The sequence below is a fragment of the Opisthocomus hoazin genome, chromosome 11 (assembly GCF_030867145.1).
Source record: "Opisthocomus hoazin isolate bOpiHoa1 chromosome 11, bOpiHoa1.hap1, whole genome shotgun sequence".
In the NCBI taxonomy this organism is placed as follows: domain Eukaryota; kingdom Metazoa; phylum Chordata; class Aves; order Opisthocomiformes; family Opisthocomidae; genus Opisthocomus; species Opisthocomus hoazin.
The window spans coordinates 704,721-843,145 of NC_134424.1; the positions used below are offsets into that span (position 1 = coordinate 704,721).

The following is a 138,425-nucleotide window of genomic DNA, read 5'->3' on the forward strand; positions in this document are numbered from 1 at the left end:
TGCTGGGAAGGGAGGTTTATGGAGAGGCTGAGAGCGGCAGCAGCAGTGCGGTGGTGTGGGGGGAGGCCGGCCCAAACAGAGGGGCAGCTGCAGGGCCTGGCCGCGGGCATCATGCGTTTCCCCAGCGTGATTTTCCTAAAATGCACAGATTTCAGTGACTGACCAAGGAGCCAGGGCCAGGGCCAGTGTTGTGGTGGATTAGGCCCCTCACTCCAAGCAGGACATGGAGGGGCTGGAGCGTGTCCAGAGCAGGGCAGCCAGGCTGGGGAGGGGCTGGAGAACAAGTCCCATGAGGAGCGGCTGAGGGAGCTGGGGCTGCTCAGGCTGGAGAAGAGGAGGCTGAGGGGGGACCTCATCGCTCTCTGCAGCTCCCTGACAGGAGGGGGCAGGGAGGGGGGGTTGGGCTCTGCTCCCCAGGACCCAGCGACAGGGCGAGAGGCGATGGCCTCAAGCTGCGTCAGGGGAGGTTCAGGTTGGATATTGGGGAAAGTCTTCACTGAGAGAGCGGTCAGGGGTTGGCCCAGGCTGCCCAGGGCCGTGGGGGAGTCCCCATCCCTGGAAGGGTTCAAACACCGTGTGGATGTGGCACTTGGGGACACGGTTTAGCAGGCGTGGGGATGTTGGGTGACGGGTGGACTCGATGGTCTTAGAGGTGTTTTCCCACCCGAATGATTCTGTGATTAGCCGAGGGGAGGACGCCCAGCTGCCTCCACAAGCCGGCCCGCAGACGCACCAGGAGGCGGTGCCCTGTCAGGATTGCCCCAAGCAGGCGTTTCTCTCCTCAGAATGCCCCTTGACGCGCGTGCGGGGCCTGCTCCCGCGGCTGGCAAAGCAGAACCCGACCTCTGCTGCTCCCAGCAACGGCCTTTGCCCCGTCCCGGGACCCGGGGCTCCCCAGGGCGGCGCGGCCAGCAGGCGCCCGGGCCGGGCCGAGCCGAGCAGCCCCGGGGCGGGGCTCCCCCCCCCCCTTCCCTCAGCGGCGCCCTCGCGCCCCGCGCGCCCCCGGGGCCGCCCGCCCCACGGCGCAGGGCGCGGACCCGCCGCGAGCAGCGGGGGGGGGGGGAGGAGGAGGAGGGGAAGGGGCGAGGGCGCGCGCCCCGCCCCGCCCCGCGCGGCGGCCCCGCCCCGCCCCGCGCGCAACCTGAGCGCGGGAGCGGCGCCAGGGCCCCGCCTCGGCTGCGCCGGGCTCTTGCGGCGCTGCGGCTCGCGCCGGGTGCGGGCGGCGCGCGGTGCCCCCGGCGCCGCCCATGAAGGCAGCGGCGGGCGGCGGCGGGGCCGCGGGCGGGTGAGGAGGCGGCGGCGGCGGGGAGCGGAGCGGAGCGGGCGTCCCGGCGGAGCCCGCGCCCTCCCGCAACATGTCCTCGCAGGGCAAGTTCAAGAAGGACAAAGAGATCATCGCCGACTACGAGGCGCAAGTCAAAGGTGCGGGAGCGGGGCCGCGGGGCCCGCCTTTGTGTGCGGGGCGGGGAGCGGGGCCGGGCGGCCCTGCCTGCGGGAGCCTGCGCCGCCGCCGTGCCCCCGCGCCGTGCCCCGCAGCGCTGCCCTTGGCGCCTTCCCCTCCCCGCGCCCCCCGCCCGGTCCCGGCGCCGTGTCCGCGATGAGAGCCCGCACGGAGCCAGCCGAGGAAGCGGGCGGGTTTGGGAGGGGGGTTGGTGGTGTTGCGGGGCCGTGACCCGCACCCGCCGGTCGTGCCGAGCAGCCGCGGCTGCGGGAGGGCTGCGGGGGCTGTGCGGTGTGGCGGGGCTCGGGCGTGTCAGGCGCGGTGGCGGGAGGGAGGGAAACCCGCGTCCGCGCGGTGCGGGGGTGCTGGCTGTGGCCGGGGCTCCCGGTGCGGGTGCAGCAGCGCGGGGGCTCGCAGGCCTGGCGTGCGGGGCTGCGGCCGGCCCGCGGTGCCAGGGACGCGGCCACCGTCCTTGCGCAAGTGCCAGCGCTGCGGGATGGGAACCCCGAGGCAGCCGCTGCCGGGGGAGAACCTCGGAGGGGTTCTGTCCGCTGGGCCGCCGAGCGTCGGCTGCCGGGCGCCGCGGTTGGACTGGGTGCTGCGGGGCTGCTGGCGGCCGGGCCGGTACCCCCGGAGCCGTCTGGGTGCTGCGGGGCTGCTGGCGGCCGGGCCGGTACCCCCGGAGCCGTCTGGGTGCTGCGGGGCTGCTGGCGGCCGGGCCGGTACCCCCGGAGCTGTCGCGCGTGCCCGCAGCCTGCAGAAGGGCCGGGGGCGCGGGGCTGTGTGCGGTCAGCCGGGAGAATGCGGGTCTGCGTGGCCGTGTACGTTACACAGACGGCGTCTGAGCATCGCAGCACGCCGCGCTAGCTGGCGTTTCTGGGTAACTTCAGCTCGTAGGTCTGCTCGTTAATTCCCGATTCCGTTTGTTGGTGACCGTTCCTTTCCCTCCCTCAGCCCGCGGGCGCTGCGCTGCGCTGCTTGATGCCTGCGCGTGAAGCCATCCCCTTCGAGTCCCCCCGGTTGTGTAAAATTGGCTCCAACCCGCCTTTGGCCGGTGCTTCGCGTGGGCACGCGTGCACCATTTTGTCGTGGTGAAGTCTCTGGTGAAGACAGAGTTAATTAAAAATACCGAACAGCTCTTCTGCAGCTTAACCCGTGAACGTGCGAACCAAACAGAGGCCGCGCGGCGTGTTGGGTCTTGGGCTGGGCTGAGGGATGCCTCGCGCGCTGCGGGGCTGCGGCGCGGGGCGGAAGGGGTTTGGGGAAGGGGCGGACTGCGTGCCGCTGTTTGCTGCCTTGCGTCTCAGCCCTTTGTAGCTGGCTTGGAAGAGGGACGTAACCGTCGCAACGCGCTCTGCTCGGTGCCAGTTACCTGGCTGCCTGGGTGTAATTTGGGCAAATTGGTGTTACTGCAGCCTGCGGTTACGCGGATGAAATATTCCTTTAGCTGTGGGGTCGTTCTGTTTTACGGGAGGGGATTTGCGTTTGTTGCTAGAGACCGTCCCGCGTTTCCATCCTGTTCTCGAAGGCGCGCGGGGCTGGGTGGTTCCTGCTTCGCGGTGGCTCAGGGCTGCGCAGGGGTGGCTGGCGGCGGGACTGGGTCCGATCTCTTCCAAAAGCTTTGCTGCAGACGTCTCCGCTATTTTTTCTTGTTGCTGTTTGTAACTGGAATACTCGTTTGCCGTGATCATTCTTGGCCCGGCTCCTGCGGCCTCATGGTTTCCGTATGTTCGACCGTTGGTGCTGGGGTTGTGTGTGAGGGCGTTTTATTGCACCGCAGCCATCGCGCTTGGGGCTGCTTTCCTGGGCAGCTGCAACGCAGACCGAGTTCGCTGATGGGCCGCTAATGATTTCCTCGATGCTGTGCTGTGCCTAATTATACCTCCAGAAATGTCTGTTTCCTGATTTAGGGTGCTCCGTCGGTTTTCATCCGAGTAAAGCTTAATCTGGGTGGGTCGGGGTTTGGCTGCGCCCGCAGCCGGGTGAGGCGGGAAGGGTCGGACCCCTGTGTCCGCGCGGGCTGCCTGCCCGCGGCTGCCGAGCTGGCGGCAGCTCCGTCCCCGAGACGCATCGGGTCTGGCGCAGGCCGAGGTGGTCCCGGGGTGACCTTGGGGAGGGGGCTCTGGTGCTCGTGGCTGTGTCCTGCCAGCCGTCATCCTTGCTGTCACCTCCCCGCGGGGACCAGGGCGGCTCTGACCCCCCCACACTGCCAAGCTGTCGGAGCAGGATAAACATTGGCTCCCGAGGAGCTGGTGCGGAGGTCTGGCGTAGCCGGGGTTTTGGCATGAGGGGGGGGCCGTGGAAGGAAGCGTGGCCGGGGAGAAGGGTTCAGCGAGAAGTCAGTGGCTGGTTCGCGGGGACGCGAGGAGCACCGGCTGCCGAGGACGCTCCGCGGAGCGAGTGGGCCTTTTGCGTTGGTTAGTCGGGTACCGCGTGTGCAAACACCACAGATCTGGGTGTCGGTGGTGCCAGCAAAACCCAGCGTGGGGGCAGGGGGTTTGTCAGCATCGAAACCTTCCGCAGCTGTGACAGTGGCCGTGAACACCCACCCCCACTGCTGCTCCGCTTCTGCAAGGCCTGGTCTCGCCTGGCTCGACCTCGGGATTCCACGTAGGCCACCTCGTTCTGCCAGATACCCCGTTGCTTCCTGCAGGGACTGAGCTGTTGTTCTATTCATACCTAAACCCCTGCTGCCCTGGTGAAGACAGATACACAAATCTCCAGGGAAACACTAAAAAAGAAAGGAAATAGGGAGAAAGAAAATGTGGAGTGGCGGCAGGGGAGGTGAGCAAACAGAATGTTGGCATGGAAGAGCTGACACATGAAGACGATAAAAGATTAAGAATTTGAAGAAGTGATGTCTTGTTACGGAGGATGGGGCTGAAACCTGAACACAGCACAGTACAGTGGTGGTCCCCGTGGCGTGGTCAAGAAAATTGCGAGGAGAAAGGTGGAAAACCCTGCATGTGAACTCCAGGGAATACATCGCGTGGGTGGAAGTAATTCACAGCAGAGACGTGTTTAAAATGCATTTAAAAGCCCGATGTCGGGGAGGGTTGGAAACGGTCAGGGTGCCGGCCAGCGTGGTCTGCCAGGCAGGCGGGAAGGTGCGAGGTGTCAGCCAGCGCCTGGGGCTCTCGCTGGGCAATAACCCTCTGGCAGTGCCTGGAGCGGAGGAAAAACCCTCAGTGTCCTCAGTATTACTGGAGGAGCCCGACGGGCAACTGGGGATAACATGGCAGGAAGAAAAAGATGCCGCTTAGACTGATTTTTAGGAAAGTTTTGCGGAAAGCCCTCTCGCTCCGGCCATTGGGAGGTGGAGCGAAGGCCCGGAATGGTCCGGGGACAGCCGAGCCCTGCCCTGTGCTCCGGGGTGCTGCGGCCTCTGTGACAAAATCGATGAGCCCACGCTTGGTGTGGGGAGCGTGGTTGGCGTAAGTAGAGTTTAACTGTCCTGGAAACGCTGTGAAAGATGCAGGGTGTGTGCGGGGCGCGTGCCTGCGCGCGCGCAGCTCTGCGGGTGTGCACGCGCCGCTGCTGCGTGGCGCGGAGAGCGAGGGCTGGGGGCTGACAGCGCGGCGTCGGTCGTGGTGCGGGGTGCCTGAGGCTCTGCCGCCGTGCTGCTCCGTTCTCAGGGGTGGAAACAGCTCGTCGCTGCGGGCTGTGGCTGCTGCAGGCTGGCTGTCCTTGCAGCTCCGCGCAGCGTGTGCCAGCTGCCCGTGCCTGGGGACCTTGCTCCGTGCCCTCTCCTGAAGGCGCGGGCAGGCGCCTTGCCGTGGTGCGGTCTGTCCGTCAGCCGTCCTGCCGCGGGTCCTTCCCTCCTCCTGCCGACCCGCAGCCTCCCTCGGCTGTCGGGAGAGGCACGGGCTGGCCCCAGGGCTGGCGGCAGATGCTCGCTTGACGGTACCCGAAAGAAAATATTAAGGATACTCTCTTGGGAGGCAGGATTTCTTACTTGGCTTTCTCAAATTTGCAGACAGGAGTGGTTGCGTTAAGAATAAATAAAGATGTGGCTGCATATTTACAGCTACCACATTAAAGCTACTTTTAGAATACCGAATGCAGCAGATCCTTAGATGCGCCATTTAAAGCGAGTGTCTTCAGACGTACAATTTGAATTGGTCTGTCTGGCCAGAAAGCTAAATAAGCGTCTTTTCTCATTACTGTCAAATGCGTGATTTGTTGCTTTAATGCAGCAAAACTAACCAGCTTTAATTATGTGGATGCAACCCTCTATGGTACAGCATTGTAAATCTTGCAGAAGATTGGGCATCGTGTTGATTCGCTGTTTAACTGCGTGTTGCTTCCTGAAGCTGTTCTTTAACCCCGGCAAAACTCGGGTCGCTGTGCGATCTGTTTGGTTCCTGTTGGCAGGAGGGCTGCTGTGAATCAGCAGCGTCGTCTTCTGCCCGTGGCTGGCAGGTGGAAGGCGTCCCTGGTGATCCCAACAACCGGAGCCTGTAAACCGCGCGTCTGGCTGCGTAGTGGTAAAGGGATGATTTCTTGCACTTCTAGGACTCGTAGTTGCTGTGTAAGTTGATAATAGAACGAGAGTTTTGATGGATTTAGCATATAAAAACATTAAAAAGGCTTGCAAACCTGGAGCCAAAGAAAATCAATGTGTTTCTTCCCATTTTCATAAGAGAACTACAGCTTAGGTTAGTTTATCGTTGCTTGTTAGCTTCATTTTACTTTTTCTATTGCAGTAGCTGCATCCCTTCTTTTATGTCTGTTCTCATTTCCTACCTATTGCTCTCTTTCCAATTTGCTCGGAAAATTTTGGGAGAATTCCCATATCAAATTATTTTCTAGGATTATGGCTTGCTCAGGAGGGAAGCTTGGCTCCCAGCTCGAGGAGGCATCGAGGCTTGAAGCTTGACAGCCCATTTAACAGAATGGTGCTGCGCAAAAGAGACGAAAGTTCCATCCCTTTGGGTGGGCTGGTGGGAAACTGCTAAATATTAATCACAGAAACAGATATAAAATTTCCATTGGCTTAATCGTCTTGCTCAACAAAATGTGTGGAAGTGTGACCCAGGGCCAGCTGGCATGCCTTGGCGTAGTCGCCTGCAGCAGGCAGCGGATCCCGAGGAGTCTGATCTGGTATCTGCTGTGAGACTTCAGAACAACCGCCTGGCGCTACTCCTTGTTCCTTTGATTCCCAGATAGATTTATTTGTTGCTCTCTTCCACTTCTCCTCTGTGCTTCCTCAGCGGGGTCTGGTAGCGTGCTCCTGGCAGCTGGGTTTTACACGAGACCTCTGTGTGCGGGGACCGGGAGGGCCATGCGCAGAGGGTAGCGGAGACCTGTGTATGTGGTTCGTAATGAAGATTAATTGGCAGTCCCTAATGGAAATAAATTGAATCTATTGGAGATGTCTCCTGCAAAGCTGAGGTCCCGAGTGCTGTGGTGGAGGCTGGGATGGTCTGACTGAGCCTGCAGGCTCCTGCGTGCGACCGACCGTCAGCAGCTCCATATCGCTGCTGGTGGGATGGACCCTCCTGAAACGCCTTGGATTTGGGCCCCCTCTGCAGTCGGGGGGAGATGGAGCTGCCAGCTCGCAGTGACTGCTCAGGAACGTGTGTGCACCTGTGCCTGGGTGCCTCGTCTGGGTCCAGTGCTGCCGGTCTGGGGTCCGGCGTGCCGCGTGAGTGTGGGTACGGCACCGGGCGCTGCCTTGCCGGGGCCGGCACCGTGGCCTCGCGGCGCTGGTGCGGGCGGTGGAAATGGAGTGTGCCAAGGCACTGTGGCTGCTGTCCCTTGTCAAGACGCTGCTAAAGCCCAGGGCTCTCCAGGTGTGTGGCCCCACTTAGACGGGGAGCTGCATGGGAGCCAGAAAGCCTGCGTGCTGTGTGTGCTGGCCTTCGAGCAGAATGTGGGCTGGTATTTAACAAAAAGACAGGTGACAGTGCTAACGCGTGTTTTCCCTTGTAGGACGCGGCTCTTTGGCCCTGGCTTTTAAGCAAACACGGCAGAGTGGAGGTGCCTCTGGCAGGATACGCAGGAAAGTGTTGCTTTCCTTCTAAAAATGGAGAAGCCGGTAAAGAGAGCGGTGAAGGGACCAGCCGTGAGCCTTCTGCAGGACTTGAGTCCAGGTCCCTGGCGTCTGCTGCCGGGCTGGGCGTTGTCTGCCGGCACCTGGCCGTGTCCTCGCCCCGCTGGGCTGTGGGCGCGGGAGGTCCTGCGTCTCCTGCGTGGTGAGGGAGGGTGGAGCAGAAGCTCTGGGTTGAAGCTCGTCAGCTGGCTCATCAGCGGGGCCGAAGGTGTGCTCAGCAGCCCTGCTTCTGAAATCCTCGTGTTCACATGGGAGCATCTGTCTAACATGGAGGCCAGCGGCTGCTCCTGCGGCCGACATCCCGGGGCAGGCACTGTGCCTCCCCGGTGGGCCCGGCCGTCGAGCTCTGCCTCGGAGCTCTTTTGTTAAGGTGACTTCCTGCTAATGCATCAAATAAATGAAATCCAGCCATCTTTGGAAGCGCGTGGTGGTGAAGAGGCTGCCTGTGGGCTTTGCTCCGCTTCGGAGGGCTGCTTTGTGTCCCCGAGCTCCTGCCCTGGCTCGGGGCCTGGTGCGGGGCAGCTCCTCCGGCTCGTGTGCCTGGGGAGCGGGCTCTGGGGTCCCCAGCTGCTCCGGGACCCCTCGGCCGTGGGCCGGGGCACCGGGTGGTGGCTCATCCCCGGGAAGGGCCTGGTGGGCGCAGGGGCTGGGAGGTCTGCGGGCTCTGCCGAGCCGGCGGCTGCGCTTCCCTGGAGCAGAGGGGCCTCCTGCTCCCCGCCAGCCCGGCTGCTTTCTGGTGGCTGGCAGGTGCCTGTGTGCAGCAGACGCTATTTATCAGTCTGCCTTTCTTCCTGGTAATGGTAACAGCCTCTTCCAGCACTTGCTGGTGGCCTGCAGCTAGCCCTGGTTCCAGGGGAAGGGGTTTAAGGGCTGTCGGAGTGCGGCTCCAAATGAACAGGCGTTGATCAGCCCCTGCACGGCGTGATGTCTGAAGTTCTGCGTGCGGTTTCAGCACCTGTCTGGAGCGGGATTTACTCCCTGCTGCTGGCCCGTTGGGGCTGGGGGGAAGCCCTGCCCCTCCAGCCCTTCCATTCTCTCCTGCCCGGGCTTGGCTTTGTGTCAGTAGCTGTTTGCCAAGCCACCGCGCACGGCAGCGGCAGCAGTCGCTTGCTGGCTCCCGCGGCGTCGGTGCTGCGTCCGTGCGGCGGTGGCAGGGCGGAGGAGCCGGCAGCGCCTGGGTCGGGCCGGGGCCGGAGGGGACGCAGCGGCCGGCGCAGCCCTGTCCCTCGCGCTGCTCCCCGGCAGAACCGGCACGAAGCCATCTTCCCTTTCTCACGACCTGGGGGGGTGGCTAACCCCGAAGGCTGGTTTAATCCCGGGAGGCTTTTGCTGAGCTGCCAGCAAACCTTGCTCTGCAGAAGGATGGCCATTTCCTACTACTAACCACCGTGCTGCGTGCCCCACCTCTGCGTGTTTTACTGCTGCGTGTCGTAGCAGCGAGGCAGGGCACAGAAACGAGGGAATGGCGTGACCCACGCAGCGACTGGTGATGATGGTTGGTGCCTGTCGGCGAGGTCCTCCTTAGGGCTGCCAGCCCTCGCCCAGCGCTCCTGCGTTGCGCCTGCGGTCGTCGGATGCGCTTTAGGCTGTCCGTGTCTCCGGGAGCCCGAGTCGGAAACTTCTCTCTGAAGAGCTGGCCCGAGGTGACTCGTGCTGGGGTCCCATTTCTGGCCTCTGGAAGGCAGCTGCGGGGCTTTGCGAAGGGCTGGCTGCTGCTCCGCCGGTTGCAGCACAGTTTTAGGAGGGGAAGTGAAGACGAGTATCGAAATGGAGCTGCTGAGGGAGTTTCTGTGGCTGGGGTGCGAGTCCCCGGGCTGGGAGCAAGGCCGTGCGATAGGGCTGATGTGTTTCTGGCTGCCACAGGGCTGTGGGTTTGTTTAATGACCCTGAGCGGTCAGCAGCTTGGTTTTAGAGTTCATGTGAAAAACGGCACCATCGCCAGCACAGCAGCCCTGGCACGCAGGCTGGGGAATGGACGGCCTTGTCATTTGTCCCAGCCTTGTCATTCCTCACCAGCGAGGAGGCAGCTGTCAGGGTCCTGTCCATGGCAGGGAGCGAGAGGGTTTAAATCACCCTCTTTGTTTTAAATCATCCCCTTTGTGTTAAATCACCCTCTTTGTTTTAAATCTTCCCCTTTGTTTTAAAAACGAAGATATATAAAAGCGTGTGGTGTTAGAATTCCCACGTGGGAACTGGTGCTGCCGCCCTGGCCCCTTTCAGAAGGTGGGTCCCCAGATTCAGCTCTGTGGGCGCAGGCTCGGCGGAGGGCAGCGGCAGCCGTGCCTCTTGGCTGGCGTTCACGTCTTTGGACGTGGCTGTGGTGTGTCTGTACTGGTGCGAGTTTCCCTGTTTGGGAACCCCTGGCCTGGGACACCAGGGAGCTGGAAACTGGGAGAAGGCTACGGCTGCAAGGTTCTTTTGCTCATGTGTCTTGTGCTGTTGAGCTGCCTTAAAACCATGTGCCTCCCCGAATGACAAAACTGTTGGCTTCACCAATGACCTTGCCTGACTGCTGAAGCCCGGCTGGCCTTCAGGGGAGGTTCTCCATGAAGACATTTGGTGCTGCAGGCCGTTAGTCCAGGAGCTGGAGAGTTTGGGAGAACTACGCAGCCTCCCTGTGCCCAGCAGCTTCGGAAGAGAATTTGCATTAGCTTCTATCACTCTTCTTTCCTTCGCAGTTGAAGAATAGCTTTGAAGAGAAGGGGGAAAAAAAGAAAAGTTTTGCTTTCCTTTTTCACTTAGGTCTTTGGGAGGAACAGTCACATGCGTGGCAAGGGGTTGCAGTCATGGTAATGCGTCTGCCTTCTCAAAGTAGGTCTGTAAGATACCGCTCCGTCTCGTAGCAATGGCAGTGTGCAGGAAAGCTGGGTAATTTGCTGTTAGAATGGCTGTAAATTGCATACAGTCTCTTGCCTGTGTCAATGTCAGGCAGAGGGGAAGAGGCTGCTCCTTAGGTGAGCATCCCTGAGTTTTTGGCTCTGTCCCTCCTGGCCTCTGAGCCTCAGTGGCCTGTCTGTAAAATAAATAGAAAAGATGGGATGCGGCTCTCTGGGTGGCGGCTAATCCTGCTGCTCTTGGGAACGCTCGGGCTGCAGCTCTCGAGGGCGAGGGTTTTATCCATACGGCTCTTGCTTTGGTTGTTACCCAGATAGCAGAGCTCACTGTAGTGATTGGGTGAGACTCAGTGTTGCTGTGCTATCTTGCTTGTTTTGTAGGAGTAAATATTTAAAACGAGAACAGGATACAGAACCATGCAGATGACCAGAGATCAGAAGAGGTCTGGCTTTAATGATTGCCACTAAGGGAAAAGGGACACCAGTTTTCCAGTACCTTTCTGGTCTCTTGGACCAGCTTCACCTCCGAGGTCCAACTTTGTGGAACAATATCACGCATTGGAGGACCACAGCAGAAGTCCCTGTCATGGACTTCATGGAACAGTGGCTTCCCCTTTACTATGAAAGAGCCCCCAAGACTGTTTTTGTTTTTAGATGTTGCAACATTGATTAGCTTTTTTTGTTTGAAGAGGTATTTGTGGTCTTGAGGCTATTCTGTGGTGTGGTTAGAGCCTGAGTGATGTTCTGCTGCTTGGAAGAGCTCGTTTAGAGAAGACAACCCAAAGAACAGATTTCTCAGCTCAGGATCACCGCTTAGATAATTTTAGGTTGCTGGCCTTTTGTGAGAGCAATGTTTTTCTCTCTGTCAAATGCACTGATTAATCAATATTTGTTTCATGGAATAAAAACCCTTGCTGTGGTGTGAAAATGCTTCCTCCCTCAAGGTGACTGGAATTCTGCCTTATTGTATGGTGAAAGCTGACATACCCAGATCAGCTAAATGCTCTTCAGGAAAGCTCCTGTCTGTGGCAGCTTGCAGTCTGCCAGCCCCTGAGGTCTGGGGGAACTCACAGCAACGAGTTACCTTTTATATTGATGGTGGTGTTTCAAGCTTCTGGCTCAGACAAGGTCCTGCTGCAATAGGTAGGACTTGCTGTCCTACGTTAGTGACATAGTGGCTTTAAATGAGCTGTGTTTTGGGAAGAAGTCTGCGTCTGAATGCTCCCCTCCCTTTTTACTTAGCGGAAATTTAGCTCTGATGCTATAATTTAATCGTTGAGATTAGAGAAGAGCTCAAAAGAGTAAGAACTAGAGATCACACTGTTGGCGTGGCAGTCTAAAGCTTTTGTGTTGGCAAAGGCTGTAGAGAGAATTCAGTATCTTCTCTATGTGAAAAAAGGTTAATTGATATTTGGGAAGAGCCTAAATGATATTTGGTGCAAGACAGCTTGTTAGTGTTTGAAATTTTAAAGATACAAACCTTTATCTGATCTGGAGAGGAAAAAATCCAGCTGCCATTTTACAGTATTGGCAGGGTAGCAGGATTAAAGCTGCAAGAGAGCCTGAAGGTTGGAGCTGCATTGCTAGACAGTGATGATGAGGAGGCAAAACCTCGTGCAGATGAGTCCTGTCTGGGAGCGTAGCCCTGCAGTGGGAGTGCAGTGTGAAGCAGAGGGCGGTAGCCCAGGACAAGGTGGGAATGCTGCTGTTGACCCTTCTGCAAACCGCGTTGCGTGTTAATGGGAAGAGATGCACCAAAGCTGCATGATAGTATCAAAAGACTGTTTTAGCTGGGCAGTTAGTGCAGGAAGAAGTAGTGTCTGCAAGATTATCCAGCCAAGAGCAGAGAGTATAGTTAGCTTTTTCTCAAAGTCCCCATTTTCTGTTCTTGTTTGCCCTCAAAAGCTGACTCGGTGCTCCAGATGTGTGCTGGTGTTGCAGCATGTGACCCGTGGTCGTTGTGGAGTTGTGTCTCTGGACCTGGTAAGCTGGGTGGGGATGTCTGTTTGCCGGCGTCTCAGGAAGGGTGCTGGGGACCGCTTACCAGCGGTGACCTCCGCTGGAAGGAGATACGCTGTTAGCTGATGAAGATGTGTTGGGCCTTCTAAGAAAATGTTATTACTGGCAGCTGTTGTTGCCTCTCTGGGAGGACCTGCGAACTCCTCCGGAGGGACAGCATGCCCTAAATGACCATTAAGGGGTGGGAAGGTCCTGTTCTAGCCAAAAGATAGCGAGTTTTGTTTGAAAATACAGCACAGCCGCTGTTGAGCACGGCGCTGTGGGTTTGAAGCAAGCCCTCCTGAGTGGGTGGGATGCTTCCCGTCGACCTTGGCGTGTGGTGCTTCATGCTCTTGAAATCCCTGCCTGTACGAGGGGTCACGCAATGTACGCTGCGAGGCTGGGAGAGAGTCCCGCTGAGCCCTTCGCCTCGCTTTTCGTAGCGCGGTGACTGAAGCCCGTCTGTGTCCACCCCTGCGAAGCGGGCAGTGGTGGGAGGTCCGGCGCAGGTCTGCTCCTCCGGTACGTCCCTTCACGTGGATCAGAGACCTTGTTGGTTGTCACACCGAGTACTTCAGCAGTAATGTGGTGTAAAAGAATAGGCTGGGATATCGTGATGTGTGTTTTATTTTGCAGTGTCGCCTGGTGATTGTTTCTTTTTTGAGACGGGCAGATTTTCAGCAGGGCTGAGTACTTTTACCGTCAATATTACGTACAGTTAAGCGTGCTGAGGTCAGCGCAATCAAATATCATGCTTCAGGGTGGAATGTGATTGAGAGGGATCAGAAAACAATTTCCATCCCCGTGCAGAGCACTACGCAGTTGGCTGGGTCCGTGATAGCTTCCCCTGCAGCACCAAAGCACCGCGCTGAGAGGCTCCTGGATTAAATAGCACTGGCGTTTCTGTGAACGCCCGTGTAATTGTTTCAGAATGGCGAAGAGCGTTAATGATTTCATTTTCCCAGCGCTTCCGAGAGGCGGGCGGGAGGTGCAGAGGCACGGAGCCTCGGGCAGGAGGGCGGTCGTTGGGAGCAGGAGCAGAAGTCGGGTCCGTGAGCTCTGCGCCTTGCGCGGGGCCCAGAGCCGGCCCCTGCACCAGCCGTCAGCTTCGGCCGGACGCGCCCGGTGCGCTGCCGCGGCGGCGGGCGGTGTGGGTGCCATGCCGGTCCCCTTCACCAGCTGATGGAACTTTGCTGGCTCTGTGAGGCCTCGAAAGCCATCGGGTCGGCCGATCTGCGGCGACGAGTCAGGCGGCGGGGCCTGGCCGCCTCTCGGCTCTCGCTGCGCTCCACTGCTGCTTCCTCGAGTGGGGTCGTTGGCTCCTTGGGGCAGGACGAGGTGTTCCTCGGCCGGTGGTGCACAGGCAGGTGGATCTGCACCACCAAGGCGCGAGTAACGCGTAGCTTCACGCTGGAGAGATGTACTGCAGCTCCGGGAGAGAGCGAGCTGCGGTCTGAGAGCACATCCATCGTGGGTAGGTGGTGTGCAGAATTACTGATGACTCGGGACAGCTCACCTTGCTCTGCGGCGGAAACCGGTTCGTTTCGCACCTTGGGGAACTGAGCTGTGTTTGGTGGCTGGGGCTGGGTGCGTACGTCGGCCAGAGAGGGATGGAGAAGGTGGACGTACTGTGCGGGGCGTTCTGCAGCGCAGGGCTGTGAGCGTGCCCGCTCGGCGTGTGCGGGTCCGTGCCCGCTCGGCGTGCGGGTCCGTGCCCGCTCGGTGTGTGCGGGTCCGTGCCCGCTCGGTGTGTGCGGGTCCGTGCCCGCTCGGTGTGTGCGGGTCCGTGCCCGCTCGGTGTGTGCGGGTCCGTGCCCGTTCAGTGCAGCGCCCGGAGGGAAGTGTAAGCCTGGCATCCTGGTCGGAGCTCTTTGAAATGGCTGTGACAGTCACACACAGAAACTCTGCCAGATTAACCTTTCATTTTTGCCAGATTTTCCCTTAGCTGTTCTTCATTTTACTTTCCATTAAATACACTAAATGTTTTGTAGGGACTTTTGTATTGCTCTGTTCTTTTTTACCACTGAAGTGAATGGAACTTCTGCTGTTATGATAAATGAAACTGGAAATCAGGATTCCCACTGTAATTGTATTCTTCGGATCACTCAGGAAGAACCTGAAGAAGTGTGGCAGAATCAAAAATAAATCGCAGCGCTGAACCAGTTTTAACCTGGAGTACATCAAGTGAGTTGGGAAGCCGGCTCTCAGCAGCAGGTTCTTCCACAGCATTTTTTTGTGTCTTTTTAACATTCTTGCTTGATGGCATTCTGGGTGATTCACTTTTTAAAAAGCAGTTTTCCCTGCACGGCGCTTCTGTGCTCTTGACCTACTCTCGCTAAAATCCCAAAGGAAACAATGAGCAAAGGTACTGTGAGTGAAAATGTTGTGTTACAAACCCCTGAAAGTGAAACCATAACAAAAGAGTGCTGGCAGTCTTTGTTCCTGTGGAGCGGCGGTTTGAGATGGGCTGTTGGAATAAGGACAGTCTGTGTCATGTGAGAGGCCAGGTCAAAGCTGGGGGTGAGTGGGAAGAAGAGGAGAGCGATGCACGCTGTTTGCCTCTCCTCCCCTCCTCCTAGCCGTAGGGCCTGTGCTCGTACAGCTCGGGGGTTGTGCCGCTGGTGTAGCTGCCTGCTGCTTTACCAGCGCTTTTCGAATGCAGGGAGAAGACATCCGTGTCAGATGGGAGAGGAGCGCGTAGCAGATGGTCTGCCTCTCCCGAGGCACTGGGTGGAAGGAGATAATTTTGCAGGTTGCAGAACCAGAGGCTTCTTCAGAATTAAACTTTCAATGAGGATTTGAAAAAAAAAAAATATTTGAGAACCTTTCTTCGAAACGACTTTGCGCAGATAGATACGAATGTTTGTTTGCCTTTTTCCATTTTCAGACCCAAACGTGCCCCTGGTCACCGCAGAAGACACCACGCTGGAGCTCTGACAGCTTGTGGCAAATGTCCTTTTTCACTCTAGAACTTATGTAATGTGTCCAGCTAGCTGTGCATCTCGCTACATCTCGTGGCACTGCAGAAACGTGGGGAGCAGCGGGCGTGCCTGGGGTATCTCTTCTGTGTTGGAGGGCGTGACAGGGACCCGGCTCTGCGCTCCTGACTCCTGTGCCAGGCTCGAGAGCGGGCTGGCAGTGTGGCTTTGAGTGGTGAGGCTTCTTCGTGCCAAAGCTGCTTCACCTGGAGAGTGGGGTTAGTGGTGGTGTCTCTCTCGGAGTGGGTGACACCTGAGATAAGGAGGGCTAGTGATCTGGGGGTTTAAGGCAGTGCATTAAAGATGAGGCACACCAGCAGAAATGGTTCTTTGGTTTGAACACGGTGAGACAAGACCCTTGTTTATCAGCCGTAGCATGCCCTCATGGTGGAGGTCATCCAACGGCTCTCACAGTTAGTTTGCAGAAAACCGCGGTGATAAGCCCACGAGAGAGTGGCGGTTGGTCGTGGCAATAGTCGCAGGTCTGCTCCTCAGGAGTCTGTCGACTGCGCGGGGCCAGGCGCAGACCCCAGCTACCCGCTTGGTTCCCAGGGCGTGTATCTCGTCAGTGTGCCAGGAATTTACGTGGAGGCCGGTCACATTGTCACTGGTGAGCGTTTGCTGCAGTGTCCTTGTCCATGGTGTACCTCACAATGACAATAAGAGACATTTATGGCCACCAAAATAGCTACTGAGCCTGCAGAAGTTCACGGTGGCAATAAGCCTTTGAAAGAAGGAAAAAGATCTAGGAGGTGGAAGAGGCTCTGCTTTCCTCTGGGTTTGCCCCAACGCTGCTGGGTTTTCCTGGCCTCCTAGGTGACATCGTTACGCCCGTCTCGGGATGGAAGGGCTGGTGTGCCGTTGGTAGCGCTGCCATCGCTCTCCTCTGCTTTTGTCCCTCTGGTACAGCCCGTTCAGTGCTGCACACTGTGGGAGCTCTGTGCTCTTTAATTGTTGTTTGTCATCGTGGGGATTGCTTGTTCTAAAACCAATTACAACCTGACAAAACTGAGCTGCCTTATTTACAAATACATCCATCTGGTTGTGGACTGCCTGATATCACTGCCAGAATACAAGGCGGCCTTTGTTGCTGCTGCTGAGTTGCTGAAGGGCTCCCACGCCGGCATCGCCTGGAGCCGCACACGGCTTGCTGCGTGCGTGTTCCTCATAGGGCAGAGGGGATTAGCGTTTGAGGTAACAGATCCCACGTAAACCAAATAGAGATAAATGTTGGAGTGCCGTCCCTGGGCGTCAGCCGGCGCCGAGCTCGTGGTGGGTTTGGAGCGGGCGATGCGACGGAGGGTGCTGGCGCCGCGCTCGCGTGGGGACGAAGTGCGGTTGGGGTGGGTGGTGTTGGGAGGAGAGCTGGGGGCCGAGGAGCCCGGGCTGCTGGGAAGGGCCGGCGGTCGGTACCGCTGCGGGGTGCGTTCTGTGCCCTGGCCGCCGCGGAGGAGCCTGGCTGATTGCTCATCCTCCAGAAGCTCGTTTGATGGTTGAGGCAGGACTAGATTCCACCTTGGAAGCTGCAGTCTGCTGGTAGGTTTCATGTAGAAAATCGGCGAGAGAAGCAGGCAGGCGCCTGGGGTGCGAGGCTGCTGCTGCTGTGTGTGCTCCTGGAACTCAGTTTTGAGAAGGCTCAAAAAAAGAAGAAAAATGGGTGACTGCTGTCAGGACATTGGAACTTAAAAACCATCACAACTGGTAGCCAAAACCTTTTCAGACTATTGTTTTTCTATGAATGTTCAGTTGCAGCTTAAAAAAGGTCTAAGACGTGATGAATCAGTACTGATTTCACCCTCAGGCCAGCAGTTCAAAGCTCAATATAGTGAATTGTGGAAGCAGTCACTAAAGGCCTCTATTCCTTGTTTACTGTGTGTGTGATCCACAGAGGGTAGAGAACAGAGACGTACATCTGTAAACAAATGTAGCACGAGGGAAACGGGGAAGAGTTGCACTTAAATTAAGTAAGTAAAATTAGCGTGACTAGGTTTCGACATATAACTGGAGGCGAGTGGATTAGTCATGCTGAATAATATATGAGATAAATTTAAGCCTATTTTTGTTTGTGACTTACCTGGGAATGAACTTTAACTTTTATATTTATAAATAATCAGTCGGTTTTCGCTGGCTGAATAACTGCCATAAATCGGTATGAACTGGAAGTACAGAATACTGCAATCTGCATGAGAAAAGCTGTGTTTACACGAATGTAAGGTTCTTTTTCTATTCCCTGTCACCATAGTAACTGAACATTTTCTGTACTGGTGAACTAGTCTTGCAATGGGATTGTGAGAAAGGAGGCTTTCATTTTACCTCCAGGGCTGAGATGGTGGGCCAGATTGTTGGGGTGCGGGGTCCCTGCTGGTCCTTGAGGCAGGCTGTGGAAATCGGGCGCGCGGAGTCAAGGGGGTGTTTGGTAGCACTGCAGTGAGCTGAACCCCAGTCCTCCTCAGCAGGGGTTGGTGTCTGGGTCTGCCGGGGCAAGAAAATGATCTCCAGCTGTTTGGCCGGTTAAAGCTCTATTAGAGAAAATCCGTTCCTGCCGTTGTTTTGTGGCAGAACTGCGTGGTAACGTGGTCTGGGCCGGCAGTGGCACATGTGGGGTGGACGGCTCGGCCCTTGCACGCCACGGTGCCGCTTACTCCTCTCCTGGCACAGTGGTCCTGGTCCACCCCGCGCTCCCCAACCTGCTTTTGAGTAGCGTGGAGTCACCCCCTGGGTCCTTAGTGGCTGTGTGTCCAAAACAGTGGAGAAGTGCCCCGCGCCTCGTGGTCCGGGCCAGCGTGGTCTGCGGCTCGAAGCGACCGGCGCGGCAGTTTTGGTGGCGGATGTTCCCCAGGTGGGTCGAAGCTCGGCGGCTGTGCTGGCTCGTGTGCTCGTGGCCCTGCGCCAGCAGTAACGATGGCCCTCCCTGAACCCTCTGGTTTAGCTTGGACCTGTGGTGTCATGTGAACGTGGGCTTTTGGTGTTGGGCTTGTTAACCCTGGTAACTGCTATCGTGCTGAAACTGGTGTACGTGTTCTAACCCGTGGTTTCCCCGTCGTTCTCGAGCAGTGCCTGTTTCCTGTGCCGGCTGGGCTGTTAACAGGTTTTTAATAAGAAATTTGCTGAAGTTCATTAGAGACAAGTAACCGCCCTTTGCTTTCCTCCCCCCTCCCCTTTTTTCTCCTGTTTAACAGGCTGTAGTTTATTGCTGAAAAATGCAGATACGATGCTTCATGGAGGTAAATGTTTTTTATGACAAAATGATTAATGTAAATACACATAGCTTACAGTTCAGAGGGACAGTTTGCTGGTAGTCCGTGGGCAGGGGTATGTTCTGCAGCCCCCCAGCCTCTCTGTTGCTGCTTTGCGAACAGGAGTCGGGTGAGGACGTACCACCGAGTGCGGTGGGCAGCCGAAAGCGGGAGGAGGAAATGCAGAGAGAAAGCAGAATAGCAGTAGGAAAAGAGAACTTGGCATCACCTCTCCTGACACGAGCTTTCAGTATGTATCAGGGCTCAGCTCTTCTGGCCACTGCAGCTCTAAAATAATGCTGCATTTTCTGTTCCTTCTCTCTGACGAGAACTGGTGCCGAAAGCGGCCGTGTCCCGCGGGCAGGGCGGTAGCGTGGAGCTTGCAGCTTGCACCCTGTTTCTCGGTAGCTGCCCTGCGTGCGCTGGCTCCGGCTGAATGCCCGCAGCCCTGCCGCCGAGAGCAGGCCAGCAGGGCGAGGTGCTCGGGGGGACTGCGGCTGCGCCGTGGTCTTAGGCTGGGGAACTGAGGGGTGTTCACTAGTTTTAAATCCAAATGGAAAATCGTACCTCCATGATGTTGATCTTTTCCTTAAAGCGTAGTTCTGTCTCTGTGTAATACAGCTGTTCTTCATCCAGCAGTTAATGACATATCCTAGCTGGAGGCAACTATTGGGCGTAATTTGTGTAAAGGGATCTTGTGACATTTGTTGGTGGGAGAGGGGAAGAGAAAATAGTCTGTTAACATTCACAGTAAAATTGTTAGGATAAAACCCGTGTATTTGAAAAAAGTGCATTTGCATATAATTATTAATAAAATCTCTGGCTAAATTTATTTGCATCTCGCTTAGTTTGGACAATGAAACAGAGCTGGACAACTTCCCTATCTTGTTTTTATTCCATTTCAGTGTTGGTTTGAGTCAAAAGCTCCTGAGTGAGAAAGACATTTTTCAGTGAATTCAAGAGTTTGGAGTTAATCCCTAATAAAATACAGTCACATAACATATAGAGTGACATTATTTCAGTGAGATAATAAACCTTCCACCTTTTCACTGAAGTGATAGTATTTTTATTCATATTTTACATTCTAAAAGAACTCAGTTAAAGTGTATATCTTTATTTTGATCTTAAAATTACTTTACCTGTGTTGTTAGAAAAATAAGATTATTTGTAAAGGTCTCAGATGTTTTCTTTCATGCACTCTTGCCTCCCCTGGTTGATCTGTCCCTAGCCTGCTGCCTTCCTCAGCTTCAGTAAATTTTACTTAATTAGTTCCCTGAAGGCTGTTATGTGTGACTTTTCCCAAAAAGGGAATGAGCACAAGGCCGTCAGAATGGTCAAGGCCTTGAGAGCTCTGCCTGCTGCTTTGTGTGCTCAGACCAGTGGGACCCCCCCCCCCCCCGCTCCGGCTCGGAGGCCGCATCTGCAGCTCGGGGGAGAAGTCTCCGTGCGTTTCACGGGAATATCGTTACCGGTACCCTTTCCGTGCCAGCAGCTGTTACTTCTGGGTGTTCGGAGGGGGGATTGGCGGGCTGCCGGCACCCCGGGCCAGCGGAGTGCCCTCGGTGGCCTGGCCACCCCGGAAGCCGCCTTCTTCCTGCGCTCCCTGGGTACATCAGCCACCCTGGCATGACGACCCCTCGTGCGGGGCAAGGCTGTTACCGTGTCTTCCTCCGGTCCCGTCTTCCCCAGGCTGAGCAAAACTTCCCGCCTGAGAGCAAGCCGTGACACCAGAGCTGCCTTTTCACCGTGCCCTGCTGCTACTGGTTAGGTACACGGTGCGTCCGAGCTAAACCTGTTTCGGGTCTCCTGTGCATCAGATTGACGTCCGTGCTACCGTGTGATGAACCGAGGAGACATCCTTTGCGAAACCGAACAGTTCCATGGGCTAAAGTGTTACTACTTTGCTTAGCAAAGAATTAGAAGATGGCATAAATCTCCTTTTACACCCATTATTGCTCCATGAAGGGGAGAGGGAAATGTGAATTGCTTTTTCTGGACCTGGTGAGTAGGCTTCAGTGTGATGGATGATGGGTGATGTGTTCATGGAGGTGCACAAATGGAAGAGCAGCGGTGCCGTGGCTCATCAGCATATGCATTTATCATATTGTTTAAGGTGGCCTCATTAGCTGCATCGGCTGTTGTGCTCTGTGTGCTGGGGTGACGTGGTGTAAGCAATCTGTGGCCTGGCCTCAGCAGCTGGAAATCGCATTATAAAGACAAACTGTCAGCTCGTGGAGTAAGCCTGAGCATGAGGAGAAGGTGCAGCACAGGGAAGCACCAAGTCTCTGAGGAGAAAATTGCTTCAGGGAAGACTTTCCTTAGAGGCCAGTTGTGTCCTAGGTGAAGAAAGCAATCATGGGAGCAGTCCTCCACCTGGAATGTTTGACTGATGCGTCCGAGGAGGTTGTTCTGTGCTCTGAAGTGAGGGCGGTTGATGGACCTGACTGTTGTGCTGCTGTTCAAAGGGACCTTGGCAGGCTGGAGAGACGGGCAACAGGAGTCTCGTGAAGTTCAGTGCAGGGAAATGCCAAGTTCTGTGCGTGGGGAGGAACAACCTCAGGCACCAGCACAGGCTGGGGACCAGCCGGCTGGAAAACAGCTCCGCGGAGGTGGACCTGAGGGTCTGGATGGACGAGAGGTTGAACGTGAGCCAGCGGTGCACCGTTGCAGCAGAGCAGGCCAACAGCGTCCTGGCGGTGTTGGGAAGGCCTTGTCCAGCAGGTCGAGGGGTGTGATCGTGGTCCTTCCCCTCTGCTCGGCCCTGGGGCACACGCCTGGGGCGCTGGGTCCAGTGCTGGGCTGCCCAGGACAAGAGACACATGGACACCCCAGAGCAAGTACAGCGTGGGTTGGTGACCAAGGGACTGGAGCATGTGTCAGAGGAGGAGAGAGCGGGAGGCTGGGCTGTTCGTGCCGGGGAGGAGAAGGCTCAGGGGATCTTACCCACGTGTATAAATACCTGGTGGGAGGGAGTGGACTGAGCCAGCTCATCCGTGCTGTGCAGTGAAAGGGCAGGAGGCGATGGGCGGAAGGTGGAATACAAATTCTGCTTCAACCTACAGTAAAACGTGGCCTCTTGTGCCTGCTGGTTGGGTGTTTGCTGCTGAATGACGGTCAGATGCTAGAGTGGGGTCTGTTGGGGCTGCGAAGTCTGTCCTGGGAGATGCACAGCACCCGACTGGAGGCAGCCCCGGGCAGGCTGCTCGAGCTGCCCCGACCCCTGCAGCGGGGCTGGGCTGCTGGGGGTCTCCTTTGGTAACGGTGGAGGTCCGTGAGGTGCTCCTCGCTGGGACAACGCCTTGTCCATCTAAATGGTTGCTCAGTTTCCCCTGTGCCTGCCTGCTGAAGATTTTCAGTGGATTTCCCCCTGGTCCTGCGACTCCTTGGTCACCGCGCCGCCTCCCTGCCACCGAGCCCTGACCTCGGCTTCCCTGTCTCGGTGCTGAGCCACCACCAGCTCTGGCAGAGCTGGGAAGGAGAGATGCCCCGGGCTCTTCTGTTTGGGTATTCCGCACCTTGCAGAGCAGCCGTGGCTCCTCTGGGCAGCCCACTCTGGCATTTGATCATGGTTTGAAAGCAACCACCCAAGAATTTCCTTGGCGAAGGAGCTGTGGTGGCCTGCTGGGTGCTCTGGTTCTTATCTGAAGCAGTGTGCTGGCTTGGGTGGATATCAGCATCTTCTGGCCTGCTTCACCATTCTAGGTGAGACAGGTCAAAATTACGTGAATAAGTAGCTGTGAAATGCTTTAATGCAGCTTGGAGGTGAACTCCTGCTGGGGGGGGGAGGGAGTGAAATGGTGAGGACAAATCAGTCTGCTCGGGTCCGGGTGCTCGCTCACACGCTCGCTGTTTTGTTGCAGAAGGTGTTTTCAGGAGGTGGTTTTGAAGATGGAGCCCCATGGGTGAGTGGAAGCTCCTGAGACCTCGGGCTCAGGGCAGGTACCTGCTGGATCTTAGGTTTTAGGTGTTGTGGGGAAGGCGTCTGGGGAGGGGGGAGTCCTTACGGGCATTCCTGGGTCACAGGGGCAGAAACAGGAAAACAAGGAGTGCCATCTAACAGTTTTTCAGCCTCTAATAAGTTTAGTAATTACCATCTGATTAAAAAAGCCATTACGGATGAACTTGAATCTTTTTCCCATCCTGCTTCTTGCTAATTTGACTGCACCGTGTTTATAATTCTCTTTGACAAGGAGATATGCGTAGACAGTGCAAATAGTGAAGGTTGTGTGTGTGGCTTTGAATGTTTTTGTCTTTTTTTTGAAAAGATGGGGAAATAGCCCTTTTAGATTTAGTATACTGTTATGTGGTAAACTTAAAAAGCACACTAATAAAATAATGATGGGCTGGACTCCAACTGGATTTGAAATGTTTTGTGTAATTCATGTGAATGTCTTTCTCATCACGATGCCAGAATGTCTGTCATGACATTGAGGAGGTAGCAAATGCCATTTGCAGAGAACTCTGAACTGCAGTTTATTTTAAGCAAGATCCCTGGAATGAGGTCTTCTTACGTGTGGAGCTCCCCCCACAAGTGGTCCGTCCACAATTGCTAAGAAGGCACTTAGATGTTTCTTCTTCTTCTTGTGTGCCGTTTAATCCAATTACCGTGCTGGAGGTCCCCCTAAATAGTGCTGTATGAAGCTCCTCGGTTCAATAAGGTTTAATGGAAATGACGAACGTTAACTGCTTGCTTGGGGCAAGGCGCAGGACTTGCCGTGCGGCGCGGTGGTGGAACGGCGGGCTGTGGAGCACCGCCTGCCGTGTCGCGGGCCTGAGCGGATTCAGGCAGTTCCGGCTCCTGGCCGCCTGCCCTGGCCCTGCCGGGACCCGGTGCTGGCTGGCACCGAGCAGCGCGTGGCCACGAGCCGAGCAGGGCGGTGAGAGTCGGTGACAAACGTCTGTATGAGTGCAGCCTGCCGTTTTCTTCCTCTGCTTGGCAGTAACTTCTTGTTCTTAGTAGTATCTTTGCTTTCATCTTCTTGATATTATCTTCTTCCTCTTCTCGGTAGTATCAGATATTTTTAATAAAGCTGTCCTCCCCGATCCGTTGTCAGTGTTCAGGAGAGGCCCTTCTCCCGGAGCGGGCATCGGGAACAAGACCTGTCAGTGCTGGTAAAACTTAGCATTTTGTCCTATTTTGCATGTATTAGCATGCACTAATTATTCATAGGGATAATTATGCTTTACCAATTCACATTAATTTAGATCGCTTTTGAAAAGCAATCAAGAGGAGCAGGGAAGGATAATACATCAAAGTGAGTAAGGGTATGGCACGAAAGAAATAGGGTGCATTTGTGTGTAAGAGACCATGTCAAGGCACCGTCAGCTTTTTCCTGCAAACTGCAATTATCTGAACTCAGCTTGATGGGTGGTGCCAAAGGCCATCTGCTCAACGTGCTCCCCACCTCGGAAGTCCATTCATGCTCTGCATCTCACTTACGTAGCTCTTCAGCAAGGAATAACATCATCTTATGGGGTGACATGATGAAAACGGACAAAAAGATGTACTAGGTCATTCTGCTATTAAAAAGTTGCTTGCCTGTCCCTGAGCAGGTAGGTTTAAATTCTCAAGTCCTTGTATTATCAGGGAGGATCTGAAGCTTAGGAATACAACAAATTCTTGCCTGCCTTTGGCCACGGGGATGGGCACTGAAGCTGCTGCTTCACACAAACCAGTGAGTTCCTCCTTCTGCAAGGGTGCAGACGAGCAGGCTTTGACAGTGCCGTCAGACCTGGTGCGTGTTTGGAGGGTCATGCGTCTCTGCAGTGCTGTCAGATGTTACTGTCTCTAGATCTCCAGTGGTTTTTCTTGACTATGAACTAGGCAGTGAAGATGAAAATGAAAAACCTAGTGTTGCATGGAACACGTGGCCTGCAAATGCCTACAAAGTTGTTTTGCTCTGGGTTACGGTGGGTAGATGCTGCTCTGAAAGCCAAATGTGATGTGATGAAAGAAGAGTGCCTTGGTAGGCAAAGATACTGAGTGAGTAATCCTTGAGAGGGGCGAGAAACGGCGAGATGACATTTAGGTCAGAGCACAGGATGAGCAGCGGAGCGTAGATGGAGGCTTCAGTAGCTGTATGCATATTGGAAGAGGAGAATAATGACCTTGTATTGGTCTGGTGCTCGCTAGGCGACAGCAGTTCAGACCTTGTTTTCCCAGTTCTGTGAGAGAAGCCGCTTTCCAGTGAGCCTGACACCGCTCCTGTGCGTGACTGCTGCCGGTGCTTGCCAGCTGGCGCGGCTCTGCCGGAGCAGCCGCAGAGCCGCCTGTGACACTGCTCGGCGCTGGCTGCTGTCGTGTGTTGTGAGGGTCCCAGAAAAGGGGTGCTTCTTGCACAAAAGACAAGTACCAGGGAGCTGTCATGTATGGTTCCTGGATTGTTCTGCCGACAGTGACAAGATTTTGGTAACTGAGAAGAGATCTGCATTCAGGAGCCTTTGTCAGGGTGTTGGTTACGCACGTCGCGTGCGGGAAGGCTGGGTGTCCGGCTGATCGGTGCCTGCTGACACGGCGTGTCGGCAGCGTCGGCGCTGGGAGGCCGCTCAGGCTGGGTTCCTGTGCGCTGCTGCAAATCGCTAATACGTTGTGGCACATTCCACGTTCGTTATTGACAGCTAAATAAGTGAGTCTCCTAAGTTTATTTGTTCACCGCTTCGTCTCGTCTTTGTGCTGTCAAATTCAAATGAGGATGCTCTCCTAATCTGTGTGCGATGTCGGGACTTGCTCCACCAGAGAGGCTCGAGCTAAAGGAAAAGCACGGTTATTGTGTGATTACAGACTTCTGTTTACTTCTAGCACTGAGGGCAGGATTTAATCGTAAAATTAGGAATTCATGTAAGGAACAGTCACAGCATGTTGCCACCTTTATTTGTTTAAAATTTTGTATTTAAAAAAGTCTGTATACAGCATAAGGATATGAGGAAAATACAGCTTTCTACCAAAAGTCCTTAAATATTTAATTTGATTTATAAATGATTTGGTAAGCATACATGTGCAATAGCAAAGAATGAATTTAAACAAATAGATTGCAAACATTTTCCTTTACTTTGGGACCGAAACCCACGAGATCTGCTGTCTGGGGCCTTGGGAATTCCTCCGACCATGCCACGTTTCCCCCTTTCCAGCAGCAGCTGCAGTGCTGGGGGGATTTCAGACCATGAAGTGCTGTTGAACGTTGGTGGCGAGCCGTTGACTCTGGCACCACTAAGGAGGAGCTATATTTTTTATCTTTAATATAAATCTGATATCGAGCAAGGAAGAGCTTGTCATTGTTGCTTGGTGGCTTTGGACCACCCTTCTCCTGCAGCAGCTGGAGCAAGCCGGGGCTCTCCAGGCTCCCGTCCTGGCGTGCCCAAGCCGGAGGCACGCAGCACGCTCGCTGCAGCCGCCGGGACCTGGCCGGGGGGTGGTCTGCCTCGGGCTGTCTGCCGGCCGGCGGAGCCCCGGGCGGGACCCTCCTCGCTCTCCCAGCCTGGTGCCGTGAAACTCCCAGGCTTGATAATTCTGATGTTCAGTCCTGATCCCGGCGTCTGTGGTGCCTGCTTTTATAGTAGTGCTGTGGTACCTTACTGCCACGGGGTAACTGAAAATAAAGATTTTTCTCTGCAGTTTCCTTGAGATCTCATGACACTTAGGAATAAGAATATACAGGGCTGAATTCTAAAAACATTACTGATTAGGGATTTTTTTTATTATTGTTATTTTTGATTTAGCCCTACCATGCTGATGGCTGTTGTAGGATGAGCTGGGGGCAAGGCGCTCTGTGGTTGGACTGACAGATCTCGCTCCTCTGAGCCTTCAAGCTGCCTGCTCTTCCCTGGTCCTGGTCTGACAGGTACCCGAAGTGCAGCAGCGTGCCCTTGCTGTTCCTGCGCGGGGTCCTGCCCATCTTGCATCTCAGTAACGCTGACAGTACCTGGGTGACGTGCGTGGGGAGCGCTCTGCCTGAGTAGGTGGGGAAGCGGCGAGGGGACTGCGGAACCGCACGAAGCCCTGGAAGCGGAGGGCTGGCGTCAGTGGGGTTTCGGGGTGTATTTTTTAAAACATGGTGCAAACCACAAGTGCAGGAGAGAAGGGCGAATGTGCTCCCTGTGCTGGGAGCTCCAGGCTTGTGCCGAGACGGAGCAGAGACAGTTTAGGGGCAGGGAAGAAGCGTGTGTCCCCAGGGTGTCCCAGAACACACCGCTATGGATGGGGAATCTGACCGGCATCCCAAACCCGCCGGTGCCACCTGAGAGGCTGCTGTGGGGACGCCTCCTGGCCCTGTGCACAGCGAGAGGACAGACCCACGTCCACTGTCCCACGCTGCCTTTGGTCCACCTACGCCCCTGGTTTGGCTGTCGTGCTGGAGAGACGGTCAGAGGAGGCGTTCTGTACAGCAAGTGTGTGCCGAGTGGGGAGATGGTGAGATCTGGGCGTTAGGCCTAGCTGTTGGGTGAAGAGATGGTGCTAAACAAGCTTTAGAATCACATAGATTTGGGCAAGTTGATGTGTGGGATGGAGTGAGAACAATGCATGGAGCAAAGCCAGGAAAGGATGGCCTGCCGAGGAGCCTGGAGTTAATCCAAGCGAGTGGTGACTGGAAGCTCAGGGGCAGAGGTTAAAGGTGCCACCGGATGAGCTGAGGTGCTAGCCGAGGGAGCTGGGGCGACGTCCTTGGTAATGCTCTTCACGGGAGTAGGGTTGGACTTTGTAATGCTCTTCACCGGAGGAGGGCTGGACTAGATGACCTGCAGAGGTCCCTTCCAACCCCTGCCATTCTGTGATTCTGTGGAGTAAATGATGACAGCGAGATGCACAAAGGGAGCTCTGCTCCTGCGAAGGGAAGAGGTGCAAGGTGGAGCCCGATGGCGGGCAGCTGCTCGCTGCTCGGCGGGGGCCACTGGCAGAGGAGCCCTGGTGCTGAATTCGGCAGTTTTAAGATGGCAAAAATTACGGCTGATGCCTTCAAAACAAAGAGACCGGTCAGAGCAGAAAAAATAACGTGTTTGGAATGCTCCCAGCGTAGAACATATTGCATGTGTATGACATGGGCTCAGGGAATCGTGTTCAAAAGAGCTGAGCCTACAGGCTGCTTGGACAGAGAAATACGAAGAACGTTGAGTTGTTGTCTTGCTAAGCTTGACTTGCTGTTGTTATTGAGGTCATTTCATTGCGTGCTTTTGATAACTGTGGGGTACTTAGCTAACAGTTTTGTACTTAAAAAAATTTTTTTATGTTAGAAGGAAAACGTTTTGCCAGATTTCCATCAAGCTGTCAGCAGGGGTGTCATACATGCAGCAACGATGGATAAAAGCTTTCCAGAGTCATTTTACTTCTCTTAGGTTGGTAAATCAGGAGAAACAGCTCTTTCCCGTCGTGCAGGTCAGGTAGAGAAGGAGGGTGGTTTGCAGAGGGGCTACAACTGTGCTGCTCTGTTAAAGCAGGCGAGAGCCTCTGAGCAGGCAGAGCGGACGGGCGAGGTTCCTGGTGTTTTTAGAAGGCTGTTCCAGCATCAGACCCTGTGCTAGAAATTGCCTGAGCGTATTGGGCCCTGGAGATGATCTTGGGGCTGAGGGAGTTTTGAGATACCTGCCCAGAGAAGCTCAGTATTTCAAAAGCGGGTTCTGAGACAGCTCAGAAAAAAAATTTCTGTATGGAATACAGAGTCATAGAATAATGGATTAAAAGATGATGATGTGTGTAAGGCAGTGCTGCTACTTAAAACATCTAGGTTTTTACCTATGTGTTAATACATATATGTTCTAAATTCTGAATTCCTAGCAGTTTCTCAATAGGTGCTTGTCTGTTGGGCAGAGGTCTTCTCCGAAGGTTTGGGGACTGTGCTCCAGGAAAGGAGGGTGGGTGTTTCAGTCTGGACCAGACTTGGTTGTTGAAGGAACATCATTTCTGAACAGACCCTTTTTTGTTATCAGGAATACATGGGAAATGCCAATATAGACATAGATCCAAAAGATGATGTTTGTCAGTCAGTGCTAATTGGCCAGCCTGTGGAAGATCCCTCATCTCTCTTTGTAACACGTTTCCCGTTCCGAGTGCGTTCGTTAGTCTCCTTGCAATTAGCCCGAGTTAGCGTCGTGTGGATAAGCCCCCGACGAGCGGCTGCGAAGGCGCGCAGGGGAGCGGGCTGGACGGAGGCTGCCCCTCAGCTCCGAACAGACAGCAGCAGCTCGGTGCCTTTCTGCATCTCTGCTCGTAGACAGCCCCTGCATCGAATCGGGTGCGTTCCGAGCTGGCTGCCCTGCGTGATCGCGGGTCTCTTGCTAAACTGGTATTGTTTCTAACAGATTTAGCCAGGTTCTGTTCCCTGGAACTTCTGAAGTGGGGAGGAGGAAAGAAAGTGCCCTACAAGAAAATACCCCATACCCCCAGCCCCTCTGGATGACAAGAGGCAAAGGGTGTCTCTGCTGTATCAGTTTTGGAAGGGCAAAGTGTCAGAATTACAGGTTTGAGCCATAAATGTGTCAAAAGGAAATATAGTTAAAGCAGCCTGTAAATAAGCAAGGAACAACAGTGAATCAGCAGAGAGGGGGGATATAAATACCATAGGTGATGCTACAGCTGGGACTGCAGCTGGGGGAGAAGTGGGCTGGGAGGTTCTGGGATGTACTGGGAGATCTGCACGATATTTTGAGAAGCTGTCAGAAGAGAACCAGAACCGGTAATTACAAGGTGCTCTCAAGATGCGTAGTGCAGCTTTAAATGGTTGATTTCCTTAGGTCCTCTGTTGGATTAATGAAAAAGCTGGCGTGGTGACTCAGACTCGTGCTTCAGTTCTGCAGGCGAATTTCCGCTGCTCTGGAGGGAGAGTGCACAGCGGTGAAAAAGCCCTTGATTTAACAGAGTTCTGAAACAGAGAATCTGCGGTAACTAGCTACGTGTGTTATTTCTGAGAAACGCCGAGTTTTGGGTCTGCCCGCCTTCAGGATGCTCTCAGCTGCACCCGTGCACACCCCGGCGCCTGCTGAGCACGGCAGCGGAGGGCCAGGTAGCCGTGGAATTGCACAAGTGCCTACAGGGCCGTCTCCCCCTGGAAGTCTCAGTGGAGTAAATAAAATGAGATGTGGCAACGTTTGATGATTCCGGACAGACACATGAGGGCAAGTGGGACAGATGTCAGGGAAGACTGTGCGGGGTTCCCGCGGCTGTTGCTGGCTCGGGAGGGACTCGCGCCAGGGCAGCAGTGCTGGTGGCAGAAGAGCTGGACTTTGGGAAATCGAGGAGAATGCGGGAGGGGACGCCAAGTGGGGACGGAGAGGAAGAAGAGCAGGGAAGGCTGAACTCCCTTCCCAGCTAGCTGAAAGGGGAGGAACGGCTGGGTCAAAGGCTGGATTCCTCGGTGTTGCTGTGCCCAGAGAGCACCGACAAGGCTGCCTGCGTGAATAAAGGTGGCAGGGTCGAGAATTGCCGTTACCTGCACCGCTGCTGCAAGGTTCCTGCAGAGAGCTGCGCCTCGGCGCGGTGCCGCTGCGCTGTGGCTGCGGCAGCAGCGGTGGGAAGCACACACGTGGAAAGCAAGCAGAGGCCTTCAAAAACGGGTGTGCTTAAGTAGAGGAGAGGATTGGGAGATGTGTGAAGGCAATCTTCTCAGTAAAACACCGAGCAGAACGAGGAAGTATACGGAACATGAGATAAATGGGAATATTTTTGGCTAATCCTTAAGGCTTGGGATTTGTGTTTGCTGCAAGAAGCAGCGAGGGAGAAGGGAAGGGAGCTGTCTGGACTGCTGGAGAAACGACTCGGGGGAAGCCGGAGGCCGGGCTGAGGCACAGCGCTGCTGGGATGGGTGCTGCAGCTGCCTCGGAGCCCTGCCCTCGGCACCGCTCGGCTTTCCCCTGGCTGGGGAGGCGTCCGAGCCCTGAAATGCACTGGCGTTTTTGTGTGTGTTTGCTTTTTGGAAGCATTGCATGGCCTTAACGGTAACGCACAGGGCTCGCACAGCAGCAGGCTTCCCAGTACGTGCCAGGATTAGGGCAGCCGTGGTTTGAATGCTGGTCGTTCTTCCAGGGAGAGCGGTGCGGGGGGAGGTCGGTGGTGTGAAGGGTGCCGCTAACGCAGGGGTAGGTAGCGTTTTTCTCCCTTCTGTACTGAGTGGTTTGATTTGTAAGAGCTTGTCTGGAGGAGACACTTGCTTTTCTGTTAAGCCTGCTTTGCTGTAGGGCTCTTCTTTAGGGGGAAAGCATCTGCACGGTTTATTTTGTTGTTGATTCTTCACCAACTTGAATAATTAAGAGTTGACAGTAAAGATGCCTTGTCCTGGTGTACGGGCAGGCGGACAGGTAGTTCACCCAGGCAGTGACAGAGGGCAGGGTGAGCGTCGCTGGCCGGGGGGCTGAGGCAGGACGGTCCTGCGCTGCCGGCGCGTTGCCCTTCGCTGTACACGTGGCCCGAGTCCAGCCTGAGTGCTTGGCAGCGTTGCCATGCGCAGGAGATGGTGGGTACGTCCACCTGCGAGCCCACTTAGGTGTGTATTTCCCATCACTGTGCAGCAGTGAGGATGTTGAAGTGTGGGACCTGATCTGTGTGTGCAGTCGCACTGTGCTCACTGAAGGCTCAGTGTGTGCACTTGACTGCGTGCTTTTTGTGAGGCAGATAATTTGGAAATAAAGGCCTTATTGGCTTCACGCATGGGTTTTCCATAGCCTGCCAGGACAGCGAGTCTGTGGTCGGTGGGAGCATCACGGAGTTTGAGTGCGAAATGTTTTGATCCTCCCGCGGAGAGGCAAGTGGGGGAACTGGGAGTCTTCCTGTGCGGGACGCGGAGCCAAAGCCGCGGCGGCTGGCAGGGGCCTGGGAGCCGTGCGCCGGGTGCGCTGGAGGTGTCACAGTGACAGCGGACAGTTCAGAAAGCTTCAAGGAAAGAGAGTGCTTGGTATGCTATGTTGAAGATTATCTGGTGATACAGTAATGAAACGTGTGATGTGAGGTGTTTATCTGCAGGGAGATTTGTTTATGCAGTTGGTTTGTTTTGCCCCGTGGAGCGGACGTCTGCAGCCGTGTTTCTGTAAATGAGCGGCAGGAACCGGGGACTGACAGTCTGATTCACCCCCCGCTGCTGCGGGGTCGTGCCCACCAGCACGCTTCCCTCGGCTTTCCCCACTCTGGTTTGAGTGATGCAGGGATGTGGTTTCTTGCACTTCCTTTTAGTCTTCATTTCAGTACTTCTTATTTTTGTTAAAAATCCATTGCCTTATTTGGAACAGTGCCTGCGTGTCCCCTGCTTGCCTCCTCACCCCGTCCCCTGCCAGTGCATCCCAGAGCACTGCTGCTCCTGGCCGGGGACTGAGCCCTGGCCCCGCGGTCACAGGGAACCATGGAATGCTTTGGGTTGGAGGGGACCTTTAGAGGCCATCTAGCCCAACCCCCCTGCAGTGACCAGGGACATCTTCAACTGGATCAGGTCACCCAGAGCCCTGTCCAACCTGGCCTTAGATGTTTCCAGGGATGGGGCATCTCCAGCCTCGCTGGGCAACCTGGGCCAGTGCCTCACCACCCCCAGTGTAGAACATTTCTTCCTTACATCAAGTCTAAATCTACCCTGCCTTAGTTTAAAGCCATTACTCCTTGCCTTTCAAAATGTTTGTCCCCATCTCTCCTATAAGCCCCCTCCAGGCCCTGGCAGCTGCTCTCAGGTCTCCCCGCAGCCTTCTCTTCCCCAGGCTGAGCAGCCCCAGCTCTCCCAGCCCTTCCTCCCAGCAGAGGGGTTCCAGCCCTCGGGTCATTGCTGGGGCCTCCTCTGGAACTGGCTTTGCCACCACGGGTTCTGCCAGCCAGGCTGCAGGAGAACCACGGGCGGCTGCTCCGAGGCCCTGCAGGCACAGGCAGGCTCTGCTGCAGACTGGGGTGTTCTGCTGACACGCCGGCATCGGTGAGCTTTGACCCCTCCATATGGAGGTCCTCTCTTTGCTCCGTCTTGTGTTGCTGGGTCCCTGACATTTCTCTGAATCTCTAAATTGGGATTGCATCTTAAGACCGAGCGGTGTCCACGACAGTGGCAGTGGCATGATGAGGGTTGCTAGCGGCTGCCTTCGTGCCTGCCTTCCCTGCGGGTTTTGCTAAAGTTTGAATTTCAGGTGGGCGGGCAATTTGTTAGTCTTTCTGCAACATCTATGCAGATTGCGGCCTGAGCTTATTTTAGAAGAGCAAAATCAGGAGCAATTAGCAATCTGCTTCAGGAGGAATCTATTAAAAAAGCAGACACGAGCTCTGTTGCATGCAAAGGACTGGGCTCTTCTCTAGCTTCCAGCCAGTCTGTCCCCATGGCAGCCTCGTGGGGCTGTGGGAACACGTCGGTGTGGCATTTCGTAGAATACCAGCTTGGACGGCACCTCAGGGATGGTCTGGTCCAGCCTTTCCTGGCAAAAGCACAGTCTGGTCCAGGTGGCCCAGCACTGTTGCATTTACATTCAAGCATCTCTGCTGAAAGCCAGTAGTTGAAATGAAGAGTACGGGAGTTCCTGGGCTTGCTGTTGCCCTGAGGTGTTTCACAGAATCACAGAATCACAGAATAGTAGGGGTTGGAAGGGACCTCTGTGGGTCATCTAGTCCAACCCCCCTGCCGAAGCAGGGTCACCCAGAGCAGGCCGCACAGGATCTTGTCCAGGCGGGGCTGGAATATCTCCAGAGAAGGAGACTCCACAACCTCCCTGGGCAGCCTGTGCCAGTGCTCCGTCACCCTCAGAGGGAAGAAGTTCCTCCTCATGTTCAGACGGAACTTCCTGTGCCTCAGTTTGTGCCCATTACCCCTTGTCCTGTCACTGGGCACCACTGAAAAGAGTTTGGCCCCATCCTCCTGACACCCACCCTGCAGATATTTGTAGGCATTTCTAAGGTCCCCTCGCAGCCTTCTCTTCTTCAGGCTGAACAAGCCCAGTTCCCTCAACCTCTCCTCGTAGTGGAGATGCTCCAGTCCCCTCACCATCCTTGTAGCCCTCCTTCAGTTTCAGACGTGAGGTGCAGCCTTGCGGGCTCGGGTGGAAGCGGGGAGGTGAGGCAGCAGTGCTGTGCACGAGCGGCGGATGTGTCCGCGGCCGGAGCTTCGCGCAAGGCTGCAGAAGCCCACGAAGGGCAGAGGCTGCGGCGGGCGTCCGGCAGTGCCCTTGTTCCCCCGAGGACAGCGGAGGTGGGAACGCCGCGCGGGAATGCCGGCTCACGGCGTGGGTCGGGCAGGGGCGCGTTCAGTTGGCACTCGGGAGGAGTTTGGAACAAGGGTTAGATCTGCTTCTAGGTCGTTAGCAGTTCAAATAAACAAAGAAATGAAGATCTTTGTTTGCTTCATCCTGCTAGGATGACTTTTTTTTAAGTGAATCACAGAACGTCGTTATCTAATTGGTATCTCAGTCAGCCTGAAGGCCCCATATTTTTTCCTTGTATGAAGGGACATGAATTCAAAGAATCGGAGAATTCTACACATCTGATTGTGAGCAGAGGAGAAGGAAGGTATTTTCTTTTTTAAACAGTGCCTTAGCAGAAGGAATGCGTACGTCCAGGTGTTGTCTTCCTCACACGTGTGACAAAAGGCAAGCATGGCAGGGGAGTCCTCCAGAGAGAACACTGCAGAAATTCTGGCTATGGGCACGCCAAGGGAATAAAGTGAAATGTTTGAGGGATTATTTTCTGCAAGTGACAGACACCTGCAGAGACGGCCGATTTGAGCCAGAGCTGTAGCTGCTGGGGAGCGCTTTCTGTTCAGATGGAGCTTCAAGGAGAGCCCACGCACGCTGGTGCACATCGCTTGCATTTGCCTGCTGACTCGCTTCCTCTTGTGAGCTGCCCAGGTGCCTTGGTCGCACTAAGGCCCTTGCTTATTTTCTGTTTGACACTTCCCTTTCCTTGGGGAGCTGTTCAGTGGAGTTGTCATCTTTAATAATTAGCTTGCACGCAGTGGTGGCCCGGGACAGGAGCACGCGGCGCCGCGGAGCGGGGTGTTTGCACGGCCCCGTGCGGGGATCAGCAGGCTGGCGGTACGGCGTGCTGCCGGCGCGCGGCCTGGCCCCGCTGTGCGCTCTCGTGCACCGCGTTGCTCAGCCAGGCGCGTGACCCGGGGAGAAGATTGGTGGGACCGTGTCTGTCCTGCGGTAGCCTGGGGACGCTGCATGGTGACGCAGCGCTGGGAGAAGAAGACATCAGGTGAAGAGCTGGCGCAGGAGCAGCAGTGGGGTTGCGGCGTGCGCCTGCACCGCCTCGCTGGCCGGGACAGTTAAGCTGCAGGCTCCCGCGTGCTCATGTGCAAGCCTAACGAGGCCGTTCGTGGCCTTGCCTGCCTGCAGCAGTGAAACCCCGGAGGATGTGTTGGGCAGCCGCAGACGAAATGAATCGAGTGAGGAGGCTTCTGTCCTGATGACTGTCTGGCGTCGGCTGGTCCCTCCTCTTGCTCCTGGGGATGTGTTACTGGGGTGTGGGAAGAGCTCCTGTACCGCGACGGGCTATTTCTGTGTTTTCGTTTGTATTTATCTGTAGCCATCTGGTTGTGTGCCCGCTAATAAATAAAACCTGGGGTGCTGGGGAGGATGGTGAGAGGAGACAAGATGCTTTACACCGGTTTTCCTTGTAGAAGGGAGAGATGTGATCACTTCATACCAGAGGATGTGATGACTCCCAGAAATGAAGAAAGTGAGGGCAATTACCTCTCCTTGGTGGGCGGCAGCTGCACAGTCCAGTGATCCCAACATGATGCATGTCATTCGCCTCAAGCTGAGCTGTCTGCAGCCTGAAGCATGCTCCAGGTCTGTAGCAGATGAGGAATTCATGATGAAGTTGTGAAGTATTTGGCTGGATCCTGTCTGGTTGGAAAGCCCATTGGAGATCGTCTCCCCACAGCTGTTGGTTTCTCTATCGCACGGTCTGTACCTTCTGAATATCCACGCAGTCCTTCTGCAGTGCAATAGTAAGATACAGTGGATCTTTTATCACCCTAGAACTGAATTCAATTAAAAACAGATCAGCATATGAGAATGGACACCAAAACCTGGGCCAATTTTGAGAGCAAAACCATCTCATCAAATATTAAACAGCTCCAGAGAGCGGCACTGCGGTCAGTGCTGACTGCCCGTTCTGGAGGAGATTTCCCCCCTCGCTTAAAGGGGCTGCTGGCTTGGATGGAGAAAACCCATCCGTCATGGACTAACTGCGTCACTGTCGTAACGCTGGCGGCTGGCAGGCCTGCGGGCTGTGGCGTGTGAGCTGTCCCGTGGCTGCCCCGAGCTGCGGTCCGGGACACGAGGGCTCTGCCTTCCCGTGACAGTCGGGAGGCTCGCCCCGGCTGCTGCCGTCCTCCGTGGCTGTGAACCTGCGTTGTCCAGACCCCTGCAACGAGGATCTGAGGAGACTGGGGCCCCCGTCAAAGCGATGCTTCGTTCGGTTTTACAGAGCCTGAAGCAGGTCTCTGCCCTCCGTCTCTCTCCTGTGCCGGAGCTGCCTGTGCTCGCGCAGTCTGAGGCCGGGTTTGCGGACGTTGGGGAGGGTTGAGCTGGGTCTCGCCTCTCCGATGCACCGAAAGGTGAAATTCTGCTTTACCTCATGCTTCCTCTCTGCAGTTTCCAAGCTGGCTGCATCCAAGGACAGCCGATGTGCTTTCTTTGGCCACGGCATAGTTTTCCCTTGCTATTCCAGTGTTATGCTTTTTCCAGGAAAGGAGGAGGAGTGAAGAGGAGTGTTGGCCTTGGGCTGACGTGAGGCTGATTGCTGCTGAGGCAGAGGCTTTGGAGGAAGCAGCACCGCGCATTCCCTGGCAGCAGCTGAGGCTTTCCTCGGTCGATGGAGGCAGCAGGCAGAGCGCACTGCGTGTGCCCACAACCCGTCCCTTCTGTGCTGGAACTGGAAATGCACACTGGGGACAATTAACGAAGAGGACACAGAAGAGCAGTGTTTCTAGGCAATTAGGACACGCTTCAGCTGGAGCACAGTCAGCCCTGAAAATGCACAGGGTGTTTTTGTCTGGAGGCATGATTTTCTTAAACGTGTTGTTGGGTGCCATCCCATCCCTGGCTTTCCCCCTGCATGGCTCCGTGCTCAGCAGTTGTGTTTCTGGGTGATTTGGTTTAATGCTTTTCCTGAAAGATACACCCCTTACCTTAATTTCTAATGAGTCTGTGTTACAAAGCCACCATTTCAGGCCTTTCAGTGGGAGGTTTCACATTTTAATTGCAGTTCCTGTGTAGCAGGGGCTGAATGAGATAACCACAGCCACCTGCTTTGGCTGCAGGAGGAGAGCATCGCTTTGTGCTCAGAGCAATTGCCCTTACCACTACTTTTCCTCCAGCCTCACAGCACAGGGCTGTAGCTGGAGAGCCTCAGCGTGGTCTGGGGAGCTGCTGAGGTTGGGCCGGTCCCTTCCTTGGCATTGCTCCCGCTGGTCCCTCCTCCTCGGTGCACACAGGTGGGGTCCCTGCGCCCCAGTGGGCTCAGGACATGAACTCGGGTGCTCCCACGTGTTGCCTTCAGCCCTGCGCGGGTCATGGGGTGTCGAAACTTTAAATGGGGAAACGCTTTGGTGCCCTAAGGAGAAGCTGTAACAGTCCTTGGGGTCTGGATGAGCTGTGAGCTCACGCACAAGGCATCCACGCTTGCCGCAGACTTGGAAACAATCGGTCTTTTGTGCGATTTGGTTAGCATTTATAGCCGTGTGCGCAGGGTGTTTGTGTGTACTCTCACTCCTTCACTCTTTCACTCGCAATGGGAAGTGTTTGGCAGTACGTGGTGTCCACCCCCTGCGAGTGCGGGGTTGTGCGGAGAGGCGAGTATATAGGGCGTAAGCTTCTCGTACCAGGCATCTGGAGTGCTCTGTGGCTGGTGACAAGCCTGACAGCGGACCTCCTCCTGGCAGCCCTTCTCAGGCTTCCCTGCGATTCAGGGTTGCTGGGACCTCGCCTCTCACGTGGTTTGCGTGCTGCCTTCCCCTGCGTTTCGTGTCCCTCTTGCAGTGTGCGGTACTCGGCCCGGCCTCTGCAGCGGGATGGCCGTGTCCGTGCCGAGCAGCAGGGCCGGAGCACGGCTCTGGCTGTTCCGCCGCAGCGCGCTCGGCTCCTCGTGCGCAGCTTTGAGGCCGTGGTCTGTGACTGTTTTTCTTTAATAAGGCTCTGCCCTAGAGAGTCAGAGCAGCCGATGCCCTGCCAAAGCGGCCGGCTGCCGGGCAAGCGGTGCGTGGGCTGCTCGGCGCCGGGGCTGGGTGTGCTCGGGGCTGCTCCCGTGCCTGCGGCAGCCGGCTCGGTGCTGACCCTCCCGGGGCGTGCGCGCTCTGCGGCCGCGGGAGCTGGGCCCCTCTGTGAGCCCCATCGGCGGAGACCAGCGCGCCGGCTGCAGCGGCTGTTAGCTGTGACACACTCGCCTTGGCACGTCCACCCTTGGGCTGGCGCTCGTGAAGCCTGGCGGGTCTCTTGGCTGGGATTGCCCTCTGCTTGCCTCGCGTTGGCGGGGCCCGGCCGATCTCGCTTTGCGGGGGGTGGGTGGGGAGGTGAGGTGGGCAGCCCTCGGAGGCTGGTCGGGGTGGTGGAGGTCTCCCTGCGCGGCCGTGGGCAGGGACGTGACACCCAGCTCACCGGCATGGGGCCGGCAGTGCCGGTGCTGCTGGGAGCAGTCCTGAGGGAGCCCGTCGCCCGCGAGGTTTTAGGAACATTAAATCAAGTGAATGCCAGGAATTGGGCAACTGCTGGTGTCAGACACGCTGATTTCTACACGGTCCTAAATTTGAGTCTACGGTTTTGCAATTCGTTTTCACTTGTCATTTTTTTGTGTCCTTCCCAGACTGTAAGCAGTTTCGCCTTAGAGCAAAGTTCAAGCTGGTTTCCACTGCCGAGTGGCATGGTGGGGGACAGAGCAGTCGCAGGGAAGTCTGAGGAGAGACTTCTTTTAACCTGTCTGTAAAGGTAGTGTGGTCATCCTTCCCTCTTTTTCAGAGATTTTGAGGCTTATATGATTACAATTTAGAGGATGCTTTGAGATGTTAGATAAAAAGTTCTTTAAGGAATTATTCTATGTTTTTGTGCGTGTGGAGGCATAAAGCGGTAGCCTGGAAGAGAATTGGTTCAGTGGATCCACGAATGCGTGGATTTTTCAGGCCAAAGGCGCTGCTGGATAATCTGATCTGACTTCTGTGTGTAAGATTTCATCCTGTCACTGCTGTACAAGAAGTTGGGTGGCTCGTAGGGACACCCAGGGTCAACTCGAGTAACTGACTGTAAAGCTCTGCTCTCTTAATGAGCTGTGAAATCTTTCCATGTCTGGATTAAGGAATGCGAGGTGCTGGAGCAAACCATTTAATGATCTTCTCCTTTATTCCGTTTCAGTGGCTCAGGGCATGATTCACATTCTTGTACAGCTCTCTTTCTTTCTCCGAGTCTGAATACATTCTGCTTTGCATCTTAATAGCCCCGAAACACAGAGCTCCGGTCTCCTCGTGGAGGGGCATTCAGTGGGTGAAAGCCATCTCCGTCGGATCCCACCGAGCCGAGGCCGTGTCCCCAGCGCGCCGGGGTTGGAGAGCTGGCAGATACAGGCGCTGGGGCTGAGGCAGCCTGCGCTGGGAGGGCAGCCGGAGCGTCGGTTTTCTCGGGGGGGAAACCACCATCTGTTTTTGTGAGGCTTCCTTTTGTTCTTCTTACATCTTGAACAAACACAACAGATCGGTTTGGCTCTTTCTGTTTGATACTTTAGCTGGTTCTTACAGATTTCTTGCATCTTTCTTGTATTCCCAGCAAGAAAGCGTGGAGGAGGAACAAACCCAGCGAAGCCAGCTTTTTCGCTTTCTCTCTTTCTCAGCATGTTCCTGCTTAGGAAGCGGCTGGGGAGGGAGTTCGCTGGGGCAGGGTTGCTGGCTGTGGTGCACAGGGTGCTGGTGGAGGCGGGGATCGCCCGGAGGACATGGCCAGCAGAGCACTGCCGGGAGCGTCTGGGTGCCCGAGGCTTGGAACAGACCTCTTCCTCCAGAGCCGGTGTCACTGCCTCATCTAGAAACAACACAGACCAGAAAAAAAACCAAAACAAACCAGTCCAAACTGCCCCAAACTCTTGTGTAGCGAAGTATTTACTTGGGCTTGTTCCACCTTCAGTCCTATAAATTATCCCTCCCAGTCTATGAGTGTAATCGATACAGGGCCGTGTAGCCCAGACAACGGGATGTATGGGGGAGTAAATGAGATTTATCTCCTCGGTGCTGCTCATGGTCAGACAAAAGTGGGGACAGATGTGGCCAGTTCAGCCTGTGGGTAACTTCTCTGTAATTCACAGAGGGTTCCTGGGCTGCTGGAACACCAGTGTGCACTGTGCATCTGCAGGTTTTGACGCAGAACATCCCCCGGTGTCAGAGAATGCTTGTCCTCCATAGCAAAAGAAATTGTTCTTTCTGTGTTGTGGTCTGCATGGATTTTTCCTCAGGGCTGGGTGCCCAGCCCTCACAAAATGCAGGACGAGGAGGTCTGTGGTCAGATCGCCGTGGGCCTCTCTTCGTGCTACTGCGCCGCTTGCGGAAGCGGGCTCACGGGACGGGTGCTGTAAGCAGGCACAGAGCCCGTGCACGCGAGCAGGTTTAGAGACTTCAGAGGAACCCAGGATCAGCATCTCCTGCTGCGTTGGGGTGAGTGGCTGCTCTTCGTCGTGAAGGAGGTGCTGCGGTGCTGGGCTTTGGCTTGGTGCTTCGCTTTGGGAGCAGCTGGCTCTTCGTCCCCTGAGGAGACCCTCACGGGACGATTTCTTCTATGCAGTGGCACCATTTTAACCTTCCTGTTTGCAGCAACCATCAGGTGCAAAACCGGTGGTGTCGGAGTCCTGTGAAGAGCGTGGCCCATCTGGGCTGCTGGAGACGGCTGCTTGTCCAGAGAGTTTCCTTGGTTTGTGTTCAGATAGGAATTGGGGGTTGAAAGTGGAAAAAATGAGGCAAGGGAATTTCCGCTTATTTCTGGGCGATACTATTCTGAGCATCTCTTTTTTTGGGCGTTGTGGCCAGTGATGCCGCTGGGGCCGGTGCATCCCTGTGGTGGTTGCACGTCCAGGTGTGGTAGCAGAACTGCAGAAGCGGTTGATGCGAAGAAGTCAGGGACAGTCTGGGAACCAGAGCATTTTGCGCTTAAATCACTGGGGGGGTGAAAAGATTAATATGAATAGTGCCAGCAGACAGTACCTGCTGTTTTTATGTTAATTTGGTCTTCCTCTTTCCGCAGAAGACTTCTCGAGAGAAAGAAATCATCTGCTGTTAAGAGTGGGGCTGTGTGTTCATGGAAGAATGATAAAGTTCATCCTAAGTATCCAGGCTTGTGTAATTTTGTTTAAAATTTTCTTTAAAAGCAAAAAAAAAAGGGTCCTGTTCCAAGTTCCCTCCTTCATCTCAGATTTAGTGTTGGGGTTAAGGTCCTTGTGTTCATTTTTACATTTTGCAGTGAATTTTGTGTGAACTGTGGCCATGTTTTTTGACAAAAAGAGCCTGAGTTTTCATTTAATTGCTTTCTGACTTCCCTGCAGGCACCTCCGTTTGAGATACGGCAAAATAAGCTTTCGCGGTTTACTGACAGTGATATTGTACCAGGCTTTATGTGGCCCTTTTGAAGCTGTCGATGTGGAATGGAGACCCACTAGAAATCAAAGAAATAGAAGAATAGAAAGATGAGGTGAAAAGTATATTTTTATCTTTATAAAAAGGTATAAAAATGTAGTACTGAGTGGAGAGAGCAGTCAAACCGGGCAGTCTGACAAACGTTTCGTATCTCATGTATTTTTCCGTAGGGCTGCAGCCTGTCCAGGGTGTGCATCCCGTTCTGGTCTCCCACGGAGCGGGCCCAGCCTGGCTGGGGGTCGGGAAGGTGCCGCGCCTGGTGGCTTTGCTTTGGGGAGAGTTTCCACGTTGTTTTACCGCGGTAAAACAGAGCAGGACGCAGTGAAAGCTTCCACGTTTAATCCTCCTCTGGCATACCTGGCCCTGCTGGTTTTCCCATTTACCTACTGGTCTTTCGTTTTATGCTTTCTTAAAAGATCCTGTGAGAGACTCCATAAAGAGAAAATATTTTCTTTTTAATTGTAACGGGAAAACTTAAGCTAGTTAACTGCAACTATAAATAATTTCAAGAGAAAGAATGATGCTAGAACTCCAGATTAATGATGCCAGCTTTTGTTTTGGTGTTTATCAGAGATGTCTACGTACTGTTGGCGTAGAAAAAACAGCAGTGAAGGTTTCGGTATTTGACAGCAGCTTTTTGTATAGAGAAGAGAGGCCGAAGGGAAGGGCAGCACAAACACAATGCGATTGCGTTTTCCCTGCTCCTTCCCCCCGTACAGCACTTCTGGCGAGGCCGCTGTTTGTGCTCTGATCCGTTGTGCACAGTCCCGACTCTGGAATTGCTTCTTCAGCCCCCTGGCTGGTTTGCTGCGGCGTTTCGGGGCTGTGGGGTTTGGCTGTGCGTCCGCGGTGCCGGCAGCGCTCGCGCGGGGACGGTGTCCGTGGCGTTACCTCCAGCGTGGCCGTGTCTCGGGGGGCTGCTCGGTCTCCTCTCCTGTGCAGAGCTGGGAGGTGGAGGAGACCTCAGTGCCTGGCAGGCGTGGGCGTGCGTGCTGCGTGGCTCCGGCTCGCCGAGAGCTGCGCCGCTGCTCCGTGCGCTGCGGGCTGGCATCGGCGGAGGCTGCCTGGTGTCTGCCTTCCTGTGCGCTGCGTCTGGCCGATGCGTCTGCAGACAGGGCGAAAACCGCACGTGGCCAAATGGCTTTTGCAGTTTTCTCTCCTGGAGTCTTGCAGCAGTTACCTCCTCTACGGAAAAGGCCAGGAAAAGGCTGGAAGCCTGTCAGCACAGCCTGTGTTTGTCGGATGCCTTGCAGAGGAGACTGGATACGTCAGTGTGCGGTGGGCGCTTTGTGGTTTTGGGGGATTTTTTTTTTTTCCTCCCCCCTCCCAATGTGCTGATGTCTGCTGGTGTCTGGATGAGCATTCTGGGTTCAGAGACCCACAGGGCTTGGGGCCTCCGCAAGGCACGGTCCCTGCCCCCGCGGGGGGACCCTCCGTGCCCGCATCGGGCAGGGCTCCGCAGCAGCGTCCCAGCAGTGCTCGCCTCCAGCTCGTCCCCCAGCCAGCGAGCGATGTCCGCTGCGGAGGCACGGTGCGTGGTCAGCATTGGTGTCCCCGAGGGCCGCACGGGCCTCGCGGGGGGGAAAGCCTGGAGGCTGGCAGAGCCCGTGCAGCCCCCCGGAGCCGTGTCTGTTGTAACCTGCTTTGTGCTGCTCTCCAGGAGTGCTCATCCTGCTTCGGGACGGTCCCCTCACAGAGCAGGAGAGAACATGAAAACAGGCATTTCTGCTTCCTAAATTTAGCCCCCAAAGCTTGTCTGGTCCCACCGGCAACTCGTGTGGTAAACCACAGCTTGGAAGTCAGGGTCAGCCACGTCTCCAACGTCTCTCTGACAGGGACGTGGGTGAGTACCTGCCGCAGGGACTCTGGCTGAGCACGTGCTGCGCTTCTGGAGAGAGGAGGAGAAGAGGACCAGTTTGGGCTAATTCGCTTGGTTTCTGTGGTACAGGGTGAAATAAAACAGACCTTGTCGTGAGTGCCAGGCGGTGCCAGGAGTCACCCCAGGCTGGGTCTGAGAAACCTAGCTCAGGTAACCGCTGCTAAGCAGCCTGAGAAGTGCAAAGCTCTGCTGAAAAACCGCTCTGTGGAAACAGGTTCTCTCTGTGGCAGCAGATGTTTTTTTTGGCCAGAGCAGGCTCCCCGGACCTGGTCCCTCCGAGCGCGAGCCGGGGCTGGCCGGGTGCCTGCTGGCCGTGCAGCCGCCCGAGCTGGCCAGGGCACCGCTTCCAGCAGCGCTGCCGTCCGCAAAAACCCCGGGGGTTTGCTCCGGCTTCTGCGCGCCGGGCGGGTTTTACTGCCCGTGCGGTTCCTCCGTGCCTTTGCCCGTTTCTGTGCCACCGGTCACACCCCCGCTAACGTGTGCGCCGTACTGCTCAGAGGCGGCTGCAGAAAGGAGGTTTATTTTAGGAGACCAGTTCAATGTGTTCTTGCTGCAGTTTCTTTGGGCTGGATTCTGCCTTCAGCAGCACTGGAGTAATGCTGGAGTAACTCCTGGTGGTGGTTTTGGGTAAATTCTGTTGCATTTTTCCTGTCTCTAGATGTATAGGGCCTAGCTAGTTGATGTGGTGAATAAGCGACTCAGGGCACTGAATTACTGATGTGGTGATTTTTACCTTAGTTTCTATTTTTAGTGCTTTCTGCCAAAACTGGTACTGATGGTGGTTGTCAGGTTGGTTACCTAGGTCCTGTGTTTTCCTTGCTTTAGCTGTATATCTCTGGCTTCTTCATCTGCCATCAGCGACTCCTAAATATTGTGTGAGGTCTCTGTGCAGCCTGTGCCAGGCCCTCGGCATCGCTGCGAGCCTGGGACCGCTCGGTCTCTGGGGCGAAGCTCTGCGTAACGAGGCCCTGCTGCGGGCAGACCCTCTCGAGGGACCGGTGAAAGCCGCAGGATCCTGCGTGTCTCAGAACAGCTCTAGCCCCCCGATGTTTCCAGTGGGAAGTCTGGATCCAAACGTGTGGACCTGGCCGTTCTTCCTGCCGGCCATTCCCGTGCCACCCCCTGCCTCGGACGGACGTGTCTGCAGTTACCTCGGTGGGGCTGGGATGTTTCTTCAGTTGTCGGAAGAAAGGGTATTGAATGACTAAATTCTGCTCTGTTTTTCCTCTCTTCTCTCATAATGCTGAACATCTTGCCAAGTTCTTTAGAAAACAGTGGAGTCATCAGCGTGTTGAATTCATTAGGAGTTGGCATTTAGACGGTGTGCGAGAGCTGCTGACGCCCCATGGAAAAATCTGCAATACATTCGCTTGAGGACCGGGGTTGCTTATGGGCTTACCTGGGTGGTTTCTGTCCACGCATTTGTTTTTCTTATTAGGAAAAGGTGTTTTGACTCTGGAGTTGAGCTCATTAAATATGGGGCTTTTTTAAGAAATAATTTTGCTGTGCTAGTTTTTACAGTCACTAGGCAATATCACAAGAGGTTTTTGTCTGTGATAAAGCGTAGCAGCCAGGTAGCGTGAGCCATCCTGCTCCTGGCTCCTCTTCTGCTCTCCAGCCTGCCTCCACGGCACGGCAGCCTTTCCTCCTCCGAGCGGGGCTTTCTGCTGGACACGGGTTTGCCTGCTCCTTGGTCTCGGGAAGGAAGGGCCGTGGCATCCCCTGACGACACCGTGTTCCCCGCCGCGAGCGCCCGGGGAGGTGGCCGGGCTCTGCTGCGGTCGGTGTCCCCGAGGCGTGGGGACGCTGCGGCGACGGCAGCAACGCCCGTCGGTGTCTGGCCCCGCCGGCCGGCTCGCTCGGACGGCAGGCTGACGCGTTCCGTCTGCTGCGCGCCTGTGTGGCGGGAGGTTCTGTTTCTGGTGTTAAATTTAACAATTGCCACACGCCATTATATTTGTTGTCAGGCAGTCTTTATCCATGGAAAGTTTTGGTCTCGAGGCTCAACCGAAGCTAAGAATAAGCACTGTTTGGGGTTTTTGTTGTTTGTTTGGTTTTGTTTTTTCCCCCTTTCCTGCCCGGGGAGCGCAGGGTGTCCGAGCAGGGCAGGGCTCCCTGCGATGGAGGAGGAGCGGGCGCTTTGCTTCACCCCAGCGCGTGTCCGTCCCTGCTGCTGGGGAGTGCCCCTGCCGGAGCCCAGCGGGCTGTTCCCAGGCCTCATCCAGAGTCGGTCGGTGAGGACGGGCACTGTCAGGGACCTCTGCAGGTCTGGATTACAGAGCCTGGCGGCTGCAGCGGCCGCCGTCGTGTGCGTGGGTCGGGAGGAGAGGGGAGCACGTGAAGGGCGGCGCGTGAGATCAGGACGGCGCTGCCGGGAGCTCTGCCCTGCCCGTGCTGCCTGGAGATGCTCCCACAGGCTTGTCGACACCGCCTTTTAGCCTGGGGAAGGGGACGTTACCGAAGTCTGCAGCCGAATTCAGCGCTCTCGTAAGTGTCGTATCTGCTTACACCAGGCCTGACGTGATTTGAGGGGCTTCCTGGGGAAAAGGTCGATGCCGTGAAATTTTCCATGTATGGGTCAGTGAAAAGTCGTCGTTGCATCCGTGTTGTGGCCTTTTCCCTTTTGTTCGCAGCATCACTGACTGAGAAGCCACTGATGACGCTGATGCAGGTCCTGCATGGCAGCAGACGCGTGGGTGAGACCACCCTGGTGCACGCGCGGTCTCCTGCAGCAGCAGCCTGCGCTGCCTGAGCAGGTGCGTTCTGGCGTTAATGGTTTTGTGAGAGGAGGCTTGTTTGTCATCTAGGAAGATGTTTTATGACCTAGAAAGATACATGAATTCTGGTGTATCGTGTCTAGTGAGACGGAATTCCCCTCTCTGAAGTGCCAGTGAACAGTAAAATGGAAAGAGCTGTGTTAGCTCTAACCAGAGGATCGGAAGATCATAACCTATTTCTGGTCAGCTTTGTTCTACGCCTACATCTGCTTTTCTCAGGAAGGAGGCCTTCCTGCTTTGTGTTCTGAAAGTGTAAAAGCAAAAAACTATTCGGTTTGTTTCTGAAAATTTTATGACTCTCTGCATTTTGAATATCAGTGTGAAAAACTGACAGCCTGTGGCGCTTGCTGCGGTGGTTTCCTGGGAGTGCTGGGTGCTGCAGGGTGGCTGGTCTGTGCTGCCTTTAGGCAGAAGGAGAGGCGGGGGAAGGGTTGCTTGTGGAGCTGCGAGGGGCTGCAGAGCAGCCACAGCGCTGCCGCGAGCTGGGAGAGCCCCTCTGGAAGGAGGCATTGCCCTGAACCTCCGAGGAGGGTGCTCTGTCCCGCGGGCGTTCGGACAGACCTCAGCGAAGGTCTGTCCTCTGTGGCAGGGCCCTGAGCAGCTGCTGGGTTGTGTGGCTGAGTCCTCCCTGCCGGGGGCTGCTACGCCGTGCTGGTGGAGGAGACGAGGTGGGACAACTCCTCTGCTCCAGCATCTGCCTCCTTGTCTCTCCTTTGCCACAAGCCCCAGCCCGGACCCGGTGGCCTGCAGAGGAGGCGTGGGGAGCGAGGTGGCCACGAGCAGCAGCTGGTGCTTCCCCTGGCTCTCGATGTTTCTCCAGACCGCAGTGCTGGTATCTGCCCTGGTCTCTCCGGGTTCTCGGTCGGGTTTGTGCCGGCGGTTGGGGAGGGCAGTGGGAAGAGGAGGCTGGCTTGGCTGGCAGGTCTCTGCCGGTGGGGCTGCTGCTTGGGGGGGCGGGAGTGTCACGGCCGTGGGCCCTTTGGCTTTGCAGAGAAAGCTGCTGCGCGTTGTCCCTGTGCAAAGGCACTGGCTGCTCCGACAGCGAAGGCGGGAACGCCGCGCCGAACCCGCCGAGACCAGCGGCTACTTGTGGTGGCACAAAGCTTGTTCATATGGTGGTAAAGGAGCAAACTGATTTCATGAGCAGGGTAACGCCTGCTGCCCTTGCCTCAGCTTCCGCGTGCTTGGCTGAGGTCCCGTGGGGCCAGGAGACCCCTGGCCGGTTGGGGTTGCACCAGGATGCTGCTTCGGGAATGCGGTGTGGTACATGGGATTTATGCTCCGTGGAGATGGCTAGAAAGCCATTATAAACCCATTTTCACCCACATCGCCCTTGGGCCTCCCAAAGGTGATGCACGGAGAGACCATTCTTGCAGCCACTGATACGACAGGCTGACCGGTGTATGAAAACATGAATGGAAGAAGCCTGATGAAGGACAGTAAGACACGAGACAGTGCACCTCGATACGGACCCGCGTGCCCTGCGGTCGGTGCGCACCCGGCCTGGCCAGCGCAGCTGCCTCCAGGAATCGGGGCCGGTGGGGAGCTGAGCCGAGCTGTGTTCCTGTTCTTCTGCTGCGGACCAGTTGGGTTTTCAGGGGAGGCTCGTGAAACAAGATTTGCAGGCGACTGGAGAGAGCAGGGGGGAGAACGCTGAGCTGCGAGCGGTGGGTAGCACGTTCAGTCGCACTGCTGCCAGAGTCAGGGCAGCAGCAGTGCCTCCTGCCCGGCTGCGCCTTGCGGGAGGAGAAGCTGTGCCGTGCCCTGCTCTGCAGGGAACCAGCACGGACGGTTTGTTTCTGTCGCGGTGTTTCGGCTGGAGTTCATTGGAAGGGAAGGGTGGCTTGTTTGAAACTGTTTATGCAAATATCCCTACAGAAACGGGTTTTTTCTGTGTGGGCTGGCGGCTCTTTTCCTGCGGGCGTGCTCGGGAGGCTTGGTCCGGGCTTGCAGGACACCCCAGGACCTGGCTGTCCCCGCCGGGTGGGAGCCAGGGCCGAGCGAGCAGGGCCTTGGGCAGGGTCCAGACCCCCTGGGTTAGCAGCAGAACGCAGGCGGCATTGCCCGGAGCTGCAGGTCGGGGCTTCCAGCGCCCGTGTCCCCCGAGGGGACGCTGCCCCGCGACCCCTGCCCCAGGCTCCCTCCTCGGCGGGGGCTTTCCCAGCAGGGAGGAAGCCGCTCAAGGTCTGATTTCTTACGCTTTCACTTCCTTTTTGAGTAGGCGCAGGCGAGGAGGTGACCCCGCAGCCCGGCCGGTGACGGTGCGCGGGCTCGGCGCGGGTGCGAAGGCACAGCCGGGGCCGCTGGGCGGGAGAGCCCCCGGCGTGGTGCCGTGCCCGGCAGCTGGCCGGCTGCGGATGCGCTCCCTGGGGCTGGGATCAACCACACGCGTGAAAAAACCCAAATGAAAAACACCAATACTGCAGGAGTTGTTTTCAGACTTCAGAAGTGGGGTTTTTTCTCTCTTTTTTTTAAAGCTGAAACTTGTAGTTTCGGCTAACAGGCCTGTCCTGCCCTTGGTTTCACCAAGAGCCAAATCTCCAGTCTGTTTGTGGGCAGGGCTGTTAGTAAGGAGGTGCAGGGGCAGCAGGGAGGCCGGTTTGCCAGCTTCGGGCCGCTTGCCGTGCTCCTTCCCCGAAGCCTTCGTGCGTTCGCTGCCCCACGGGCACCCTCGGGCTGGCCCTGGGAGGAGGCGCAGCCGGCAGCTCTGCGCCCGGGGTGCTCCAGGCCGCCGTCCCTGCAGCTCCTGGGCTGTCCGAGCCGGGGCCCGGGTTCGGCCGCGGTGGGATGGCTGCTCTCTGGCCGCACGCCCCTCGGTCCCCTCTGCCACCGAACCGTGGCAGCGGCGGAGCGGGGTGGGAGCGTCCGGTGGGGACGTGGCATCGTGGACGGACAGACGGACACACACACACACACGACATTGTGAGTCAAATGGCCTGCTTGGTGTATTCCATATTTGTAGGAGAGTTGGATTCTCCTCCAAGTCCAACTTGCCATGCTATATTTGCAGTAAACTATTGGTTCTAATCCCAGTTGTGAGGAAAATAATGCCTTTTGTTGCCAAGCATATTTTCTCACTTGTCACAAATCAGTGGGGCGAAACATATGCTAGAGGAGCGGCTGTCCCAGGCTGCCCGTTGGAAGATCAGCCGCCGCCGCCGCTCTCCCGGGCACACGGCTCGGCACCCCCGGAGCCGCTGCTGTCGGCCCGGCCGGGCTGGGGGTGGCTGCCCCCCAGGTCCTGGGCTGGGGCTGGGGCTGTGGGCTGCATCCTGCTGCTTCTGCAACGGGCTCTGCCGGGACCGCGCTGGGTTTCTGTTGCTGGAGTAAGGGGGCGGGCGGCTGCAAAGCCGCAGTGTTGGGTGCGAGCGTCGCGTTGAAGGCGCCGCAGCGAGAAGTTCCGCTGTTCCTCCCCGGTGGTGCTTCGGCCTGCGGTGGGACGAGCAAAAGCAAACGTGGCTGTGAACCGGCATACCTTCCGCTGCGTCGCTCAGACTGACTTGGACTATTTTTTCTTTTTTAAGGTGTTTTACTGTTTACGAAGAAAGTAATTTCTAGAGTAGCAGTACACCACTAACCAGCACCGTGCTTCTGCTGGTGTTGGTTTCCACTGCGGTTGATGCCAGTTGAGGAGCTTGGCCCTTATCAGTATTTGAGAAGTATTGGAACTGGGGGTTACTGGAAGAGGGGGAGACTTGCAAAACAACTGCCAGAGAGCAAGACTGTCTCGCTTACCCTGTGTACTGCCAAAGGATGAAATCCCAGCTCCACTGAAGCTGGTGGGAGTTCTGCCACCGCCTCAGCTGGGGCTGGGATTTCAACATGGTGTTTGTAAATGCCTGAAATGCAGAGATTCTCCTGCCCAGGGGAATATGCGAACCGTCTGAGGACACGAGGAATGAGTGAATAATAAAAGTAAGGAATACCACTGGTAAAAGTTGCGTTGATCTGATGGCATTCATCTAGAGTTTAATTGTTATGTTTAAAAAATGAGACCATGTGGAAGATATCCTTCAGCAAGCGGAGGGTGGGACTGGCTGAAGTAGCAGCATGTTGATAAAGAACTGGAGCTGCGCGTGCTGTCTTCGCCTTGACCTCTCCACATAAGCATGTTACTTCTCGTAGGAGTGCTCAAACTGGCCATGGTTTGTCCCAAATAGTTTTGCTCTGTGTAAGGCACTGCATCATCTGTGTTGTCAGAGGGATGCTATTTGGATGCGCGTAATCATTCCCGGGCTCTGTGCGTGGCTGCCAGCATTGTCCTCGCTGGAGAACACGGGAGATGAACTGCCTAGGAGAGGAACAGATGAGGTTTACCCCGCTCCACTGGCCAAGATGTCAGCATCACCCCAAACAACACTTTTCTGAAGTCTGAAGAAGTCTGGGAAGGTGCCTTCCCGGTAATCTTTCACTGGCACGCCGGTGAGTGAGGGTTCCCAGCCCAGAGGAGAGCTCTGCAGGGTGCGAGAGCGGGGCTGGCCGTGGTGGTGGTCACACAGCTCCAGGAGCTCTGAAGGTCTGCGTTTTCAGCAACAGCAGCACTCCTGAGACCGGGCTCGTCTCGGGGCCCTGCGCGAGCCGCTCCGGGGGAAGCGCTTTGTGCCGTAAGCCGGGGGCTCGCTCGTCGTTCAGCTGCAGCCCCCGTTTGCAGGGGGACAGGGCTCGGCTGTGGGGAGGTGGGCGCAGTGTTGTGGCTGCAGGGCGGTGGGCATGTGGGGGGGACAGGGCTCAGACGTGAGGAGGTGGGCACACGGGGGAACAGGGCTCAGACACGGGGTGGTGGGCACAGTGTCGCGGTCGCGGGGCGGTGGGCATGCTGGGGGGACAGGGCTCAGACGCGGGGCGGTGGGTGCGTGGCACTGGCGCAGAGGGCTGCGGCTGTCCAGGGCTGGCGGTGGTGGGACTGCTCTGGAGATCCGGGAGACAGCCAAGCCGTACCTTTCCCTGGAGATCTTCCTGGCGCCTGGTGCGACAGCCTGCTGCGTTGACGTGGAGCGCTGCCATCACGCGCTGACACTGTGGAGGCTGAGGCCTGGCAGAAAACGCCATCTGAGCGGCTGTGGATCTTCTGGTATCTGCGGAGGAGCAGCGCCTGACGTTGCGAACCCGTAGGGAGAGGGTTGCTTCCTCTGTGCAGCTCTTTGCAGGCTGCTGCAGAGGCACACGGTTGTGCTGCGAAGCGCACAGGCAGAGTTTCAGCCAGGCTCAGCGTCGCGGGTGGGTTGTAGTGACCCAACGTCAGAGCACGCAGCCTGCGAGCCCCCTGCCCGGATGTGGGCTGGTGGGGCTGTCAAGTCGTCCCACCCAGCCGTCGGCCATGAGCACAGGATCCCAGCATGGTGGGGTTGGCAGGGCCCTCTGTGGGTCACCCAGCCCAACCCCCTGCCCAAGCAGGGTCACCCAGAGCAGGCTGCACAGCACCGCGTCCAGGTGGGGCTGGAATATCTCCAGAGAAGGAGACTCCACAGCCTCCCTGGGCAGCCTGGGCCAGGGCTCCGTCACCCTCAGAGGGAAGAAGTTCTTCCTCATGTTCAGACGGAACTTCCTCTGCTCCAGTTTGTGCCCGTTGCCCCTTGTCCTGTCGCTGGGCACTACTGCAAAGAGTCTGGCCCTGTTCTCCTGACCCCCACAAACTTCCAGCTGAGACCTTGGGCTGGCAGCACGCCCGCTGCCTGCAGCTCGCTCTTTGCAGGCTTTGCCGTAGGCCGGGCAGAGGCGAACGTTTCTGTTCCCGTTTGGCTGAGCTTTGGGCTTGCCTCCCGCCGGTCGTTCCGGAAAGCCAGTTCTCCGTGAGACACGTCATCCCAGCGCCTGGAGACGGCTCCCCTCCCCCCCGTTACCGAAGCACAGGTAGTGATCTCTTCCCGTGAGTGTCCGCTGCTTGCTGCCTCCGTCTTCCAGAGTTTCAGGTTTTGGGGTCAGGCGCTGAAGAGAGATTGTCCAGCATGGAGAAGGTACCTGGCACTCGGCTGCAGGTTATAATTAACGGCCTGTTAATCCCCCCGTGACAGACAGGACTGTTGCAGCTTGTGCTGGTGCTGCTGGCCAGAAAATAGCTTTCAAACAGCGCTGGTAAAGCCGGGGTGGGCTGCAGTCCGGATTCGTGGCTGGCGCCCATCGAGGTGTCGCCCTGGACGTTGGTGGAGGCCGGCTGGGTTTGGGTCCGCTGCAGATCCGCTCTGTCCGTCTCCGGTGTGTGAGCAGGCCGGGTCAGGGGGATCAAACAGCAAATGGAGGCCGCCCCATCGGTGGGGCTGGTCTCCGGCTCCGCTGTGCCGGCGGGAGAAGATGGATGTCCTGCGAGTGCTCTCCCATTCCCTAGGCAGCAGGCACCAAGGGCCGACAAAGGCTGTTCTGCCTGCCTGTGTTTTTTTCATGCTTATCTGAAAAGGCCACTGAAGAGCAAGTTCATTTAATTGAAAGGAGGGTGCCTCTTAAATGCAGCAGCAGAGGAACTGTGGAAGCGGGGAGCGGCGATGCAGGCGCGGTCGGAGGTGGTGAGCGGCTGACTGACGGAGACCTCCGGAGCACTGAAGAACGTCCTTTTCTCTTGTTGCTTCTCCCTTTGCATTAATGATGCCAGCAGCCCTTAATTTTGTTTTCTGCTGCAAACCTTTTCCATTTAACATGCAGCCAGCAGCTCCCGGGGTCAGTGGCTGTCTCCGTTTGTGTGACTGCTCGTAGCTGAGGGTCACGGCTCGCGGGCTCTCACGCCTGCAGAGACTGCCCTTGGCCTCGGCGCGCTTCGGTGGTGCTGCCCTGGCTGAACCCTGCAAGGAGACGGGGCAGGGTCGGCGCAGCGCTACGGGAGTGGGGGAAGCAAAGAAATTTTGTTGCTGAAGATCAAGAAGCACCGTGCTGATGCTTGGGTGCCCGAGAGCATCCTTACCCACCGGTGGGACTGGCGTGCGGCCACCGAGTCCCCTTGGGTGCCAGGTCTCTGGGGTGAGCCGGCGCGCGTGGGGCGATGCCGGAGCGGGAGCTGGGTCCTGCCTGGCCGGCTGGGGCCGGCGCTGGGCTCGCGGCAAGCGAGCGGGAGGCAGCGACCCTCCCCGAGCTCGCGCTGGGGGCTGCTGGCCACGCGTCCGATGGGCACAACCCGCAAATCCCTGTTACTCCGAGCAGGGGTGGTGAAAGCCGCGGGCAGCCTCGGCGAGCCCCTGTGTTTGGTGCTGCTGCCTGCGCTGCCGTGGATGACCCCTGTAAGAGCCACGGAGAAGGCTTTGTGCCAGGTACAGAGAGCAGCAGTAGCACAGACCTGGAACAAAACAGGGACTGGTAGGAAATTGAAAAGATTGGAGAAGCGTTATTGATATTCTTTGTATTTCTGTGCATCGTCAGGGTTGTTGAGAGCTGTTCTGGAGACCACCTCGGGCTGTAATCCACTAGGAGAAGAGAACTAGAAATCAAATCTGTGTGGTGTGGGTTTTTTTTTTTTTTTTTTTTTTTTTTAAATCTATATGGGACTGGCTCAGGAAAGCAGAGAGCTGTAAAGCAACTCCTGCGTTGGCACCAGCAGGAGTGGGAATGTAAAATCCATATGGGATGTAATGAAATTTCCACTGACCTTGTGTGGGAAGGAAACTTGTTGGCAGGGGAATGTGAAGGTTTTAAAAATACTTTGTTATGAAACTGGTACCTTTGTATCCTGTAGGAATGCAGCAGAGGGTTTTTAGGGGGCTGAATTCAAAGGTGGTTACTGCTTTGCACCCCCAGCTCCGGTGACCGCCGTCGCTGGCCGCAGGAGCGGTGCGCCGGGGCCGGTGCCTGCCTGCGGGACGGGTGCCGGCGAAGCAGCGTGGCCGCGTCGCAGCGTGCCGCACCCGGGAAGCCGTTCTGACGGGCGGGCGGGTGACAGCACCAGCCCGCCATCTCGCACGCTGGCTCTGCTCACGTGGGGAGCGAGGCAGCTGCTGGGAGCCGTGGCTGCGTAGGTGGTGAGGTCTCCTCTTGGTCCCGTACGGCATCGCGGCTCGTGCACGGCGCAGGGTCCCCGAGGAGCAGCCCTCCTGACGGGCTCAGGTCTGCAGTGCTGCGTACGCGGGATCTTTCTGTAAAGCCTGGGCTGTTTTTCAGCAAGTGCTGGAGAGCCACCTGCCAAGGACGGCCCAGCCCTCGGGTGTGATGACCGTGTACTGCTGTCTGGAAGTCCGCTCAGCTTCTCCAGGCGTTCTCGTGCACCTCTGTAGCTAAACCAGGGTAAATATTGCTGTGTGGCATTAAAGCATCCTTCCCCTGCCCGCGGGGCAAGTGCCATTGCAAGGGGAGCAAATCTGTTTTCTGTGTGTGAGTGCAGACGTGAGGAGGGGATGGAGGAGCAGCGTTGTGTGTGAGGTGTGCGGCTCTGCGTTCCAGCGTGGTGCTGCGTACCGTAGGGACAGGACACGGCTTGTTTTGTCGCCGGAGTAAGGACCAAGACACTCTGACACCAGTCACTTTGAGACTTGAGTTTTATTTCTTCACCATTCTTTTAACAGCCATATTTTTTTTTTAAAGGGTTTTTCTGGCATTGTTTAGTAGATGAATCTTCTTTCCTTTCAGGGTGTTCTGCAGCTCTGCTGCGACCGAGGGCTGGTGTGTGCGAGTCGCAGGGGAGCTGAGTGTCCCTGCTGCGGTCTCCCTCCCTCCTCGCCCTGGGTCCCGTGCCCAGCACCCTCCGTCTGCAGATGGGATGGGTGTGGGTCGGCAGCGGGTTGGAGGGCTTCGGCTGCCGCAGGGGTGGTTACGCGGTTATCCAGACGGACTTCAGGCACGGAACACGGCGTTGCCAGTGACCCAGAGCAGCGTGTGGAGTCCCTCACCGAGGCTGCGTGAGCCTGAGATGCGTTTTTATGAACAGTTGTGCTGTCCTCTCGTGAAGTATCAAGGTCATGAAGCAAGGGCTGTGACAGCAGCGCCCATGGAGGCTCCCACGTAAGGCGACTGATTGACTTTGGAGTTTTCAGCATTTGTTATCTCCAAGGAGCTCTTGCTTTTTAGGTGACCTTCATGCAGCCTGCAGCTTCCAGTCCCATTACTGCTGTCGTTAAATTACCTGGTAATGAGATTGCTGCAGGCATCCTTGTTCCTGCAGCTCTCCAAATTCACCTGTCAGGCTGCTCAGGCTCCCGTGATGGTTGTTCTGTGAAGAAATGTTGAATGATACTAGGTGCTTATGGTGGCGATTTTAACCTCCTCCGTGTGGGATCCTCACAATTTAAAGAGATTGAAATTGTCCATAAGTCTTCTGCGATTTCTGTCAGTGCTTTGTGTGATCGTTACTTAATAATTTATCAATTCAGCCTCCAGTCTGGATGGGACCATGCTATAGCTGTGAAGTTGTGGGACAGTCTGATGCTGGCAGGGGACTGGTAGGGCTAGCCTGCCCTGTGTGTATGTATATTTATGTGTATATTTATTTTATATATATATGTATGCATACTCAAGATTATTTCACTCACTGAAATGACACTGCTGTGTTGTCTTGGTTCAGGTCACTGAGCTTCCCAGTGATGATGCAGTGATTTCAAGCACGTGTGCTCAGGCAGGACAGGTATTTTAGTTTGCTGTGGCTCTTGTGGGTAAGTTACTGTTCGTCATCTTACCATGCTAAATCTGCAAAAGGAACCAAGGATGAGGTCTAGCCCTCTTGCCAAAGAGCTTTACCAGTTTTAGGACTTCCTTCTTAATCGGGACTGAGTCCTCCTGTGGTGTAGGCAGCGACGGTTTGACGTGCTGCGGCCTTGCCCCAGAAGTTCAGGAAAGCGCAGTTCCTGTCGCCTGTCTTCTCCTGCTGTGTCCATGGGGCTCGTGGCCGACAGTGGAGCCTGAGGTGTGCTGGGGAAGGGAAACAGGAGGCTGCCTGTTTCGGTAAGCCCTGCTGCACAGCTGCTTCGGCGACCACAAGCTGCGCTTCTCCTGCGTGTGTGTGCGTGCGTGGTGGTGGGCACGTGCTTCGTCTGGTTTGGTGATGCCCTGAGCTTGGAAGCTACCTGTTAATGCATTGCAGGGTTGTGGGGTGATGGAGGGAAAGCTGTGGCCTGGGTGCTGTCTGAGCTTGGAGGTGATGCTAGTTGAAACGGTAAGCTATGGTGCCACCAAAATCATGTTCTTTGCCCTCTTGCTCTCGTGTCCTCTGTTGCGTCCCTACCCTCGCTTCCCAAAAAGGGCCAGAAACTTGGGTGTTGATAAATCGGCCAGACTTGAGGCTTTACGAGCTGCCTGTCAGCTTAGAGCTTGTGTGGGTCCGATGGCTCACCGAGCAGCGAGGTGCGGTGCCAGTGTCCGGGTGCCGCAGAGCTGGGCTGTGGGTGCTGCCCGCTCGCTCGGTGAGCGCCCGGCCGGCCCGAGGCCTCGCTGGTTGAGAGCAGGATTCGCCCTCGGGGTCCTGCGGCTCTGCAGCACCGTGCAGGGGGGCTGTGGGGTACCTGGCAGAGAGCAGGTGCCGGTGGGGTCTCCCCCCGTAGTTGGTGAGCTGCGGGGCTGGGGGGATCTAGGCACTGGTTTGGGGGGAAGAGTCAGTGTCGGTGCGGGACGGAGGGAGCTGGGCTGGTGCCGGTGCTGTTACTGCAAGGGTTGGCCAGCAGCGAACGGGCTCGTCTGTGGGAGCCGGGGAGGGGACGGGGTGGGACGGGGGCTCCCCGAGGCGTCGTGGTGTGCGGCCCCGTGCCGCGCTGGCCCCTGGAGCCCCGAGGGTGCACGGCGACGGGGGCCGGCGTGATGCTGTGCTGCTGCTGCTGCTGCCGCCGAGCCGCCCCGCGGGCGCTGTCGCTACGTGTGCGTCGCAAACGTGTGCTCTTGGGGCCCATCAAAGTGAGAAAAATACACGTAGTCACAAACCTTAGGGAAACGTGAAGAGTTTCCTTCTCCAGCGCCTGCCCCTCTTCTGGGGGTAAACTCCGTGCCCGGGGTTTGCAGCCTCGGCTGCGGAACGTGAGAGGGGGGCTGGAAGGAGTGCCCTTGGTCTTCCACCATGGGAGGGATGTGTCCTCAAGATGGGGCTGGTCAGGGCGAAAAATACAGCTCTGGCATATACAGAGGAGAAACACTGAACCAGTCTGCCGGGCCTCCGAGGGTGCCGAACGGGATCAGCGTGCCTGAGGTTACGGCTACGGCGCTGCCAGCTGAGGGCCAGCACCGGAGAGCCGGTGCCTGCGGCGGTGGGCTGCGTGTCCTCTGCGGGACGCAGGCTGCCGGGCCCCCGCGCCCGCTTTGCACAGGCACCCGCCGGGCACCGCGGAGCCCCTCCGCTTCATCTGCAGAGAACACAGGATTTCAGGTAGTACTGGATAAATTGGAGTATCATTTTCTAGTTGAAAAAGGCAATTGAGGAGCTCTCAGTGTTGGTCTCTGTGTTCTTACGCAGTTGTTTATTTTGACAAAGAACAAGGCTTTAATGTGAGACTGGAGGATGAAATTCTTCAGCTCTCACTTGGAAGAAAATACCTGTTGGCTTCAGCAAGCCTTGAATTAAACCTGAGGCTGGCGAGTGAGCCTGCTGCAGCAGTGCCTGTGCGATCTGCTCCGAGACAAGGAGAGAGCCCTCCTGGCCAGCGCGCGTTGCTGACGTTGCGTTTTCTTCTTCCCCTCTCTCGTGTGCATGCAGAAATCCGAACTCAGCTGGTGGAGCAGTTCAAATGCCTGGAGCAGCAGTCGGAGTCGCGCCTGCAGCTGCTGCAGGACCTGCAGGAGTTCTTCCGCAGGAAGGCTGAGATCGAGCTGGAGTACTCCCGGAGCCTGGAGAAGCTGGCTGAGCGCTTCTCCTCCAAGATCCGCAGCTCCAGAGAGCACCAGTTCAAGTAAGCAGGCGGTTCCGGGGGGAAAATGGTGTAAAGTGGTGGGCCAGACACTGCCTTGAAAGCTGGATGTTTGTTTGTAGCTGCACAGTCCAAAAGTGGAGTGAACTGAGTAGCGTCAGTGGTGACCTTGGGCAGGGTTCACTAAAAGAAGCAGAAACGTCTTTTTCTGGGATTTTCACCACGGCGTTACTGACCTGTGCTGCTGCAGTTGGACTCACTGTGCAATTCTGTGAGCACTACAAGAAAAACATGAGTCGGGGACTAGAGTGGAGTCAAGCCCCTTGTGGGTTTTTAAAAGGCTTAAATTCAGCCCCTGATTTGATGGTGCCGATAGCGGTAGGCCCGTTTTGTGAACCCTGGTTTCTGTACGTGGTCCCATCCTCAGACGTCGGAGTGCGTCACACTGCACAGACCTGCTTGCAGGCTCAGCTTGGAAGCAGTTTCTGGAAATGTAATTTATTGCTGTTTTTTTAAAACGAAGTATGTATGTTTTGTGGGTACACACCCGTACAGTGTTGAAGCTAGGCGAATCCATAGTGGAAATATTTTGAAACAAAGCTTTGAAATAGGAAGCGTGAGCTGGATGCTGGGATTGTGTGAAACTCAAACTGATGATGAAAATGGTAAAATCCGTGAATGCATGAATATGTGCAAGTTTTCAAAAGCAACCACTTTTCAGTGTAACCGTACTGTCAAGCTTGGCTAAAACAAAAATCCAAAAAAAAAAAAGAAACAAACTCGAGGCAGCAGTGAAGTGTGGAGGCGGTGGCTGTGTTCTGTGGTGAGGATGCCTTGCTTGTGCCGCTGGCTGGCTGGCCTGTCTCTGCTTCTGACAGCAGTATCCGTGAAATATTCTCTCAGCTGGGGTTATGCCTTTTACTCAAGATGAAACTGGTGTCGTTCAATTCACTGGCCAAAGATTACAGCCACTGTTTAGCTCCTTTCCCAGAAAATTGATGGTTTTGCCTGTCTGATGCACTTAGCCTTGCTAGTCCCTGGCTCTTTGCAGCCTCTTGCTTTCTCTAACCCCTTGTGATTTTTTATTTTCCCCATTTCATCTGCAAGAGCAGCAAGTTCTGCAGTTACATTACCAAATCCTATTTATTCCGTATTACTAAATCCCATTTAATCTGTTTACTCAGTCTCCCTAGTGAGCAAGGCTGTACTGCTGTCTTATGCAAAATCTGCTGAAAAGGAGTTGCCGTTCAAATGCTATATGCTCGTTTCACAGCAGAGCGTTGCTGTTCAGCTGTGCGCTGCCGGATGGGTGCTGCTGTGTGGTGCGTCGTGGCTGGCTGTCCTGGGGAGGGAACTGGCCAGTGTGGGCTGGGGAAGGTGCTCTTCCTCGGAGATGGAGCCCATCAAGGCTGGCTGCGTGCGCGAGCCGCTCCCGCCAGCTGAGAGCGGTACCGTGGCTCCCCGGTGCTCCGTGCTCACACGTTGGAAGGGTGCTCTGTGCTGCAGAGGATTCTCCACCTCTATAACACGCCCAAGCACAAGTGCCCGGTGGGTTCTGATGGTCTTGATGGCGCTGATAGGATCAGCTTGATTTCAGCATGCACTGCTGCCGAGTCCTCGCGGTCTCGCTCTGTGGAGGGAGAATCCCTTAATATATTTTCCTTCCAGACTGCTTGGTTCCTGCCCTTTATTAGGCTCAGCTGCACTATGTTTCCCCAGCTTGCCCTGAATGCCATTATTCTGACGAGGCTTTTGACGCTCTGGAGACGCACGGTACCTTCAGCCCTGCTTTGTCCCTGTGTAGCCATGTGCAGCAGGCTGTGCCCAGCCCTGAGCAGCGGTGGCTGCCGCGGTGCTGCTGCGGTCACGGTGACCCGGGGTTGACAGACCTGTTCACGCTTTGATGTGCGGCTGTTTTGTCTGTACGTGCACGCAGCGATTTTCTGGAGTCGCTGTGCCTTCATCTCCAGGGGTTCGGTGGTGGGGTGGGCTGCGCCAGCCCTGGTACCACGGGCGAGAACATCTTGGACAAGGAGGAGTCCAAGTGCGAAGGCTTCGGCTGCACAGCGTGGCTGTAGGGAGCGTGGGCTAACGTTCTGTCGCAGGGCTTCTGGGGAAGGTCAGTCTGGTGCGAGCACAGGGTTCTGAGCCCGTCTCCACCCCGGCTGCGTTGCCGGGGCTGTCGGCGTGTGCCGGCTGCCGAGCCGGGCTGCGCGGCAGGCCTGGTTCCGTGGGTTCCTGGGGAGGGCAGGTTGTATCCAGAGATCCCAACATACGTGTGTGGAGTGAAGCGCAGGGCTGTGCCCGGGGTCAGCACCAGAGCATCCCGCTCCCCTGCGCAGAAAGCCTCTGTCCTGCCGCCGGCAGCCGTGGGAGGCTGGGAAATAAGGACGAAGCTGCGGGAGAAGCGGCCTGGGGCAAAGAACGTGAATTCCTTGGCCAGACCGAAACCCTCGTGTGCAATGTTTGGACTGAGAGCTGCTGTGTTGGCAGAGAGCTTTCCTGCGCCGAAGAGGACGTGCTGCTGCGGCCGGCCGGCCGTGTGCCTGAGCCTGGGCTGTTGGCTGGGTCGCACCACCGTCCTGGTCGGGCAGCAGCTCCGGCCAGCACCCAGACCTGCACCGACGGCCCCGCGGTGTCTGCCGAAAGGACGTGGCTGGGAGCTGGTGGAGAGTCCCGGGTGCGCCGGTCGCCTCCGTCGCAGAGCTGCGGCCGCGGGGCGGACGAGACGCGGGTGTCGGCTGCGGGAGAGGCCGCGGCTGGGCGTCCTCCCCGCGGTGGGTGCCTCGGCACTGCCGGGGCGGTGCGGCAGGAGGGGGCCGTCGTGCTGGCGGTGGGTGCCGGAGGGGTGGGCTGGCTTTGGCTCGCCGGGGACTGCGTCGGGGGCCCTCGGGTGCTTGGCCGGAGGCTGCAGCGGTGCTGGGGTGGGGAGGCAGCTCAGAGGAGCTCTCACGCTTTTCTCAGCGGCGAGACGGATTACAGAATCCCAGAATCACAGAATAGTAGGGGTTGGCAGGGCCCTCTGTGGGTCACCCAGCCCAACCCCCTGCCCAAGCAGGGTCACCCAGAGCAGGGGGCACAGCACCGCGGCCAGGCGGGGCTGGAATATCTCCAGAGAAGGAGACTCCACAGCCTCCCTGGGCAGCCTGGGCCAGGGCTCCGTCACCCTCAGAGGGAAGAAGTTCTTCCTCGGGTTCAGCTGGAGCTTCCTCTGCTTCAGTTTGTGCCCATTGCCCCTTGTCCTGATTCTAGCGGATGGATGCGGTGTAGGAAGGAATTGTTAATATGCTGACAGCATTCCTTTGAAAATTACATGCCTTTTTGACTTGTTCGCTTGACCCTTTCGATTTTTTTTTTTTTTTTTTTTCCAATTCTCTAGGAAAGATCAGCACCTGCTCTCCCCTGTGAACTGCTGGTACCTGGTTCTGACGCAGACCCGGCGAGAGAGCAGAGATCACGCCACCCTGAATGACATCTTCATGAACAATGTCATCGTCCGGCTGTCGCAGATCAGTGAGGATGTCATCAGGCTCTTCAAAAAGGTAACCGAAGCCGCGATGGAGAGCTCTGCTCAGTGGGGATCCATCTGGATCCATCCTCGCATTTTAGTCTAAAGTAGAAGCTTATTGTGGACTTCTACACAACTGTGCCCCCCGAAAGCCGAAAGAGGTACAAAAAAGCCAACATTGTTAAAAAGCAGCGAAAGGTAACGAGAATGCCTCTGAACTACATGTCACGTCTTAAGGAGAAAGCCAGAGAGGAGTTTAAACTCTGCACAGTGAAAACGTAAAACCCTAGGAAGGCAGGCCAAGTAAAATTCTCAGAGACAACTTGCTAAAGACATAAACCTAACAAAACTTCTCCAGAATCGAAAGAAAGAAATGCGCTGTTTGATGGGAAGGGGAATAGACGGGTACGAGGTCACGGCAGAGGGCAGCTGGCCGCTTTGCCTTGGTGCTCCTCATGGAAGAGCTTAGCCTAGGGGTTTTCCTGGAGGGGACGGTGGCGTTACCAGCCTCGGGAACCTTACGCGACTGAACTGTCGTTAGATGGTACAGAGCAAATCTGTACAGGGGACTATCACTTACAAGTCTTTCCAGGTAATAGTTATCCAAGAGTTTTAAAGAAATTGAGATACAAAACTGTCAGTTGACTGGCAGTGAGGTGCGACCTAATGCTGAAATTGGTGCCAGTGCCAGAGAAATGGAAGGTGGAAAGCGTGATGACTGTTTTAAAGACTGCTGGAGGGCTTCAGAGAACAGATCAGCAGCCTTGACTTTAAAAAGAGACTTGTTGGGTGAAGCTCTACTAAAGAGCAGAATGACAGCAGGTAGGCAGATACAAGAGAGGAGTCAGCGTGGCTTTCTGGAGAGAAGAGTCATGACTCAGAAATCTAGTGGAGGTACTTCCAGGAGCCAGTGATCATGTGAAGATGTTGGCACAGTACCTTTGGTGTCTTAACAGGCTTTGTGAAAGGTCTCTTGCTGAAATTCTTGAAGAAGCCGTTGAAGAAGGAGTGGTTGTTTTCTGGATTAATGACTGGTCAAAAGACAGGGAACAAAAGGAAGGAGAATTTCAGTGCAGTTCCTGATAAATTATTTGGAAAAAGGATGAATATTAAGATGACAAAGTCTGCTGATGATACAGAATTATTAATGATAACCAAATTAAAAATGAGCATCAAAGACTTTGAGGAATGTCACAGTCAGGTGGATGAGGACTCTCCAGCGGAAGATGAGGGGGGAGCGTGTAATATGGTAAGAGCAGAAAGAGTCACAGCAGTTTGTAGGAAGCGAGTAGGAATGAGGACCTCGTCGTGCCCGCTGACGTAAGCCATGGGCAGAAAGAGAAGGTGAAAAGGAAAGGCTTTTCAACATCATTAATAATATATATATTGTATTACATTTGCATATTACTGGTGGTGCTGCATGTTTGTTGCCTCAAGCCGTGTTTTGGAAAGCCAGACGGGTCAGCCGAGTCCTCAGGCAGTCGGACGGACGTGAAGGAGGGTTCCCATCGGCAGCTGCCCGGCCCTGCTCCTGGCACGGCCGGCCTGGGGAATCACGGCCCTGCAGCTCGTGGCGTCCTGAACGTGCGTGGTGGCATCACTGGTCCTCGTCTGCTGCTTCTCTGCTGGGCGTTAGCTAACGGCCGCCCTCGGGGACGCCGTGCCGGGCTGGGTGCAGCTTTCGCCTGGCGGTACGGCTCTTGCGTTCTTCTTAATATTTGTCACTTGTTCTCAGCGGGGTGGCTGGAGAACCGCAGTCAGCGAGCAGGGTGAGCCCGCTGGGATCCCTGCCTCTCCAAACAGGAGAAGGGCTCTCCAGCCAGTGCTTATTTTAGCCCAGCTGGAGAGCAACTTTAATGTGATGTTTTTATGGCCAGTTTCCTCTAGTTTATAGATCTGACCTAGAAATTAAACCGCAAGGTCAAGTTGGGATTTGCTGGTTTGATACAGGACGTCATCCCTTTTCCTGTCCTTCTGGCCTCCAGAAATTCAACAGATTGGCGATATTTTGATCAGTTCAGCTTTAAGTTGGTCTCAGAATCTCCCATTTGCATTCTACTCTGAACCTGGTTTTGAGGTGTTTCTGTTGTAGGTCTGTGAATGGCATATCTCGTTTTGAACCAGAGGACAAATCCAGTCAGCATTCAAACAATAATAAATAGAGTGTTTGAAGTGTTTCTCTTGTGGTAGGTCAGTCCTCAGCCAGGACAAGATGATAAAGTATTTCATCCATTCACCAGAATTATTTGTGTTTGCTTTTTCCCCTCCCTCCCTTCTCCTTTTTGAATTTAAATTTTAACTTACCCAACACTTACATTCTGCAGAAATGGAATATTTCTCCTGGTTTCTCGCACCCCCATCTGCTGCCGGGAGAGGTGGAGCAGCGCTGACTCCGTCTGCAGCCTGCCAAAGCCAGCACCTGCTCTGAATCCAGGGGAGGCTTTGCAATGGAGCGGTGGGGACCTGTGACTTCACTCGCCTGTGTCCCCTGAGGTGTGAACTGCAGCGGGACTCACGCGTCCCTGGAAGTAATGCTCAGCTAGAGCACGGAAAGGCTTGGTCTGTGTCGCCACTTGCCCTTACCGTGCGCAGGGGGGCTGACGCTTTTGGGGATATCCGGGTTAGTTATTTTCCTTAACCTGTTGCAGACAGTGCCCAAAGGGGCCCTGGGGCTGTGCTCCCCGCGTTGCAGCAGCGCTTGGGAGAAGCCTTAGGCACGCCTGCGGGAATGAGAGCGTCCTGGCAAAAAGCCTGTAAAGCCATCCAGTCCAGCCTCGCAGCTGGGAGGAGGCTGCTCAGAGGAGGTATCTTTCACTGTTTTATCCGATCGGGTTTTGAGTGTGATAAGTGAAGTGCTTGGAGCGCTGCTCCTGGGGAGAGTGTGCTGTGCCGGACCGCTGGGCAGACGAACGTCTGAACATGAGGAAGAACTTCTTCCCTCTGAGGGTGACGGAGCCCTGGCCCAGGCTGCCCAGGGAGGTTGTGGAGTCTCCTTCTCTGGAGATATTCCAGCCCCGCCTGGACAAGGTCCTGTGCAGCCTGCTGTAGGTGACCCTGCTTCGGCAGGAGGGTTGGACTAGGTGACCCACAGAGGTCCCTTCCAACCCCTGCTATTCTGTGATTCTGTGATTCTGTGAACCGGCTCCAGAAGGGTTAAAGGCATCCGCCGTGGTTCAGCCAGTCGGTTTTGTTGTAGATTGCTCTTTCATGGTAAATTAGGGTAACTTTTTTTGTTCTAGAGATGTCACTTCTAATTCCTCCTGTCTAGAATTTATTAATGGGCTGTGACATGCTGCGGGTACACGGAGGAACTGGAAGGTTTGCTCTTTTGTGCATTCAATATGTAGATGTCAGCAGTCTCAGCAAGGCAGCAGGGACCCACTGCCTGGGGTACGAGGACGCGCGTGACTGGGAGGCCGTTGATCAGTGCGGTGGTCATCTGCCCGGCAAGGTGCCGGGTGCTGAGCTGCCTCTCACCGCGGCTCCCGTGGGCGCGCTTGGCAGCAGTGGGGTTCGTTCACCAGGACGTGGGGACGTTGTGTTTTGTTCATCTCCGCTGGAGTGTTTTGCCCTCCTGGTGACCGGCAGTGGACGGTCCCTGGCGTTCGGCCATGCATCGCTCGGGCACGCCTCTTGCTGTGGCCGGCCAGAAAGCCTTTTGGCTTACCCACATCACAGAGAGAAGGAAAACTGGGAGCTACTGGGGACTGGGATTTTAGTGTTTGGGTTGGAGACGTTTCACTGAGCCAGCTCCAGATCTGACCTGGCCTCAGCTGAGGTCAGTGCCGGCTTGCACTGGCCTCAGCAGGACATAGAGGAGGTGCAAGCTGATTATCAAAGGTAGAGGAGAAGCTAGATTACATTCCTTGAATCATTGGCAAGCCTGTGTTTGCAAGCTGTGGTCCAGGCCGGGGTCCCTGCTGTGGCAGCGGTGGCAGGACGGCTTTGCAGGACGTTTGTGAGGAGCAGTGTCAGCTGCGAATGGCAGCGGTGCCTCCTCGGGGCTGGGTGTTCTGCTCCCGGGGATGCCGCGCGCGCTCCGCAGAGCGGGGGACCTCACGTCTGGGCTGCGGGGTGGGCTGAGGCCGGTGGCTCCTGCGTGGAGGCTCGGCTAAGGCTGGTGGCACTTGGGTCGCAGCGTTTGCCGCGTCCTCTTCCCCTCGTCTGCTTTTGAATCACTTCCTTCTTGGCGTAATTAGTGACAACTTGGTTAGTTTTGAAAGTGAGGAGGGGGCCCTGTCGGGAGGGATGCAACCCCTCCTCTCGTTGTCCACTTGTCTTTGGTGTCGCAGAGCGCTGTGAAATGGGGAAGACCAGGCTGTGGCCCTGGGTGGTCGCGGCGAGTTGCACCGGTCTGCCGGGGACTTGGCAAGGGCGGCTCCTCGGGACGGTGGTGATGGCGTGCGGGGTTTGGTGCGGTGGAAACCAGAGGTTTTCTGCAGCTGGGATTGTGAACTCCTCCTCCCTGAGAATCTTAGTACAGAATCGAAGAGAAGTTACTAAGCCAGATGTTACGTTGGTAAATCACTGTACGGCACTGACATCAGTGGTTCCGTGTGGGTTGTCCGTAGGCACTGCAGGCAATAAATGTCCGGTGCCCGAGCTGATTGCTTAGCTCAGCATACCCAAAAAGGAGAAACTCTGTGTTTTTAGGGAAATAGCATAAGTTACTTCTGACATGTTATTTACCTGAAGGATGTATGTTTTTAGGGGGGAAAGGAAAAGCTGTTGGTAAGGTGGTCCTGATACGCAGAAGTAGTTTGGAACTCAAGGAGAACAGAAAACTACAACAAGTTGAAAAAGACACGCTACTGAAAATTAAAAATGAAACTGTAGGCCCTAAGTTATAGTTAGAAAAAACTCCGGCAAAGCTAAGAAAAGAGGTGGGTAAAGCTTATAATGAAAATACAAAAAAGAGGTGGGAATTGAATTCCTGAAATTGGCTGAGAGAGGAATTAAATACAGAAGCAACAACTTCTAAGTAAGAAGCGTGTGTTTGTATGAAATAGGTGCGACAGTGCCGTTAATGCGCACGGGCATACGCGTGTGTGCGTACGGAGTGTGCTTGGGTGCCTGTGTGTGCTGCCGAGTGCTTTGGTAGTAAAGTGGTGTGCAGAATGGTGTGTAGACCTAAGGAAGAGCAGCTTCCCAAGCTGGGTGTGTCAGGCTGGGCTCCGCACGAGATTTGGGGTGGGATGGTGGAGTTGAAGCATCAGGTTCTGCGCGTGCACGCTCGGTGCCTGCGAGCAGTCAGAAAGGAAATCAAAAGCTGCTGGGAACAGAGCAGAAAACATTGTTAATCCCCTGCAAATCCGTGGCGTGCCCACACCTTGAATCCTGTTGGTTTTCTTCCAGCTCCTTCCCTCCCGACACACGCGCCTGCCGTGGGGCTTGGTGGCACCCGTACCCAGGGAGGCCGGCGGGGCTGGCGTGGGCCGGGCAGCAGCGGCGGGCTGGCGTGGGCGGGTGGAGGGCTGCCAGCCCGGCACGGTGGGCGAGGCGAGGGTCTGGCCGGCGGGAGCAGGCAGGGGTTGCTTTGCTGTGGGACGGCGCCGTGTCCCCCAGCACTGTCACGGGGGCGAGGATTTGGAACAGGGACTTGGAGAACGCTGAAGAGGAGAAACCTGCCTGTCTGCAGGAGAGTCTGCAGGCGGCTTTGGCATCGCTCGTGCTTCAGCACAGTGAGAGGTGTCGGTTAAGCAATCCACAGCCCCTTTTGTTGTGCTTTCAGGTATTTTTGAGTTGCATCCAAAGGAATCCCGATTATAGCTGTGGAAACTTGTCTCCTTCTTGAATACCTGCAGAAAAAATGTACTGAACTATGGGATTCCTCCAGAAGTGGTCTCGAGGCAGAGCACGGAGATGCGTGTAATTGGTATTTGTAAAGGCAGGAACCACTTCCAAAATGTGGGTTGAACCTGGATTTGGACTTTGATATAGTGCCTTTGTTACAAAGTGGGCAGCTGTTCCCATTCAGCGATTTGTTTTCTTTCTTCCCCTCCCAGATGTGGAATACAGGAATTCCTGGCTCCGGTGTTGTGGATACGCGAGGGTGTGGCTTGGCTCGCCCCCTGACCTCGCGATGTTCCGCTGAACCCCTGTGCACCGAAGCTGTGTAATGTTACACAGCTGTAATCCAAACCCCCTGACTTGTATTTTTATCCCAGCAGCTAAACAAACCGCGCATCTTTCTTCTCCTGGCAGTGCTTCAGAACTCAGAATATTCACAGAATCACAGAATCACAGAATCACAGAATCACAGAATAGTAGGGGTTGGAAGGGACCTCTGTGGGTCACCCAGTCCAACCCTCCTGCCGAAGCAGGGTCATCTACAGCAGGCTGCACAGGACCTTGTCCAGGCGGGTCTTGAATATCTCCAGAGAAGGAGACTCCACAGCCTCCCTGGGCAGCCTGGGCCAGGGCTCCGTCACCCTCAGAGGGAAGAAGTTCTTCCTCATGTTCAGACGGAACTTCCTCTGCTTCAGTTTGTGCCCATTGCCCCTTGTCCTGTCGCTGGGCACCACTGGAAAGAGTCTGGCCCCGTCCTCCTGACACCCACCCTGCAGATATTTGTAGGCATTTCTAAGGTCCACTCGCAGCCTTCTCTTCTCCAGGCTGAACAAGCCCAGCTCCCTCAGCCTCTCCTCGTAGGGGAGATGCTCCAGTCCCCTCTAACGTATTCCCACAACGGAGCGTGCCGACTGCATCCCACGGCTGTGGGGGATGTGAGGGCCGAGCAGCGGTGTGGATCGGGTGTTCCCTGACACCTGCCCTGCTGCTGGCAGCCCCGGCCCTGAGGCCGCAGTACGTCTGCGTGGCGGTTTGCGTAGCGGGAGCTGGCTGGAGCCGAGAGCCCCAAGGCGTCCGGCAGCGACGCCCAGCCTGGGGGCTGAGCTGCTGGTGCTGTCACAGGGAAGGAGGAGCCCATGGGGATGGTCCATGTGTCTCAGCATTTTTATAAAAAGACCTGGTAATGATACCATTTACTTGTTGCACCGACTGGTTGTAGTTGCGGTGGCAAAGGGCAGTTGTCCTCTGGTGGGTACGGCTTCTTGCTGCACGGAAACGGCCGTTCTCCAAAGCGGGGGAATAAACTTCTGCAGAGAGGTTTTCGAGTCAGGCCCAGCGTCGTGTGGAGATCAGGAGCTGTGTGTCCAGGCTGAAAGAGAAGCAGAGATGTTTGCCACGGAAGCGCCGTGGTGTTGCTGGTGGAATGGTTGCGGGTGCCTTTGGGGCGCGTGGTCGGCGTGGTTAAAATGGGCCGAGGAATCCTCACGTCTCCTGCTGTGAAACTGCCTGTGCCAGACGTGAAAGAAGGGCTTCATCTGCTTCCCCTGCGGAATTCTGCCGTGGATTTGGGTCGGTTCTCCAGACTCAGGTGGAGAGACGGGCGCGGGTGAGATGCCCTCTGCTCTGTGCCCATGCCTGCCCCGGGGTGGGGTGGGCCTCGCCTGCCCTGCCCTGCGCAGCACGCGTGGGTCGCTCAGCTGTGGGTGTGATGGGGAGACCCTGGCCTGGGGCGTGGGAAGGCCGTGGAAACCTGTGCTGTTTCTCGCATTTCGTTTACCTCGGCGTGCCAGATCTCGCAGTGGTTTTCCACCAGAAAAGCATTCGCCGGCCGACCGAGCCGGAGGAGCCCTCTGAGCTGGGACTGCTCTGAAGAGCCCAGGGGCCGAGTGCTGTTTGGAGCGGCTCTGGGTGGCTCCGTGTCGGTGGTGGCTCAGCCTGCGGCCCCTCCTCGCAGTGTCCCCTGGTGTCACACGTGGCTTGAAAGGCGGGGGGTTTGGTGGGGGCACGGAGCTGCGGGAAATCGGGAGCGGGCGTTGGGTTTGGCTCTCCAGCTCCTCCTGGTTTCTCAGCGTGGCTGCCAGCAAGGCTCTGGAGGTGGGCTGGGGTCCGAGGGGCTTCCCCTGCTCGCTGCCAGCCTTCAACGCTGACGTTGAGATAGACGTGGTAAGGTGGGCTTGGGTTGCAAATGTCAAACGTGGGGAGCGTGTGGCCACTGTGGAGTTGTGTCCTCTGGCGCAGCAGAAGCCTTGCTGGGAAGTGTGGGACCTGGAGGTGGAGAGCTGCTCGCTGGGGGTGAGGAGGGGTGTCCCGTCAGCAAGCACTGCGGGGCAGCGCGGGCGTCGGAGCGCGTCACGGGGCTCCTGCCGAGCGGTGCTGCGGGGTCCGGCGGGAGGCCAGGGAGCTCCGCAGGCAGCACGGAGGGGTCAGCGTCCCCTGAGCGAGCATCCCCGCCTGCAGCCTCGCCTGGGCGGCTGAGGCGAGCAGCCAGGCGAGCCCCGCTCGGGAGGGAAGCAGAGGAAGCAGAAAACTCCGTTGGGCCAATTTCCCTGGAGCTTCCAGTGTGAGTCACGTTCCTGGCGCAGGGTTTGATTATCAAGGCAAGTGTTGGTGTTGCCAATAGGCAGGCAGTAAACGGAGACGCTAAGATACGTTACTGCGGAGACGTGACCTGATCTGTGGTGGGAGCGAGTCTCCATCACCATGAAGTCCTGCAGCACGTCCTCCTGGCAGAGGCGAGCCCTGGGCGGGGGACGCACCACCAGCCCCCTCGCCCCGGCGGGTGTTGTCTCCTCTTTTACCTCCTGCTGCGGCGGGGGCAAGACGTTTGCTGCTGCTTCCAAGTATGGAATACAGGAAATTACACATTTGAGGTGGAGCGTTGCTATGTCCGAAATAACCGTGCTGCGCTATTCCCCAGTGTGAGATTTAATTATGTTCCGTGACAGTGAATTTAATCATGCCCCAAACTGCAGTGCCCTGGATGGAGATTTAACGAAGAAGTGGTGTCTGTCTGGAGGGGAGTTCTTTTCTTTGTCTTTAAAATAAGCGTTCTTCGCTGCCAGTAGTCTGTGTAGCTGCTTCCCTTGACTTTGTCTGCAGCGGCAGGAATTTTAATAAACCTACTGAGCCAAAGCCATAGCTATCCCAGCCAGCAACTGTCTTCTTGAGTAGGAACAGAAGGCGTCAAGCAAGTGGCTAAACTGGAGTTTGGATTTTGCTGATGGTTCCAGGGAATTGGAATGACATTTTGACATTGTCTCCCACAGACACACAAATGTGATTTCTCTTTTATAAGGCGGGGAGGCAGCAAACGGAGGAGAGGCGAGTCCTTCAGCTTCCCACCTGCCCGCGCTTGGAAGAGGCTCCAGCATCAGGAGGTTGGGCGCGGCCCTCTTGGATGCCAGAGACTTGTGATGATGCTGGAGACCGCTCTGGTCTCCAGCGACAGGGTGCGGGGCGCTTGCGGCGTCGTATCTGTAAGCAAATGGGTCTTCAGGTGTGGCACCGTCTGCGGTGCCCGCATGTCGGCGTGACTCGTGGGAACGACACGCTGCTGGCAACAGAGCCGGTAGCTGGTTGCTTGCTTAGGAGGCTAAAATTAGGTTTCAGAATTACAGCTTTGTGGACTTCCCTCCACTGGAGAGGAAACCTGGGGCAGAGCACGAGCTGCAGCCGAGTTCAGGCCGTTGCTGCTACCTCGAGCTCGTCCTCCTCTGCTCGCTTTGGGCTGGGTTCGGGGCCGGGCTTCGGAGCGTGGCAGCAGGGTCAGCCAGGGGCGTTAGGCACGGCTCGGAACTCCGGGAGGCTTGGGCTGAAGGAACTCCTGTTCTGGGTGTGTCTGGGAGGGCTGGGTGCTTTGAATAGCTCTGCTGCTTGTTAGCAGCCACGGTGAGGTTCTTGGGACCAGCTAGCGACCGCTGGTGAGGTTCTTGAGACCAGCTAGCGACCGCTGGTGAGGTTCTTGGGACCAGCTGGCGACCGCTGGTGAGGTTCTTGGGACCGGCTGGCGACCGCTGGTGTCGGCGGGGAGGGGACTGGGGCTTCCAGCCGCGCTGGTTTCCAGATGGCTGGGGGCACTTACACCTGCTGGTAACGGGCATCTTGGCACCTCGGGCAGGTGAGAATGGGAGCGGGGTGCATCCCTCGCAGCTCCTGAAGGTGGGACTCTGCTGAGCACCCTGACGCTAATTCACAGATTAGCTGGGATTGCTGGATATTCACTGAATGCAGTCAGATTCCTTGCTTTGCTCTTTGCATTCAATTCTAACACTTAAACTAAGGTTAAACTTTTCAAGTATGTAGGCTATCCAGTTAGCTTTAACTAGAAGACCTCTCTGTGTTGGGGGCTTCTTCAGCCACCCAGCCAAGAAACCGCTGGGATGTTGTTTTCCCTGACTGTGTGCGCAAAAATGCGTGGAGTTATTTGAGGAAATCTGAAAGAAACTGCTTGGTTTTTTTGGTTTGGGTTTTTTTGGGGGAGAGGAGGGTGTCTATACTTAGCTTGAAGATGTGTTTAAACTATAATAAATGTTTCCTAGCCGAGAAGATTCTGCAGAGAGCTGTGGTGTGTAATTACAGGGGAGGCAGGGGAGCGGTGCATGCACATCTGCAGTAGCATCCAGCTGCTGGGTTTCCGAGTGGGACTGGGCTTGATCTGCAGCCAAGCTTAAACGTTCAGCAGCTGCCCAGGTTGTGGCCTCTCCCGTGAAATGCCGTGTTCATGCTGTAGGAGGTGGGCGACGGGATCTGCTTCATCCTGCTGGGCCAGAGAAGTGAAAACACGAACTGAGAACAGGATTTCAGCAGACAGGAGGGCGGAGGGGGGAAGACGCCACGAGGTTTTGCACTTGCAGTGAGCTTTCTCCTAAGCTTGCTGAACTTTGGCTGCTGCGGTTGTGAAACTGGAAACTTTATTATATAACTGTGGTGTAGCTATTTTGTAATAGAATGTCCTTTTTGAGAGAGACTTTGGTTCACTCAGGTCAGAAGAGTGCAGATGGGCTGCTGAAGGCGAATCGGGGAGAGTGGGTCATGGTCGGGGTGAACCTGAAGCTCGAAGTACTTGGGCTAGGAAGCGCTGATCGTCTGCGTTCTGAAAGATCAAAGCTGGTTGGAAAGTGCAAGTGCAGCAGCAGGTATCTTTAATAAATCTTTGAAATCCCGATGGATTGACAGGTGATGCTGTGTGCCTGGAGAGCGCAGGTACAAGCAGTGTGCGTACCCACAGATGTCTCGGGCAGGGGAGCTGATGTAGCGGCAGCCACTCACCCGCACCCAGTAACGCAGGTTGTGTTGGAAAACAGGGAAAGCCAAGCTATAAAGCACCCTTCTGGCTACGGAGCAGGCCCGGCTTCCGCGCGCTCTGCCACTCTTCATGTGTTGGGTCCCCAACATGGGGGAGGGCGTTCGGTGTTGGATCCGCAGGGTGGGCTGGCTGTGGGCTGGAGATAAGCACTGCCGGTGGAAGGGCAAAGTGATACCGTCTGCAATTCCAGGTTCATCCCTCTGTGTTTGCAGGATAAATAAATTAAATTGTGTGATGTTCCGCATCGTGGTCGCTGAAACCCAGGCTGGGTGGTCCATGGACAAACATCGACCTCAAATGAAAATACAGCAGTTCTGAAACAGCGTGAGGATTTGCTGCACTCTGTGTGTGCATGTTTGTAATCACGCATTTTATCTTGTTATGGATTTGTAGAAAATTAAAGGAAATCGAAATGCCAGTTTACTTTGAAACTTCACTGTCATAGGCAGATTGGAAGAGGCGGCCATCTGTATTTTGGTTTTAATGTTTAGAGCTGGAAGAAACGGAGCCCAGATGTGGATTGGCAGCACTGTTGATGCTGTCTTTTCAGCTCCAAGAGCAGGAAGGATGTTAGACAGGATTTCTGAAGTGGTGTAAATAAGGCCCCTGGGGCATTTCTTATGCTGCAGGGCTGTTGTTTTTTTTTAAATAATGTCTAGAATTAAAATGTACATGGTTTTGCTAACTGCGGTGCAGAGCAAAGAGCAGTGAGTCTCGTGTTTGGCAGGGGAGCCAGGAGAGGGCAGGTCTCCGAGGGGGCAGAGGGTGTTTAAGATGGGCACTGCCAGAAGCCGGTTGTGCTGCCGAGGTCCACCCACCCCCTTGTCAGCTGAAAGGAGGAAGAAAAACGCTGCGGGCAGGAGAGAGGCTGCTGTGGTTTCCTTCTCTGTGGGATGGGTCTGAAAGCCTTTTCTGGGGAATAGCAGGATCTGCTTGGGCACAGGGGTGGAAGGGCTGGGAACAAGTACTTCTGGCTTTGGCAGGACCGGGTTGGTCACTTGGCTTAAGAAAGGAGAACAACAACTGACTGCTTCCGCGTCCTACCAGCTCGCCAGCGTCCCCAGGCTCCGTTCCTTCTGCTGGTGCCATGGTGTCCCGTGCCAGTACTCTGGCAGCACTGGAGACCTTCCGCGTGCCCTTGATCAGCTGGTTGGGGGAAAACCCGTCACCGCGGTTCCTCTTCCCGATTTGAACTGGGCGTTGGTAGGGATCACATCCCCGCTCTCCACGCCTCCCATCTACCTCCCGAGTCTGATGCCTGGTCCTCTGGAGCCGTGTGTGTTGGGAGTGTTCGGAGCGAGGGCTGCGCGTCTGCGTGCTGCTGGCAGGGCAGAGCTGTGGCAGAGCTGCCCACGGCGCGTGCGGCCACCTCTTGGGGATGCAGCTTGGAGAAGAGCATCGAGATGCAAATGCGTGGAGCATTTGGAAGTCATAGTTTTACTCTTCCCTCCAAAACATACTTTCCTTTCAGGAGTGCATGTTGTGAGCGTAACAGAGTCTCAGCTCTTCTTCTTTTTGTCTTCCAGAGTAAGGAGATTGGCTTGCAGATGCATGAAGAACTCCTGAAAGTCACCAACGAGCTTTACACGGTGAGTACTGAGCGGATCCTACCCGTGTCTAGCCTGTGCAGCAAGGCAAACGCAGGCAATGTCATGTGTTGGAACAAAATGTCTGCTCAGCGTTCCGGTGGCTTGAGGAGGCCCTCTCTCCCTCCTGCCGTCCTGCCGTACAGCCTGTTCGTTCCTCTCGCATTTTTTAGGAGCGTTTCACTCTTCGCTGGTGTTGATGGCAGCAGAGGGGGTTTCCTGGCAGTCCCACCCTGAAGGGCTTCTGCGGCCATGTCAGGCAGCGGATCACGCGGTCTGTCTGTCTCACTTTCACATAAACGGAGATGTTTTGGGCATGATCTGGTGCGATTCCTGGTACTGGGCCTTCTACACTGTGTTGCCTTTAGGCCCCTTTCAGTTCTCACTCGGTTGGTGACGTCTGCCAGGCTCTGATGGCTCAGAAGTTGTGCTCTGAGTGGGCAGCACTAATTTGTGGCTGAAGCCTGACCTGCTCCTGTGTGTCTGGAGGGCTGTGGATGGCGGCTGAACCTGACCTTCTGCTGAGCAATGCGTGCAGCTTTTAGCTCGTGTGTGCTCAGCTTCGTCTCCATGCTCCGAGGAGCGCTCTGGCTGCGGAGCTGTCTCTGTGCCTCCAGGTGAAATCGTCGCTGTTATTTGGGCCATTGCTCTTCAAGCCCCTTTTCATAGCAGGGCAGTAAAAGTCTTTGTGTTGCTTCTGTCTCTTGCCCCATGGCAGTTGGATTTTTTTGTTTTATTTGTGGTTTAGGATCAACAAAGCAATATAAAGTCTGTCTTGTGTTGGAAAATTGAGAAGATATATTTGCTTTCTTCAGTTGTATCTGTTACTGGTCTATAAATAACACTGCAGTAGGTTTATTCCTAAACAGTCATTTTATTCTATCTTTTTGAAAAATAGGCCTAAACAACAGAGTATGAATGATGTTATTTGAAATTTCTGCCATAAATCTTTTCTTAACAGGTTTATTTCTGTTGGTTTTGAAGGGTTCAGTTTTTGTGAGACCTGCAGTGTGGGTGGACAGCCAGGTTGGATTAAAAAGCCTGCGTAAGATTTGGGAGTGTGTTGTTGATGGTTGAATGTCACAGGCTGTGTTAGTGGTGGTGACTAATTAAGATTAATTACAGCAGCCGCATGACAGATGCAAAACAAGAGAAGCCTAACAAGGGCTGGGCTGCCCTGAATACCTGTGGAGCAGCGTGCTCGGACCCCAGGCACGGGACAGGAGCGTCACCTGAGGGACGTGGTTGGGTCAGTTTGAGGATCAGAAGTGCGCAGAGGTCTGCAGTGCGTGCAGCTGGCCAAGGAAGAGCGCAGAGAGCGCTCCTGCTCCTGCGGAGTCTGCGGCAGAACTCGGCTTCCCTGGAGCTGAGATCCCCCCCGCTCCCCGCTTTGCTCCCACATGCTGAGCGGAATGTGTTGGAGGGGTGAAACAGCCTGGAACGGCTGGAAGAGCTTGGTGTTTGCTTTGAACTGACCTTGCTGCTAGGAGAACAAACCGACTGTGGCATCCGGCTGGGAGAGAGCGGGGAGGAGAGACGCGGATTCCAGAAACGATGATGAAACATGAAGAAAAAGCAGGCCCTGTTGGGCAAACAAGCTCATGTTGAATCTGTTCAGTGCGGGCCAGCTCCCCTCCGGTCGGGAGGTTTCTGTCCTGGAGACGCCACGTGGAGCGGGCCCGGCTGCGTGCTTGGCTCGTGGGTCGGTCAGCGCGCGGTCTGACCCTGGGACGTCTCCCGGGCTGAGCTGGGGCTGCTGCGCTCATCGCAGGGTGCTGGGTACCCGAGAGCGGCACCTGCAGTGGCCGTGGCTGCCGACAGAATCCGGTGCAGAATGAGGAGCCCTGCTCAAAGGACACCAAGCTGCTGCTTGTACAATGTCATTTGTCTGCTGTCAACCCAAGGACATCGTTTACCTTGCCTGTGGCCAAGCCTTGTGTCCGCAGTGCATCCATGCCCTGGCTGGGTGGCCTTTTGAGCCTTCAGAGGGGAATTCTGTGTGCGGAGTGGAAACTGTGTGATTCTGTACAGGCTTCTCAGGCATTTACTGTCTCAAACTTAAGCCAAAATAACTACATTCGTTTTAATTCAGTCTTGTTGCTGTTCTGATAGAAGTTACAGTGTGGACTCTCTGTGTGGAAAGAGCTAAACCCCAAACCATGCTGATTTTAGTTAAAAAGGAAGCAGACGACTTTCATTCTGAAAAAGGAGTTGCTAGTGAGCAGCTTTTCACAGAAATAACGTGGCAGTGAAGTGAAGCCACCTTCCCTCTGATTCCTGCTCATGGACTCCAGCGGACGGAGACCAGGCTGGAGCCCCTGCGGGCGGGGGCTTCTCTGTGCCCCGGCCCGGGGTCCCTGTCTGCGGCGTGGGCGCTCCTGTCTGAGGCAGCCAGGCCGGGGTGCTCGGGGAGAGAAGCGGGAACGCCGGAGCACCGCGCCGGTAGTGTTGGCTGTGCGCTCCGGCCGTGGTGTGCGGCTTGGTGTGTGCTGGTGGGTGCTGGGCTTCGTCTGCCGGGCCGCGGGGCCGCGGCTGCCGCTGAAGGCAGGGCGCTGGAGTCCGCAGGAGGACTGCGGTGTCAGCCGGTGCGAGTCCTTTTCGCGGGGTGTTGTGGAAGAGGATCAATAACTGTGAAATGAATAGGGTTAATTAGAATAATATCTACAGATACATTACCCAGGTTAAAAATAATAAAAGTCGTCGTTGCCTGTGTCGCAGGACATGAACTGGCTGGAGGAAATTTTCCCGTTCTGTGGGGAGGGTTGTGTTGGGGGGAGGCCATGCCGCCATGGCACTGGGTGTTTTCCCCGCTCTGCTTCGCCCGGTGCGCTGGGCTGGTGGTTTGGTCCCTGGGCTTCAGGGGGGCCTAAGCCCCTGCTTCGCACAGGTCACCCACTGGCTTCCGATCAGAACCTTAATGACGAGCTGTTTAGAAATATAAAGCATTTCTGGCTTAACAGCCAACAGTGCCATTTATGGCCGGTATTTTGACAGTGGCCTTTATCGAGAATGTGTTATTACTATTGGAAAACACAAATTGTGTGGTTGAATAACTAATGAACATTGGAACATATTTTTCTCCCTCCGCTGCAGCTAATGAACTGATTTGCAGAAAAGATTCCGGGGATGCAGCCGTGGCCGTTTCTCTGTATGAGACGACAGCGTAAGACAGGGACAGCGTGGCGCGGGTGCGAGTGCCGAGGAGGCACAGGGGAGCTGCAATCACAGGGCTGGTTGCGGCCCTGCGGGAAGTCCCCATTCATAACTGAGGCAGCCAGGAAACCAGACAGAGGTATCCCCGAATTTCCACGTGTGAGCTGCGGGGCACGGCAGCTGACGAGGAACGCGGTCGGCACAGCGAGCGGTTTGAGGCATCGCTTTCAGCAACGCGGATCCTGAAGTCTGGGGAAAATATTTTCACCTGATCACGTTAGGTCCTTTGCACTTTGCTAGAGAGAGTTTCGGGGGAGTTTTAAACCTGGTTCCCGTGTTACCTTTTTGGATTCAAGCAGTGAGAATATCTGAGGAGGAAAAAGGGCCTTCGTTAGGGAATGTTTCTCTGGTAATTAGCAAAGAAGTCAGTAAGAGCCCGTGCAAAGGCACCGGCCCGCGGTGGGCCCTGGAGCCCCTCGGCACGGTGCAGCTCCGGCTGCCGACGTTCGCTCTGCGGCCGCGCGAGCCCTGGGAGCCCGCGGGAGCGTGGGCTGCAGCCGCGTGTGCCCAGGCCTGCGGCGCAGCGGCGTGGCCCCGCGTGACGGCCCCGCGTGACGGAGGCAGGCGGTGAATGGTAATGCAGTCTGTCCGGCTGGGAGCCGCCTCGTGACCTTCAGATTTCACTGATGTGCAAATTGGGCCACTGTTTAATTACTGGGCTTTTCTGTTGTGTGGCACTGGGGCCTCGCTGGGGGCTGGGAAACCGCTCTCGTTGCTGCCGTACTGCGCTGCAGCACAAGGCGTTTCCTCTTCACTTTCCTCTCTGTTTTTCACAAAAAGGTGGAGACAGTGAAGATGAAGAGGGCTCAGCAAAGCCCTCTAGTCTTTCTCCTTAGGAAGAAACCAGAAGCGGTGTGGTTAGTGTGTGCCCTGTGCCAGTCACTGCAGAAGCTGCCGTTTGAAGTAGGTGGCTCGAAGCTGTGTTAGTCTGCAGGATTTAGAAGCAAAGCAGCTCAGAAACAAGGCACAAGCCTTTGCTTGCCATTCCTTGCAGTTGCCTAAAAATTGTACCTCCTGGCGATGATGGCACATTTGTGCGGGCCCGGATGCGGCATTTGGAGCTCGCTTGCAGCTGACATTTGGGCTTGGCAAGAAGAGAGATCATATGTTTCAGCCGAGCCCTCGTCCAAGTGAAACACTCTTGGTTCCTGCTGGCAGCCGCAGCTGAGGAAAACTCTGCATTTTCTTCATTAAGGCTTGTGCAGAGTTACTCTGCCCTGGTGGGTTCCTGCTCCTGTTTAGCCCGTGGGCCTCGAGGCAAGGCTGTCCCGGTGCCGCTGCCGGCGGTGCCTGGCGCTTCACGAGGGTGGGCTTCCGTGAGCGGGCAGGCATCTCGAGCCCTGTCAAGGCGATGCGAAAGAAAACATCCAGATCCCGAAGGGAGGTGACGCAAGGGGACAGCGTGACTACAGGCACACAGAGAGAAGAGCAGAGGCGTTCCTCCTGCCAGCTCCGTTGAAGTGAGCGCCAGGTGCCCTTGGGGCTTTGGCATCTGAAAGGCAAGGCTGTAGTAGGAGTTTTGCCCGCAGGAGTTTTCCTGGGGCAGATCAGCATCGCCTGTCCAGTGTCGCCGGTGGTGGTCTCGGGTGTTGCTGCAGTCCGCCCTGGCACTGACTGTGCTCACCGACAGCAAGAGGAGAACGAAGTGGTGATGGGACACAAACTCCATTTCTGCTGGGAAACTGCAGCTCCGCCACCCTCAAGATGGGAGCTACTGTCGGGATGGTAGAGCAGGGGTGGTGTTGATGGGTTGGCTTAGCAAGTTCAAGTGTAGGAACAGAGGAGTTGGGTCAGAAGTGACATCGGGTTGACTATGGCCTCCTCACAGTCTCTTGCCACGGAGACCCTTATCCCCGTGGCAGAGCACGGGAAGGCATTTCTCCCTTCGCTGCGGGGAGACGCACCGGTGTGTGCTGGAGGCACATGGCAGCCTGGCCCGGCAGCGGGGACCGGGCAGGGGGAAGGTTCTGGCACCAGCTCTCTGCCCTTTCAAAGCAGGGCTAGTGATGGGGTTAACGTTACCGGCTTTGCCTTCCCGCCTTGCTGTTCCTTCATGCCATGGTGGCCTCGGGGAGCCCTGGCACGGCTGAGGCTGCTCCGGGCTGCCCATGGCTGTCCTCTCCGCACGCACCGGTGCTTGGTGTGGCCGTGGGGCAGGTGACGCTCAACCTCCACTTTCCGCAGGTGATGAAGACCTACCACATGTACCACACCGAGAGCATCAGCGCGGAGAGCAAGCTGAAGGAGGCGGAGAAGCAGGAGGAGAAGCAGTTCAACAAGTCGGGGGACATCAGCGTGAACCTGCTGCGGCACGAGGACAGGCCTCAGCGGCGGAGCTCCGTCAAGAAGATCGAGAAGATGAAGGAGAAGGTGGGTGAGCCGGGGGCCTCCCTGCGGGTGGGAGGGTTGGGCTCCAGCCCCGTCCGTTCCCACGCAGCCGTCCCCGGGAAGGGGTAGGCAGGCTGTCGGCTCCTGTGCGTGCGTGTTGCTGAAGGGCCGGCCGAGGAGGCCATCAGGAGGTCGGGGGGGTCTCGGGGGGGCTTGGCCGTGCCCCGGCTGGGACGCGAGGGCTGCGCCGTGCGCCCGGCGGCCGTCGCAGCGGTGTGCCTGCCGGGCGCAGCGACGCTTGCCGGCCCAGGCGCCGCGTGCTCGGTGGGGGGCTGCGCTGTGTTCACGTCCCTGTTGTAACAACGAGCAGTGGCTGTCCCAGGGCTCCTTTGCTCGGAGGTGGCATGGGGGGAGCAAAGAAAGGGCTGGATGTGTGAAGTAGCAGTGTTTCTGCAGACGGTCGGGCGGTTAAAGCGCAGCGTTCGGGTGGCTTTGCTGGTCAAAACACCGAACTCCATTGACAGAATCACAGAATGTTTGGGGTTGGAAGGGACCTCTGTGGGCCATCTAATCCAACCCTCCAGCTTCAGCAAATTGCCACATCTCAGGCTCTCCAAAACTGTTTAATTTTCCTGTTAATTCCTGAGAATAAGCAATAGCTTCCCTAGCCAGGAGGCTTTTGGGTGCGTGTTGACCCAGCACTGGGACGTTGTCTAATGGCAAGCCTCCCTGAAGGGTTAATCTTCTGTGCTAAACCTTTGGACTGGTGATCTGCGTGAGCAAATGCCCCACATCCGAGCACATCTGCTTTCCTACACAGTTTTGAATTCTGGGTCCTGTTCTAAATTTTGCAGCTTGAGCCTCTGGGCCATATTCCACTTTGATACAGCTGCATTAATCTGGAGCAAGTCCAAATGTATGTCAGAGTATCTGGGAGGAAAATTTGGCCCTCTAATTTTGATTGATGCCAAAACCTCCACGAAGGCACAGATGAAGGAAGAGCAGCTGTGCTGGGGCTGCACTGGGTGCATCTGAGCAGCGTGCGCTCGTTGTGCGTTGGCTGCCGGTACCAGTGGTGTTCAGATGTGATCTCCTCCATCCTGGCAAGGGTGCCTGTTTTCATACCTGATACCAACTTTTATTAATTAACACGTCACACCCAGGCTGCAGGGTGCTGTGGGGCCCTGCAGCAAGAGAAGCTGTGAAAGTAGCATCCTGTTTGTGCTCTGACGCTCCGTTTTGCTTTTTCAGAGACAAGCCAAATATTCTGAAAACAAGCTGAAGTGTACTAAAGCCAGGAATGACTACCTGCTGAACCTGGCAGCCACCAACGCAGCTGTCAGTAAATACTACATCCACGACGTCTCGGACCTCATTGATGTAAGTGCTTCCCCCCCGGCGTGCCTCCTGCCCGTTTCCTACTGATAAGCGCACAGCTGGATCTTAACCACGGTTTGCTCCTTAAATGCACTCTCCTGGGGTGGTGATGAAGGGGTATTTGTTGGGGCTTTAAAATATGCTTAACTGAGGCCTAAAAATGTACTGTAAAGTTGAATTTATTTTTTTTTCCCCTCTGTGGTGTTTTTTTTCCCTCCCAGTTGCACACACACATTTAACTTTCCCCCAGCTGGTGTAGGCCTATATGAGCAAAGCTGGAGCTGCTATAATATGGGATTGATAGAATCGTAGAATGGTTTGGGTTGGAAGGGGCCTTGTAGATCATCTGGTTCCAACCTCCTGCCATGAGCAGGGACCCCTTCCACCAGCCCAGGGTGCTCCCAGCCCCGTCCAACCTGGCCTTGAGCCCTGCCAGGGAGGGGACAGCCACAGCTTCTGGGCAGTGCTCAGTCAGCCGCCTCTGAGCTCGATGGTGGCCACGCAACCACACGACAAAGTAATTGATTCCTGTTGATGCTACATATAAACTTCTTTCATCAGTGCCTGGAAAAAAAATGGAGTTTTTTGTTATGACTGTAGGGTATGAACCAGCCTGACCAAAAAACAGTTTCCTGAGCGCATGAGCAGGGGAGGCTGGGTTGAACTGCGTGGTTCAGGCATGTCTAATGCACAGTTACAAACTAGAAATTGCTCGAATGTTTTCTGCACCTTTCACGCCGTATCACGAGCACGCGAAGGTCTGGTGGTGGTTGGATGTTGGCTCTGCCTTGAGAACCACACAGGCATGGTGCTTTCTTCCATGTTGAAGTTGGGGCTTCCTTGGCTGCAGCTCCCACACAGCAGGATGTCCTGCAGCTGGAGCCTCTCAAAGCCCAGAGCCTTTGGGCGAGCCAGGTGAGCCGGAGGTTTCCTCCTGGCCCATCGATTAGTCTGCATTTGAAACAGATAAACTCTTCTGAACACCAGACAACATCCTTGCTTTTGCTGTTGAAACAGAAGATTTTTCTCTCCAATACGTGTGTCTGCAGCTTCTGTCAGTACGAGCAGGCGCTGGGCTCTCCGTAGCCGTGGTGGCAGTTGAGCGCGCGTGGAAGTGCCTTCCGAGCTTGGGAGCTGCATCCGACCTGCTCGTTGCACGAAATGGCCTCAGGGCTGGAACTGCCGGAGGTGGGGCTGGCACTGTGACTCCTATGAACTGCTTTTCGATGATTCAAGGGAAGGGATCTCCGTTGCTTCCTGTAATAGGCGTCTTGTAGATTGTGCTATGCAGAGTTTCTTCCTGCTGGAGTTGCTTCAATGAGCACATGAATAACTGATCTAGAAGTTCTGAGTTAGTCTTCTGGCTTCATCGTTATCTGAATGTATAATGTAAAAATGTGCTGTCTCCTTTACTAACCCACTAACATGTATTTATTCTTCTAAGCAGTGACCAGAGTAAGTCTGATGCAAAACCCCTGATGATTTCAAGATTTTGAGATACGATAAAATATTCTTAGCATGTCCTTTTTGTTCTCTCAGTTATTTAAGAAGTATTGAGCCTTATTAAAAATACTAATAACTTGACCTCAGAGACATTTGAACAGCAAGGTATGATAACACCTTGATTTATCTGTGGGGTTTCTGCTTTTTTATTATAGTCTCTCTCTCTCTCTCATTTGTTTATTTTTAAAGCAAGAATAAGTTATTTTCATGGAGTTTTGGGGACTTTGATTTCCTGGAGAGTTATTGAGTTCCGTTCTAGTTCTGGCTGTTTATATTATTACTCCCAACTTTATTTCCTTGCTGACACTTCCACTGGAGTCAGCAGATGGCTTTTCTTCCGCACTCCAGGAATCCCTTCAGGGGACTTCAGCTAAAGCATCTTCAACTCTGTGCAGCTAAATTGCCCTAATGATATGTTCTGTTCAGTGAAGAAAACAAAATATCGTATGTGTGAGCTGCACACGTGTGTCCTAATTTTCAGTCCCCAAAGGAAGAGCAGTTTATTTGAACAGACTTTTACACAAATTCAGTATGTTTTGCAAGAGCATGGCAAGAAGGGCTTCCTTCAGCATGCTCCAGAAGACGGGGATCCCGTTCTCTGTGTCCCACTGGTACTGGAAGTGGTTGACAGAAAAGACAGCCATCGGATCCAGCAGCGTTGGGCTTTCTGTGGGCGTGTAATGCACGTGAAGGAAGATGAAGAAAGCAGAGGTTTTTAGATCTAGTTTTAAAGTTATTGTTTGAATCTTGGTACGTTGAACAATGATAAGCAGATGGTGCCGTTCACTCTCAGGAACGGCGATGCTGTCTGCGAACGTGGGGTCTGTGGCGTCGGAGCATGCAGGACGCGGGTCCCCTGCCCCTTGGGGCAGCTCTGTCGTTCTGTGGGGCGCAGCAGAGGGGCTCTGAGCAGAGGGGCTCTGAGCAGAGGGGCTCTGAGCAGAGGGGGTGAATTTTGCCCTTGGCTGCAGCAGCGTGAGCAGAGCGGGGCGATGCAGGGAGCTGTGTCCGATGGGAGGAGCAGGTCTGCACGAAGAGTGTGGAGGGCTTCATGATAGGAACGCGGTTTTGGTTTAGCTCAAAACCTGTCTGGCCGTGCTTTGAGAGGATCCTGGCCGTGTCCGTGTATTGCAGTTATGCAAATTCTTCTCCACCCTGTGTCTCCAAGGGCGATGATTAACGCTGCACTGGGCTGTCTCTGTGGTTCATAGGAGGGGTGGTGAGGGGCTCTCGCACACCCTTCCTATCAAGCACAAATTGCCATGTGCAGTTTTTTGATGTGTACGCAAATCTGAACCGTCAGGACGCTGGAGCAGCTAGTTTAGCAGCGTTTCCCCGAAATCCCAGATGGCTCAGTGTCATCTATTAGGCACAGCCTTGACATTTCTTGTGCCCCCAGTGTCACTGCAGAACGGTGACTTTCATAACAAAGCCGTTCTGCTAATCTCCTGCTCTGGCGAGAAAGAAGGCCCCAGCTGCTTGGGGGGAGGGTGGAGAGTCCTCCCCGGGCTGCGGTTTTAATGAGAAATGTAAAACTCGATCAGAGGAGCCATGAAGTGGCACAGAGCGTGTCAGTCCCTCCCTCGGTCTCCAGTGGCCTCTTTGTTTTGTCCTTTAGAAAGGAAGAGAAGAATATAGAGACAGATCAAATTAGACTTGGACACCGTTGTGCCCCTCACCTCAAAAGAAGCATGTGTTTGTATTAAAATGCCTGGGTTCGTCTCTCATTTCTGTCATTAACTGTGTGACCAAGTTAATCTCTATGGCCACGTATGTGAAGTGGAGATAAAGCTGCTTACCATCCCTCTGGAGTTCTGGGTGAAACGGCTGTGATATTTTGAAGTGGTCACAGGAAAGATACCGCTAGATTTAGCAGAGTAAAATGCAGCGGTCGGTGTCAAGATGTACTGATCCACCCAAACTTGTTCAGCCTCCTGTAAATCCTTCTGAAACAGCAGCTTGCTCCTCTGTGGATTAGCGCGTTTGCCATATCGGAGACAAGCAGGGAAGGAGAGGAAGGGAATTCTGAGGAATTTAATATTACGCGTTACTGCCAAATTGTTCGCTCCCTAGAAAACTTAGCTGACAGCGTTGTCATTTTTCATGTGGCCAGGTGATGCCTAGTCAAGATAGGAAACAGAAACAGCAGTCAAAATTGTTATGCCAGAAATCTTCAGTTGGCTTTACTTACCTTGCAGCGAAGCTCTAGGTTTTGCAGCAGTGTCGAGAGAGTAGAGGCCAGAAAATATAATGTACGTGTAACTACGTAATACATCTTTAAAGAAAGAGTAAAGAAAAAATGAGGAAAAAAGAGAGCAGAGCAGATCAGGAGAACTGTTCATTTCCAGCTAACGCTGGGTGCTGCGGAGGACGAGGAGTTAGGCTGCTGCTGCCTGGTAAGCGAAGGGGTCGGTGGCAGACTAGCCGGGTGCTCGGGTTTTACTCCGGGCTCTGCCACTCGCCCCGGCGAGGCACGGGGTCCCGCGCCGTGCCGACAGCCTCGGCAGAGGGGCTGGCTGAGCTGGGCTGCCAGACCCCGCGGCTGTGCTGCGTGTGCGGGGTTCGGCCTCCCAAAGAACAGAGAGGCTCGAAGGCGAAGCCCCAGACCGCTTTGCTGGGACCTGCGTTTAGGCCCCTCCTGCAGCTCACGTCGCCGTTGTTCCCGCCAGCGGCCATTGCCTGGGCGCGTCTGCGCCCGCAGAGCCGGCACCGGCAGCAGCTTCGCTTTCTGCGGCGATTCCCTCTCTCCCTGCGTGGCTGCATGGGGACGGTCCATGCGCAGCTCTGCGTGATGCCATGGCTTTGATGCAGAGATGCTGACTTGTCCAAGCAGAGGGTCTCTCCTGGGGGTTTGCTCTGTTGCTTGAAGCAATTTTCCAGCACAGAGAGCCTTTCAGTTCCACGAAGGCACAGAGGTTCCTCCCACGCTGTCCTTTGCGCCGGCTTTCTGCCAGGTGCCCGGCCAGCCCTGAGAGCCAGGTGTGTTTTGTCATGGAGACTCTGCGCAAAGCATCGCCATCGCCACGCCGTCGTGCGGAGCAGCGTCTGCGGCTCAGCCCCGTGCCCTGCCCGGGAGGAGTGCCTGCATGGCAGCTCACCCTGCTGTGCGGCCGCAGCCAGGGCATCGGGCCTCAGGGCGTTTCCGATCGAGCCAACAGGGCAGCAATAAAAAGAATAAACAGCTCCCATCGGGAGGAGCTGGGCTGTCCCGAGAGGCCCAGCGCTCTTCGCTGCGCGGCGGCCGTGTCCCTGGTTCCCGCGGCGGCGGCAGTTTGGGGGTCCCTCGGGCAGCCTGCGGCACGCGGGCCGGGCAGCTCTCCCTGCCGCGGGAGGTAGGACATAGACGTTTCCAGGAGGTGCTGGCGCTGAGCGGAGGGGTGAGGAGCTGGAGGTGCCCCGCTGAGGGCAGGTCTCGGCGGTGGGAGGCTGCAGCGGGTGCCGGCGCCAGGCCATGGCGTATGCGTGCAGGGGACGCGGGGCTCGCTGGGGTGCCCGCCTTCCTGGGGTGCCCCGACCCGGCGAAGAACAAAAACCTCAGCGTCCGTGGTTGCCGTTACCCCTCGAGCTGTAACAGTGGGTGTGACGAGACATGCGTGAGCTTGCGGGAGGCCCCGGGCAGCAGTCCTGGCGCGTGAGGTGCCCGGGCAGGGCAGAGGCTGTCAGTGGAAGGGGGGGTAAATCAGAAATGTCCGTACGCCACTAAAAGCTTCATGCGTTTTAAGAGAATAAATGGAAGAGCAAGGATTAGGTTTGTGTGAGCTTTTTCAGGACAGAGCTGCTGTGGAGGAAGAGGGAAGAGGTGCATTTGCTTTGATGTCCTTTCAGAAATTTGACATCATTTTTTCATATGCCCGTACCCTGAGTAAACTTGTATTAGTTTTCTTATGTATGCAGTTTATTAATAATAGCTACCTGTTTGCAAGCAGGAGCCATAAATCATCACTCTCTCATAACTAAGCTGTTCTTGGAGTACTGCATTAAACTGAAGGAATCCAGCCAATACACATTTAAATTTTGCTGGTCCTGGCTTAATAATACAGCAAAACTGCATTTTGTGCCAAAGTTTGCACGTAGTAAACAATTTATTCCTCACGTGGATACCACAGACATTGGAAGTTGCTCGCTGAAGTAATTAAGCACGTGCTGATTGTTTTAGGATTTAGAAGTGTCATGCAGTCTGTGAATTTTACTGCCTGGAGGTAGTGATCAGTCTTTGTCTGATAGACCTTGTCAGCTTGGCAGGAGAAAGCAACAGGACTTTCCCTTACAGGAAGGAATTTCTGCGTGAGGCTTCGGGCTGCTGTTCCCAGTACCTGAGAGAACAGCCTCCAGGCCTTAACGTCTTTAAAAGATCAATTTACCAATGCGTTAATCTTAAAAACAAAACCAAACCAACCAACCACACCCAGCCGCAAACAAACAAACAAAACCCCTGGCCCCCCAAAACCCAAACCACCAAACAACCCAAAAAGCCCATTAAAAAGCCCGAGGAAAACACACGTGGGAGAGGGAGTTGCTATAGAGGGACTAAGGAGCAAAACAAAAGGTAGGTTAAAAGTCCTCCAGGAAGAAACCTACTCCGGGGACCACAGAGTTAATTAATTATAGCTCAGTTTGGAAAGGACTACGTAATATTTGACTCTGTAATACTTACAGTTAAGGGACATTTGATTAGAAATAATCAAATCTCATGCTTCAGGGCGTGAGCTGATTACTGCAAGGGTCGGGGAGGATCCTGTCCTTCCCCTGCCGTATCCACACTTTGTTCCCTGTTTGGCTGAAAATAAATCAGTTGTGCAGGAGTTGTTGTGGTTGCTGCCTCAGGCAAACCGCTGAACCTGGTGGACCAAGGCTGTTCCTTCGGACGAGATCTCTGGTGACTGTCGAGCACTGCAGGCCAGGCTGTGGCGGGCGTGGGGGACCCGTCACTCGGTTCAGCAAACGCTGCCAAGATGCGTGCTTGTCGCTGGCTGTGGGAGAAAGCCACCCTGGTAGCAGGCGTCCCTTCCGCCGGGCCTTACGGCGTGGGCTTCCCCGTTCCCGGCCTGGTGGGACAGCTTACGCGCTCTCTTCTGCGCTTCGTGTGGCGGAGGTTTCGATCAGCCTCAGATGGCTAAAGCTTATAAGATGGGGTCAGTCTGGGGACAGTGCCGTTATATGTAAAACAGTGCCCTTCCCAGGGCTTTCCGGAGCCGAAGAGCTCAGCGACCCTCGAACCCTCCCCGGGCATGACGGGCAAATAAATGTTCTCCATAAAAAGGAGGAGAACAGAAGCAGTCTGTGTTCCGTTGAACATTCCTCCTAAGATCTGAAGATACTTTCAGGTGTGAGCTAGGCTCTCACATAGTACCCAGTGTGGTCATGGCCAAGCACAAACATTATTCTGGTAAAACTTTATTTCACGCTTTGCGAAAGACACATCAAATATCTTTTAACTGTTTAACCCGTGAGGAGGTGAGACAGATGCATCGGTAGTTTGGAGAGCGTTTCGTTCGCTCTGGAGCCTCGGCTATGTGCAGACCCTCAGCGTTGCTGCAGAGCTTTGCCATGGTTGAGGCTCCCGTGTTTTCCACCCGCTGGGTGTTGCGTTGTTCTTGTTCCCCTGTGCTGGTGCGGGTTGGTGCCTCGGCTGAGATCAGTGGCACGGCTTGCTTGCTGCCCCGTCGGTTTCAGCCGTCCCAGGCCGGATTTCCACGAGAGATGGCCCTTGGCATGGCAGCGTGACCGCGTCCTGGGGACGAGCTGGCTCTCCACGAGCTGCCCGAGTGCGGCTGCCCGAGGGAAGACGCCGAGATGCTCGTGCAGCTCCTCGCTGGTGTCCTCCTGGCTTTGGGCAAACCTTTTAACATCTCTCTGTTTGCACTCCTGCGTCTAAGAAGGGGTTACTGGCACCGGGGTTCCTGGCCAGCGGTGGTCCCTGCAGCCCGCGGCCCCCCTCCGGTGCAGCTCTGCGGTGGGTGGTGGGAGACACACACACGTGTTTGGCCAGAGCCAGCTTGCTTGAGCTCTGGGGTGTCAGTTTGTTTCTCCAGTTGAACGCTGTGCTGTATCCACCCTTGCAGGGGTGTTACCAGAATTAATGAATTAATACACGAAGAGCTTTGAGCTCTCCAGATGAAAGGCACTGCAGAAGGGCGAAGGATTATTATTTGTGGTTCTAATTTATTTTCCATCAAAGGGATGAGAGGGGTGAGAAAATGCCATTTGTTCTGGAGCTGGGAGCCAGAGTTTGAAGTCTTTTCTTCTTTAGTTTCCTTTCCCCTTTGTGTGTTTCTCTGAGAATTTCATGGAAGTCCCTGCTTTGTCTTTTCTTCTCGGAGCACCAGCGTGTGAAGCAGCCGGCACAGTGCTTGTCACCAGAGACTCCGAGGGCCGCAGCACGTTGGGAAAGGCCTGCCCTGGTTTTCAGTAGCAACTGATTTCTGGGCGTTGCAAATAACCGCTGGCTCCAGCGCGAGGTCAGCGTCAGCGTGCAGGGAGGATTTCACACGGAAGTTTTCTCAAAAGCGTCTGGCGATACCCTGAGCCCCGTCTCCTCGGATTCTGTGGCACTCGGCGATTTTCCTTTGCAACAGCCCAGCAGTGTATGCTTTGGGAGTTCCCACCCTTGAGCGGTGGCGGATTTTCTCTCCTGGCATTATTTTTTGCAGTTCAAGTAGCAGTGCTTTTGCAGGGGTTGGGAGGAGGATGGCGAGGGGCTGGAGGCGTGCTGGGGAGCGTGCGCAGTCCTGACCCGAGCCGGGCGGGCCGCGGGGGCCATGTCCCCGTTTGCGGTCCGAGCGCGTGGCTCGCTGCCCGTGCCCCGCGGCACCGCTGCGCCCGGGGCCGCCCGTCCCGCCTGCGCCGTGCCCGGGGCCGCCGAGCCACGGCCGGGCAGAGCAGCACAGCGGCGGCGGCGCGGCATCGCCTCGGCCCTGCGGTTTCTCTGTGCGACCCCGGAGCGGACGTACGGGCGTTGGTGCTCACATCGCCCCGGGGGAGACGTCACAGCACCATAACAAGGTTTCACCCCAAGTGGGGAGTGGAAATCTGCCCCAGTTCCTCGTTTTTTGCGTTGCTTGCTGATTTGTGGAGGCAGAGCTATACCCGTCCCTAGCTGCCCGTGCTTTCAGCTAACAAGATTAGAAGCTAAATAGCAGCAGGGGGAACGGTGGATTATGACCGTTCGATAGCTCCTGCAAAAATCCTCACGCGTGGGTTCGCTGCGTTAAAAGACTGGATGGGGATTGGCAGGCTGCGCCCGTGTGTCTGTGCGCGGCCCGTTGGGGTGTTGCTGCTGCTCCTAGCACAGACCGAGCCAAGGGCAGCTCTGCGTGTGACCTGATCCGAGCTGAGGGCTGTCCCTTCGGATCGGCAGAAAGCGCGGGGTGGCTTCTTCGGTGGGAGCTGCGCGTGGCACCAGCTGAGTTTTCAGATTTCACTGTGAGTTTGTCAGTACTGATGTCCTGATGCAGAATCACTTTCTGTGCCTTGCTGCATCGGTTCGGTAACGCCCGTGGACGCTGTAGAGCTGGAGGAAGTGCCTCTGAAGTGCCAGCTCCGAGGAGGATGCTCTGCCGCTGCGGAAAATTGGTCTGGTTTTGGGTCATGGAGAGTGCACTAGCAGTCTTTCTTCTCTTTTCTGTAGCTTTTTGTGCCGTGCTGGCCCTTCTGGCAGTGGTTTTGGTGGGGCTGCACTGGGGTTGAAGCCAGCTCACTGCGTGCCTGCCCGTGCCGTGCTGGGGTGGTTTTGGTTACAGCTCAGGCAGCGAGGACTTCCTACTTGTTCTTTAATCTGTGTGGCAGCAAGGCATCTTAACTTCTGTGATGTGAATTGTCCTGTGGTAGTTTGCACGTAAGACCGGTAACTTGCTGGCAGCGGTTAGTGTGGTGCTACGTGCCACGGGCGGTGTTTCCCACAGGATCCCTCAGTTTCTCCCTGTGACCTGTTTGTCCCTGCGACCCGCAGCCCTCCTGCGCCTGGGCACATCTCTGCAGACCGTGGTGCTGGTGTGCAGGGGGACCTGGGCAGCTTCAGGCGGTGAGGGCACCGCTCTGCTCCCCGCCTGTGCCCACCCGGCTGTGCCGCGGCACCGCGTGCCCCGCAGCTCTGCCCGCGCTGTGCCAGGAGACGGGAGTGAGTGCGCTGGGGACACAGGATTATGAAACTCCTGACAGAGGATAAAGCCATCATTATCTAACTTTACGTCCTCCTTCGGGAACTCCTGCCCTGACTTGTGTCCCAGAAACAGATGTGCTTCGGTTCTGGTCTGCAGCCCTTGTGTTCCCCTGCACTCTCCTTGCAGCCCCATGAGCGTGGCTCGGGCTGATGCCTTGCGCTCCTCCTGCTTCCAGCGTCCTCTCTGTCCTTCCTTCCCCGCAGAGCAGCGTCTGTTGGCCCCCACATTTTGGGTGCTCCCCGGGTGCCCGTCCTTGCCCCGCTCCCGGGGCCGCCGGCTCGCGGCAGAGCCAGCCGGTGGGAGCGGAGCCCTGCGGAGGTTTGCAGGGTGTCAGGGCTCCCGTCGGCCGCTGGTGGGAGAGTTGTGGGGAGCTGCTTTTTGCTCGGCTGTGACTGAGAGTTCGGAGCAGCAAATCCCCATGCTGTTGCTGTACTTAACATGCCAAACTCAATTATATTGAGAAGGGAGTTTAAAAACAGGCTTTGTCTAATGTACAGCATTTTGGTAGCAATTAGCTCCGAGTTTTATCATTTTCCCCAAGGTGGACTTGAGAACCATCAGTTATGCAGGAGAAGCCACTCCACCGTGAGAGGGGAAGGCAGCTTCCTAGCGAGGATGGAAGGGCTTGCACGTACTGCAGGGCACGTTTTCCAGTGGCTCCTTGCTTGGATGTCCGTCTGTATTTGATAACTTTGGGAAATGGTTTCTTAGAGTAAGAAGTGTGTGCAGGGCAGTTCACAAGGCGAGAAGGAAGGCGCTGGGGACGAGCAGTGGCACAGGTCCTCTGTCTGCCGTCGGTGGGGCCCCTGCGGTCCCGCTGGCCCTGGGGCTGAGCAGGTGGCCAGGCAGAACCGTGCGCTTGGATGGTTTTCTTCCTCTGCCCTGCCTGGGAAGACCCCGTGCCCTTCCCACTGAGATGCAGGGTATTAAAGCCTGGTGAGGGTCCGGCGCAGGGTCACTGTGCTCTCTGGCTGGTTGTTCCCTGGTCCCTCGTCTCCTTCGGTCCTCTTTCCTGCTTGCCTTTTCACGTGGTATTGCAGTACTCTGTTAAAAACACTCCGGTACGACAGGGCTGGTGTTTCTCTGGGACATACAGTGCTTTTTTGGGCGTTTAATGCGCACATGATTCTCCAGAACAAGGGTGGGAGTGTTTGTGTGACCAGACCCTTCCTCGGTGTTTCTCAGTGCTGTGATCTGGGATTCCACGCCAGCCTTGCTCGGACCTTCAGGACATACCTGTCTGCCGAGTACAACCTGGAAACCTCCCGCCACGAGGGCCTGGACATCATCGAGAACGCCGTGGACAACCTGGATGCACGGAGCGACAAGCACACCATCATGGACATGTGCAACCAGGTCTTCTGCCCCCCGCTGAAGTTCGAGTTCCAGCCTCACATGGGGGATGAGGTAGTGTACTCGCCCGAGGGGCTGCAGAGGTGGCCTGGGCTGGCTTCCTTCTCTTCTGAACCACCACCACCATTAAATTATTTCTGACTCTTATCCCTCTGTTCTGTCTTCTCACGCTGCTATCCGTGTTCCCTTTCTTAATGAGACACTTGGCTCATTAGGGCTGCTCCTTTCAGTCTGCCTCTTGCTCCGTATCTCTCCCAATTAGGAAGCCTGTGGTTTTATTTTCAGCTGAACTGCCCAACAAATTTGTAAAGTGGAGCTTTGATTTACCTGCTGTAATTGGAAAACTTCAGAGTGCAGCTTTCAAATGCCGGGTAGAAAATGCTTTGTGCTGGCCCGGGTCCAGGGCACTGCTGGTTAGAAACTGGGCGACGCAGCCTCGCTGGAGGCTGCGAGGAGCTTGTGGGGCCCGGAGAGAGTCACTTAGGTATTTAAATGTGTGCATCTGGTCCATGCACGATGCCCTGAACGCTCTCCTGTCTCTCTCGGGCACCGTGCCTGTCGCAGGTGTGCCAGGTCAGCGCCCAGCAGCCTGTGCAGACCGAGCTGCTGATGCGGTACCACCAGCTGCAGTCGCGACTAGCCACCCTCAAGATTGAGAATGAAGAGGTAAGAAGTCGCGCTGGGTCTCACGTTTGGTCTCGTGGGCAGCATTGCTCAGCCCCGTGCCCGCTGCGCAGGGGTGTTCCGGGTGTGCGCAGGTGTGGAGTCCTTCCAGCCGCAGTGCTGGGAGCTCCCACTGACTGCAGGCAGCGCAAGGGCAAGCCCGGTGCTGCGGAGCTGCCCGCTGGCCAGCTGATTTTGCTGAAGATGTGTCGCTTTCGCAGTCTGCTTCAAAACTGTGCTGTCTTCTGTTTCTGACAGGTACGAAAAACTCTGGATGCCACGATGCAGACTTTGCAGGACATGCTGACCGTGGAAGATTTTGATGTTTCAGACGCCTTCCAGCATAGTCGCTCCACTGAGTCGGTCAAGTCAGCTGCATCAGAGACCTACATGAGTAAAATAAACATTGCCAAGAGGAGAGCCAACCAGCAGGAAACCGAAATGTTCTATTTTACAGTGAGTCTCATCACATGCGTTACAGGACACAAAGCATTAATTGCTTGGGCTGCGTCCCATTTTGAGTGCTCATTAGTGAAGAGCAAGAACCAATTCAGTCTCTTTAAGCATTTGTCTTCTGTTGGATTTGGGGTTGGAATGCATTTCTCGGTGGCAGGGCAGTGCATAGGGTCCGACAGTCCAGTGTCTGCCTTGTTCTTCTTTTTGAGGGGACAACTGGAGCAGCCAGCTGTGACCAGAATCTTGCAGAAGCGGGTAGGAGTGGCTCAGAGCGGGGCAGCAGGCTCCAGCCAGCCTCGCAGCGTGTTCAGTCGCTGTTCCTGCAGGCCTGTACCGTTCTGGGCCATCAGCCAAGCCTTCCTTTTCTGGGCTACGCAGCTGAGGTCTGCCCTTGGCCCGTGGGTGAGCGGAGAGGTCCGCTGCAGCTCGGCAGGCTGCTGGAGGCGGCTGCGGCAGCCTGGCTGTGCGGGGCTGGGTCGAGGCAGCTTGCGGCGTCTCCCCTGCCCCGGTGCTTCACCTCCAGGCAGGTCTGAGGTTCTCTGGTGTAGTACTTGAAATAGAAGTAATAACCCATCAGTGCAGCAGAAGTAGCCTTCATTTAAGCGTGGTTAATAGGCGAAAGCTAATAGCACCTTGTGATATATTAAATATGCATAGAAAAGCTCCTACTTTGTCTTAACAATATTATTCCAGTTCAGGGGGGGAAAAGTTGCAGTTTTCCTAATGAGTTCTGCTTAGGGTTTTTTTCATGCTTTTTGCAAGAATTTGATCTCTCCCACTGTCTGTCTTTCATTTTCCATCTCTGTCTCCCTCACTGCTCTTATCTGTAAAATGACTGGCTCTGGAGTGTTGCCAGGTGTCAGACAGTCTCACAGTGAGATGAGAAGCTGCGCTGCACAGTTAGTGTCGCCGGTGCCTGAAGCGTCTGATGGCCCCTGCCCTGGGAAGGTCTCGTGCACTGGGAGTTCTCGCTCTGCATCGCTTCTTCGCACAAAGGCGCAGCGCCTGTCAGCGGAGGGAAAGCCTCTTTGATTTTCCAGGCCATTCCCGGAAGCCCGACAAAAGAAAGCTTGCTTTGAACTCCTTTCTTTGGAGCTCCTTGCGTTCCCAGGCAGGAGGTGCAGCACCAAGGAGACCAGGCTAATAAGCTCGTCAGGACTGTGGCTGGAGCCGTGAGAAGTGATTAGACCGTGCTCAGCCCTGCGGCGCGTCTGCCGCCTGGTTCGTTAGAGCCTGTCAGCCTCGCCGAGCCCCCTCCAGCAGCCCCCCAGGCCAGAGCGTACAGCAGTTACGGACTGGTTTTGCCAAGAGTCTTAACCCACCTTGTTTGTTTTCTTTGTAATTCCAGAAATTTAAAGAGTATTTGAATGGCAGTAACCTCATCACGAAGCTCCAGGCTAAACATGACTTGCTGAAGCAGACTCTGGGAGAAGGTGAGTCGCGGGGTCAGGTCCGGGGAGGGACTCGCATCACGTGAGACCCTTTTAAACCAGGCGTCATCTTTCGGTCTTACCTGCTGTCTGCGTTTTCCTGAGTGACTGGTGGTTCTCTGGTTGGCTGCTACTGCGAAGTTTAACCAGTGACACGCAAAATCATTATTTCCCAGGGATATTACTCCTTTCCCACCTTTCGTTGGGAGTGCGCATAGAGAAGTTTGTTTGAACCTCAGACTGTGTGCCAAAGGGCTGTGTTACTTCTCCAGCAGCAAAGAGATTCCCACCCACTCCAGCCCTCTGCCTTTTTGCTTGCTCTCCCGTTTCTTCCCCGCTTAGTGCAGCCCTGAACACACATCTCCTCTTGGCTTCCGAGCCACGGATTTGCCAGCAGCCTGGTTGATTTTAATAGGCCCCTTGTACCCTTGGCTGCAGATTTTTGATGTGCTCTAAACCATAAGTGCAAAATCATCCTTGTTTTTAAAACTACCTTTTCCATAGCAGGCTTTTATTACTCCAGATACTTTCCCAGGTTTGGTGTAGAGCACACGCACGCACAAGCAGGCTTCACGCGACGGAGGGGCAGTGACTTCCGAGGGGGGCAGGAGCGCGAGGCTCTGGGTGGGATCCGCTGCTGCTGGGGTAGTGATGTGCAGCCATGTCCCTGGGAGAAGACTTTAGCTCTGTAAAGGGTTTTTAAAAATTATATTATTTCCAGTGTAAAGAAGACAGAGATGAGTTAGTGTCCAGATTTTCCAGTGAGAGAGAATATATTTAAAATAAGCAAATGGCCCATGGTCGGGTTTTAACAATAGAAAAATTGAACTCCTCATCTCAGAGTTAAAAAAAAAACAAACTAGCTTTTTTTGGCTGTTTTGACAAACGTATTTTCTCTGCCAAATTTGCTTAGCCTTTAAATCCACCTTCTAGTTAGATTCTGCGGTGTGTTGCGCTCGGTGAACACTGAGCCAAGTCAAGGCACAAAATGTAAGCCCGAGGAAGGCTGCACGGGTGGATGTGTGGGGCTCCACTGACAGGTTTCTTTCCCAGGAGTTGCAGTGCTCCTGTAGCTGCCTCAGCCCCTTGTCACCCTGCGTCGGGGACCAGCGGCAGCCCTTCGGCATCCGCACCGAGGCAGCCCCGCTCCGCGCCGGCGTGGCAGGGGCTGGGTGAGGCTCGGGGGCTGCTGCGTGCTGCCAGGCCGGGCTCCCATCTAAGCTCTTCCCAGCGATCACGGAGCTTCGTACAGAGAAGAGCTCTGCGCGTTGGACACAGTGCTGAGACTCCTGGGGGTTGGTGCAAGAAGCGATGGATCTGCTGCAGATTCATTTGATCACCGTCCTGCTCTCTCGCACAGGGGCCGTACTGATGCCGTGCTTAGGGGGAACAGTGCAGGGTCAGGTCCTTTATTTCTCTAGAGTTGTGCAAAAGCAGCCGTGGAAGAGTTCCACATGAAAACTTCCTGAATTTCTCTCAGGCCATGGGATCATCCTGCTACGTAGGCGTTCAGCAAATATTTAGCCCAGAAATGCCAAATGCTGCGTTTCAGCATGAGCTGATTCTCATTAGGAAGAGGTCTGGGTTTGCAAAACGCTCATGTGGAATTATCTTCTTTTTCAGTGAGGAATTGGCTGCAAGCTTGCTTTCCGCAGGTGCCAAGGGAGAGCAGGAGGGAGGCATGTGCAGCCAAATGCTTCCTCTTATGTGTTTTAGAAGAATGAAGAATAAATCAGCTTTCCTGGCCTTGGGAGAGAGGCACAAACAGCATGTGAAATTAGTTTTCTTCCATGGGTTGACAAATACTTTGAAAAATGAACAGATCTTATCAGTGGTGATATGCTGCCATTTGTATGAAATCCAAGCCCTAGAAGTACACCGAGGGGATGAGAATATCGACAGCCGGAATAGAGTCTGCCTGGTCGTGACTAGAGGGGCTGCTGCCTCCCGGGAAGGGCCAGGGAGCCGAATACTCTGCTGCATTCAGGTGCTGTTAGTGGTCCTCGGCGAGGCAGTGGGATGGTCTCGGTGGCCTCCCCGGGGGCTGCAGCCCTTGCCAGGCTGCCTCTTCCCTGCTTGGGTTTGGCCAGTCCCCCAGCACTTACTGCAGAGGACCTGCAGTGCCTCTGGTTGGTTACGAGGCGAGCTGCGTATGGCAAATAACCCTTCAATAACAGTGGGAACCGAAGACGCTTTCCCTCTCTCGTGGCTGAGTCTTGCATTTCTAAGATGTCTTTTAGCGGTGGGGGCATGAGTAGCAACAAGCTTGGCATCTCCCCAGCCTGCGGGCCCTCGGGCGCGTTCAGCTGCTTCTCGCCAGGAGCTGTTAGCTCGGGGCCCACAGAACCGGGAGCGAGCGTGTGAGTGCCTGTGCGGATGTGTTCGAGCGCTCGTTGGGGGGGGCTGAGGCGCGGAGGTGATGGAAACTTGTGTTTCTTCGTAGGTGAAAGAGCCGAATGCGGAACAACCAGGTGAGCAGCTGCTTCCACTTCCTCTGCTTTTGGGAGGGCTGGCTCTGGCAGGAGGGGTGGCCGTGGGAAGGGTGGTTTGCTTTGCTGCTGCTACAGCTTGGTGGGTTCAGATTTAACCACCGTCCAGCTGCGCTGTGCCGGCAGGCCGGGGGGCAGGCAAGGCCAGGCTGCCCACGTCACTGCCCCGCTTCTCAGCTGCGTTGCCTGGAGTGGATTGATTCGGGTGATGACAAACAGGCCCTTGGTTTTGCTGTGGTGTAATTTCTAGCTGGCTGGCTCGGAAGTGCCTGGAAGTGCTGTGTCAGCACGCTGCTGTCACCATTTAAAGCAGGGCGGCGATAACCAGTGCGGTGCCTTGTGGCGTACCCGAGGTTGGGTTGTGTTCAGACAGTGCAACACAAGGGTGTCCACCTGCTCCCTACCATCCCTGTTCGCTTGAGGACCTTGATGTGTCCCCAGAAGCCTCTCCCAGCTCTGGCTGCTTTGCCTGGGAGTGCAGAGCATGCCTGTGTTCACAGACTGTCATCCCTCCGCAGCAGGAGATAGAGCCAGGGGTGGATGTGATGGGGGGAGGCTTTGAGCTGTGTCCAGTCCGTAAAGCACCTCCGCAGAGCTCTGGTGGCTTGCTGTGAGCGTGCTGGTTTTCCACCAGTAAGGTGCAGGCCAGCAAAGCCTCCGGACATCTCCCCAGCACACGTACAACCTCTCCCTGTGTTCTCTCGTTGCAGCCCTGTTTCAGTGTTCAGTAAAATCTGCAGTACCAGCAGCTCCCCGCCCCGTTCCCTGCCAGGAACGCTGCTGTGGGTGCTGAAGCCCAGGCTGCCTTTCCCGGCGGGAGGGTCCTGCCCTAGCAGAGGGTGCTGGCACCCACCGCGCTGCGGTGCCGGCAGCGAGGTGCCGCCTCGCACGGGCCGGGGCACGGGCACTGCGCGGTGGTGCGCTGTGCCGACGGGCTCCACGGAGCTGCTCGGCACCGAGCTCCCGGGCGCCCTGGGCGTCAGCTCTGTGCCGTCCCCGGGGAGCTGCCCGCAGCACCCCGACGCCCTGGGCACCCGCTGCCTCGCGGGCACTCGGCTGCCGGGGCTGCCGGCACGGCCCGGAGGTGAGCGCTGGCCCTTCGGGTGTGCCGGGCAGGGCTGTCCGCTCAGCCCCGCGGCCAAAGCCACCCCAACGGCTGGTGGAACCAGGGAGGGTTTGCTCTTGCGTCCTGGCTTTGTCAGGAGTGGGTGCCCGCGGAGTGGTGCTGTCGCCGGCCAAAGCGAAGGAATGAGTAGCAGCCTCCTACACCGGGGATGATGGCACAGCTCCCTGCTGCTCCTCTTTGCTTTTGTTTCAGCAGTTGCTTTTACTTCACAGAGGAAAACAAAGAAGAGGCAATCTGCTCCTGCGTGGGCAGGGCTGTAGGTGAGGCAGAGCGACCTTCCCCCAGACAGAGCCGGCTGTCCCAGGGCGTCCCCGGGAGAGGGGACTGCACGGCAGCAAACCGCACCGGGGCTTCGGTCTGCAGCGCGGCTGGGAGGCGGGCAGGAGCCACTGCTGCTGCCCAGTCGGCAAGAGTGGTTAGAAGCTGGAGGAGCGTAGGGTCAAATTGCTTAATTAAAGGCACCTGATTAAGGAACCAGCAGATCACAACTGTCTCCTGTACATCATAGCTCTGTGTAAATTGTGCATATCCATTCCACTCTGCTCTGTGAGAACTTGTGCATGAAGGCTCCTAGCGCTCATTTTTGTTTGCAGTCGTGATCTCTCCTCTACAGACATCAGCGTCGCCTTGGGGTAGAGGACAGATCAGAAATCGGTTAGAGGCTTTGTGCCAGTTTTCTCACTTTTCTAGATCTAGGCACTAGAGTCTTAATGTCCTTCATTATCCGAAGGACATTGTAAAAACATGAATGGCGTTAATGAAAGCAGCCCTCCAGAGTCCTGAGCACTGCTCTGAAAGAAGTCGCACGTTTCCATGGCCTCATTTCCAGAAGCCGTAGGTGTCTGTTGTCCTCGCCGAAGTCACCAGGGTCTGTTCCCTGTGCCTGATGCGGCCCCTCAGCTGGTAGGGGTGGGCTCACACCACTGCCTAAGGCGCATGCCTGCCTTAGCTGTTGTTACAGACCTGCTGCTGGGTTTGCTCGTGTGTGTGGACTGGGCTCACCCTTTTGTTTTGTGGTTTGGATCCTCGGAATGCCCGTCAGCAAGATGAAAGACCGTTCACATCCCTGCGAATGTCTCCCAAGCAGAAGTTAGCTGCAGGGAGGTGGAGGTGTTCCCACTTTCTTCTTTCTGACTATCTGTGAGCAGAATGAGGTCTGTTTGGGAATAAACAGGAATACTCCAGTGTTTTTGAGGAGTAGCTGTGGTTTATTTTGGATATGTCAAGGAATCAGTTGAACTCTTCAACTGGATCAGGTTGCTCAGAGCCCCGTCTGGCCTGGCCTTGGATGTTTCCAGGGATGGGGCATCTCCCACCTCTCTGGGCAATCTGGTCCAGTGCCTCACCACCCCCAGTGTAAAACATTTTTTCCTTCTATCCAGTCTAAACCTACCCTCATCCCTGGTACTAGCACAGACACGGAGCAGCAGTTCTGGTGTTTGGCTTCTCAGAGAGGAAGAGCGGTGTCTGCAGATCACGGGTACCAGAGGCAGTTGTGGCCAGCTGTGGTTAGCAGCCTTATTGCTCGCTGGCTGGAGTGAAGCAGGTTCTGCACAGAGCAGTGCTGATCACACGTTGTTCGTTCAAGCTGTGCTTGTTGGTATAGTTACTGCTCTGTCGCTGTCTGGTTTCTGAAGATGACTGGTCTTTACAGTAGAAACTAGGGCTCTTCAGGAGGCCTGCAGCAACAGTGAGATGGCTGTACGTGCTGCAGCTGGGGTTGGAGTCTGGTAGGGAAATGCTGGGAGATTGTGGGGGTGGAAAGTAACAGGTAGGCTGGCTTATAGCTGTGAAATATGTCTCCTGTCAAGATTAATGTGAATTTAAGACTTAAACAAAGGCTGCAGTCTTGACCTTGACTTGAAATGACGCGTGCAGCTTGTAGTGAGCAGCTCTGGTTGTGCTCTGGGCTGCGCACAGGTTAGCTGTGCTGCCCGCTCGGACGCCGGCCGGCTGCGCCCGCGCTCCGCCTGGCCCTGGGGCCCTGCAGAAGCGAGGCCATGGCGGCACGGGCTCCAAAACGGGTTAGCCCGGCTGGTGCTAGGGTGGCCCAGCCCAGGCTGCTGAGAGGGCTTTGCAGTCGGCAGAGGGCCCGTCCCCAGAGCCACGGGCACAGAGCAGAGCCGTGGAGCCCAGCTCCCCGCAGCTGCCCCAGCTCCTGGTGCAGCGGTGTTCGTGGGGGGGACACGGCGGGGGGGACGCTGAAGCGTGAGCAGCTGCAGAGTGCGTGGAGCCACGTGCGGAGTCCTCACAGAGAGATTTTTCTGTTTGATTTATTTTTTATTCTTGGTCATAACCTTTGAGATCTCACCCTGTCATTGCATTTGTGTTGGTGTTTTGTTGATTTATTTTGTTCCATTTTCTCCCAGGCCCCCATGTCTTCCCCCTAAGCCACAGAAAATGAGGAGACCTAGGCCTCTCTCAGTCTATAATCATAAACTCTTTAACGGCAATATGGAAACATTCATTAAGGTACTCGCTGGCTGACAGTAAGAGTTTATGAACGCTGTGAATGTAATGGTGGCTTTCCTGTCCTAACTGCTGCCTGCTTTCCTTCCTCGGTGGGGTCTCTCTGGTCCGCCCTGCACCCAGTTGATGTGGCCACCGTGTGCTTTGCCTCGGTGACGATTTCTCTCCCAGCTGTCCTGGCCCCTCGTGCCTTCCCTGCGTCACCCATCCCACCACCGCCATCGGCTCTGCGGCGCGAGGTGCTCTTGGCTGAGCGTCCCCGTCGCCCAGCGCTGCTTCTGCCCACCCCGGGGGGGAAGGTCAGACCGCAAGCACAGCCCAGCCCAGCGCCCTCGGAGGAGCAGCAGATCCCCCCAGCTCCCTTTGTCCACACGGTTTTGGTGGTCGTCTTCCTCGTGGCTGAGGGGGAAGGTAAAATGGCTCGCAGGCTCCCAGAAAGTGGCTCCCAGTCGCAAGGGCTGGCAGCCTGCAATTGAAATAGCCTGCGTGTGGGTGGCTGCGTGGCAGCGCAGACGTGCTGTCCTCACCCTGAAACGAGATGCATTGCTAATGACCACCCAGCTGGCTCATCTCGGTGCCAGCTGCCGGACGGTGGCCGGTGCCATCTCCTGCAGCTTGGTCCTTCCCGGAGTGTGCAGGGCCCTTCCCGCAGCCGAGGAGGGGGGCGAGCCGGCAGAGAGGGCAGGCGGGAGCCGCGTCAGTGCCGAGCCGCGAGCCTCTCCCGTGGGATGCCGTCACCTCTGCCTGTGCCGGGAGGGGAGATGCCGCAGCTTGCACACCGGCTGCGACCCGCGCCAGCGCTCGGCCAGGACCCTGGGCTCAGCCGCCGGCGTTGGAGCACAGTGATGGCACAACGGCTGCTGAGTGGTTTCCTCCAAACCATTGGTGGCAACACGCAGCGTGTGGCCAAAGCGTTTTCTTCATTTAAGCTGGGGTGAGCTCGGATGAGCTCAATACCAGTTCAGTCCCAGTGGAAGGGGATGTTTGGCCCTGCTGGTCTTGGGAAATGACCCAGAAGGAGAGATTTGAGGAGTAGAGTGAGGAGATGTGGGCGTGGGGTTTGTCCCGCAGGATATCTCCCGCTATCTGGCTGCTGAGCCTCCAAAATCCAGCCCGTCGCTATTGCCTGGCTGCTGGGAGGATTTCCGAAGGGAGCGATGCCGTTCCAGTTGCTCAGTGTTTACTCCTGCTCTGAAGAAGGCTGTAGTGAAGATACTGTAGGAAGCAGCAGTGACAAACTGTTGGATTAGGTAAACTAATAGGCGTTGTCCCGCTCCGATTTATTCTCTTAGGCTCTTCTAGTACAACCACAAGCCTAAGGGCAGGGTTTAGAACAGGGCACTGTCACCAGTAATACACAGCCCCGACTGACAAAGCCGGTAATCTCTTTAATACTTGCAATTATTCCTTACTTAAACTGATTTTGAAAAAAGCAGTGCTCATTAAAGTCCAGCCTGTTCTGCACCGTGGAGGAGGGGTTACCTGCGGTGGAAATCCATCAGAGCGGGCAGGCTCCTGCGCCCGCCGAGGCTCCTCGGGGCCGGGGCTGTGCTGCCGACGTCCCCTCGCTGCCGTCCCGGCTGCCTGGGGTGCAGGGAGGGGAGAAATCCGAGAGGCTCTGTGTGCCGGTGGCCGAGGCTCGGGTGCAGCGTGCCGGACGGGGGTTGGGGGGGGGGACAGCCTCAAGGCCTGGGTTGGACCTTGCTAAGCTGCCATTGCATTTGAGCGTTCATGGCCTCCGAAAGAGATGCTTGCCTCTAACTGAACTTATCCTTGCTTAATCTTTTCTTTTTTCCTCGCTCTGCTGCTTTTTTGTGTTCTCAGAGGAAGGAGGAATGCGCGAACGAGAAATCAGGTATTTACTGGAGGCCCGTCTGCGAGACGGAGTGAATTGACCAGAGAGATGCAACTGTGCTCTGCTGGAGAAAACACCCAGCCAAAGCCCCTAAGGAAAATACAGGTCACTTAGGCAGTCAGACACGGCTCACGTTCCCCCTTGAGCTCCTTCCACGAGGGGCCTGGAGAGAAGCGGCTTTGAAACGAAGGCCAAAACTCCTCGCAGGTTCAGATACAGGCAGCTCACTTCCCACACTGTGGTGGTTTGTGGGGTTTTTTAGCATCTGCTGACAATGGCTCTTTCTTTAGGTGGAAATAATGTTGTAAGCTCTGTTACTGGAAGCTTGTTTCATCAGACAGGTATAGCACAAGTTTTATTTTGGCTTAGCATGACACCTTTGAAACAGAATAGCTGTGATCCCGTTGCCTCAGTCCCCTGTCTCAACCGGAGCGTGAGCAGCAGTCTCTCACACACTTTAGTGAAAGCTTTTTTTGTGCAGAATTGGCCGCACGTAGTGTACTCAGCACCTTTTGATGGCTTAGTGTGTGTAACGCCTCCTTTTCTTGTCTGTCCTCTTACTAAACCCAATGGCACTGATTTTCAAATCTCTGTGTTTGCAATCCTTAATGCTGTGTTTTGTTACCAATAAACCAGTAATTCTTTACTTTTTCCTTTCCTTTCGTGAAGGATTCGGGACAGGCTATTCCGCTTGTGGTAGAAAGCTGCATTCGGTACATCAATTTGTACGGTAAGTTGGCGCAGGAATACCAACAGGAACTTTCTGCGGTGGAAATTAAGTACTCGTAGTTAGCAGTGAAGTACAGGAGAGAAGCCCGCAGCCCTCCCTACGTGGGCTCAGGTTATAATTACATTGGCATTGTAATTTAAGTGTAGCATTGGACGGCAGACAAATCTTTAGGTCTTGTTAGCACTTATTTGGGTTAAATTGTTCGCTCCGGCCCCAGGCCAGCGGGAGCCCTTTCCTTGCTTTGATCTGGGGGGCCCTGGTCGGAGAACATGAGCAGAAGTGAGTTGTAGCAGGCTGTCCCCTGCCTGCTCTGAGGCTTTCCGGGTGCACTCACTCCTCGTTTCTGCTGTGCTTTACCAGAAAGTACTGTGTAACGGTTACACGAATCTTTTCCGAAACGCTGTTCTTTTCCAGGCCTGCAGCAGCAGGGCATTTTCAGAGTCCCTGGCTCCCAGGTGGAAGTCAACGACATCAAGAATTCGTTTGAGAGAGGTGCGTTGGCAGGGTGCGCAGTGGCAGCTGGGACGCCGCGTCCGAGCAGAGGTCGTTGGTGGGAGTTTGCGCGTGCTGGGTGCATCAGACGTTGTGTAAAGCCTGGGCTAGAGGCCCTTCTGCTGTGAGACACGAGGAGGCGTCTCCCCTTCCAGGTGTCTCGGTGGTGTACCTCCAGCAGATGCGAAGAAGCTCATAGGGGAAGACTGTGAGAAGTAGGGTTAGGTGTAGAGATCTTCCCCATGCTCATTAATTAAGAGCATGAAGGCCTCAGGTGAGAGCCATAACATAGTTTGCTGGGGATCTGTTTTCCTCCTTCCTGCAGTGGTTTCTCGCAGGAGGAGCCGCATTGCCGCGTGTGCCTGGTGGCAGCCTTGGTTGAGGAGCTGCCAGTGATTCTGTGGAGAAAACCACGTGGAAGCTGTGTGGCTGGCAAGACAGGGCAGAGCCACCCTGCTGTCACCGCGGGAAGGTGAAGCTGTCAAAGGGACGGTCTAAATGGGGTGGTGGCCTCCGTGGCGTTAATCTTGGAGCAGCATCGGAAGGAACAGGGTGAAGGTGGCCAGGCCAATGATGAAGGCAGTGGTGGGATCGTCAAAGGCTGCAGGATTTGCACATCCAGTTTAAGAGGAATCAGTATCCAAATCCCTAGGGTTTTGAAAGGCTTTTGCAGATTTAAGTCAGTACAATGCTATCCAGAACTGTTTGGTCTATTCCAGAGGCATAATTGCATCCTCCAGCATCTTCTCAGGCTTTCACCCACCGTCGCTGAGCGCTGCTCAGCTCTCTGAGCTGTTGCCTGAAATGCAAAAATGCACTGGGCTCGAAACTGTGAAGGAGAACCGATTAATAACGTCCTCATCTTCAGGAAAGGTTTAAAATCTCCACAATAAACTGGTAGGAGGGGCTGTAGCATGTCTGAGCAGGACACTGTGTGACAGGTACCTTGTTAAACTCTCCGCTTGCCGGCAGGATGCACAGCATGACCGCTGCGCGCACAGGAGGCTTTTCTGAGCTGTGGGAAATCTTGGTTTTCCACTGAGTTACAAAAAAATACTTGTTGTGTTAGTCCAATGGCAATAAAAACTCTTCTCTGGGCAGGTGAAGATCCCCTTGCTGATGATCAGAATGAACGTGACATTAATTCAGTGGCTGGAGTCTTGAAGCTGTATTTCCGAGGACTGGAAAACCCCCTCTTTCCTAAGGAAAGGTTTCAAGATTTGATATCTACTATAAGTAAGTACATGTGACAGCTTTTCTCAGAGAATAGGGTGGGACAAGAGAAGCAATAAGGGGGGGGCGAGTAAACCTGAGTTTTGCAAATAGCAGCCTATGCAGTAGGAAGGGTATAGGTCTGCAAGGGGGGTTGTGAAGACATTGAGAGTGTCCATTGGCAGCGCTGGAGCCGAGGGAGAGGTAAAACATCTTGCTGTGGCTCTTCTTAAGTTCTTCCTAGCACCATGAGGACCACCAGAGGGTCACCTCCAAGCTTAGGCCAGTGGGCTGCACGTGCAGCCAGCCCTTATACGCGTTTGCGGGTTGCATGAGGGGTCGTTAGCAGCTCGACCAGGGTCGGCTGCCGTCCCGCCTGCCCAGATCTCTGCGGGTCACGGTGGTTCCGGTGCCTGCCCGTCACGTGCCGTGCAGCCACAGCTCCAAAGGGCTTCTGCTGCTTCAGCTCCATCTCTTCTACTGAACGTACAGTGGAGGTCAGTAAGTCTTGGCTACTTGGAAAGCTTCTCCCACCCTTGAGTCTGCAGACTCGGTTCCAGCCTCACTTGCTCAGCTGTTCTCCGAGTGTTTGCTGCGGGCATTTCCCGTGCCAAAGAAAACCAAAAAGTGCTTCGGGATGTGAGCAGAGGTAGAAGCTGAGGGTTTTTAATCGTGAAGGGTCTGGGATTGATGGCAGGGTTGCTGAGCCCGGTTGCTGCTTGTTCTGTCCTGAATTCTCCCAGCTCTGCTTGCTCCTCTGCAACTGAAGAAACAGATATCCCAGCTGGGGTTTATTTCTCTCAGTACCTCATAGTGATGACATTTATTTATTGGCGAGTCATGGAAATTACTCCCCTGGGGGAAAGGAAGAAGGCAGAATGAATCTGATGTTTCAGAGGTGATGGAGGAGCGTGTTGCACGCTCTGGCTGCAGGAGGAATTCATTTTACAGGAGGGGCGTCGGGGTTGTTTGGGGGTTCAACGGTCTCGGTGCGTGGGTCGCTTCGGGGGGAGCGACTGGCGAACGTGCGCTGAAGGCCTGTGTTTGGCTTTCGCTGCGCATGGCCCCTTCCCTCCTCCTTAATGTGCAGAACTGCTGGAGATTCAGTGATGGCAAGAAAGACAGATGATGTCTAGAGGGGAATGACGCAGGGATGGGCTCGTTCCAGGAGAGGAATTTGCTCGTATTTTTCAGGAACAGTTGTTTTGTAGAGTAGCTTTAGGAAATTTGCTGCTGCCTTTCACTTTTGAGGTGTAAAACAGTGCAGCAGACGTGTGACACAGCAAATGGAGGTAGCTGTTTCTGCCCCAGGTTCGTGCCCCGGACAGGCGTCTGGCCTGGCTTGCAGCGCTGGCCCCGGCTGCCCTCCCGCGGGGCTGGCAGCAGGCAGAGCGGGGACCCGGGGAGGGCTCAGCCCGTGGAGGGGGGACGCGTCCCCCGCGGTGCGAGGAAGCGTGCCCGGTGCTTGGTGATGTGACTGTCTGTGTGCTTGCAGATAGGCTGTGCTTTGGAACCATCCCTAATTAATGCCAATTTGCACAATTTATTAAGCTTTTGGGAGCTTTTTGTTGCAAACATCATCTGTCAATTTTCTGGACAGTATTCTCTTCTCTCTTTTTTTTTTTTTTTAAATTTTCCTTTTTAGCAAGGATCTTTCTTTTGCTTGTTTTTACTTTCTTTTCCTGCTGCTGTTGCTATCTTTCGATTAAGGATAGGTTTTAAATGAGTTGCAGTGCCTTGCTCCCATTACAGATCTGACCTTAAGTGCACCTGACTTTCTGCTGCATAAGCACAGGCTGTGTAATCGGTGTCCCAGCCTCAGCAGATTGGAGAAACCTCCTTTCTTTGAGAACCTCCGCGCAGTAAAATGCCACCCTCGCCGTAGGGTGTTCTGTCTCGTTTTTAATTGCGGCAGAAAGGTTAAATGCAGCCGAGGGGCTGGGGCTCTCCGCTCAGCGCGTCACGAAGCCACCGTGCTCTCCCTGGGCTCCGGGTGAGGCGTGCGGAGCGGGCCTGGTGCAGCTGCGCACGTCGCAGGGGAGCTGCCGAGCGCGTCGTTCCCTGCCGCCGGGCTCGTGGAGGCAGATGAAGGGCCGGTTTCTCCTTTCGCCCGTGGGGACTGAGCGCTTACATGGAAGCCTTTCTCAGATCCACAGGAGAAATAGATGGATAGCAAAGGCGCTTTGTTTGCAAAGGTTCGTTCAGGGGTGTGCCTGCGCGGTCAGGTGATTGATGATGACTCCATTAATTGCTCTGAATTACAGCCGGTTGAAACATTTCTGCCAAGTGACAAAAGGCAAGTGCTTCAAGACAGTTTGTGCCTCTGGGTCTCAGGACAGATATCTATTGTTGTAGTTTTTTATCTAGTTTTTATTTATTTGATTTTTTTTTTTTTTAAATGTCCCTCTAAGTAAAACCAAACTGAAGAAGTAGAGAACCCAGTAAGCAATAACAGGATAAATACATTCCTCAAAAGGAAAAAATTCCAAAATGAAATATTATAAAGATTTCCATCTTTGGACCAAAGCCAAATTTTGCTCAGAGTTTTTGAACAAATGGCAGCCCAGCTACACGTCCGTGAATTTTACTATGATTAGCAAACGCCAAAGTTCGGTCCAGCATAATAAAGTCAGCAGCTCTGCCCCGATGTGGCTTATTCCATGCACCTGAGGCTGGCTGCTCTCAGGAAGCTTTGGTACTTTGTCTGCTTTCTGTAAAAGAAAAGCCACAGGACTAACTGTCTGCATAAGGTACTGAGCAGGTACTGCCCCAGTGCAGCCCCGTGCCCGTGGCAGAGCGGGCTCCCGGGCACGGAGCTGGCGCTGAGAGCAGCGTGGCTCCACGTCACCCTCCTTCCCGCAGCGGGGAGCTGGCTTCGGAGAGCAGCTACGGGCTTTGTGCCCCGCTGTGGAGAGAAGTGAGTCTTACAGTGCTGACTTGGAACCGGTTCGGATGAAATTCCCATTAAGACCAGTGGGAGACCGGAGCAGGACGTGTAAGAGTAACGCAGATAAAAGCTGCACTTAAAAATCTGCCCTAGAAGGCCAAGCAGCGATCCATTTTCCAGTGTCATATTGACTAAAGCTTTAGAGAAGTATTTAGTTCATTCCTCAACAGCTCATGCATTAAACAGTTATTTTAAAAATAAAATCATGGAAATGTCTTTATTTGCTGTTCATACTGAATTTGAAGGTATGTCTGAATTCACCCGTGAAGAGCACTATGCCCAGTTCTCTGCTCACTCCTTAGTGCCAAACCAGTGGATCAAATCTGGAAATGGGCTGTGGTTTTCCATGCATCGTGGGCTGCTAGATCTGGACCAAGTCCCTCTGGTGCCATGTTGTCTGGTCCTGAGAAGGTTTTAAAGATCTGCTTTGTGTCCGTGTGTTCCAGAAATCGAGAACCCCACCGAGAGAGTGCACCAGATCCAGCAAATCATCGTCACTCTGCCCCGGGCTGTCATCGTTGTCATGAGATATCTTTTTGCTTTCCTTAATCAGTGAGTCTTTTTTTTTTTTCCCCCCCTCTTTCATGGAGTTTCTCCTTGCCCTGCTTTTTTTCAGGGCTTCCCTGTCCTTGTTGCGTGAGTCCGTCCTGGTGTTGCCATGGAGAGCTGTGTTTTGCTCCTTCCTCAGCCTTGCCGAGCCGTGGCTGTGTGTTTGGGGAAGGTGTACAGCTCAGCGACGGTCGCTTTTGAGGGCGGTGGGGGTTTGTTGGTGGGAGGCTTTTCTGAGCGAGCGGGGAGAGTCGTCACTGCACCTTGCTAACGCTTGTGCTTGCAGCTTGTCGCAGTACAGTGATGAGAACATGATGGATCCCTACAACCTGGCCATCTGCTTTGGGCCCACTCTGATGCACATTCCAGATGGGCAGGATCCGGTGTCCTGCCAAGCCCATGTCAATGAGGTCATCAAAACCATCATCATTAACCACGAGGGCATCTTCCCCAGCCACAGAGAGCTGGAAGGACCCGTCTACGAGAAGTGCATGACTGGAGGGGAGGAGTACTGGTAAGGAGCGGGGGCAGGACTTCATTGGTTGCAGAATTGAAGCCAGCTCCCCGTGCTAGCTTATTTCCTGGCACTGTGCAGCAGGAGAGGACCTGTGACAAAATGCGGAGCTGTGGCTTGGTTCCTGGTAGGCAGAGAGCTGACCTCAGCTCACACGAGTGTAGGAGAAGGGCTCTCAGGAGCAGACCCCTGAGAGGACGGTGTGTGAGGAGAGCTTTAGGGAAGCTCAGACTTCGTATTCAGGGCAGCCGAGCACAGCACTGGGGCGAATTTACCCCTCTGCAGAAGGGGCGTGCCTGTCTGCATTTATCCCTGCTAAACATTATGAATTAGGTGTGCCAGTGATACATATTTGATATGCTCGTGCTGTTCTGCACTGATTGAGAATCTGACTTCATACCAGGCTGTCTGCATGGTTCTTAGTTATAAATACCTTCATAAAACTGAGAGGATTTTGCACATCTAACTCCTTAGGCTCTACTTATATACGTCAGTTTTGCTTTTCATTTTAGCCTTGCTGGTGGAAACAGGCAGTTTCGCTGAGATCTTATTTTCATTTTTCTCAAGCTGACTTAGCATTATAAACCTTAGTAAAAACTTAAGGAGAAAATGTTTCCAATATGAATATTAATATTTATAGAAAATCTTTTAGCTTCAGATTCACAGAGTTATGTTCAGAGCAAATCAGAAATTCAGGTCGATTCTAACCAAATTCCTCCTAGGATGGAATTTTGGGGTAAAGTCCCGTAGTTCCGTTGTAATTTGCTACTTGAGAAATTCCTTAGCCCGAAGTTAACCGAACCTGCCAGTTCCTTCTGTTTTCTCAGTGTTAGAAGACAGAGGAGTTTGCATTCCCTGGGGACGGGGTCAGCCGTGTGCGGTGGCATCGCGTCTTTCTGGCGCACAGGTCGCCCTGCTCGGTATTCCCGGGATAGGAAAACTCCATAAACAAACTCCCACGTGAGAAGTGCGAGTGATGTAAACGTTTGTCTGGAGGATGCTGGAATTCTAAACCGACATTCAGATCTGAGTTTTGACAAACCAGTGTTTGTAACAGACTTGAACAGATTCACGTGCAAGTTTTATGTATTTGTGAGACCTGATCGCCCCTCCACGAGCAATATGCTAAATCTCCTTGTGAAGGAGCAGAACATTTTAACTTGGTATCATATTTGTTTTGCCAAACGTGAGTAAGATGCATGAGCAGCAGAATGTGATGTTCTGGGCCTGAAGATGGTGGTGCGAGTGTCTGCTGTTCTCAAAGCGAGATCTGCTGTGATTTAAAATGACCGTGTGAAAACTAAAGCCGTAACTCTTTCAGGTGTCACTGGGGCCAGAATTTCCCTCAACAACTTCTGCAGAGTGCCTTGGGAACAGAATCTCATTCTTTCTTTGAAAGCATGCTGTATTTTATTTCAGTGACAGCCCGCACAGCGAGCCAGGCACCATTGATGAAGTTGACCATGACAACGGCACGGAGCCACACACCAGTGATGACGGTGAGCGCGGGCGTGAGCAGCAGAAAATCGGGTCTGTGCCAGAAGAGCTGTGCGTGCAGGAAAGCCGTGTGCACTTTGCCTCTCGTCAGATTAGGGGCTGGGATAGTGTCTGGCACTTTAGTGGGGGACGACGTTTTTGTGTGCTTAGTAATGAATATGCATATTAATGAATGTTGCGTGTAGGATGTGCACGGACCTTCACAGTGCGCTGACTCCATGGCAGCACGGAGGGGCTGTTTTTCTGGAGCTGTTCTATGAGTTTCCATTAATCCCATATATGACATTTTTTTCCTGCTCCTTGTCATCTGCGCTGACGTGCGGCCGTGCGATGGTGGGGACGTGCTGTGTGAAATGGCTCACGAGAGCAGGAGGCTGACATGGCGGGGACCAGCTCTGTTCGCTCCGGGCCCTGGGATGCACTGCGGGGAAAGCGGTGAACGTCGCTGGCCCCGGTGGGGGCCCTCTGAAGGGAGGGGGTCTTTCGGCTGGTTGTGTTATGCTGTGGATCATCCTCTGCTGAGCAGCCATCTCCTTGGCAGAACTGGACGCCCCTGCTTGCTCGCTTTTGCTCATGTCGGCCCGTGGAGCTGGCCGGCTCCGGAGGGCGAAGCAGGACGTGCTGTGAGCCGGGGCGAAGCCCTTGCAATGTCGTCGGTGTTCCGTAGCGCTCTGGAGGAGGCTCAGGCCCAGCTTTCTGTGAGCTCCTCTCTGCCTGCGCAGCCGCGTAAACCAGCTCGGAGCTTCACCTGTGGGCTCTCACAGGATCACAGAATCCCAGCATGGCAGGGGTTGGCAGGGCCCTCTGTGGGTCACCCAGCCCAACCCCCTGCCCAAGCAGGGTCACCCAGAGCAGGGGGCACAGCACCGCGGCCAGGCGGGGCTGGAATATCTCCAGAGAAGGAGACTCCACAGCCTCCCTGGGCAGCCTGGGCCAGGGCTCCGTCACCCTCAGAGGGAAGAAGTTCTTCCTCGGGTTCAGCTGGAGCTTCCTCTGCTTCAGTTTGTGCCCATTGCCCCTTGTCCTGTCGCTGGGCACCACTGGAAAGAGTCTGGCCCCGTCCTCCTGACCCCCACTCTGCAGATATTTAGAGGCATTTCTAAGGTCCCCTCGCAGCCTTCTCTTCTCCAGGCTGAACAAGCCCAGCTCCCTCAGCCTCTCCTCGTAGGACAGATGCTCCAGTCCCCTCTCAGTGGAAGCCTGGAAGCTCACGGCGGTCACAGAGGCGAGCGTGGCAGCGGTGGTGCTGGCAGAGCTGGACAAGCCGTGTGTTCGCCTGGGATGCGTTACCGAGGAGGGGGAAGCGCTGAGCTTCCCGCACCCGGGGGCTTTGGCAGCTCGGCCTCGTGGCCGGGAGACCCCGCCGGCGCTGAACCTGCAGCCCCATGCAGGACCTCGCTGCGTGGCAGGGCTGCCCGCCAAACGCGTGCTCTGCTTTCCTGACGGCCGCTGTGCCCTGGGCCGTGCCGTGCCCCGGCCCCACGCCGGTGCCGCCCGAGGCGGTGGGTGCCCGGAGGGGCTGCCCGGCGCCGCGGGGAGGGGGGCCGGGGCGCAGCGGGGCCAGACACCTCGGGAACCGCTTTCAGCTACACGCAGCAGCCAACAGGGCTGGGAGATGGAGGAGAGAAAGCTGCCTTTTAGCCAATTTTGTGCTTGGCTGGACACATTAATAGCTCTGATTGGAGTTTCTGGGTGATTAACTGCGGTGCAGGCGTGGAGAAGAGGAGCAGCTTTATGCTGTGAATTTACATATTCCTTGTGCCCCAGTCCCTCGCCCCATGCACCCTCCCTGCTGGGAAACTCAGTATTTTATCAGGGCTGTGAAAGCCGTCCTGGTCGCCGTCCTGGCTGCGTTTCCTCCCGTGCATTCCCCCTGGTCCTGCTGTAGTGCCCCGACACCCTGCTGCCCGTCTTGGTGCGGATCTGTGTTCTAGGCTGGGGAAAATCCATCTGCTGAAGCGACCTGTCCTGTCCCAGGTGGGGCGGGGAGGGCGGCAGGGGTCTGAGCCAGCATCTCCCACGTCCTCCTCCAGAGTCTCCTGCTTTCGGTGGGCTTTGTCGCTGAGCAGAGCGACGGGTCGCATCCTGCAGAGTCTCCTGCTTTCGGTGGGCTTTGTTGCTCAGCAGAGCGACGGGTCGCATCCTGATCACCGCTGGTGCCGAGCTGGGGCTCAGTGACGAGGCAGAGGGACCAGAGCAAGTTTCCGTGTAATGGGAGCGTGACAGATGTGGAGGGGCTGGGCGGATTTGCCCTGTTCAGCTTTGTCTGCCGGTCTCCCAGTGGGGTTTAGAATGGTTGGGTGTCTCAAATAATGGCGGGACACTAACTGCGTGCTGGCTGGCTCTGACAGTGGCTAGAGGTCATGGAGTGGTGGCCGGCTGCTTTTCCACCCTTGTCTCGGGGCGAGGCAGAGTGCAGTTTGCTCCTGCCGGTGCAGAAAGAAACGCTGTCGCTGCTCTGCAGCCGCTGCAGCAGTTTCTCTGGGCTTCGGTGCTCGCAGCTGGAGCAGGCTGGCGGAAGAGCTGGGCTGCTCAGTGCCGGCCGGGCTCCTCTTGGACTGCGCCAGCAGCTCCTGCTGTGCTGCCCTTGGCCATGGTGTGCCCACGACCTCCCAGAGCGAAGGCCTGCCTCAGTCCTCTGGAGTGTCAGGCCCCGAGCTCCCAGTTTGTGAATCGCTGGTATTTGGTACAGCTTGAATTAGGACGAAAGTGGAGAAGCAGCGAGGTCGAGTGCTGGTAGGTCTGCAGGCGTGGGGTGAGATGCAGAGCAGCTGCCTGGCCAGAGCCGGTGTCACCGTTTCTATGAGGGTCCCCAAAGGGGGATTTCTTTACTCATCAATAATTCAGGCCAAACTGTCTCCAGGATAAGGAAGGGAAGAGAAGGTAAGCGGGGCTTTGATTATGGTGTCTGACACAGCTTGACAAGATCCCAGTCTGGAGGATAATGGAGTGCTGTAACCGAAGAAATCACTTTATAGGTAGAAAATGGGAGGGCGAGTGACAATGCCATATGCACACAGGGGAATTTTAACTACTCCCCATCTGGTTTCTAGCTTTTTGTGATTGCTGGTAGTTTGTGAGTCTGTGAGAAATTCCAGGAAGGCTGGAAGAACAAAGAGAATCAGTCGGTTTGTACTCGGTGTCAGATGCTCTCGGGGAGCCAGGGCAGCAGCGTTAGTGCTGTTCTGGTGAGATGCCTCTTGCTGGGATTTACGGTGCCCTTGCGATTGTTGCACTGAGCTTTTCCTCTGTCTGTGCTTCTCTCCTCGCAGAAGTGGAGCAGATCGAAGCCATAGCGAAGTTTGACTACATTGGACGGTCTCCACGAGAGCTCTCCTTCAAGAAAGGGGCCTCGCTCCTCCTGTACCATCGGGCATCAGAAGACTGGTGGGAAGGGAGACACAACGGTGTGGATGGCCTCATACCCCACCAGTACATTGTGGTGCAGGACATGTGAGTAAAGCAGCTTGTGTTGATCCAGGGTGTGAAAATGGCGTCAGTACATGAGGTCCGTCTTTAGCCACCTAGAAAGGTGGCCAGATTTTCCCTGGTGTAATGACTTTGGTGGGAAATCTGTGTGATCCATTTTGCTGAGATTGTTTCCTGTTCAAGCTGGTAAAGTCAAGCACAAAACACTGTACTTCGGGTGCCTGGACCCCATCTGTCATTGACTCCTCGAAGTGGCACGAGCCCGGCTTGATACTGGCCGTGCCCCCTGTGCTCGTTGGCCTGGCGCTGTGCAGTGCCCGCCCGGCCCGGAGGCAGATCCCAGCGTCCGTCGCAGACGCCGCTTCTCTTACGAGTGCTCTACTCAGATGCGTTAAATAGGAACTACAGCGCAGGGGGTTACGAGACGTGACGTTTGCTTTATCCAAGCTCTGGGTCCTGTCTGAAGTGGTGGCCTTGGCCCAGCCCTTTTGTTAGCGAAGTCCGGAGCTGCCGGGGGGGTGGTGTTGTAGCTGGGCCCCACCCTCTCTCCTGGGGCAGAGCCCTGTCACTGATGGGGGTCTCGTTGTCCTAGGGATGATGCGTTCTCCGACAGCCTGAGTCAGAAGGCAGACAGCGAGGCGAGCAGCGGGCCGCTGCTGGACGATAAAGCCTCCTCCAAGAACGACATCCAGTCTCCGACAGATCACATCCTGGACTACGGCTTTGGGGGAGTAATGGGCCGGTAGGAAACTCTCCTTTTCCTGTGAACACAGAGGTGCTCGCGGTCACGTGCGGGGAGAGTCAGTGCGCGCTGTGGGGAAGGCTCCAGGAAGCACTGCAGAATGTGTGAGCACGGAGGGGGGTTTCATGTGCATTGCTGATGTAGTCCCTAACAAGTAAAGAAGGCACAGCGCTGTCCCTTTCTTGGCACTGGCTAAAATGTCTGTCTTCCCTCTTGCCTTAGTCTTCTGGAGCTGAGAGGCTGGAGTTTGGTTTGGTCCGAACTCGCTGAGCAGTTGTCTTGCAGCATGCAACCAGACGCTTTCGATCTGACGGACGGTGACCTAGTCTTGTGATGGATTCTTTGCAGAGTGAGATTGAGGTCTGACGGCGCAGCTATCCCTCGCCGTCGAAGCGGGGGGGACACCCACAGCCCGCCCCGAGGGATGGGTCCTGGCATAGACACTCCTCCTCGAGCAGCGGCCTGCCCTAGCAGCCCCCACAAAATACCCCTTAACAGGGGCAGGATTGAGAGTCCTGAAAAGCGCAGAATGGCGACATTCGGCAGTGCAGGCAGCATCAATTTCCCAGACAGGAAGGCCTTGTCTGATGGCCACCCGCTGAGATCGACCTGTGGATCGACTAGACACAGTAGTCTCGGAGATCAGAAATCTCTAGAAGCAGAAGCGCTTGCTGAGGTAAGAGGGTTGTGAAGCGGCTCTCGGTGCCCAGGGAGCGAGAGGCTGTGCGAGGAAGGTCGCTGGGGCAGCGCCGCAGAGCCCCTTCCGTCCCAGTGCGCTGCTGTGGCTGCGCCGGGGCAAAGATAAAACCGAGCAGCCTTCAGCTGTGCCTGTTTTTCCAGCTATATCAGCTGGTCTAACAAACGGCACTGCCTCCTTCCACCGACCTGGTTTCTCTGAAACAACAGGCAGAAACGTTCGATCCACCACCGAAATGCGCTGGCAGCTCTTAGCTCCCGCAGGGAGGGACGCGCGTTCTCTTCATCTGGTGCTCCCTAAGGAGCTTAGAGGGAGAAACCTGGATTTGCCAGATCGGAATTTGATGCTCAGGGTTTGGAGAAAAGTGCTTCAGGCTTGTTAGCGGCTGTTTGCAGCTGGGACAAAATGTTAGTCTGATCCCAGTGTGACGCCTCCAGCCGTGTGACATCACTGGCATCACCCCAGGCCATCGGTTCCACCGTGCTCGTTAGATGCGTGTTGCCTCCAGCGGAGCCTGCAGGTCTCCGCTCCCTGCCGCTGGCAGGAGGCCCCCAGCCAGCTATGGGTCAGGTTAGACCAACCCTGGTGTTAGCACCTCAGAGAACGGTCCCTCTGGGGACCATGCAGTCCAGGCACAGTCCCTGCATGTCCGTCTGAACGGCCGTGGGCTGGGCTGCTGCGGGGCCCAGGGCTTGGGCGCGGTGGGCAGGCGGCTCAGCGGCCCTGCTTGCAGCCGTTTCCCGGGGGGTTGCTTCAGGCAGCAGCTGTGGGGCGGCCGGCGGTGCCCAGACCCCTGCCCACCGCCTGGCATCAGCTCCTGTGCAGGCTGTTACATGTTATGTGTCGAATCAGCTGCGTTCAGTGGGATAATTAACGATGATTGCAGAAACGAGGAACTCTTACTGTCCTGTTTGCTTTTCCCCCAGCCGCTCTCCCTGTTCTCTTGCTCTGCAGCACGCTGCCCAGCTTCTCTGTCCGTCAGGAGCTTGCGTTTGGTGTGGTCAGTTCACAGAGTGACGGCTGCAGCGCAGCGCGTGCCCTGGGCGACGGCTCGAGCCGGGGCCCCGCGGCCGCCTCGGGACGGGAGAACGGCACGCGCGACGTCCCCGGGGCCGGCCGGCGGGCAGCAGCGTGGCAGCCCGCAGCGGTGCCCGGGGCCGCCTTCCCCAGCACGGTGCTGTGGGGTCGGCAACGCTGGGGACAGAGCGCGATACACACGATTTCCTTGGCCTTGGGGTTTTGGGTTGTTTTTTTTAAACCTTGGAAAAGATTCTCACTCAGCTGCTGTAAATAAATACTTACCTCTAAGTCAGTGGGGCTGCTGGACTTGGCAGTCCTGAGGCTTGGCAGTCCTGAGGCTTGGCTCTGGGAGAATATTTTCACTCATTATCTGAACAGCTTAATAGATAATAAACAATAATAAACAAATAGCTTAATATTTTCACTCATTATCTGAACAGCTCCCGTTGGCCGTGGAGATGCGGGGTGCCTTTGTGCGGCCAGAGCTTGGGCTTTACGCCTGCTCCGAAAGCTCCTGGTTTGCCTCGAGGCCCCAGCTTAGGTCAGAGACCCCCAACACCCATACGCGTGCCAGGGCGGGGGCCGCTCCTCGGGTGGGCGGCAGGAGAGCGGGGCGATGCTGCGGCACGGTGCTGACATCCCTTTGTCGCTGGCGTTGGCAGGACATCGAGAAGACCATGAGCACGGCGCTGAACGAGCTGCGGGAGCTGGAGAGGCAGAACACGGCCAAGCAGGCCCCCGACGTGGTCCTGGACACACTGGAGCCCATGAAAAACCCCCCAATGGGCGCCGCCAACTCGGAGCCCGCCAGCCCCCTGCACACCATCCTGATCCGGGACCCCGACGCTGCCATGCGGCGCAGCAGCAGCTCCACCACGGAGATGATGACCACCTTCAAGCCGGCCCTGTCGGCGCGGCTGGCCGGGGCTCAGCTGCGGCCCCCGCCGATGCGCCCGGTGCGGCCGGTGGTGCAGCACCGCTCCAGCAGCAGCAGCAGCTCGGGGGTGGGCAGCCCCGCCGTCACCCCCACCGAGAAGCTCTTCCCCGGCAGCTCGGCGGATAAATCGGGCACCATGTAGGCTGCGGCGCGGGGAGAGCCGGCGCCGGGACGCTGCGAGCGGGGCCGGCAGCTCGGCGAAGCCTCGCTCGGCCAGAGGGGAAGCCAAAACCGCGCTGAAGAGGAGCCTCTCCCGAAGGGAACGAGCGCGTCGCCTCGGCCCGACGGCTGGTTGCACGTCGGTGCGTGTGCGTGTGCACACGCCTGCACACGCGTCCCCCTCCGCGCAGAAGCACTTCCCAAGCCGGCCGTGCTGCGGCAGGAGGCGGCGGCGGGGCTGCGTGGTGGCACTGCAGGAGGCACGCTCTATGTAGAAGTATATATTAAACAAAAAAAGTGTACAGAATTCGGTGACTTTTTGAAACAAGTAGATTTACCTCAGAAACTGGCTCTGAAATGTCCTCTCTAGAGATGCGGGGTTGCTGTGGGGGTTTTTCCAGGCTCTCTGTGTGCGTGTGTGTGCGTGGAGGTGCGCAGCAGCTGTGCGTCGAGCAATACGAAGCCAATCCCAGAATTTATTTTCTGCACCTCTTGGCATTTAAAAAACAAGACGAAGGGGTGGGGGGTGGGGAGGGAAGATGCAGTGGGGTTTGTTCAGTGCTGGACGTTCACGGACACCGGTGTGTGCCGGGCTGGGTGTCCTTCCCAGTGGCGTCCGGCCGCCTTCGCCTGCGCTGTGATGCCCGGCCGGCAGTGGCTGGGACGGAGCGCGAGGCTTGCGCGGTCGGCTTCGCGGGGAGGACGACGACGTCGCTGCCGCACCGCCACTCAGCCCTGCCGGAGGATTTCAGAGTGAACAAGGACTGGTGACAAACCTGTGGTAAAGCATAACTAGAGTAACGTACGCGGTTCTGAGATGCTTCATTTCCCTTTCCCCACGGGCTTTGTTTTTGTTATTTTTAAAAAAAAAAAGCCCTGGTGGTATCTGGACAGCTGGGACTGCAGAGGCGAGGAGGCTTCAGCAGCGCAGCGTTCCTGAGTTGAAGTTGCACAGCAGTACAGGAGGGTCTCGATTCAGACTGCGTCGTCCTGCATGAAGAGCACGAGCCACGTGTGACCGTGTCGATGCGGAACCGGTCTGGTGGGGCGATCTGCTGCGCTTTCTGTCCTGCACTAGAGAATACAGCAGCTGGAGTTTATGCAGCAGCATCTCCGTTTTGTGTTTCCTCTGAACATTTAACCCAGAGAGAAAACCCGCAGAAAGAGCTGGGGATTGCATGGTACTTTGAGAACCGAGTCTCTTCTGTAAGCCCGGGATTCCAGACACTCTGTGCTTCTCGTGTCGTTTTTCCTTCCTGTACAGCTTTCCGGGCGGTGACCCGTGGTTTCGTTTGGTCCCTTCCACATGACCACGTCCAAGCCCAGCGTGAAACGGGCCGGCGCGAGGCTCTTGGCTGCGCAGAAAAGCTGCGCTCACGGCTCCTGCCCCTCAGCCTGCCTGCCCTCGCCAGCCCTCCGCCTCATCCAGCGGACCCTGCCCCTGCCCAGGGCTTCGTCCCCCTTCACCGCCCTCCGCTCGCCGGCACCGCTGCCGACCCCGGCTCGCACGTGGCTGGAGCAGCGGCCGAGCCCCCTGGTCCTGCCGCAGCTCCCGGCCCGGTACCGGCCCGGTGTCACACGCCCTGGTGCCACCGGCCCGGCGTCTGTCCCCGTGCCCGGCGCCCCAGCACGTGCCCCTTCCGCGCCCCGCTCCCGCCCGGCGCCGGCCCCCGCCCCGCGCTGTACGTCGCGCTGCGCCCGCTCGGCTGCTGCCCCGCCGGCCGCGCAAGCCGCAGCCTGAGGTTGGGCGGCAGCCGCTGCCACTCACCAAATCTTTGCACTTAGTAGGTAGCTCAATGTAAAAATAAAACCCAGTAATAATAAAAAAAAACAATGAAAAAACAGAGCCTCGAAGCTAACCTTTCAGTGTAAGTGGGGGAGAAGTTCTGTCTGTAGTGATGCTGTCGTCGTTCCTCCGTGTAATGCTGTGAGGGGAAGTGGTGTGTGTGTGTACTTGTCCGTTAGCGCTGCTGGCATTTGTAATTGCCACGATTAGTTGATGCTGATGTTTATTTTTCTTCACCCTTTCCCCCCTTTCCTAGCGTAGGCTCACCCTGAGGTCCGGGCCCGGCGCCGCGGGCAGCAGATGCGCAAACCGCCTGGCCGGCTGCCGAGGGGCGAACCCGCAGCCGTGCTCCGAGGGGAGGGAGGAAACCCGCCTGGCACGGGGAGCCGCTGCCAGTAAGATTTGGGGTTGGGTTTTTTTTTCCATTTAGTTCCTGGAGAACATTCACTTTGCCAGTGTTCTGGTTTTTTTATATACTTTCAAAGATGACTTGATAGCAAAACCATGTTTATTAGTGGGTTTTTTTTTTCCTCCCTTCTTAATTTGAAGATACGGTACAAGTTCCAGTGTCTTTCTATTAAATTATTGCCTTTTGTTTTCCTTTTGTTTTGTTGTGACTTTTTAATACAATTGTTTTCTTATCTTTAAGTGCCTTTTTGAGCACCAGAACAAATGCATGGAGTTAATGTCCTAGGAGCTGCACACATCACGATTTCTTTGTACGGTTGCGTCGTGCTGGGGTGATTGCTTTTAAAGTCCTTTTGGTTTTTATTTTTTTTTAAAAGGCAAGGAAACTAAGATGTTTTGTTGAAGAATAAACTACCCCTTTTTAGTGCGGTATTCAAACTGTAGTTTCAACTACTGTAAATTTAAGGGAAGAAATGTATTTTTCTCTAAGCTAACTTGGCACAAAATGGAAAGTCGTACATTGTAGGCGTATCGTAACTGGAACCTGCTCGTGTTTCGTGAGTAACTTCACCCCGATCCTCGATACCGCTCTAACGGCCTAGAGGCTGTCGGCTTCGGGGCCTTCACAGAGCTTCTGCTGCGAAAGCTTGTGCTCGAGCAGCTGGGGCCGCGCGGGGCGAGGGTCCGGGGGGACGGCACAGCCCCTCCGCGGGACGCGGCAGCGAGAGGAGGGCGTCTGCACGGAGCCGTTGATTCTCTGCTGTGCAGAGCTCATCCCGGCCGGCGCCTCGGCTCCGACAGACCCCGCCGGGACCCCCATCCCACCCGTGGGGCCATGGCCACTGCCGGGACGGCTGCCCGCTGCTTGCCCACCCTGCCTGGGGCTCGGCATCGCCTCCAGCGCTGCCGCCCCGAGAGCAGCGGCACCCACGCCGACCTCTCCGTGCGGACTCCTTGGCAGTGCACGTGCCACGGCGGTGACGGTGCCCTTGCTTCCCGAGGCTGAAGGTCCCCTGGCAGGTCACCCCTGTCGGCCCCACACTGCGATACTTCACCGGCGGTGTTGTGGTTTTCGCAGCGCGGCAGCAGGTTTCCCGAGTCCAGTCTGCTCCGAGGGGCTGCGTGGGCTCCTGGGATGGGTTTGGTGACGCCGGGAAGCCGTGGGAGCCCGCCGGCTGGCCGCCCTTTGTCACGGTCATCCTCCTCCTCCGGTGTTGTTTCTGTAGCGTACGGTGAGCTGCCGTTCAGCTCGGGCGTCCGAGCGGGTCCGCTGTCGTGTGTGCTGGTGCCGCCATGTAGACGCAGCCGCCGGCCGGGGGTGGGCTCATCCTGTTCAATAAAACCGCTTGACTTTTCTCAAAAGCGTTGGCCGTGGTTTCAGAGTGTTTGCTGCCGTGGGGTGGCACCTGCGGGTGTCTGTGCCCGCACCGTGCTCGTGGCCCTGCCATCCTCGTCCCCCAGCACGCGGTCAGCGGCGCAGGCCACGGTGCCGGGCCGGAGCCGCCGTGCAGCAGCCCCGCAGCCCCCGCCGTCCGGCTGCCGGTGCTCCGCTGCGTAGGTGGAGATGAACTGCGGGGGGCACGGGTGGGCTCGGTCCTCTCGGCCCTGGCACGTGGTGAAAACGCGCAGGGAGGAGAGATGGAGGCCAGTAACAAACCCCCGCCGCCTCCGAGGGGGTGTGAATCTGCCCATGTCCGTGGCGTGGGAGAGCCTGGGCGGATGGACGCCAGCGGTTCCACGCTGGGGAACGGCAAATCCGCAGTGAAAAATAGCGAGGAACACCCCCGCGGGTGGCTCCGGAGAGCGGCAGCGGGACGGGACACGGCTCTGCTCCTCACCCCACCGAACGCCTGGAAAGGCCCGCACAGGCCGGCGGGTCAGCCCGTCACGGCCACGGCCGGCAACGGGGGCTCAGCCCGCTCCTCCCGGGCACCGGCCCTCCCCGCCTGCTACTGGTTAATTAGCAGCGGCCCTCCCGCCCCGCCCGGCCATTAATTAGCAGCGGCCCTCCCGCCCCGCCCGGCCGTTAATTAGCGGGGAGCGCGGGGCTGGCTCCGTGGCTGCGCCCGCCTCTCCCCACGCCCCAGGAGCAACGGTGAGCGTCCGGGCACGGCTCGGGGGGGGGTCCTGGGCGCCTTCCCGGAGGGGTGTCCTGGAGGGTGGCGGGGCGAGGCGGGAGGGCGAGACGAGGACCCCCCCCCCGGCCCCCGCCGCTGCCCCGGGCCGGAGCCCGCCCGTGCGGCCGGTGCGCGGGCGCCGCCGGCAGGGGGCGGTAGAGCCTCGCGCACCGCCTGGGCCTGGCCCGGCCCCGGCGAGCGGCCGCGTCCCGCGGGCCCGGCGGCGCCTGCGCATGCGCGGGGGGCCCGGGCCGGGCGGGGCTGTCCGGCGGCGGGGGGCCCGGGCCGGGTGGGGCGGTGGGGGGGTTCCGGCGGCGGGGGTCCCCCCGCGCTCCCGGCCCAGCGCTGCCCGTTGCGCCCGGCCGGGCCCAGCGCCGGCCCCCGGCGCCTGCCCGTGCGTGTGCGCTGGGTGCCGGTGACGGGCAGCGCGCCGAGCAGGCCGCGGCCCGGCCGGCGGCGAGGAGCCGGGTCGTTCCTCTCCGCGGGTCCGCTGCCCGGCCGGAGCGGCGATAATCATTAACCTGGAGTATGAACGACAAATTGACTGCGGTACTTAATTTCTATGGGGCAAACGCAGCATTTGCATTTAAATTGACTTTCCACACTACTGCGCGCTTACGTGGAACTGTGGAGCCATTCGGGTTGGAAAAGACCGACCTGAGCTGGTCCTCGGCCCCAGCACCCCCACGCCTGCTGAACCCTGGCCTGAATCACAGCATCCCAGAAGCAGCGCAGCTCCTGTTTTTAACTTTGCAAACGCTTCTGGAAAGATTCCGCCGGCGCTGCGAGCGCGGCAGTGCCCCGGCCTGGCCGTTTGACAGCAGACCGCTCCCAAGTGCTGAAACGAAACCCTGGCCTCCTCCAGCCATCTCTGGGATAATTAATTGTGAAGAAATGCTCAGAGGGTAACTCGCCTTTTATTTAGGTGGATCCAATAATTCAATACTTCGGCGGAGCCAAAAACCACTCACTGTGCGTGCTTTAGAGGTGCACCTAAGGGCAGACTGTCACTCGTCATGCTCATAGCTAATGAATGAAGAAATGACATAGAAATTAAATATAAAGGAAATGGTGGCAGAATTTAAAGTGATTAATGCTTTGACCCTGGACTTGAAGTGCAGCAAGTGCTTTCAGTCTTGCTGACTGAATTAAATAATCCAAATTAGTAATACATTTTAATTTTTTTTTCCAGTGTAAAGACATTAAAGTGCTTTTAGCAAATGAGGTGAAGATTTCCCATCCCTGTTCAAGACAAAAATGGAGCACTGTGCTGTGGCATGCCTAAAGCCTGCGGCCAGCTCATGGCATGCGTGCATGCGTGGCTGTCCCCCCCCAAGACCCTCCTGTAGCACCCGTGGGTCTGACTGCCCTGAGAACGGTCTGTCGGTGCCACGGGAGACAGCAGTCAGCTGCACGCAGCCATGGGTCACGTCGTGACAGCCGGCCGCGGAGCCAGCATCAAACCCGGGGTGGGCATGCGTCCCTCGGAGTGGAGCATCCCCTCCTGGCCCCGTGGGATGGCCGGGGGCTCACCCGGGCATCCCAGTTGGGAGGGATTTTGGAGACCCTGCTGCTGCCTTCAGCTCGGGCACGGCTGCGGGTCCCTTCGGGCAGCGGCGAGCTGGTGGTCTCTGCTCCGACCCGCCCGGCGCTGCCCTGTCTCGATATCAGCTGGCAGCTGCGCTATTGCAGTGGCTTCGTTGAGAGGGGTGCGTATGAATTGCACCCTCATCATTTCTGGTTGGAGCAGGTCCACCTTGGGTTGTTCAGTGCATTTTTGCCTCCCGGATGCCCTCGCCACTACGGCCTCTGAAGGGCTTGCTGCCGGGCAGAGCCGCCGGAGCAAACGCAGCCCGAGTCACGCGGCGGAGGTTTGCCCGAGTGGATGCGCATGTGTTTTGGAGACGTTCCCTGCGAGCATATGTTTAATTTCCTGTGGAGAGGGGAAAGGATTTGCCAGATGAGATTGATTCTTGAAACTGGTAAAGCATTTTTCAAAAAGTAAATTCCCCTGGGTCTGCCTGGCGATAACTAGTCAGCGTGGAGGAAGCTGGCACCGGTTAGAGCCTCTGCGGTACGTGCTGGGTTCCAGTGCATGCTGTGTTTAGTTCTAATTTTAATATTTTTCTTTGAATGTCTCCCTTCCTGCTCCAGCAGATAACCAGAACAATGTCCCCCACCTCCCTGGAGCTGCAGCCCTTCCCTTGGCTCTCTAGTGCTGACGTGCGGCGGCTGCTCTGTGTGGGCACGCTGGTGGCAGTGGTGCCAGTGGCGGTGGTGGTGGTGCTGGTAGCGGTGGTGCCAGTGGCGGTGGTGGCAGTGATGCCGGTGCCGCTGACGGAGCCCCTGGCAGGGCCCGGCAGCGGTGTGGTGCCTGCTGGGACAGGTTGGCTGCCCACCCGTCCCTGGAGCCACGAAGCCCTCCTCCGCAGGGGTGCCTGCACGGCGGGAGGGGTTTCGGCAGAGCCAGCCCCCGGCGCAGCATCCCTGTGCCCAGGACACCTCCGGGACAGGGCCGATGCTGGCGTTCACCTGCTGCAGCCCCTGCAGCCGGGTCTGAGCTCGCCTGCTCCAGTGGGGAAGCTGTGCTGTGTCCTGTGCCCATGCTGGCTGCTGCAGCAGAGGGAAAAGTAAGAGTATTCCCCCAACTTCTGTTAACTGTCTTCTCCCCTTAATATACACCTACAGGCTCACTCTCTATAGAAACAGTGGAAACCAGACTGTAGCAGGCCTTAGGGACTGCAGCGTTATCCATCTTCTGTAAATACTGCAGAGCTCTGTGGAGCTGGAAACCTTTTTATGATTGCAGTTTGGCTGAAAACCAGCGCTGGGTTGCTGGTGCGCTTCAGGACCCTCTGCTTGTCAGGCGGGTGGCAGGCGGCAGCTGCTGGAGCGCTTTGGTTGAAGTGTTTCACGAGAGCACAGCGCAGGAGACGGAATTCACTGAATTTTAAATACATCTCGCGCATCGAGGTCAGTTGCAGCTAAACCAGCATTGCTCTGTACCATAGAGACACTTCTTCCCTCCCCAGAAATCTTTCAGAGACTGGGGCTTGGAGCACTTCATGCTACGAATTCAGTGGACGTTTGTGTCTTGGAAACGAAGCTCCAGCACTGGCGTGAAACTTATCCCAGCCCTTTAAATCTAATAGTGCCCATCGTCAGCATCCAAAGGCCAGACACCCTCCTGACAGCTCCTAATTCCACCCTGAGCGGCCAGCCGTATGAATAAGACGCATCTCTGTGGTCATGCAAATGTGTTTGGTTCTATTTAATAAAGATAAATATCTTAATTAAGATAACCAACCACCTTGGGGATTCTGAAAATTAGATGAGCGCGAGCTCCGCAGCCAGAGCTCGGTGCGATGCTTTGGCTCCCTTCCGGAGGCCCGGAGCAGGCTGAGGACCCTGGCACCGGGAGGGGATGCGGCTCGCAGCTCCGCAGGGGCTGCCCCGGCTGGGGGCTCTGCGGGCAGGGGGTCGCTGGGCTGGCTCGGAGCAAGCGTGCGCCTTTCCCACCCCGCTCTGCCCCAGCCAGCAAGCAGTGAGTGTTCCTGACAGCGCAGTTTTAACCATCCCCTCGCCTGCTGAGGAAACTTGTGATGAATTTCTGTCTGCAGCTGTTGTATCCGTTTGGTTCTTTCTCATCCCCTCCATGAACGCCTTTTTAAAAATTGTATTTCAATAGTGGCTAAGCGAGCGCTGGCGCGGAGCCGGGGAGGCACCGAGCAGCTCAAAGGCAGGACCCAAACCCGCAGACCACGAGCATCCCCGGCTCCGGGGCGCGCTGAGGTGGGGGTCGCCTCCCCTTTGCTCTCCTCAGCACTCAGGAACACGAAGGTGCTTTGCGCAGCGTCGCTGGCGCGCGGATGCGGGGAGCCCCGCGGGGTGCCGCGTGCCTCTGAACGTGTCCGTCGCCTCCCGGCCCAGAGCAGGGCTTGCGTTCCCTGGCTGTGGTTTGGAGAGCTCGGCGCCTTCCCTCCGGAGCAGCCGGCTGGGCGGCTCGGCAGAGGACGCGGCGTTGTGCCTGGCAGGAGCCGAGCCCCCACGCAGCAGCGTTCTCTGCGGCCCCGAGGCCTCCTACCTGCCCCGCCGCTGAGCTGACGGAGGGGGCTCCCAGGAAGCCTTCAGGGTGCGACAGACTGGAAGGTGATTCGTGTCGAGTGCACACACTGTGCAACTGTGGAAACCAGCATAGCGTGAAATAACAGAACTGCATAAGGCATGGAACAACAGACAGGACGGCTGTGGGTTTGAGACTGGGCTACTACAGAAGTGCAGTGCGGTGTGAGACTGGGCTAACGTGTATCGCTTGTGCACGATGAGCAGGGACGCTGCGGCAGCGCGCCAAAAAAGGACATTTAGAGGACACCGAGGAAGAAGAGACTCTTCATCCCAAAGACCACCAGAGGAACTATAAAGACCACCAACATCATAAGACGCATGAGTCAATAAATGATGCCACGTAAGCACAGAGACTCGAAAGAAGGAGGAGACTTCGCGGAAACGAACAGCTCGGAGAGGATCTAAAGCCCGCCGGAGCCATCAGAAGGTGTGCGCGTTGGTGGAGCAGCGACTCCCCGCGCACCCAGCGCTGTTCGCTTGCTTTTTATTGCCTTAAATATTAATACAGAAAAAGATAATGCAAATGACGTATTGTCATTTATAACAAGGGTGAGGTGCAGCCTTTTTTTTAAAAGAAAGAACAAAAAAAAGTCTTACATAAGTCAAAACATCTGCTAGTGCATGACTAATGCCTTCCCTTCTGCCTCCTCCCCTGGCGTGGCGACAGCAGTCCATGGGAATTAGATAAATGATTGCTTCCTGTAAAACCTTCTACATTGTTCATGGGTCTTCTGGGGACAAACCCTGCGCTCCGCAGCCCGTCGCCCCGCAGTGTTTACCAACAGCTTCGGATCCCACTGACGAAGGCGCTCGGCCGCCCGTCGCAGTTCTGCAAGGAGCCCAGAACACCGCAGCCCACAGCGATCGCGCCCGGCCCGGCCGGGGCGCGGGCGGCCGCGCTCCTGCCCGAGCCCGCTGCGCTGGGACACCGGCTGCCTCTAGGGCAGAGCTGGCTGGTGCACGGCGTGGACAGCCGAACGAGCTGGCGAGCCCGTCGGTGAGCCCGGTGCGGCACCGGCCGGGCGAGGGGTCGGTGCCTTCCCCGGGGCAGCCGCAGAACCGCCAAGAGCGACTTTTGTTTAAGGATGTGTGCTGGCACGCTCCTGGAAAACGGCCTTGTGGCGGCTTTGTCTTATGAAAAGGGCAAGAAAGTGTTTTAAAGAGCTGACGGCTAAACCGGCCTCGAGACGCTATTCCGTTCAAGCCGTACTTTCCCATTCTGGCTGTGCTTCTCTCCAGTATCTTTCTACCTTCTCTGCTCCCTTGTTTGCCCCTTGCTGGTTCAGACCAGCGACGGGCCCTGTGCGGCCGGCCGGGGGGGGACGAGGGGCTCCGTGCCCGCCTTTCGGCGCCGACAGCAGCCCCAGCACCCGGCTGTGCGGTGGGGAACAGCCCAGCCCCGTGCGGGGCCGGTGCCAGCGCCCAGCCGCAGGCTGCCGACCTCCCCGTCCCCTCCTGCATCCCAGCGGCAGCGCTGCGGCTGCTGCCAGTCTGCCCAGTACCACCCCGCGGGGAACTGGGCTCAGTCCCCGGGATGCTGCATCTTCAACGATACGTCTTGCTTGACTTTTGCTCTTGTTTTCTGCATGCATCTCTCAGTTCTGGACATTCTGGGTCTGTCTCTCTCCTGTAGTTCCACGTGTCGGTGGCAGCAAGGCTCGGCGTGCCGGCAGGGATTCCTCAGCCTGAGGATCGCGGGGTCTTTTTTGCAAACAAGCTTCTTTTGGCACAAGAAGCTGGAGACAGAGGGGTGCGTGCATCCTGACCGCTGACGTTCTCTCAGACGACGGCTCTGCAGATGTGCGCGATGTGGCAGCTCCGTCAGGTCAGACCTCCCCGTCCGGCCGCAGCACGCGGCGCAGCAGCACGGGGACCACGGTGCCAACGCCTCCCACCGCTCCGTGCTGCCCGGCTGGCACGGGCGAGCGCTCCCGGCAGACGGAGCCAGCGCCCGGAGCTGCGGCCATCCCGGGGGGCTGGAGCGGGGACCCTGCTGCTGCTGCGCCCGGGCATGGACAGGGCTGGGGAACAGGGCAGGTTGGCTCCTTGCAGCCGACGATGCCGTTTCCCTGAGCACTCGTTGTCCCTCAGCCGTGGCGAAGCCGCTGGCCGGCTGCAGCGTGTGTCTCGGCTTCCCAAACACCGCACCGCCGCAGGACGTGCTCCCGGTTTCTGCTTTTCTGTGGCCGGGGAGGTAACCCGGGGCTGGCCTTGCTAATGGCCTTTTGCTGTTAGCCAGAGTGCTGCAGCCTCCGCACCACGGCAGAAATCACCCAGTCAATTAAGTAATTACCTGCTGTTTCAGCTGACAACATGTGAGGCTTTCTGGTTTTTCCGCTGGCGTCAAACCCGGCGTGCGTCTTGCCCCGGGCTCATCAGCGATAATTTCGTCCCAGCTGCTCTGCCCGGCGGGTCCTGGCCGGGGGCATGGGGGGATGCGAGGGAGCTGGGCTTGGGGAGGCTTCAGGCATCCGGGTGCTGCGTCACGCTTCGGAACCATTAATCGGAGCATATTTTCGAACAGGCTGTGAAATAGTTTGTACCTCCGTCTGGAAGCCCTGCGGCGTGTCCCTGCGCGCAGGACCGCGCTGCCGGAGCCCCTGCATCCCAGCCGGCGCCGCGGCGTCCGGAGCACCGACCCCGCGGGGCTCCAGCCCGCTCTGCTGCAGCGGTTACCCCCAAAACCCTGCGATGTGGTTAGGGTTCTCTGAAGGGAAACGTCTCCCGCTGTGGCAACTAAAAGGGTTTCATGGTTTTGTTTTTTCTCCGTAGAAAAATGTCGCTCTCCCGAGTGTCCCCGGTGTTGGCTGGAGCTGTCCCCCGACCCCCGGCTGATGTGCTGGCTCGTCACCGGACCCCAGTGAGGAGCTGCCCCGGTCCTGGTGAGCCAGCCCCGTCCCCCAGCGTGCCAGGACCACCCCATGCCCGCAGACAGCGTTTGGGACCGTTCCTGCCCAAGCCCCGAGCCCCCCCGTCCCCCCTCGGCTGGCCTGCCAGCAGCCCGGCCGGGGGTCCCGCCGGAGCCCTCCGGAGCGAGCGGGCAGCGCAGGCTGCAGTGGCAGCCCTGGCTCCCTGCAGAAACAGGGGCCACTCGCCGGTGTCTGGGGGCTGCTCGGGACTCGGGAGCACGGAAAAAGCTGGAGAGCGGCTCCAAACTGACGGAGAACGCTGGAGAAAGTTATTTATTTTGAAAAAGAAAAAAAAAAGGATGGTAACAAAAATACTTTATAGATCAAAAGTGGCTGATCTTACGTTTGGACCTGATGATCTTAGAGGTCTTTTCCAACCTTAATGATTCTGTGATTCTAATGATTCAGGAGGACAGGACCAGACTCTTTCCAGTGGTGCCCAGCGACAGGACAAGGGGCTACGGGCACAAACTGAAGCAGAGGAAGCTCCAGCTGAACCCGAGGAAGAACTTCTTCCCTCTGAGGGTGCCGGAGCCCTGGCCCAGGCTGCCCAGGGAGGCTGTGGAGTCTCCTTCTCTGGAGATATTCCAGCCCCGCCTGGCCGCGGTGCTGTGCCCCCTGCTGTGGGTGACCCTGCTTGGGCAGGGGGTTGGGCTGGGTGACCCACAGAGGGCCCTGCCAACCCCGCCATGCTGGGATGCTGGGATTCTTTCAGTAATTTTATACACATGCACACACACATACGTGGCCGTTCAGCCGACCACCCCACAGCAAACAAGCAGGGGCTGTCTGCAGCCAGAGACCACGCTCCCGTGTTTATTCAGGGAAGAGAGGGACGAATGCCTGCCTGCCAGGAACGCCCGGGGTTCGGCTTGGTTAAATCAGGGATGTATTTCCTGACGGGCTTTGAAGTCCTGGACTGTGATGAATGGCCGGTTTCTGCAGCTGGTTGTGCCGCTCTTCATGGCACCGCGCAGGTCCTGGGCTCCGACAGCCCCTCAGCCATGGGCTCGGCTCTGCAGCTCACTCCTGCACGCCCAGACCGGCCCCACGGGAAGGGAGCGACCAGCGCTGCAAGCCACGGAGGGTTTCTGCCTGTTGTAACTGACCCTATGGCAAGGGCTGGGGGGGACTCCTCAGCTGAGGAATAACTTACTCCGCATGTAAAAGCCCATTCTGTGCAAATAACTGAATTTAAATTCCGCTGCTTTGGGATTTCCCAGGTGGGCTCTCCCCACGCCCCAGGGGTGCTCGTCCCCAGCCACGCCGTGTTTGATCTGACTGATGGAAAACCCGCTGAGCCCGAGTCCTGCCGCGCGGCGGTCACCTCCGGCGCTGGCTGACCTCCCCCCGGCCGTGCTGAACGAGCCGGGAGCTGCTCAGGGAAGCAAGCGGAGGGTAAGCTGGCTCTGGCCCATGACTGGGTTTATCTCAGTGCCTGACTGTCGCTGAAGCGTAGCGGCTTTTCATTGCAGTGCTGCTTACAGGGTTCCGTCTTTCGGGAGAGAAGCATTATCCAGAGAGCAGCGCGCTGGTGCACTGGCTGCAGCTGGTGCTGGCACGGGCAATGCGAAAAGCAGCATCACAGGGCTGTTTTGTGTTTCCTAGAGAGGAACACTGCTGGCGCAGCAGAGTACTTTATAGAATCATAGAATTATAAGTTGGAAAAGACCTCTGAGATCATCAAGTCCAGCCATCAACCCAACAACCCCACGCCTGCTAAACCATGTCCTGAAGTGCCACATCCACACGGTGTTTGACCCCCTCCAGGGATGGGGACTCCCCCACTGCCCTGGGCAGCCTGGGCCAAGGCCTGACCACTCTCTCAGTGAAGAAATTTTCCCAGTCTCCAATCTGAACCTCCCCTGACGCAGCTTGAGGCCATCGCCTCTCGTCCTATCCTACCCTTTAAGATGAGACCCGGCTTCGCCAAGGCTCCATGGAGCTGGTGAGGGTTACCTACGCCCCCGGGTACATCTCTGTCCTTTGGGGAGCACACGTCCCTCGCCCCGCCGGGACCCTGCCCACCCTCGGTGCTGGAGGCACGCCGGTAACGCCGGCACACAGCCACTCACGGGGAGTTTTGGTCCGTCTTAGGACCCCGCACCGCAGCCTCCGTAGCTGCGAGGGGAGCAAATCAGAGCTGGGGTGGCTGGAGCGCTGGGGGCTCCCCGCGTTCCCGCACCGCTGCTGCCATGGTCTCCAGCAGCAGGGCAGCGCGTGATGGCCCCGGCGTGTGTCGGGGCACGGGCGGGGGGCTCTGATGGCAAACGGGGCCGGGGCTGGAGCACTGCCCGGGAGCAGTGCTGGGTTCCTTTCTCTGTGGTGAGCTTGGGGAGGATTGCATCATTCGGGGCCACCAAATCATGGCGCTGCTCCATTAATTGTTAATTGATTGATAAAGTAACAATAATTTCTCTTGCACACACTCCTTTAAACTTTTCTGTGTTAAATATTTTTAGTGTAATTAATGAGGATGAAAGGAAAAACCTGCTTTCCCATTTTTTTGTTTTAATAGCTCACTCCTCCAGAAGAGACTTTCAGTACGATAAGGAAGTGTTTTATAGCAAAGAACGTTTTCTGACTACTACCAGTGTGCTGATGTATGAGAAAAGAAGCGCCAGTAGTGAGGCTAATTAGCCACAATAAATTATGCAATCTAGAAAACATGTCAGCCACTGAGGGTGCGGGATGTCTGACGGGCGGAAAATCTCATTACTGAGCCGGGGAGAGCGGCCAGGCGCCGTTTTATTCAAAATACAAATGTGCAAATTAGGCACGATGAAAGGCCAAGCTGTCGGAAACATGAGCTGTTTACACCTCGCTGGAAATGCGCAAGCAGAGCCCGTTTCATTACACGAGGTGTCACAGGCTGGGGTTTGTCCTCGGAGGCCGCCCTGCTTCCGCAGCGGGAAGCTCAGGCTCGTGGCCGTGGGTCCCAGCGGTGCGGGGCCTGGGGCTGAGCCCCCCGAGCGCAGCCAGCCCTCCGCAGAGCCGGGCTGAGCCGAGCCGCGGGCCGACAGCCACGGACAGGCTCTGCTGCGAAAGCTGCGATGGCAATTCCTCTCCTCCAGAGCTGGGGCCGAGGGGCTGGCTGAGCCCCCCCGTCTTGTCCTCATTTCGGGGGGCTCCGGCATCTGCAGTGACCCTAGCACCTCTAGAACCCCAGTTTGCTGGAGAAGCGTTAGGAAAACAGACACGTGGGTTTTCTGGGCTTGGGTGTCTCTAGGAAAGAAGAACTTCCCCCAGAAACAGTTTTTCCGAGCCCCGGATTAGTTGTGAATTCATTTCAAACGACCCAGCTGGCATCGGTTGGGAAAAACCCGACGAACGGGTCTGTGGGGTGGTCTCTGCCGATGCAGTGTTTCAGAGGCTTCACGCTCGGCTCCCGGCCCTGCCCCGGGGCTGCCGGGTCCTCCCGGTCCTCCTCCCGGTCCTCCTCCTCCTCCTCCCCACGCTGTGCCGTGCCGTGGGTGCTCCTTGGGCAGCAGAGCCTTCACCCACGCATCGGTCTGTGCACGGCAAAGCAACCCCCAGCCCTTTTCCTGCTCCTGGTCTGAGCCGGGTTCGTGCCTCTCGCTCCCGCTTGTCTGCGGTGGTTTGGCCGCTGACTGGAGAAGAGCTGTGCAAATCCCAGTTGTCACCGCGCTCCTCTCTCATCCCAAGCTATCAAATGCTTGCACATCATTTTTAAGCAGTTACTCTGTTTCTCCCCAGAGTCAGATGAACTTCAGAGCTGGGAGAAGGGTGACTCCTACGTAAAGTTTCCATGTTCAGTTAAATTCAGGCAGGAAGCCTCTCTGTAAATGCGAACGATCTCCAGCAGTAAGGCGGGAGTGACGTGCCTTCAGGTCTGCTCCGTAGGAGGGAGCCGAAAGGTTTCTTGGAGGCTGGTGTAGTTGTCTGTTGTGGAGCAACCACAGAAGTAGCTTTTCCTTGCAGTGAGAAGCTCTGAGCAATATGGAGAGAACTGGCTTAAGTAAAAAAATGCCATTTTTCTTACCCTGTGTTGATGCAGAGAAGGAACCACAGTTTAGCAGGTGCGAATTTATGATGAAATTATTTAACGAACAAGAAAACTTGGGCACGACCTCTGTGACCATCTGCCACGCTGAACCTCCACTGATTCATGCTTCCAATAGATTTTTAATTAATACCATTAATTTCTTCTTTTTTTTTTTTTCCTTCAGTGCTTCTGAGCAGAACACCAGCTGGCAGGGAGTACTGCGGGGTGCCCCGGCCGCGGGAGCAGCCGCACAGCCCAGGGAGCGCGGCTCTGCCCACTGCCCCCGAATGTGCCGTTGAGCGCTTATGGATGAGAAGGGTAATCAGGCAGAAAGGTGCTAATGAGAAAGAAATAATGCACAAAGGTAGTAATGAGAAAGAAATAATGCAAGAGCCGTTAAGAGCTATGCTTAGTGGCTGGCAATGACGACAACGAGCTCTTTTTGCCTGTTAAATGATCTCTGGGAGTCCCAGGCAACAGGAGACTGAAGGAAAAAACAGATGATGCTGGGACTATGTTGGAATTTGTACTTGGAGACTTCATTGGAAAGGATCTGGCTGGGGTTTTGGTGGGAAAAGTGGTGACAAAGGCTCTTGCTCACCCAGCTGTCCAGAAGTCGACGGATCCGCAGGGAATGAGCACCTGTTTATGGTGCCGCTAGAAAGTTCACAGTCTCTTCGCCAGAGCCTCCGAGGGACGATGCAGTTCTCTTCCCTTGTGCCTCTGGCAGGACTGGCGCCGAGCAGAGACGCCGGGATGGGAATCCGGTCTCCAGGATCGGCTGGGCTCGGGTGTCCTTGCGAGCGCAGCAGAAACACCAGGGCCGCCCGGGACCTAGGGTTAATAAATCCAACAACCTACGGGAGAGTTTCTTCCCGCAATTAGACAGCAGCACATCAAAGCCAGGGGACAGCAACGTCAATTATAGCACTTTATAATTAGGTCACGTCAGTGTATGAATGTATTTGCTGCTGCTTGTTCATCCGGAGATAATGAATTAGCAGAGATGTCTGATTAAACTGCAAATTAAAGAAGGGCAAATATTGTAAAAGTTCATGTATCCTGATCTTGCAGACAAAGCTGACTGAAAATATCGAGTGAAACTTCTGGTTGGGAAGTGAGTATTAAACTTCTACTGTGTTTCATAGGAAGGGGACTCTCTCTCATTGGACACTGAATTAGAAAAACACTTTATTTTGAATTTATCTATATCAAATATCCTCACTTTTTGTAGCAAGAGTCAGTACTTGGAAGATGGAATTATAGGAAGGGAAAACGGCAAACCAGAAGCAGCAGCAGTAGAAGTGCTTTAAATTATGGTGGCCGTGGCTGGTTAATCTGAACCAAACATTTATAAAAATTGTAGATTCCCCCTCGCCAGCTGTGCATTTCAGTCGCGTTGGATTTGGGTCTGGAAGCAGCCTGGGAGTCTCAGCTCTGTCCTGGGCAGGAGAAGAGTCTGCTTTGCAGTCTGAGCTATTGGTATCTGTTTCTCACCCTCCAGAAAGCTGGCTGGCTTCTGCACTGCGAGTACCAGAAGTGGCTGGAGCTGTTTGTTCTGCAGGTGCCGTGGTTATAAATTGCTCTTTTTCCCCTGTTCAGTTTCACTGCTAATAAATAAATCCAGGCGTAAAGAGGCTAAGCAGACCTGGAGCCAAAATTGCCTGTTCGTAGTCCTCTTGTTCCAGCTATTTTACAACCCGTTGATTTGATGAGCGGCCGCTAACGCAGTAAAATGAGGAGATAAATGCGCCGCGGGTGACACACGCAGCAGCGGAGGAGCAGCGAGAGCCTCGCTGGGGCACAGAAAGCAGAGCCGTGGTTCAGGGAAACGCGTCTTCCCTGGCTGCTGGGGACTCATCAGCATCTCGGCGAGACGCTGCTGACGGCGCCCGGCACCGCGGGCGTTCGCGACACGCCGGCTGGGCGGCACCGAGGGCTCGGGTGGCACCGAGGGCTGTGGGTGGCACCGAGGGCTCCGGGTGGCACCGAGGGCTCGGGTGGCACCAAGGGCTCGGGTGGCACCGAGGGCTTGGGGTGGCACCGAGGGCTCCGGGTGGCACCAAGGGCTCGGGTGGCACCGAGGGCTTGGGGTGGCACCGAGGGCTCCAGGTGGCACCAAGGGCTCCAGGTGGCACCGAGGGCTCCGGGTGGCACCGAGGGCTCGGGGTGGCACCGAGGGCTTGGGGTGGCACCGAGGGCTCGGGGCGGCACCGAGGGCTCGGGTGGCACCGAGGGCTCCGGGCGGCACTGAGGGCTCGGGGCGGCACCGAGGGCTTGGGGTGGCACCGAGGGCTCCGGGCGGCACCGAGGGCTCCGGGTGGCACCGAGGGCTCGGGGGGCACCGAGGGCTCCGGGTGGCACCGAGGGCTCGGGGTGGCACCGAGGGCTCCGGGGGGCACCGAGGGCTCCGGGTGGCACCGAGGGCTCCGGGTGGCACCGAGGGCTCGGGGCGGCAGGACGGGTTCATTCAGCCCTCGGGGAGCTCTGGGCAGAAAGTCCATGATCAGCTTCAGGACTTGATGGCAAAAATCGTGTTCCTAATAAACCAACACTGGAAAGCGCTTGAGGGGGCCAGAACCCAGCGAGAAGATATTCACCCCCTCCTGCACTTCTTAGTTATTAATTATGGTGGAAAAATAAACGAATGTGTTACGGAGCAGCGGCGGGTTTGGGGTCTGCGACTTACCCAAAGTGGCCTTGCCGTCGACTCCTTCCTACTGCTTGGCTCCTTTGACTGTGTTCCCTCTGCTCTTTGGACCGCCTTCAGGGAAAGGGAACTATTAGCCAAAAAAGCCAGAGCAGCTTGTAAGAGATTTATGCAGAGTAATTTGTGGATCTGGGAGGACGTCCTGACTTTCGGTCCTTACTCGCGGTGTCTGGTGCGTGACTGCCATCACTTCATCCATCCCTAGCTCTGCTAGACTGGTTCGGCGGGGCCGTGAGAGAGAATGCTGCCCTGGAAGATGACAAGATAAATCTTGCAAAAACCAAAAAGTTGATCAGTTTGCTTTATTACATTCCCAAAACAAGAGGGTTACTGTTAAGACAAAGATCTCTTGGTAAGGACGAAGGGATTTCAGGCTCACAGGAGCCCACGGCAGCAGAAGGGCTTCGCTCCCTGCCGTAGCACAGCAAGCTGCGCAGAGCTGCCGTGGAGAAGAGGCCGGGACGGTGCGGCACAGAGCGCTGCCTTTTCCGGTCTTTGCTCAAACGGCTCTTCCAGGGGACTCAGCCCTGCCTCAATTCCACACACCCCCACTGAGCAGAAGAGGCTGGGGCTAGAGGCTGGCTTTCAGAAGCCACGTTTCCTTTCAAAGTCATGGATTTTGCTTCACATATCTTGCAAAGTCTGTGAATTGTGTTAGGTGACTGCTTGGCCCACTGGACACCGCGGGAAGCCGGGACACTGGCACACAACTGACGGCCCCAGCAAGTCGGTGAAATTAAAGTGAGCCCCATCCCGTGCCCCTTCTGCAGTTCCGCGCCCCAGCAGCAGCCGGGACGACGCTCCGGGGTGGTTCCATGCTGAGCATGTCCTGGCTGCGTCGCTGAAGCGGGGCGTCCCGTGACCCCTCAGTAATGCTGGCTCATGAAAAGGGAGGCGGTGGGAGGGCGAGAGCCCACCCGAGGCTCTTCAGTCCCAGTGCAGGGACCCACCCTAACCCTCTCTGTGTGCTAACTGGGTGCGTTTCAGTTATTCAAATTGATCTTTGTTCCTAGGTCAGCTCTTCTTCAGCCGGTGCTGGGGATGCTGCTGCACCTGCATCCCTGCGGGTGAGCTCTGCAGCCCTCAAAGCCCGTCCCGGCTACAGCCGGCACCTTCTGCGGAGCGTAAATCCCAGCTTTTGCTGAGGTCAAGTGCAGGACAGAAGATTCTCTTCCCCTCTGGTGTGTTCACCCAACAGAGCATTTTAGACACTGTCTTGTCTTCCTCAGGAGCATCTTTTTTCGGCTGCTGTGAGATGGAGCTGGATGAAATGCTGCTCTGCTCTGATACCATAGGTACTGTTTCCAAGGCAGAGGGCATGTTCTTGTGGTTGCTGTAAGTATTTCAAACATAGCTGCATGGTAGAGACTGATTTCCACGGGTCTTACCTCGGGGATTTACAGGATCTCCAGTAAATCTGACCCCCGGGCAGAGCCACGGCGCGAAGCACCACTGCCTTTGCCGCCTGCCCCTGCCCGGTGCTGCTCTGGAGGCTGAGGCTGCTCCACATTCACTCACAGGGGAAGGCGTCAATGAAATGATAAACGCAGCAAACACCAGCAAAAGACAAAAGTGCCAGTGATGAGCATTTTGGTGGCAAATCAGCAGACGTGTGGCACAAGAGGTTAGGAACAATTTGTATCCAAAGGCTGCTGCCAAGTCCTCCGGCTGAAAAAGGCTGGATCCGTGCAGGAGAGCTGAAATACCAACTGAGAAACAGTTCAATTAATGTATTGACATTTTTGCCTTTGCATTTCACCTATTTTACCCGGGGTGAATACAGAGCACTGAACGTTGTGCACACCCAGAGACACGAACAACTGGGTGGGGAACCTCTAAAAGAAATTTAGCACTGGAAAGTAAAGTAATCTCATGCTGAGAAACAAAGGGTTTTAGCACTGCCTTTCCTGGTGCTTGGATGCTAATAATGGGATCTTTTTGCTGGCACTGTTCCTCAAGAGCATACAGCATCCTTGCTTTTCTATGAGTAGCTGAATTAATTTTGTTCAGCTTTTTTGGGGTGAAAAAAACCGAATTGCACCCAGGCTGAGAATCAAGCAGCCAAAAAGACTCTAAACCAAAAAGCTGGTGAAAGAATAAGCTGTTGGAAATGGTCGAATAGAACGGAAAATCTTACAGACCTGCCAATGCATCTAGCTGTGCACAGCTTATCAGTTCAACAGTTTTTATATTGGAATCACTCGGAGCTAGTGAGATTACTGGTGATTTTCATAACATTTATTGGATCAGCGTCAGTGTTGGAATGGGAGGTGTCTGCATGTGCTAGAACAACAGCTCTCTGACGTAAACAAGCATCTGCTGTGGCAGAAGACCAAAATCGGCAGAGGCTATTTCATCGACGGCTGATTATTTGAATTTGTGTCCCTGTCTCGAGTCAGGGCTGCGAGGCTTCGCCTGCTGCCTCCGCTCCCCGAGCTGCCTGTCAAGCAGTCCCTGGCATTTCAGCCTGCCCCTAGGTCAGGTCCAACTCGATCAGCATCGGTTTATTATGAAATGCCCAGAGTGATTTTACTCATCGTGCCTGTCTCGAAGCAGTTCAAGAGAAAGTTTAAATATTATTTCTGGCTCCTTCAGCCGCTAACTCTAACAGCTTTTTCATGGAAGTTTCCATGCTGCTCTGTAGAGCTGTAAGATTTTTTTCCACTGATTTACACTGGCCTAAGAACTGTGAAGCAGGACTGAAAAAAAAGAAAGGATTTAGTTTATGCTTTCAAGGCATTTCTGCGTGAAACGACCGGATACTCGCGGGCCTGTGGCACAGACAGATGGCCGCAGAAGGAGCTGACCGCAGCTCGGTGCGCTGTTACCTGCCAGCATCACCTCCGCCGGGGCGAGAAATACATTCCAGCACACGGGCTGTGAGCATTTTGACTAATGACAGGCTGTCAGCATTTCCCTGCTGCCTGTTGTGCTCGGAAGGCAGCGGCCGGAGCTCTCGGCGTCGCTGGCGGCACTGCTGCGCTCGCCAAGCAGGCGGTAACGGGGCGGTGGGATCGTCACCGAACCGGAGGCTTTTGGCCAACAGCTGCTGGCCTGAAGAAAAAACCAGCACCTCTGAATCAGTCTCTGCTGCCTGTTGTCTGTGCCTCTCACGGTGATTTATACCTGTTCAAAAAGACAGCAGACGCTGCAGGGCTGACCAGCACCCCGTTACCAGCGCTCCGATCCTGCACCCCTCTGAAAGCCTCCTCCGATCCCGTGCCCGTCTGTCCCGGGCAGAGGAGTGCCAACAGCAGCCGGGAGCAGAGCCCAGGCCCCGTCCGGCCCCGCCACCGCTCCGGGATGTGTCCGGGGCCACGCGGCTGGAGCAGAGCCGCCATGCCGCACCGGG

At 56.0% G+C, this 138,425-nt stretch overlaps 1 protein-coding gene across 4 annotated transcripts; it reads left to right on the top strand.

The window, feature by feature from the left end:
* Positions 1-1,286: 1,286 nt before the first annotated feature.
* On the top strand, positions 1,287-119,638 carry SRGAP3 (SLIT-ROBO Rho GTPase activating protein 3). 4 transcript variants are annotated; one of them, XM_075432311.1, is made up of 22 exons: positions 1,287-1,422; positions 57,327-57,519; positions 60,857-61,019; positions 73,607-73,669; positions 79,064-79,249; positions 80,459-80,587; positions 91,432-91,653; positions 92,164-92,265; positions 92,521-92,718; positions 94,067-94,151; positions 96,592-96,619; positions 100,133-100,235; positions 102,757-102,817; positions 103,232-103,309; positions 104,411-104,545; positions 107,915-108,020; positions 108,304-108,531; positions 109,951-110,030; positions 113,301-113,481; positions 114,050-114,199; positions 114,548-114,875; positions 116,579-119,638. In XM_075432311.1, the coding sequence occupies exons 1-22, from the start codon at positions 1,356-1,358 to the stop codon at positions 116,993-116,995; spliced, it is 3,303 nt and encodes a 1,100-aa protein (XP_075288426.1). In that variant the 5' UTR covers positions 1,287-1,355; the 3' UTR covers positions 116,996-119,638. The 4 variants fall into 4 exon arrangements, with proteins under 4 accessions (XP_075288426.1, XP_075288428.1, XP_075288429.1 ...); XM_075432313.1 differs by lacking the exon at positions 100,133-100,235 and adding an exon at positions 102,057-102,087; XM_075432314.1 differs by lacking the exon at positions 114,548-114,875 and having other exon boundaries at positions 116,579-116,689.
* Positions 119,639-138,425: the final 18,787 nt, after the last annotated feature.

Bases quoted from the DNA above. Each gene is read 5' to 3' on its own strand.
- SRGAP3 (XM_075432311.1), top strand. From the start codon at position 1,356: ATGTCCTCGCAGGGCAAGTTCAAGAAGGACAAAGAGATCATCGCCGAC. The intron at 80,588-91,431 runs GTAAGTGCTTCC...GGTGTTTCTCAG, and splicing joins ACGTCTCGGACCTCATTGAT to TGCTGTGATCTGGGATTCCA. The intron at 100,236-102,756 runs GTACTCGCTGGC...CCTTTCGTGAAG, and splicing joins ATATGGAAACATTCATTAAG to GATTCGGGACAGGCTATTCC.